Raw genomic sequence first — 130,777 nt, 5'->3', positions numbered from 1 at the left:
CCCTCTCGCAACGCCAACACGAGCTCAAGTTCCGCATCCGGCACCATGTCTCTGAATCTGGAGAAACAGCTTGTCTTTGTACGTCATTCTACAATCGACACATGTATTGATCTAACTGGACAGTAGTATGGAGCATACCACCATAACAAAGTAGGCCTCTTCCGCCCGGCCGTTTTCACATGTCAGCTAACGCGCTGCCCATCAGGTTAACGTGGGGATACATATGCTTTGCGTGCCTCCTATCCTCTTGACATCTTTTCTCCTGGTATGGCCCCTGAATTGTCACTGCCCAAGCCCCACTAACCCGAACTATAGCTCACCAACACACCGGCCGTGCCGCTGCCATCATGGCTTTCCGTTCCCAATCTCCCGCTCAACGTCGGCACTGCCGGAGCTGTACTCTACTCCACCCTATATGTCCTCATGGAACCTGTCGCAGGAGCCATGATTGCCCCGATCCTTATCGGTAGCACCGCTTATGCGAACCACCTCACGTCCACGTATGGCGCGTCAGCCAACTCTTGGGCTGGCGCAATCAACATTGCATGCTGGATTGCGCAGTTTATCGGACATGGAAAGTTTGAGGGAAGGGCGCCAGCATTGCTAGACAATCTCATTCAAGCCATCTTTTTGGCTCCGTTCTTTGTCTGGTTCGAGGTTCTCTTCATGCTCGGCTACCGTCCAGACCTCAAGCGTCGTATAGACCAGGCTGTTGAGCAGGAGATCCAGAAGTTTCAGAAGAGCAAGGAAAAGGGTCAGAATGGCTCTGCAAAATAAATCGATACTTGAAGTATGGATGTCATGGCCAGAGCACAAGTGAGACGTGGTGATGTCTCTATCAGAGATAATAGAAGGATGCGTTCAGGCGGCACTGCCCTAGGATGCGCATGTAATGTATGGATACTATAGCAGAGTGAGCATTGCATGGTGCAAGGCGTATATGGAGTTGTGTCGCCTATGGTTGTTAGTTTTGCACATTTTGTCTGTATATTTCTACTGAAGGGGTTGCAACATAGTAGGATACCAATCTATAACGTTGTTCGCTCAGACTATTGTGTTAACGTGTGCCAATTCATTGTAAGATGTCTTTTCTTTGCAAGTACGTTGTGGGCCTTCCAAGCAATATCCTCATGGCTGAGGGTTCGACCCTTGCACTATATGTCGACGTTGTGACAGCCAATCGATAAGGCAGCTTGTGGGATGTGAGCTTGTGTTCCACACAGTAGCCACTCTGGAATAGGAATTGGAGGAGGCCAGCGGCTTTCTTGTTAGCAATTGAGGCCTCTAGAGTTTGATTTTGCATCTCGTGACCTCGCCAAATCTCCTTGAATTTGAGCGTGGATGTCGTTGTAAAGTTGGAGCTCGGTTGAGAAGCGGCTTTTTTAGGATTAGTGGTCGACGCCAAGGTCCGCGCTTTCCTTCCGAACCGCAGGACTTTCTTCCTCACAGCAGAGCTCCCATCTTCAACTCCATCACCATCTCCCCTCTTTCATACCTGCATCAATCTCAATTGGTTGCAGAGCTACCGAAATAGTCTCTTGAGCAGCTGCAGCCATGTTCTCAAGGGCCATCCGCCAGTCGAGCCGCCGGGTCGCTGCAATCTCTGCCACCAGCAGGATTGCTTCGGTAAGTCCATCGCAACTGCCTGCAATTGCGCCTTCCCTCGGTCCAGCCATCGTCCGCTATTCATAGAACCGATTTCCGATGCCATTGGCTCCACAATGGCGCTTCGTTGATGGAAGTGGGCGGTCTGCGCATTACTGCGGCGGGACCAAGCTCCCCTCTTCCGAAGATGCAGCGCTGACGGCTTTTTTCTACCAACAGACTCGCGCTCCCGCATTCACCAACGCTACGCGCTTCTACGCTTCCGACGCAAAGGCGGCCCCAACGGAAGTTTCCTCCATCCTCGAGCAGAGGATCCGCGGTGTCCAGGAGGAGACCAGCCTTTCCGAGACTGGACGTGTTCTCTCCGTCGGGTAAGCCATATTGCCAATGCGAATAGAATAGGCAGGGAAGCTGACTGCAGAACAGTGACGGTATTGCTCGTGTCCATGGCATGAACAATGTCCAGGCCGAAGAGCTTGTCGAGTACGCCAAGTCCACATTTCCCCACGGGGCCTTGCTAACAATGGCTCAGGTTCGCTTCCGGTGTCAAGGGCATGTGCATGAACTTGGAAGCCGGCCAGGTCGGTGTTGTGCTTTTCGGTTCCGATCGTCTGGTCAAGGAGGGCGAGACTGTCAAGCGTACCGGACAGATTGTCGACGTTCCCGTTGGCGAGGCTCTCCTTGGACGTGTCGTTGACGCTCTCGGCAACCCCATCGATGGAAAGGGTCCCCTTAAGACCACTGAGCGCCGCCGTGCTCAGCTCAAGGCTCCCGGTATCCTGCCCCGTCGTTCCGTCAACCAGCCCGTACAGACTGGTCTCAAGTCCGTCGACGCCATGGTTCCCATTGGACGTGGTCAGCGTGAGTTGATCATTGGTGACCGTCAGACCGGAAAGACTGCCGTCGCTCTCGATGCCATGCTCAATCAGAACAGGTGGAACAAGGGTAGGGAACTCCATCAATTACACTATATTGATGACTGACAAGTGCTAGGTACCGACGAGACCAAGAAGCTTTACTGCATCTACGTCGCTGTTGGTCAGAAGCGATCCACCGTCGCTCAGCTCGTCAAGACCCTTGAGGAGAACGACGCCATGAAGTACACCATCGTTGTCGCTGCTACGGCTTCTGAAGCTGCTCCCCTTCAATACATCGCTCCTTTCACCGGTTGCTCAATGGTAAGCCTTACAAGCAAATTTTGGGGCTTGACTGATGACTGACCTTTTTCCAGGGAGAATGGTATGTATCCACTTGCTTGCTTTTCAGTTCTATGTTTTTCTACCTTTATTGTGTGGTGATCCGGAATCCTCCATGGAAATGGCTCCCCTTTTATTTTGGAAACTCGAAACTTCTCCAAAATCCAAAAATATCCTTTCGAGATAGTCACTGTGGCACTTTGGAAACCCAGGACAATTCCTCACGAAAGATTGTCACAGTGGCTATCACGTTATGTCGAAAACTGGGGCATTTTCCTTATGGAAAATGTTGCGGATGGTACCATGGTATTTCGAAAGCCCAGAGACTTTCATCACGACAAAATACCGCCGCTGTTACCAAGGCATTTCGAAAGACTAAGGACTTATCCGGCGAAAAGTCGTTATGGCTGTCACCACGGTATTTCGGAGGCCTCAAAACTTTTCCCACGACAACCTACTAAGATGGATATCGTACTATCTTGAACACTCGACAAAATTCCCTGCGAAAGTCAATCGACACAGATCTCGTCCTATTTTGGAAGCTTGGATTTCAACCTCACGACGCTATCGAGATGGCCACTATGTTGCTGGATTTTATCTTGCTTTACTGTTTACCAAATATTCACCAGCTAACGATTTTTTAGGTTCCGTGATAACGGCAAGCACGCTCTCATCATCTACGATGACTTGACCAAGCAGGCCGTCGCTTACCGTCAGATGTCTCTGCTTCTCCGTCGTCCTCCTGTAAGTTCGCGCACGGACCCAGCCACCACAACATGCACGGACCATGCCAACCATCCTTCACCAAACTCAACACCAACCCACCCCAACACATCCCCAACGCCTCCATTGACTATTACTAACTGTTCAATAGGGCCGTGAAGCTTACCCAGGTGATGTCTTTTATGCAAGTAAACCGTTTCTTCTGTGTGATGTTTGCTGACTTGACTTAGCTCCACTCTCGTCTCCTCGAGCGTGCTGCCAAGATGAACGACAAGCTCGGTGGTGGTTCGCTCACTGCCCTTCCTGTCATTGAAACACAGGGTGGCGACGTTTCTGCTGTCTCTGACCCTTTCCCTCGTGTTGTCGCCGTTTCAAAATACTGACTTTTGACATAGTACATTCCCACCAACGTCATTTCCATCACCGACGGTCAGATCTTCTTGGAGGCTGAGCTCTTCTACAAGGGTATCCGTCCTGCCATTAACGTCGGTCTCTCTGTCTCCCGTGTCGGTTCCGCTGCCCAGGTCAAGGCCATGAAGCAGGTCGCTGGTTCCCTCAAGCTCTTCTTGGCCCAGTACCGTGAAGTCGCTGCCTTTGCCCAGTTCGGTTCCGATCTCGATGCCGCTACCAAGCAGACCTTGGCCCGTGGTGAGCGTCTTACCGAGCTCCTCAAGCAGAAGCAGTACTCTCCCATGGCTGTCAACGAGATGGTTCCCCTGATCTACGCTGGTATCAACGGTCTCCTCGACAACGTACCAACCAACAAGATCCTCCAGTGGGAGGCTGACTTCCTTGCCCACCTCCGATCAAACGAGTCCGACATGCTCGCCCAGATCGACCGGGAAGGTGCTCTCAGCAAGGAGCTTGAGGCGAAGCTGAAGGAGGTTGCCCAGAGCTTCACCAAGAGCTTCGTTGCATAGATGGGTTGAAGGATGGAAGAGTGTGTACGGTCTATTCCAATGTTCTGAGGGGCCAAAAAGCGCTGATTGGTCTTTGAGAATAGATGTATAATAGAAGATGCGTCTTCACCATCAGCTGTCAATGGAAGATTTGCTTGTTCACTTCACAGATGGCTAGGTATCGCACGCCTGTCTATATCATTAACGACGACTACTCCTTGTGATTCTATATGCCCTTTTTAGCGCCCATGTGCGAGCCTATTCCTGCCTATAGAGATGGTGTTATGGAATAGGTTATATACGACAATTGAATGTTTTCTCATGTTATAATGCTTTGCTGTCTACTGTGTGACTATGTTGAGACAGTGCTGACAATGTTTCAGATAAGGTGCGGTAGCGGGACAACTATAGGGGGTTCGATATTACTACTAGCGGTCTTAGTACTCTTCTTAGACTGGCCATGTTAACTATAACTACTCGGAAAAGGGGCGGTAGCAGCAGGACAACTACAAGCAGTTCAAAATCAGCATCATCACTTGTTTCACACACTCATAATATCCTTGCTCGCTATTTATCATACTTGGGCGGCGTTGGAATGCGGATCTGATTATTCAACTTGTTCGATGCCATTGTCCAGTCTAAGCCATCTGACCGCATTATCCAAACACCATCAATCTACCCAATAGATGCCTGTCTACTTCTTTGTTCCTTGGTGTCGCTCCTCGCCTTCGCTCGCATCCCCATCTTTAAAGGGATCATCACCAATCTCCACCGCATCACCCGTCTCAGGAGGGTCATCGTGATACTCATCATCCCATGCTGTCCTCAGACTAATATCATCGTCATCTTCTCGTAACCGTTCGGCAGCTTCCAGCGCGCCCGGGTCATCGTGATATTCATTCTCCAAGTCCTCGATGCTTACACGTCGGACGCCAGCACGCTCCTCAGCTTCGAGCTGGGCAGCGCGGGCCTTTGTCTTGCGGTAGACTAGCCAGCCAGTGGTTACGCCCGCAATTAGTCCGATAATGATGGATATGTAGGACAGTGCCTTTGTGCGCGGGTCCATCTTGCCTCCGCTCTCGGCAATCTTTTCCAATTGAGCACCGATGAAGATGTGGAGCATCAACTTGGGTGACACAATGGCAGTAGCGAGAGCATAAGACGCCCAGTGCACGGTTGGAAATGTGGCGACGGCGCCGTTGGATATGGAGTATGGGAGTGGACACAGACGGTACATGACAAGGAGCTTGATGCCGTCATGCTTGAGGGTCAGGGAAAGAGCGGCGAAGCGGGTGTCGTTTGCTACGAGGCGGTGGACCATAGATTTAAGGAGCGTGCGTGAAAGGAGAAACGATGCAGTACTGCCAGCGACTGATGCTGTTGCTGCTATGAACCATCTGTGTCGAGTTAGCCTACTGTTAAAGGTCGCCTGGTCAATTGCTGGTTTGAACTCACCCATTTGGAAAGCCATAAACAAAACCGGCAATGGTAAGGAGACTGGAATATCCAATCAAGGGTGGAAAGGAGACGACGAATATCAGGGCCCAGAGTATCAGCCAGCCTGCTGTGATATCCCTCCACTTCTTCGCCATAGGCAGTAGAGCGCCGAATATCCGTTCACCGAACACCAGGAACAGTATGCCGCCTACTACTAAGAGTATATTCCCTATAATCAATAATATTTTCTTTACAGGGGAAAGCTTGTTGTACTGGTCCAAGGCTCGCCGCGAGTATTTGTCCCAGTTGCCCATTGCGCGTTGCCGCCATGTGGTTTGTTGGCTGCTATGCGAGGCGCTGCGCCGAAATGTGGATGATTGCTGTCGCCAACTCCATATTGGCGTCTCACCCGTTTCCTCATTCTCAAGCGGGAGCGCAAGGGCGCGTACATCATAGTCGGTCGCTGGCATAGCTGCCTCAGTGTTTATGTGTTGTGGTGGCCTGGAGGGAGCGACCCGGACGTACGCGGAGGTGAGGGAGATGTAATGGCAGGTGATGGGGGAAGGGATTGTCAGTTGGGACGACTGAAAGGGGACATTCCGGGGATTGGTAATCGGGTGTCAGAAACAATCGAGGGTGTTGGTGTAAGATGCTAAAGTTAGTGCTGGTGCTGGACAGCTTTTGGTTTCATCGTCATCCCGGGCGGACGAACAATGATGCACCGCCGCATCCGCTCTGCATTAGGCGCGTATATGAAATGTGCCGGGGCAGCCACGGAGCCGCAGCGTGGCTGAGTCCTTTTACCCAAGGACTCGAAGATGCCGTGATTTGAAGAGCACACGTAGTTTGTTTTGCGCAGACACGCAGGGCTTGCTGCAGGTGATGCACCGCATGCCAGTCATGGTGCGGATGCCGTATGTAGAAACTGCACGTGATTTTGCCCAGCCTCAGCCTCCAAAGTGTGGCGCCCCCCTCAATTTGGCGTATTAGCAATGGAGGGTTGAGGCATATGTAGCAGCTTCGTTTCCTTGTGTCCAGGCTCCAATTGTCCATCAACCCGTCGCCAGCCTGTTCCATCCCGCATCTGGCCAAGACTCTCCCTCTCATACCGTTCCCATCCGAATGCATCTCGAGGCTCTGAGGGCCATGTAGGGACTGCTGGGATTCCAGTGTGCAGATTGCCTGTTCCCGCTGTATGGTTGACCTGCTGCACGGTGCAGGCTTCCCCCCCACCCCTACCTACGTAGTTGAGCGACCTGAGCCTAGTCCCTTGAGCTTCATTCGCGCTCGCGCTCGCCCGCCCCCAAGGCATACATTGGCTCTGTCCTCTTCGGCGCACTCGCTGTGTGTCCTGCAGAAAAAAGGCTGTAGGACAAACTGTTTGCCCTTCCCGTTGCTGCTTCACTCTTCTGAACGCGCCGGTCGCTCTGCCAATAACCGCAGTACTTAATCAGCCCGACGACCTCCTGTCTCGACCTCGCTCTCTACCCTCGTCCATCCCACGCGCCCCCCTCACCGCCATATTTACCATTCCCTTTTTTTCTCCGTCTGCAACTAATCAACATGGTCGCAGACGATTTGTATGAAAAGGCTCTGCCTGTATTGCAGGATGATGCCTTGGACGAAGAGGACAAGACGGACAAGCTCGAGGAGCTCATGCGCAAGGAGACCAATCTCACTGGCAAGTCTCTCGAGAACATTGTCCTCGACTGTCTATGGCGTTACCGCGATGCCGGCAGCTCATCCAGCTCTCCACCCAGCCGCCATACCGTCATCCGCCGGCCATCTCCAGCCCCGTGGCAGGCCGGCCGCGCCCCGACTCCCGTCAATAACTCTCCACGCATGATACACCCCCCTCCAGGCTTTGGAATAGGACCCCCTGGCTTTGCGCGCACAAAATCTTCAACCGCCTCACCTTTTACTTCCCCACGACCCTCGCCACGGCTTGCTTTTTCGACACCCCATATTCCCCACAGCCCCAGCCTGAGCGCATACCAATTCAGCGAATGCGCAAGCCCGAACACAGAAACATATGGTGATCTTGATACACACTCGGTGGATTGGCTAGTTAACGAGGACATTGCAAGCACCGAGTCGTCGTACGTAGGCGATGGCACGCTCAATGGTGCCGCCGCCGAATGGGTTCAGCCGCAAACTATGGATATGGGTCCATATGACATGTTACGCTCAATCCTGCGTGACGATCGGCCTGACGAGGAGCTAGAAAAGGTTCTCGAGGCCAACGGCTACGACCTTAGCGCTGCTCTGCTTGCATTAATGGGTCAGCAGATGGAGGCATCACAGCTCCCCGCTACCCCTTCGGAGCACTCTGGATATCTCATCGGAAAATCCATGGCCCCAACCTTTAGACCTGCTACACCAATTGGGCAGCAGAAGAGCAATATTGTGTGCAAGTACTTTTTGTCCAATGGTCATTGCGCTAGGGCGGATTGCCGGTTTGCTCATGACACAAGCAAGACTTTGTGCAAGTAGGTATCAAGTATCCGTCTCAACTCGGCTTGAATCTAACGTATGATCAGATACTTTCTCAACGGTAATTGTTTGGCTGGAGATACCTGTCTTTTCTCACATGACCCTTCTGCTCTCATGGCTCGTATGGCGATTTCAGATGCCTCAACCTCACCACTTCCCAACTTTCAGATGTCCGACTATGAATTCCCCACCCTTCACTACAATGGCTCTCCTCTAGGCACACCGTCTATATCAACCACCGAAGCAACCGCTTTGGAGCAGCTCTATGGTTTCACGAGTGGAGGTCCTACGCGTCCTCCACCCGGTCTTAGCCCCTATGCTAACTTCACGCCGGGAGCTGGCAGTCGACCGCAGTCAAGGACAGGCAGTCGTCAAGTTTCCCGTGCAGCCACACCCTCTGTGCTCGCAGTCGACGACAAAGACGCTTTTCCTGCTTTGGGCTCTGCTGCAGCTACAAAGACTGGAAAGCGGCACCACGGAAAGCGTGGTGGTCACGGCAACAAGGATACTCCAGGACCGAACCTCGCAGATGTTGTCCGTATGTCGCCTTCGCCAGCTCCTGCAACTCCTGTACGGAAGGGTCTACGACCAGCCAAGAGTTTCAATGGGTCTCGTGAGAATAGTGCAGCTGCACAGGCAATTCCCGCTCCTCAGCACATTCCGTGGTTAGTCACGGGTGAGAAAGGTAATCAGGCATATCTTGACGCTCGCGCCGAGGCTTTCAAACATGGCAGTCTGCGAAATAAGTTTTTGCAGAGGTAGGTTATTGTTAGAGTAGACGAGTAAGAACGTACTGACACGTACTAGTGCTGCACAGGCCTGGAACCGCAGTGACTCGCGCGCGGCCAAGGCTCTTAGCCTTAGAGGACAGACCGAGAATAACCTGATGCGTGAGGCTCATCGGGAAGCCGCCCGTATTCTATACGAAGACCGCAACAAGGATAATGATAGCTCGAGAGAGCTGTATGTTGATCTTCATGGTACGTATTCATTTAGCTAGGGATAGCAATCATTGCTCATACCCCTTAGGTTTGCATCCCGATGAATCAGTATCATACCTCGAAGGTATTCTACTGAAGCATAGCTCATCTTCCCGTCCGGTTTATGCCATTACTGGAACTGGTCATCATTCAAAGAATGGCAAGGACAAAGTAGGAAAGGCGATCCGAGGTTTCTTGAATGAGTGGAGATATGCTTTCCGTGAGTTCTCTGTGCCTGGTGACCGTAACAATGTCGGCGGCATTCTTGGTATCGACCCGAGTAGCTATGACAAATCCGTTGCAGAGCGGGCAAAGGAGTCAGAATCAGATGCAGACAGTAAGAAGGACACCAAGATCCGCATCATGAAGAGAGATGATGTGGGGGATGTACCGAAAGGACCGAAGCGGACTACTTAAGTCTACTGGGTTGGATGTGGGAGGACACTTGATAGGTAGCAAGAAATAAGAAAGACTTTACTACATTTGTGGCGCTGTGGTACTCTCACAGGTGAAGGTCCTGGAGTCGGGACTAAGCCGCTTGCGATGTGTCTGGATGAAAGAGGTCGGCACGGCACGGGGCGCGCCTTCCTTGTAGCTTCAGCTCATTCTCTTACACTTCACCACACTCCTGACTTTACCCTCAGCCCAGTTTTTCCAGCAAATAGAAGACATTCAGCTCTATCCCACATTTACTGTCAGGCAACTCGCTCGGTCAAGTCTGCCTTCATTCCGCCACCTTGTCCGCAAGTCAACTGACCTTCCATTAGCTTCAAGCTTCAGTAGTCGCCTTTGCCATGACGTCTCGCCGACCCAGCACGGCCAATGATGCAGGTTCGCCACGTATGCCTTTCACATCAGCAGAGGCACTGCTCTGGGGACCTGAAATGAAAAAGCAACATGCATATCTTCTCACAGAGATGCGTGCACTTCAGAAACAGCATGAAGGCTACGATGCTCGGATACGAGCTACTGAAGCTATTGCAGCAGCCGCAGAAGCTACCGCAGTACAAATTCGTGACTTAGAACAACAACTCGCTGCCATTGAGGCAGAAAACAATGACAAGGGTTTCGAGAAGTGGGTTTCGAGCGAAATGACACGACTGAGTGTTTTCGTCGATACCAACAAGAACATCAAAGAGAAGCAAATTGAGCTTGACAACAAGGTATCGAACATGTCAGAAGCTTTGGCGAAGCTCTCACACAGGCCCATGGAATTAGACACTGTCCTCCAACGTCTTGAACTCCTTGAACATAGTCGCAAGGAGGATGCGGATCGGATCCAAAGTCTGGAAGCAGAGATCGGCCGTCTCAGGTCTGTACGGGAAAGCGAAACTACTGACAGTGTTTGTGCAATAGTGGGAACAACTTCAAAAAAATACACCGAGACAGAGTTGATAGATTCACAGCTGTTGAATTGTGAGACATGGGACAGAACAACTGGACCGAATGACGAGTCGATAATCCTTTCGCAAACAACCCCACTCGAGGAAGTACAAGTCCCTCAAAGTCCTGTGGTACAGACAGCGTGAATATTAGCCTAAGAGCCTCGTAGTCGTCAAATATATCACTAACCGCGATTTAGAAGCCATTGGACAGCCGTTACTGCATCTCCTACCAAAGACTGGCTTGTTCCATCGGCTAGACTGGGGCTATCGCAAAGGCACCCAATCCATGATTCAAAAGTATCACGACCTATAGATGAGGAGAGTCTACAGCAAGTACCTGCTGAGAACCTATGTTCCAATATGCGTCATGCCTCTCCACCACCTACACAACTTGTTTCCAGGGAGCGGCAACGCAAGAAGCCTACCCCCGCATCACAGCAGAATGCTGCAACACTTCCTACAGACACAGCTCCAGCAAGCGAACTCCCAGCCACACAGCTCATAGACAGGAGGCCACCCCGAAAGCGGAAGCAACCTCATCCTGAGCCTCAATCACAACGACTGACGCGCTCTTCGGCGAAGAAAATGGAAGCGAGAGAAAGTGGGATTCAGGCATCGCTAGGATCGAAGACTGTCCCAGTGGTCCAATCAACATCTAAAATTGAGCTAATATCCTCACCACGGAAGAAGTTGAAGGGTTCACTCAAGAAGGAGAAAACGCCCACTCCCACTCCGGTGGCCGCGTGTTCAGAAGTTCCAAAAAGACTAATAGTGAAACTACCATCTCCACAAAAAGAAAATCGCGTCGATACTGGTCTCATAAACCATTCACCAAGTGAAGCGGCGGGCATACGAAGATCACCGCGAAAAGCAGAGACTAGAACACGATCATTCTTCAAAGTACCTAAGAAACATGCGAGCTCTCGGGGTGGGCAGCCTCAAGAGGAGTCGGCAATCGTTCCGGTAAGGCACAGAGGACCATATTGCGCCGCCAGCGACAACTCGCATCTGTCATCTCAAACAGCGAGCCCCGAAAGACATAACCTTCTTGGAGAAGTGTAGCTCTGTCAGTCACTGCCATCTTGATGGCCAGCCGCAGTTGAGGAAGGGCTATATCAGAGATGCAAAGCCTTGATACTTCCAGAGGCCTCCAGGGTGCTTGTGACGTCTGGAATTTGTGCATTTGACATTACGGAGTGGGCTACGTATTACCCTACGTCTCCTTGAACTCATAAAGGCCCTCTCTATCTGCGACTGGAACTTCCATGTTGGCCTCTTCGATATCCTTTCCATCAACTTTGAGACCTGCACGCATGATATCACCAGTTTTTACGGGGCCTACACCCTTTGGCGTACCCGTAAGAACAATGTCGCCCTTTTCCAGCGTCATCACTCTACTAATGTCGCTTAGTTGTCGCGGAATTTGGAAAAGCATTAGCTCGGTGTTGTCAGACTGCTTCATCTCGTTGTTGACAGTAAGCCAAAGATGAGCATTCTGTGGATTTGGAATCCGGTTCTTGGCGATGAAGTTACTGATAGGCATGAAAGTATCAAAACCCTTTGCGATGGACCAGGGGAGACCTTTCTTCTTGGCTTCGTCTTGTACATTGCGCGCCGTCATATCAATAGCGAGGATGTAACCTGTTCGGGAGAAATATTAGTCTTATATTTTGGCTATGTACATATTTCAAATAGAGGTTAGATGTTACGTCGAACATACCTTCAATGGCATCCATAGCGCCTTTAGTGTCCTCTGGATGGAGATCTTTGATTGTCTTGCCCATGACGAGGCCCAGCTCAACCTCGTAGTGCATGATCACACCCCGAGGTCGTAGCACAGGCCCCGCACCAGGAAGCAGTATAGACGATGGGGGCTTGAGAAAGAAGAAAGGCTGCTTAGGAGTCGCACTCGAGAGCTCCTTGATGTGATCGGCATAGTTTCTGCCTATGCACATTACCTTTGAAAATGTTAGTTATGATTCTTGTCTACTTAGCTCTAACGATCAATTGTTGGCCAGTATAAGGACTCCCACAATGGTAAGAACAACAGCCACCCCCATTTCTTTCGGTGCCTTTTTATGCTCTAGTCGCGCATGTCGAAACTCTTGGATCATTGCAAATTCCTCATACACTCCCTCAACTGATCATGCGTATCAATATATTACATACCTTGCGGCAATTTGCCCGGATAGCTGATATACTGGCCATGACAGTCAATCGGTATCCAAAATGACCTTCTCCAGAACAGTGTGGTCAAAACTAGAGGGCTATTCAGAAAGCTCAAGCAAAAGATGTGACGAAGTAGCTAGGAAAGACGTTGCGCGACTTCGGCAAAGCACTCACCCGGCAATTGACGGGGGTGCTCCGCGACAAAACCACGCTACCACAAGCTGTGAACCGAACGTGGGGCAGGCGCGATTGGTAACGTCAGAGCTTCCCTAGGACATGCATTCCTTGCATGTCGCATACCACGCATTTCCACCTGTAGATCCGAACTTCGAGTACCAGGTCTTTGGTTGAACGAAAACTTTAAATTCTGCGTTGGACACCGGGAAACATTGTCCAAACCAGTTATATCAGCCTTGGAAGAAAGAAAACTGTCATTATACAGGCGGAATACATCTGGGGACACAAGACACAATGGCAGAAGACCAGGCCCCGCCCGAAGAAAACACCATGCAACTAGCAGAGATCCTCTCCGATCTCGTCTCTCTACGAGTTTGCGTATGTATCACCTCCCCCCACTTTATCATCCTGTCCTCCAGCAAACTAACCAAGCGCCCCAGGACCCCGCCGCCGCCCTTGCACTCGTCTCCGCACGCCCCAACTCCTCTCCTTCTACTACCATCCAAGACGCCACTGCTCCCGCTGAACCAAACACCGCTTCCACCCGACAGCAAGACGAATCGGATCCTGATCTGAAGCGCGCAAAGGATCTGCTCAAGTTACATTTTGAAGTCAAGGAAGCGCAGAAGAGGGGGGAGTTGAGTCGGGGGTTGGAAGAGGCGAGGGCTATGGTGGAGAGGGCTGTTGGGGGTTGATGGAGGTATGTGGAAATACAGGGGATATGTTAGGATGATGCGTGTGGGAGGAGAGAAGAAATGAGTGTGGAGAAAGCAGGCCATGCGGGTGGGGTTTCAAGAGAGACTAAACCAGTCAGATGCGCTGGCATCCATTCCACTGATACCCCACTCAGTACTTTTGTCTTGGCAAGGGATTGATGTCCTACTTCTCCCAGGCTGACACCGCCCGCAGTGCTGCCTGCCGAGGAAGAATGACTAGGCATGCATGTTGAGAAAACATTCGAGAAGTATAGAGTCCATGGCACGACTTCGGAATCGTTATCGTGACAGGGAGTGGTCAATGTACGGGGAAAGAAGGGCAGACGAGCGATAGAGCAATGGAGCAACATCAACCATGGACAGCCATAGGAATGATGATCAATTCGCCGATCTACCTAATAGTCTTGCTGTGCAACTTAGGGTACAAGGGAAAGTGAGGAGTGGACTCGAAGTTCGCCGCCCAAATCCAGATACCAATCTTCAATCTCGATTCACGGTCCCGCAGCCAATATCATAGCTTCGATAACAGGCTTGATGTCTACACCCGCTGCACTCTTCTGGGCGAGCAGCACAAGAAGAGGCATACATCCGGGTATGACTTTAAGCAACGGTCCGAGCAGCTTGATCATGTCGCGTTTGCGCATAGTTCTAGACATTGTTAATATATGTATAGCGACTAATGCATCAAGTGCACTCACTTAGTAGTCGTTGCAACCGACGGAGCCAATCCTGATGCTGCATTTGCTAGTGTCCCGGGCGCAGCGGCAGGTAATGGTGCAGTAGGAGCCGGCAGAGGTAATTCTGTCCCTGCAGTGGGAAGGGCCGTTGGTACACTTGAAAGAGGCACTGTTGGGAGAGATGCCTCAGGAAGTGATGCTACTGGAAGAGACACTACCGGTAGAGACGCCTCAGGGAGTGAAGTTATAGGAAGCGATGTTACCGGCAGAGACGCTGTAGGAATCGATGTCACAGGAAGAGGCACTGTGGGGAGCGTCTTCTCTGGAAGTGAAGCTATGGGCGGCTGGTTCTCGGGAAGAGGTACTGCTGGCACAGACGTCACGAGAAGAGACGACGTAGGAAGCGATGCTACTGGTAGAGGCGCTGTGGGGAGTGGCGCTACAGGAAGAGACACCGTAGGGAGTGGTGCCACTGGCAGAGGTACTACAGGGATCGAAGACACAGGAACAGGCGGTGTAGCGGTCGAACCCTCAGGAACAGGTGCTGTAGCAGTCGAACCTTCAGGAGTTGAAGCTGTGGGGGGTGACGCTTCAGGAAGCGATACTGTAGGAAGAGGCGCTACAGGTTCTGTCGCCACTGGTTCTATGGTAGGTACTTGTAAAGCTGGCTCAGCTACTGGCAGAGGCTCTGACTGGGTAACATTCGAGGCTGGTGCTGGAGGTACTTCCGGGACAGGTTCAAGTGCTGCCGGGGGCACAGCCGGGGGCACAGCCGGAGGCACTTCCGGAGCGAGCTGAGGTGCTAGCTGGGAGATAGTCTCAGTCGGAGCAGGAATGGATGCCCCTTGTGTTGCTGTATCGGCAGGTGGCTGAGTGGGAAGAGTGGCTGTTGCGGTTTCGAGCTGCTTGGTTGGTGCAAACATGTCTGATACCGCCGAAACGGTTGCCTTGGTAAGTGAAAACAGGGTGAAAGATGTGTGTAGGGAATAGAAAATGGCCTTTGGAAGAAGTAATCAGATGAATACCGATGGGTAATGGCAACTGGTATGAAAGAGGAGGAAGACGATGGATGAAGTAGGATTTCGGGTGGTGGGATTTTGTTTAGTTGATTGATTAGAACAGAAGTCATGGCTGAGACATGTGAGTTATAAGAAGGCAGGAAGTACTGGATGAACGTAGCAGGCACGAGAGTCGCATTGCCAGTTGACATCTACGCAACTGCTCAAATGGGCGTGGCGAGTAGGTCCTGGAAACTGTTACTGCGTGTGGTCATTGCTCAAACCACTGCATACTCAAGCTCTTCATGTGTGCTCCTTCCCGTCCCGAATTGTTATCTCATATGACAATTTATTATATCTTGCATCCTTGGACGCCAATGGAAAGGAAGAGTGAGAACTGAAGCCCTAGTTGACAAGAGCTTAGCGTGATGTGTCGTACCTGCATGAACGACTGACGTAATCCTGGAAGTGCTGCCAAGCCCGCGCGGATGGACCCGAGTGAGCTCTAGCTTTCACCGTCGCGTATCTCATCCGCCCTACACCTCACTGGCCTTGTCGCTCTTACAATTACCTACAACTCACAACTATGGCGCTCAGTATCGATCAAAAGCGCCTCAAAGCGACCAAATTCCCGCCAGAGTTTGACAAGAAGGTGGATATCGAGAAAGTCAACATCGACCTAATGAAAAGATGGATTGCCAATAAGATCACGACCATTTTGGGCGATGAAGATGACATTGTGGTCGAGACCTGTTATAACTTGGTTGAGCAAAGCCAATTTGTTCGTAGATGCTTGCCTCGCGTCTTTGCTAGCATTGTACTGACTTTTGTCCAGCCAAAGATTAAGGAAATCCAAATCCAACTTACCGGCTTTTTGGGAAAAGACACAGCTCCGTTCTGCAAAGAGCTATGGGATCTCATGCTCAGCGCCCAAGACAGTCCTGTGGGCGTACCGCGTGAGCTCTTGGAAGCAAAGAAGGCTGAATTGCAACAGGAACAGGTATGGCACATCCTAAGCTCATGTCACCAGCGTTACTGACACAGCCTATAGCTTTCCAAGGCCGCTGCCGATGCAAGGCGCGCTGAAGACCAAGCACAGAACGCCATGATCGACTCCTTCCGCCAAAGCGAACGTTCAGATCGTCCCGAACGCGGACGCGGTGGTGGTGGACGATACCGCGGCAGTGACCGTAGAGGCCGAGGCCGGGATTTTGACAGAGGGCATCCTCGACGTGACTCGAGATCACCACCGTATGTGCTATATTCCTAGATTACAAGACCAAATCACTCACACGAGACAGGAGAAGAAGGCATTCCCCACCGAATCGCGAGCGCGACTTATACATACCTGGAGGAGGCCGAGGTCGCGGTCGTGGAGGGCGTTACGATAGGTCACGCGAGCGCCGTCGTTCCCCTTCAGGCAGTCGTTCTGCATCCCCACCACCTCGTCGTGCACGTCGCTCACCATCGTCAGGACCATCGCGAAGTCCACCCAGGCGCCGAACTCGTCGCTCGCCATCGCTTGATCGCTCTAGGTCTCCGCCTCGCCGCACGCGACGGAGATCCCCTTCAAGAAGCAATTCTCCGCCCCCGAGACGACGAGGGGCACGCAAGGACAGGTCTTGGTCTCCTGGCCAAGATAAGAGAAGGCTACCTAGGCATAATTCGCGATCTAGTTCTCCTCGTGGTAAATCGAGCTCACCAGCGCCCAGGCTCCGAACGAGGTCACCATCACAAAGCCCTCCACGCCGTCGACGTCGCTCTCCTTCGAGGTCTTCTCGATCTGTAAGCCCTGTGCGTGAGCGGCGACGTAGATACTCCACTTCTTCTGCCGCTGACTCAGCTGACTCTCGCGCTGATGTCAAGAAGCGCAAACGGTCGCCTGGTTCTAGCAGGTCTCGATCACGCAGCAAAGCTGGTAAGGGCAGACGTCGTGTCACTCGCTCGCCATCTAGATCACCTGTCCGAAGGGAACGCAGCTCGAAAGAGTAGTTCGGCTTGTGTGGACTATTCGTGAATTCCACATATACACAGATCTTGATCTGAGATTAGTTTTCAAGATGGATTAGAGTAGGAGAACCCCAAGGTTCTGATTGCTGTCAACCTTGGTATCCTGAGCAGATTTCACTCTAATCCTCACCAACGCACCACCGAGGATAGTAATTTTCCTTTCGAACACGAGTAAATAGAGTAATGATTCAAATGCTCGGAGTCGGCAGTGTCCATTGTTTTGCACGGCTCGTCCTTGGGTAGCCATATAGCTCATGTCGGCATTGAAATGGGATGCCATCCAATATACTGATGATTTTGTACTGCTCACTGTGCTCGACCCATGATCCGTACGACGAGATGCCTGAACTCTTCTCCCCGTACTCTCTCCGGAACTGTGGACATATGTGGGTGCAAACTCAGGATGACAGCAAGATGGGCTTTTTACAGAGAACAGCCTGCAGACATGAGTACCATTAGAGTTCTGTCTTAGTATAAAACAATACTTGTTTTCCGTACTTCCTATGCGAGCAATTCTAACATCAATTTTTAGCTGACACTGAATCATGTCCCGAGACATCATCCGACATACCATCAAGTAGTCAAAGTCCTGATCAGTTTCAAATGCACGTCTCTGGGAAGAGTCCAGAGTATTCGCAGTTGCTGGACTGTCTTGTGGTCATCACTGGACTGGTTAGATTAAATGAGGCCACTGGGAAGTAGATAAGTAATGGACCGATGTGTAGGGGCCTAGATTGGAAAAGCTTCTTCGTGTCCTCTCCTCTCTCATTCTGGTTTACTAGAGTTTCTCGTTTGAACACTTCGGCAATGATCAAGGTCTGCCTACAGCTCTTCAGCGAGTAGTGAATGAAGTTCGGGGAAGTGATGAACTGGGGAAAGGTGTTCTATATCATGAATAGAGTTAACACCTCAGTATATGCAGCCTAGCGTACATCGCGACGGCCAATACTGTAGCTAGTTGGTGCGTGCAATAGGTCAGCTAATGTAATACTTTTTACGAGAAGAATCCAGAAAATCTCCATTTTTTTAAGCTTAAGTACTTCCTCTCTAATTTAGCCGTTTAAAAGAGTTTAAAACTATGGTACTTAAGCTTAAAAAAATGGAGATTTTCTGGATTCTTCTCGTAAAAAGTATTACATTAGCTGACCTATTGCACGCACCAACTAGCTACAGTATTGGCCTATGGAAGCGCCCTTAGATACTTTGGCCCCCAATCACCACTGTGCATCGGCTCCGGCGCCGGTTTGAGACTACCCACATATCAAGGCTTCATTAGCCTCATTCTTGGGTGGATATCGAATCATTACAGACATGAGCTCTGTTCCTGTGAGCCCATAGTCGGCGAGAGTGAACTTGACCCTATCGATCGTCTCGAACCCATAGTTTTGGACAAGTTGCTGGCCTTGCGCAGATGCCTGCAGAAACACAGGAAGCTGCAGCTCTTCCGATTTTGCAAGTCCCCATTGCACAAGAAGGCTACCGGCACCTCGTCGTCTATGTTTGCTGGAAGTAACGAGAAGTTCCAGGACTATTGCGTTCAGGATATGAGCATTCTGACGATACAAGGGTGGTAGCTCAGCTCACGTATATGAGGGTGCTTGCCCAATTCTCCGTTTCTACTGCAAAAGTATTGGTGTGCAGCTTCTCGCAGACGACCATACTGGTCCACTTGCTTTGACACTTCGTCCATTGGCTGCTTTAGACCCTCAAGGTCAGGCCGTCCATGCTCGTAGATTTCCCACTTTGCATAGGCGACGATTTCATCATCAGTTGCCTTGTCGATAACTTTCAAATGGTATACGTTTTTTTTATTGGCTAGATCGTCCCTGATGGAAGATATTTGGTCCTCTTGGTAGCCTGGGTACGGGGGAGGACGACCAATGACCAGCGATCCCAGTGTTTCGGTACGAAGAGCTACACAAGATGGGATATCGGCATATTTTACTGAATGGACTGATAGAGAAGAGATGTTGCAAACTGGGTTGTTTACAAATGGGAGTAAGACGGCGCAAGTTAAGAATCGCATTTTCGGAGGAGGACGATGAGTACATATGTGACAAAAACCGTGGACTTGAGGGGTGGGGCGGCCATCGTATTCAGCGCTAGCATTACCGTAGAGTCTTTTTTGTCCAGGACCGTTGTATTGAATTATGCATGAGAGAAAACGGTGTGCCTGGGGAATGTCATTTGCAGAGCTTACACAGTATCATCTTCGCATCTGTTCATTGTAACAGCACTCACTGAGCTCTAGAGAGACTTGAAAGGAGGACTGTTTACCAAGTGGTGCGTACATGGTCTAACTATCCACCTGTACCAATTGCTCACCCGCTTACATCCGTCCATGTTTCCACAGCCACCTCAACGACTTCAGCCGTATGAGCAAAATTGAGTTTGGAGACCCACGCACATCAGTACTTGGGCTTCCATGCGACATACTAGATTCTTCTGTCATGTGCCGCGTAAATAGCATGCTTTCTGCATTCAATTTGTGTTGATGCGTGCACATGCAGACATTCTCATGTGCGGCATATTGTTGGGGGCCAGACTGATACTCCCTGTATGATGTTTTATAGCCGTCCAATCAAAGGACTGCGGCGGATGGGACGTACGACCAATAAATTGCTATTGAATGTCCAGTAGGCAGCGACTATGCAGACTATGTTAAAGAAGTGCGATTCCATCACCGCTCTCATGGCTAAAACAATAGCGTTTCTGACGAGCAACTCCACAAGTCCACATTTTGGAGTACTATTAGCTAAATGGGACTCCCATAGCGAGTACAGCTTAGGCTACAATCCCACACGAGGCTGGCCACCAAACGCCTGAATGAGCCTAGGCATGCATACTTACCATTCCACATGTAGTAACAGCGCCATTTGCAGCCACCTCCGCTGCGCCAAGCTTCCTTCACTACGAGTGTGCCTGGACAACTGCCGTGCTTTCCATTAAGTATCGTTTATATGCGTGATTCCCAAACATTTCAACGATACTATGCGTCAGTTTCTGCTACAATGTCCAAATCAATCAGCATCCTGTCTCTCCTTCTCCTCAGTACCCCCGCTAGTTTAGCAACGTCTAAACCAAACCCGGTTCAAATAACCAAGGATGTTGTCATCATTGGAGGAGGTGCATCAGGCACTTACGCCGCAGTCCGTCTTCGCGAAGACCTTGGGAAAAGCGTCATCGTCATTGAACCCAGACCCAATCTAGGTGGCCATACAAGTACATACCTCATCCCAGAAACAAACACCACTGTCGATTACGGCGTGCAGTCGTATATCCCCTATGGCCCTGCATCTTCCTTCTTTGCCCGCTTCAATATTACAACTGAAGTCTTTTCTCCAGAGAGACTGACTCCGCTCAACGTTGATGTCGAAACAGGAAAAACGCTACTGGATTACCGCGCTCCAAGTTTGAATGCTACGAATGAAGCGCTCAGCCGCTGGCTCACCATTACCCAGAAGTACCAACAGTACTTGGAGCCAGGATATTGGAACTTCCCACTTCCAGGCGATATACCCGAAGATTTTCTGATCCCTTTTGAGGAGTTTGCAAAGAGAGAAGGAATTGAAGCGGCAGTGCCGCGGATAACTACGATTTCAGGTGTAGGATATGGTGGCGTGAGGGATCTCTTGACGTTGACTGTTTTCCAAGCATTTGGAGCATCACTTACACAAGGTAACTCTTCAACTTACTCCTCCTATCAGAAAATCCTCACTAACTCTCCATCCCCCCAGATTTCCTCCAATCCATACTCTTCCGCCCAACAAACAGCAACAATGGCCTCCTCTACACCCGCGCCCTCTCCCTCCTAAAATCCGACATCCTCCTCTCTAGCACCGTCCAATCCACCAAACGTACAAAAAACAGCATCCAACTCACCGTCACCAACTCAAAAGGGTCTTCCTACCTCATCACCACCAACAAAATTCTCTTCACCGCACCCCCAACCCTCGCCAACCTCTCCCCCTTCCAACCCGACAAGCGCCAAAAATCCCTCTTCACCCCCTGGACCCCCAGCGCAGAATTCGTAGCAATAATCCACGCACCCTGCCTCCCTGCCAAAACCTCCATTTCCTTCCTGCCCCAGGCTATAGTACCAACCGGCTACTTGGCAGTAAAAGACTACCCCTACAGTCTCCGTCTCGACGCTACCGGTCCCGCAGGCACAAATCTCTTCCGCGTCGTCTTTGGCGCGAATTACACGCTTTCCACGCCTCAGTTTCAAGAACTAGTACGGGATCGTGTGGGCCAGTTAATCCGCGCGGGCTCAGTGAACGCTACGACTGAGTGTGAGGTGACGTTCCGAGCGACCTCCGATCACTCGCGGCCGTGGTGGCCGCAGGATGCAGCCAAGATCCAAAGCGGGTTTGTGAGCGAGGTAAATAGTTTGCAAGGGTATAGGGGCATGTGGTTTGCGGGGTATGCGTGGGGAGCCCCGTATAGCTCGACGGTTTGGGCGGTGGTTGATACGGTTTTGGAGAGGATGGTGGGGAGGTAGGAGGGGGGGGGGGGGGGGAAAGGTAGGTTGGGGAAACGAATAAGGGAAGGGAAGAAGAAAGGAAAGCAAGAGTAAATTCGTGATCGAAACGTGAATGTTGATATTTGAAGATTATTTTACATGCTTTTCTGGTGCGAGTGTTCAACTATTGGAGTAATCAATGCAGCTTTAGTTGGAAGAAAGTTTGGAGCCATATCCACACCTCTCTCCACCAAATAAAGATAAAGTCTGTATCGAAACCTCATACTTATTCAGCCAAATAAAAGATTTTGCTTCCATCTTCTAATACTATAGTGGGTAGTGGGTGGGAATGTGACACTGAAGAAGATTTCTTGAAATTTTCTTCTTCCTTTTAGTACTATGTACTTCTCAGATTCCGCGTTCTATATTCACGATACCTTAGACATTTAAACTTTTAGGGGCATAATATATAAGTAAGCCTATTCGCGACTAGGCTAATTCGCAAATGCTTGTTTTAGGAGTTATCCTTAAAGAAAAGAGAGGGCCCAAACTTAACCTTAAATTCAAGAGAGAATTTAAACTTAGTTTTAATCATTACGGTTTTTATGCACTGATCAAGTATAGAAGAAAGGTCAAATTTAATAAATTCATTTCAATTTCCTTTCCTCTCTCCATGCATCTACCTCGTGAACTACATAAGAGACGTTGACCGCCAGGCATACTTTTGCAGAACATCCTTTACGATCGTTTCGTCAGGCATTGTCGTGAAAGCATAAAGAAGACTTTTTTCACGTTCCATGAATGCCGGAAACGGGAACCCATGAAAGAAGAAGGAAACAAACACACCAAGTCTATCGTTAAAAGCCGCAATAGATGAAACTCCGTTCACAGCTTGCAGTCTGGGTATCCTGCACCTGCGCCCTTACTTCCTACCCGCCAACCCATGTGGCGTTCCTCATATATGATACGCTTATCGGGTGGAGAAAGCCTTGGTGACAGTGCGCTTGAGCGCAAGCTCCTTCTTCTTAAGGTCCTCAGCGGACGCATCCTCGACTTCAAGCTGCGCCATGGCATCAGAAAGAGCAGACTCAATCTTCTCCTTCTGGCCACGCTTGAGGCGGATGGAAGTGGTGGGGTCAGAGACCATCTCCTCGACACGGGAGATGTAAGACTCGAGCTGTTGCCTGGACTCGAACTTCTTGCTGAAAGCCTCGTCGCTGGACTTGAACTTCTGGGCGTCGTTGATCATGTTCTCGATGTCAGTCGACGAGAGCTTGCCAACGGCGTTGGAGATGGTGATGTTGGCGCTGCGGCCGGAGGTCTTCTCGGTAGCAGTGACCTTCAGGATACCGTTGACATCGACCTCGAAAACAACCTCGAGGACGGCCTCACTGTACGACATGTTAGCAACCAGCTCGTAAACATCAGAAAAAGGATGAGTACCCGGCTCTCATGGGAGGAATTGGTGCAAGGGTAAACTCGCCCAACGAGGTGTTATCCTCGCAGTTGACACGCTCACCCTGGAAGACAGGGAACTGGACGGTCTGCTGGTTGTCTAGAAAAGTCAGTACATGGTCAGAAACAAGCAGCGAGTATTATCTTACCGGCAACAGTAGTGAAAGTCCTGTAGGAAGTTAGCAGTTGTTCATAAGACGCCGAAAGTGGGGGGTGATGGAAAGGGGAGCCGTGAATGTTGCGTCACGTGACGTGAACCCAACAACACCGGCAAAAACAGAAATGTCGCGCCAGAGCAACATCGGAGATCATTGAAAGAACTTGCCTCTTCTTGATAGTCTGGAAAAAAGTCAGATCATGATCTAAGCAGGAACGGATAAATACTCACAGGAACAGTCTGGCCACGGGGAACGACGGGAGCGAAGATGTTACCCTCCATGGCGACACCAAGGGAGAGGGGAACGACATCGAGAAGGAGAAGGTCGGCGGTGTCGGCGGAGGTAGCCTTTCCGGAAAGGATACCGGCCTGGACGGCGGCACCGTAGGCAACGGCCTCATCGGGGTTGATGCTCTTCTCGAGCTTCTTGCCGTTGAAGAAGTCGCTAAGGAGCTTCTGGATCTTGGGAATACGGGTAGAACCACCAACGAGGACGATCTCGTCGACCTTGTCCTTGCCGATGTTGGCGTCCTTAAGAACCTGGGCAACGGGGTCCAGAGTGCCAGCGAAGGCCTTCTGGTTCAGGTCCTCGAAACGAGCACGGGTGATGTTCGCGTTGAAGTCCTCACCATCGAAAAGAGAATCGATCTCAACGGTGGTCTGGGTAGCGTTGGAGAGAGTACGCTTGGCACGCTCGCAAGCAGTTCGGAGACGGCGAAGGGCACGAGCATCACCGCTGATGTCTACAAAATGTCAGTAGGAGTATCGAATCACAACGAGCTTAAAAACATTCGAAATGGTGTTTTTGCCATTATGGCTGCCATCATTGACTTCTGAGGGGAAAGGAAATTTTCATCACTCCACGTACCCTTCTTGGTCTTCTTAGTGAACTCCTTCTTGAAGTGATCAAGGAGGTTGGTATCGAAATCTTGGCCGCCCAAATGTGTGCTTTAGTGTTGAGTTAGCTAAAGTGTTTGTGTAGTGAAGCAAAAAGGAGAACTTACTCTCCGGCAGTAGCCTTGACAGTGAAGACACCACCCTGAATGTGCAGAAGAGACACATCGAAAGTACCACCACCGAGATCGTAGATGAGGACGTTCCTCTCCTTGTCGGATTTACCGGCACCAAGACCGTAAGCGATAGCAGCGGCGGTAGGCTCGTTGATGATACGGAGAACGTTGAGGCCAGCAATGGCACCAGCATCCTTGGTAGCCTGACGCTGGTTGTCGTTGAAGTAAGCAGGCACAGTGATGACGGCCTTCTCAACCTTCTTTCCGAGCTTGGTCTCAGCGACCTCCTTCATCTGTGGAGTGTGTTAGTTCTACCTCGCCACACACAAAGTGCGTATTTGCCCCGCTGAATAGGGTATGTGGGCGCAGATCGTACCTTGACGAGAACCATGGCAGAGATCTCCTGAGGAGAGAACTGCTTCTTCTCACCGAGGTACTCGACCTCAACCATAGGACTGCCGTTCTGGTCAACGACCTTGAATGGCCATGACTTGATGTCCTTTGTGACGGTCTCGTCCTCGAATCGGCGACCAATGAGACGCCTGGCAGAGTCAGTCTACTGATCGCATGTCCAACATGTCTGCGAAAAAGACGAAACTCACTTTACATCGAAGACGGTGTTCTCGGGGTTCATAGCAGCCTGGTTCTTGGCCGCCTCACCGATAAGACGCTCCTCTGAGGTGAAGGACACGAACGAGGGAGTGGTGAAGCTACCCTGCTCGTTGGCAACTGTGGGAAAGCATGATTAGACGATTGCTTTGATGAGAATGGATTGAGCGGGCGCATACTGATCTCGACATTGGTGCCCTCATAGTTGGCAACGCAAGAGTAGGTAGTGCCTGGGGATATCGGTTAGCACATGCCACTGTGGGGTAATATTGCGAGTGTTGCGCACCAAGATCGATGCCGATGGCACCCTCGTAGACTTCTTCGCTCATGATTGCGGTATGTGTGGAAGGAACAACCTGAAGTAAAATTGAAGAGCAGGAAGGTGTTGGAGAGAAGGTGGGAAAAAAGGGCTGGGAATCTTTTTTGCGCTTGCTTAAAGGCGAGCGAACGGAGAAAAATTGGCCTCGCAGGGATCGTTCGTAGTGTCGGCGGGCGACGCTAGGCGCACTCGGTTAACTTGTTCGCCGGCGCTTATCGATACCTTGGAAAATAAAATAATTGGAGGCAACAAAACCTAGAGGCGAACCTCGGTTGGTCTCGGAGAGAGTTATTTTCTCCTTTATATTATAAGGATTGAGCGAGACTTGTTAGAACAATCATTGGAAGGGTTCAAAAGCAGCAGTGCCCTTTGTGGGCAGAGAAATTCCATATCCCAGAGCGCGAGTACCTTTGTAGAAGGTAACAACATAGGCTGTGCAGCTGACACTCATGTTCTGCTGGTGGACCCAGGTATCGGTCCATTCTCAAAGCAAGCATATTTCTTTTGTTTTTGCGGAAAACACTAACTCCAATGCCAACTCTGCTTCAGGAGACAGTTGCACAAGGGCAACCCGGATTGCGTTTCTTTGTTCCAGACACTTGGGAAAGACACGAACCTCGACTCGGAGGCCTTCGTCCTAAGGAAAAGGGAAAATCACACCATAACTGAGCCATTGATAGTGTATAGGCAGATGTAATAGTGCGACTAGAAAGTGTGACACATCATATCTATAAAGCATGTTTTACCTCCATGGTTGCACACTGGTACAGGGTTTAGAAGACCATATCCATTTTCTCAAGCACATAGGCGGACTGAGAATCATACACATACCGCTAACAGACTTACACATGACTATAAGACTAGATTGGTTCGGATCTATTAAAAAAAGTTGACTTCATTCTAACAGCCATAATGCCAGCAGGGAATAGTGTGCAATGAATCTTTTACTGTGATAGAAAGTTTTCAGCATACCAATTTTCTATGTCTTCATCGAAGGCTTGATCAACTGACAAGCTTTCCCTGTTTCAATGCTCGGAACTGTCATCATGTAACGCCCAGTCCTTTCCCATCCTAGCCTCCATATCCCGTAAAAAAAAACGCCGTACACCAACTCTATAATACACTAATGCCCACTCGTTCTCAAAAAGCCGCCATGTAAACCAGAGTTGCCACAGTCTCAAACCTTCTCGTCATGGAACACAAAGCTGATGTCCCTTGGCCTCTGGGTATTGTACCTTACGAAATTCTCGTCTCCCTGAGGTCTTTCCTTTTTCGTGTTGCTCGTGAGCATGCTCTGCAAACTCACACATACGCTCTCCACATTGTGTACAGGGGACCAGCCAGAGCGATCTAGCAGGTCGAGGCAAATGATGCCGTTGGAGTAGATGTGCGGGTGCCAGGGTATCGGGTGAGTTTCATCGCGGACGAATACGACTTCGGGGGCCTATGAAGTGGGGAGTTTAGCAACTAGCTAGGCGAATTCGACTAGCTCGAAGCAGGAATCAAATACCTCGATAGGATACTGCGGGCTAAAACTGAATTTCAAGCGGTATGTTTCGCCTTCGTATATGGGATTCGAGTCCATGACTTTGATATCCATGAGCCAGGTTTGGAAGTCGTCAGCTTGAACAAGCGTTATGCCTGGTGGAAGCTTCTCATGCATCTATCCCTCTGATTTAGCGACCTTTCCATATACATGCATAAAACTAGTATGGTTTTGCGTATCGTGTCTTGGGCGCGTCGACTTGACCGAGGTGACGCGAGTCTGTGTAATTCGCAAGGGACGGGAGGGTTACGGTACCTTGGATAGCTCCTGCAAGGTTGATTAGCTTTGTGTCATTTGCACGTTTGTCACTGCGCGTGATTTTATGTCTACATCCTGTTGTATACACGTACCTTGCCTAGCCGTTTGGATGCGAACATGTTGGGCCGAGTTGCGCCTTGTCCTTCTTCAGATAGACTGCCACGTGCAACTCAAGCTGAGCACTTCCAGAATCGTTCGAAAGAATATGTTGCCTTTGTTGAAGCTTTGTGTATGGTGTTGTGGTGCTGTCGGTCTACGCGGGCGCAACAAACGACGCTCGGTGGGGGAGGGGCAGAGCGGTGGACCTTTGTACGTGGCAACCTAGTATCGTACAAGTCGCAGTAGAAGGAAATCTAGGATACCGTAGTTGGAGAGAGGGCGACAAAACTATCAGCGGGTAAAGGCAGCTCTACAGGAAAAGCGAAGGTCTAGAGTTTGCGCTGTTTGCTTTGAAGCTTGGAGGTTCAATGTGCGAATGACGTGAGCGTGGATCTGCCTATCCGCGCACCCATGTTAGATGCAACCTTAGATCATGGAAACAGCTGCATCTTCACGTGATAGTCATATTGTGCTATGATTAATAGAATAGTTACTGAACATTAAATTTGTCATTGATTCCGTCCGTGATATCTTGGAGCGCCATACGCCTTAGCCGCAGCTTTTCCCTAAACAAGCTTTGTACAACAGGCCCGCAGGCCATAAACTGATGATACGAAGAACGCCATATGCAATGAAACGAGCAGATTGCTCAAGAACAAGCCCTTTAAGCTTACGAGTAGAATGCACCCTTCTGGAAACTCTCAACACCCATATCTCCTGCTTTGCTGTCAATCTTTGGTCCAGCCTTATTCCCCATGCTCGACTCGATCATAGTAGCAGTTCCACTTGTAGCACTGCTGCTGGTCATTGTCTGGGTTCTGCTTCCAGCCGGGCTTCCGACCTGGCTTCCACTGGTGATCTGAGCGGGTGTCTTTCGCTGAATAGTTTCGAGGTAGATGCCGGGAAGATAACCCACGCGACCGTCTCTTGACCGGCATTTCCACCACTCTGATGCATTGCCCATGGGATCACTCTTGCTGAGGACGGCAACCATATCTCCCTTCTTCACGGAGAGATCCATACCCTGCATATTGGCATTGGGGGTGAAGTCGTACAATGCACGGCAGAACTCGAGCTTGTTGGGATCGAGCGGTTGTGCCGAGTGTGGGTTCTCGAGCATTTTTCGTTGCTCCTCGGCTTCTTGTGATCGGGCAAGGGCCTTGATGAGCTTGCCCATTAGGTATGGCAGACCAAATACGGCGAGCATGAACACGATGAAAGGCTTCTTTGATGGCTTTGCGGGTGCTGGTGAGCCATCTGGCATGCGGCCGTTAAAGGCTGCGAAGCTCGCGGGAGTCAATGCGGTCGCGTCGGCTGGTAAGGGTCGTCCGGTAAGTTTTGCGATAGCGGTTCTTATCCACCGCATGACGGTATATATGCCCAAAACCGAACCGAGTGTTTGTCGCAGATTTCCGAACTGCTCGGCAACGGATACCATGGCTGTCACACATTAGAAACTGGCAGACGGTCGTGATCAAGTTAGGGACATACCAAAGAATGACGAGTGAGTCGCCATGTATGTGCTTTGGAGCATTTGCGCGAAGCCACCGAAGGCGCCAACAATGTTTTCGATGAGCTGGAATGTCGCTGCTGTGCTCTGGCTGAAGGACTGTGTAAGGCTGCTGTTTGGGTCGCCCGGCATGCCGCCCATGCCTCCGTACATGCCGCCATACATTCCTCCCATGCCGCCGTACATGCCTCCCATACCGCCCATGCCACCGTACATGGAGCCATACGCGCCGCCCATGGTGGAATATGGTGAGTTGTAGCTGCTCATGCCTCCATAGCCTGTGCCGTAAAGTGAGGTGTATCGGTTGTTCATGCCGGAGTAGGCGGTCGCGTTGCGGTTCGCGACGGTGCTAAGCGAGTCGGGTACCGATGGCAGTGGAGGAGCGGTCGAAGAAGTTGGCGATGTGGCGGTTGTGGATGCTGTGCTGGTGTTTGATCCTGTGAGACCTGTGCGATCGTCAGTCACGGTTGTCCCTATCGCTCGGATCGACTGGCGAAGCTTACCAACCGATGCACTTGTCGCGCCGGCGCTCGTCTCCCATGGCTTTGGCGGCGATGGCGAAGACATTGTGTCGTGTGTGTCGTGTGTGCCCCGTCGTCCCCTTTTACACGCAAACAGCAATGGATTGCGGCGAGATGGCGAGGGCGTGCGGCGGTTGAGAGGCTGGTGAGTAGCGGCGATTCAACGGAACCAGGAGAGCTTTCTTGCGGGGAACCTGCCGAGGCCGGGGGCTGTAATGGCAAAACAGCGGATCCGCGTCGAGGGTCACTGCACGCGCTCGTTTGCAGTCCCGTGGATAGACGAACAAGAGCGCAAACGGGCTGGATGACGGTGATGGGATGGGGGGCGATGGGGAACGCTGACACTGAGGGCGCATTGCCGTCGGCCGGGATACGGCTGGTCTTTGAGAGCCTGAATCGTGACCGTCCGTGACAAGACCTCGGTTTCTCGTGCCCGCTTAGGCAAGCCCAACCGCCGAGCAATCACAAGCCGAAGACCGTACCCGCTTTGCCACTCCCTTCTGCAATCACCAATCCCACCCCCAGCGCACCTATGTCATCTGTCGTGCGTTTCCCTCTTTAGTAATCGCCATATGAAAATTCGTTCTGGGCCTTGCGCATTACCACACACTTAACACGTCTGCCGCGTCTGCATCCTTGCCGCGTATGCTTCCCCATGCCATATACTTGTTCTTCGCCAGTGTGTAGTATTCCCCTTGGACTGGAGCATATACCAGGAGTAGCTGCATCCAACCAATGCGGGGGTGCATCCAACAGCAAACCTTATTCTGAGAAACAACAATATCAAATTCAAAAACACCGAACCCCTTGGTCAACTGGTAAAACTGGAGATCGAGGTCAAGCGGGCAAGGCCTACTACAACAAGCCTTGTTCAGTGCGAAATATTACCCCCGCAACAAGGTCTTTTTATACATAAAATACGGACAGTAAAATGCGTAGAGTAGCAATACACCTACGTAGCTACTACGAAGGCGAGGAGCTAACTGCGACGCGTGTGATGTAGATAGCATCACGTAAGCCCTCTCAAACAATACCCAAGACCTAGCATACGTCCACATCTTGGCCATCAATGTATTGAATTTAATGGCCGTATCCTAGTACATACGGCCATGCCGGAATGTTTCGTATTTCCCCAAACGGGAACCCGCCAATCAGGTGCTAGCGTCAGCTACCTACATCATCCTTGTAGTCCTCTTACCGACCATTTCTCACGCAACTAACAACCAACCTTCCGATCCTATCTAAAGTAACCCGCCATGTTTTAGCAAGACTACCCCCTAGCCTCGTCGTTAATCAACTCTAGCGATTGGCACATGATCTAGCCGATTATGTGTATGTCACATACATACATTAGACAATCTACCTTGGACCTAGTCGGTTCCATACTACAAGTGCAGCAATATTGAAAATGACGAGCAGAAAGCTACTGACCACTGCCACCCACACCTGGTCAAACACCATAATCCTCGCACTGGTGCTTTCTGCCTGAGTGGTTGTGCGAAGTTCGACCAAAGAAGTACTGAAGAAAGACTATCGGAACCATGTGATTAGCAAAACATAGAAGAGCTTGGGGTTGCTCTAGGTCTTGGAACTCGTAGAGAGTTAAAGGATTACATACTAGGACGAGGTTTGCGGGCAGATACACCATCGCTATCACTGTTGCAATCCGCATGACTCGCGAATCTTGCCGAGTCTGATTCGTCATGTCTGTTATAGTCTTGCTTTCATTAGCACTAGTCTGTGCAAGCTGCGACAGAACGTGGCTATTTTTTACTAGAAGCTCTTGATTCCTAAGCGCTAGAATGTCGCGATTCTGATAGTAGCGTTAGTACAACCAAGTCTTTCAATAGAGTAGCCGAAGCTACTTACTAAAGCTCCGATACTTTCAACTACTTGGAGCAAGTGTCGGATTGTAGCCTTGTGACCCTCCATGTCACTGCTGATCTGGTCAAGATCATGCTTCATGTTGATTTGGCTAAGAACATTCGAAAATGTCCTTGGGTCGGACAGGTGAATCAGCAGCTTCTGAGTAATGCGAGAGATGCCGTCTACTACTTCAAGAGCCAGAAGAAGCTGTTTCTTCAATTGGTGCAAAGCTTGGCTCGTTGAAAAATCCGTGTCGAATTCAGCATACGGTTTGGAAATGCTGAGTTTAGCGTCCTACGCAGCATTTTTGGTCAGATACAGGTAAGCGATTGCGGTGCAAAACGTCTTCAAACTTACCATTAAACCTAGCTGAGACGCTTTAAAGCTGAGATACTCCTTGAAGTAATACGTCGCTGATTTGATCAGACGAACGTGGAGAGCCAAGGGATGAGCCTTATCATGGCTATCTGTTTGTTGGAGGTCTTCATTGAACAGCTGAGGAGGCTGAATGATGATCCAGGTGGAGCGACCGCCTTGAAAGTAAAATTTGTGATGGATTCCAGACTGACGGCATGAATAAGGATCCTGAAGTTGCCGCCCGTGGGGCTCAAAATACCGGATGTTGTAAGAAATGTCAAACCCTTCTTGTATATTAGCGCATCCCTTACCAGCAATGTGTTGATGGGGAAATACCATTTGCTACTACGTTTGGTTTGGAGCCTACTGGTGTCATGAAGCTTCGATAAAACGTCGTGAAGGATTCATACCCGGAGGACGACCGTTGACCAAGGCCTAGTACGATTTTCAAGAATTGTGGCGGCGTGCCAACTGATGTAATGATATAGTTGAACATTTCAGGGAGTATCTTCATTCTACTCCAAGAATTCTTCCGACGAATAACTCTTCATGATGATCAGTCTGGTCCATTATAGGGTAAGGTATCGCTGTTCTTACATCATAGTGGTCGTAGAGGAGCCATCCAAGCCCTAGCCACATTAATTTAATTTCGTTACAATTCGTGTCTACTCACTTTCCATTGGTTTTCCAAATCTTGCAGGTTACGAACGAGGGAGATGATTGGCCTCCTTGAGCCTCGGCTGTTGCCTTATCATGCGTGAGTGCCGAGTGCCCATGGTAATGCTGATTTAACGTACGCCGTGACTCCAGCGAGCTGAAACCAAGGTTCCATACCTCAGCTGTACAGTCGGCTTCTTTGTCAACAAATAAACTTGAGGAGTGCCTCTGTATATCTCGACTGCAGATCTGGTGATCAACGTCGCATCCCATAGTTAGACAGGAAGTTATGTCGCCTTGATGCCCAATAACACGGGATTTGAGGTTACGCACTGGCTAGAGAGGTACTCTGAAAGTGCGATTTTATATGTGCGAGTCCCTGTAAGAGGCTGTGTATACTGAGACCGCTCTACCTGTTCGATCTGGCACAATTTCGTTGCCTTGTCTCGGCGAACCTCAAGAGCGTGGGGCTTGTGGTAAGGCGGGTTACACAAGGCAGACTTGATTTAAAAACAATTGGTTCGCAGCCCATCACAAAAGAGGCTGTTGCGGGACACATGAGGAGGACGCCTGACCAGTTCGGCTGCCCAATGGCTGACCGACACGCAACTCGCTTGAGCAGTGTCGCATTTACATGTGCTTTCCGGTGAGAAACCCTCTTGCTCTAGTGTGACTCTTAGTCCCGCATTCATTTTCCATCTTACCTTTGGCGCTTTGGACTCGTATCGTAACCTAATGGCAGTCACAACTACACTAGAAGAGACATATGTCTTGTTGGACAAACTCGACCTTCTGCTTCAAAGACTGTTTCCAGGCCGGTATTCTGTCAAGGTAATCCTTTCTATGCCAGTATATCGATATTGAGTATCTGACTAATTAAGATTTCTGGGGGTTACGTTGAGATAACGGCCCCGCGAGCGCTGTCCAAGGTCACTAGAACCTCCTCCCTTTCACTTAGCACTCTTCTGATCTTCAAATCACTAGGACGAGACCGATTCTGTACAGGACAGAGAATAGAGCACCGAAAATTGTCTGCGAATACAATTCTAGGTCACTCATCGCAATCCTACCGCGTCTCATATGATGACGCCGTCCCCTCAATTGAGCAGCTCAGCTAGTATCCGCTTTTGAAGATAGAGTGTCACTTTTTAAGATGTATCTTGAAACATTGTATCAGGAAATTGAGAAAAACCGATCCAGATCGGTTTCTGGGACCTACTTTATCTGCGCAGAGAAGATACGAAGCATTTTTAGTCTCGATAAGGTTGAACTCGCGATCCAAGAACTTGATTGTGATCCACACGAACGAATTGGTCTTGCAAACAAAATTCACCAAGAAGGCATCGTCGTTTTTGCCATTCTTGTTTGGATGAGACGGTCGGGCAATATTGTCAAGTTTCGCGAGCACGATTGCTTAGACACACAGCTTCCTATACCCGAGACTAGAGCCCAGCAGATCGTGCCCGAATTTGGGCTTTCTTTTGCTCGCGAGATTCAATGGCAATTTCTTCCATATGTTTTCAAAAAGGATATGTGCGATTATCATCGCTACATCCATGAAGCCAATGTCATCTTTCCATTTGTTGGTGAAGCGGAGAAGATTGGACAAGGCGGGTTCGGAGAAGTTACGAGAATACAAATTCCAACAAACCTCCAAGAGCTATTCCACAGCAAAGTGAGTGTGGAGTTTTGTTGTAATGTCGCATGCACTGACAGTGGGGTACAGGAGGATACTGTATCCGTGATTAGAAAACGAATCATGCATCGAAAGAAACAAACGCAGGAAGATTATGACAAGAGTTTCCAGAAAGAAATGAAATCCCTTCGATTACTCCACCAGTTGAAACACCCCAACATCATTCCTTTGTTGGGCTCCTACACGCACAACGAAGAGCACAACTTTTTGTTTCCGCCTTTTGCAATGGACCTGGCCAAATTTCTAGATCTAGAATCCCGCTTCGAAGACTTCCAATGTGACTTCATGTTTCCGATCGCGCTTCGGGGTCTCGCCTCAGCCCTTGAACAACTTCACAATATCAGTCTAGATGCTGCTCACAACGGGGTACATTTCACCGGTCTAGGATACCACCACGACTTTCGGCCTTCGAACATCCTAATCACCCATGACTCCTTCATTCTTGCCGACTTTGGCCTTGGGGAAATCAAACCAAAACTTGATAACTCGCAGACACCCTGGAAGATGGGGACAGGAGATTACCTTGCTCCCGAGACCATGGACTCTTCAACCTTTGCCCATCAATCCGTAGGCCGCTCTATCGATGTCTGGGCATTCGGCTGTCTCATTTCAGAAGTCGTGAGCTACATGGAACGCGGTCACCAAGGAGTGCGGCATTTTCGTGCTTTGCGGGAAAGTGTGTTGCGCCCGCCATACAGAACGACGTATTTCTTTACGTCGGATGGTGGGTTGAAAGAATATGTCCAACGATGGCTCGAAGAGATGGGGACTACTTCGTCCATAATAACCAAGAAGATGTTACAAGTTGCATTCCGAGCTCTACAGCCAGTGTCGGGACCTAGATGTTCTATCAAAGACATCCGCTGCGAATTCGATATCATCAGCCTCCAAGCACTTGCGTCTGCAGTCTGTTCAGAGATGGAGACATACTTGATCGCCGCAGAGAAAGACCTGGATCAAGCTGGGCTTCATATGGCGATGCGGTTTGAAGCGGAAAGGTTACATGTGATTGCTCGCTTTTTGTCCTCCGAAACAGATGCGAACTCATCGATTTTCTCTCAAGAGGAAACCTATCGTTCCTTTCGCGATGGACTAAGAGCTCTGTTTGCGACAGTTCATGCTGAATTGGGCCATCAAAAGGACATCGGTCAGCAAGTTGATGCAAGTGAAACACGAATCGACCTGGGTGGGTCTGTGGCAGAAACAGTCCAACAAATGGTCCAGAAACTTTGGACGTTTCTTCCAAAGAGGGAAACTAAAAGGATACAAGAGCTTTGGCTCTCGTCCATGCAAGAGGATGACATTGAGAGGCTGAACGATATCGATATGCTGATGCGTGAACATCGACTAGAGGACTTTGCTGACGTCGGCCTGATGGCCGGAATTCGTGCCACCCGATTGCAATTGCTAAAAACTCCAGATTCGGTCGTCGCGAATCTCTTACTCAATCGAGAAGATCTACACCATATCGAGTTGTTAAATGGCCATACGTACGGCAGATTCCGTGGAGACCAACCAGTACTAGTTGAGTGGATGTATTACACAAATCGGTCAGATACCATACCGGAACATCAGAGGCTTCTGATTATGGAGCTGCGAGCTGAGAGCTTCAACTTGTCTAAACCAGCACAGTTGCGGGTACTCAAGTGTCTTGGTTTTGTAGAAGAAATCGGGGAGATGGGCCGGCGGCCAGGGTATGGATTTCTTTATGAACTCCCGGCAACAACCTCCGAGAACGTTTTCGAGCCTCCCGTTACTTTACAGCAACTTCTGCTATTGGGATCGGACCGCGATAGAGGAGCAGAGTGTCAGGCCCCGCTGCAAGGCAGATACCTGCTAGCCCATTCGCTTGCGGCGTTCTTCGAAGAGCTGTACACAGTTGGGTGCTTGCATGAAACATTCAACTCGAAAAATGTTGTATTCGCCTGTGAGCCGAAAAAAATGTTTCTCGACAGCCGTGTCTGGCGGCAGCCGTACATAGTCGGCTTTCAGAAGAGCCGGCCTGATGGATCGAGCTGGGCCACCGATGGGCCGGCGGATGAGTCAAGCTACCGTCAGTACGAACATCCTGATTACCGGGAAGAAGGGAGGTTTTCTCTAGAATATGACATCTATAGTCTAGGTCTAGTACTGCTAGAAGTTGGTTGCTGGATCCCACTTCAGAAACTGGCTCAACGAAGGGAGCATCGAACACTGAGCCCTGAAGGATTCCGGCAAGCCTTACTCGAGAAATATGTGCCCAGATTGACTACAACCGTTGGCGGGGTCTATCGGGATTGTGTTCGTTCTTGTCTTGATGGATCTCTGGGCTGTAAGGGGCAGGCGGGAAGCGGTAGGGAGACCGACAACGGCATCTTCGGCTTGTTTCTCGACAAGGTAGTCAAGCCGTTGGAGAAGTTGTCCGAATATGAAATTTGATTTGCTAAAGTACATCGATTTTATTCTCTCCATTAGATAGATGAAAGCATTATCTGAATTTCTCATCACTGTCCGGTCTTGCCGCAGATCATCAAGCCAATGAGTGAGTTCGTCGAATTTTAGATTGAGACTGAACAAAGGAAGAACTATATCTTCTATGAAGGATTTCCTAACTCCAACAAGCGACATGCTTCTTTCATATTCTGTGCTTCGATATGCTTGCCACGGGCGGCCATAACATGTGCTAGAAAATTCCTTGTGCGTATAGTTTCAGCATGACTATTTCCTAAAGCTTGCTGTCGGATCTCCATGACTTCGAGAGTAAGTTTTTCAGCCTTTTCGAGGTCTCCAATCCTCATGTAGAAAGTCACTGTATCTTCCATATATATCACAGTGTCTTCGTGATCCGGCCCTAGAATAGATCTGTTCTTGTCGATGACTTCGAGCTTGAGTTTTTCCGCCTTTGTCCATTGGCCATTCTCTTCGCAGATCCATGACAACAGACTCGTACTTGCTACGGTATCGGAATGATCTTCGCCTCGCAATTCGCGCAACATATGCAATTTTTGCTCTTCAATCTCTTGCGCATCTGACCAGCTCTCTTGCTGCACCAGGACCAATGAGATGGTGTCGAACACATGGATCTGGTCAAGGCTGATCTCCTTCCATGTTGCCTTCTTTGCTTCGACGACTTGTCCTTTAAGATTTTCAAAGCCTGTTATGTCTTCCAGGTTACCGTACGCAAAGAGGACATGGTCTGCTGCTCTGATCCACGCCAGATGGCCTGTTCCTAATGATGTTCTCGCCATTTCGAGGGCCTCAATTCCCAATTCCGCAGCATCGCCCCATTTTTCTGCTGCTATATACGTGGCGACGAGACAACATTTGCTGGTCAAATATACTGGATCTCGGATACCCTGTGATTCTTTTGTATTTATCACATCAGTGAAGAGGTTTGTAGCATTGCTCAACTTTCCCATCTCCATAAGGACGCTGCCTAGGTTGTTTTTACTTTCAAGGACCGACGGATGCTCGTCACCTTGGAAAGCCGCCCTGGTTTCGATGACCTCAATCCCCAGCTTTTCGGCTTCCTCAAATTTACGTTGGCATCGATAGATAGTAACAAGCTTGGCGAGTGCATCTATTCGAAGAGTTTGATCTCGGTCGTACAATTGCGCTTCTTGCAGTAGGATTTGTTCAATCAAGTCCCCAGCCTCTTCAAAACGTTCCTGGTCCATGAAAATCGCTGCGAGGTCGAGCTGGACATGTAGAGTCATGTGGTGCAGAGGGCCAAAAGCACTATCGCACCGCTGAATGGTCTTTTGCTGAATCTGCTCGGCATCTCTCAGTCTGCCTTGTTCTTTATAGGTCAAAGCCAAAGAGTTGGCTGCACTTATTGTAGAAGGATGACGTATCCCTCTTAGTGACTCGAGCTTTATCAAGGCATTGGAGTGTAGTGCCTCTGCCTCTTCATATAAGCCCAACAGGTGATACATATCTCCCAGGTATCTGCGAGCCTCAATGGTCTCCGGATGGTCATCACCAAACTCCTCTTCCGAGCCACTTAGCGTGTGATCGAACACCTCTACAGCACGCTTAAACTGACCCTGTCTTGCATACAAATTGGCGAGGGCACGTTGAGCTCTGAGTGTGATATGATTCTGTGGCCCCAGAGCGTCTGCTGCAATGCTGAGAATTTTGTCAAGCATAATTTCAGCTTCCTTCCAACGGCCCTGCGCACTGTACACGTTGGCGAGGTTATTAGTACTCGTGAGCGAAAAAGGATGGCGTTCTCCAAGGATAGAATGGCAGGTATCCTTGACCTCGATGTAAAGAGCCGCTGCTTCTGCCCATCGATATTGAGCTTCATAAATCGTCCCCAAGTTGGACACTTTCGACAGAGTACTCGGGTTTTCCGATCCCAGTAGCCTCTTAAATCCAGGTATGGCTGCAGACAGTAAGTCTTCAGCCTCCTCGAATCGGCCTTGTTGCTTGTAAGTCATCGCCAAATCAGCCATGCAGCCGTACAGGTCCAAGTTGTTTTCCTCCTCTAGCTCTAACAGTTGCGCTATGGCCTGATCTTGTAGCATTTCCGCTGCCCCATAACGGCCTAGCTCCCTATACGTTTGCGCAAGGTTTATGACAAGAGGAGCATCTACCTCATTCGTCTCATCTGTCTCATCCATCTCGATCAATTGTTCCAAGATCTGTCTCTTGCTATTCCAATGGCCTAGCTTATCGTGAAACGAAACCATCGTCTGCGCGTGGAAAACCCACAAACCATTGTTTCTCCCTAAAGTGTTTTCGATATCAGATAGTTCTTTGCTAAACTCCTCCACTGCCGTATGAATCTCATCTACTTGTGTGTATTGCTCTGCTAGATTGATTAGCTTGACATGGCGGAAGTTGCGTAATGTGTGCCAGGTTGTCAGGTTGTTAGCTGTTCGAGGACCGTCTACAAAGTTGAGTTTCTTCAGAGCTCCTTCAAGATCTTCTATCGTTTTTTGACATTGGGAAAGAAGCCGAAGTGCCTGAGCGTCGTTTTTGGGAGCTCCAAATCCAATCTTGGCGCAAATGGCAAGTTGGAAGGCGAGGTTTTGCTGCTCTGAATCTATCTTGTCACGAGCCTGATCATTGACCAGATCCTCCAGAGTACGTCGGAGGTACTTCCGCACACGATAATCAGAGGCATACAGGTCTCCTAGAAGTTGCGTTATCTATACTGTTGGTTAGTGCTGGAAGTTATGCGGTAATACTGAGGCTTACGTCAAGGCTTGCGGAAGAGATGAATGTAGGGTCGTTTATCTTCGTGGGAGAGGAAAGCGCGCTGTATCTTGCTCAGCATGATGACGCGGTTATTTTCTGAGGTGTCTTACCTAGGGACTAAATGATGGAAAGGTGTATGAAGGCTGTGGCTTCGCAACTCTGGTTCGTATATTAGACTGGCCCGGAGAAATTTGAGCATTGCTTCTTTAGGCCCGGCCTCCAGATCACCATTCGTAACCAAGAGCTGTTCAGCAAAAGGTAGGATCATTTTGAGTCGTTTCAACTCGCTTATAGACTCCTTACTGCAGTCTATACTTTTCTTTGAAGTAAGCAAATCTTCGGCCCATTTTAGGCTTGGTGGTAGTGGGGCCTCTCGAGCAAGATACTTCTCAAAAAGGATCCAGCAGCAGACCAGAGCGAGCGAAAATATATCCATCTTTCGCGCATCGGTGATGGTGAACATATTGAAGTGATGCTCAGGTGCGTTCCAGGGTCGTGATCTGGGCATTGAGCAGACCTCATCAGGTTTCAAGAACCTGGTGGAATAACCAAAATCCGAGACCTTTGCACAGTAGACATCTTTCTCACCCTGAAATATAAGAATGTTTTCAGGTTTTAAATCTCCGTGTATGATATCTGCAAAAATTTCAGTAAGTTGAGTGAAAGAATGTTGCTTTCGTTGCTTACTGTTCGCATGCATACTCATAACGGCAGAGCCTATTTCAACACAAAGATTCAGACGCTGAGTCATCGAGAGTGCTCTCCCGACTGGCATAGGAGCGAAATCATAGAGATTTCCAAAATGGGACTTTTTGAATACTATGACCGGCCAGACATCATGCACAGATTGAACATCCCAGCATATGCCTTGGAGTTCAACAACACCCTGGTGCATCCGAATGGACGGGTGAGACAGAACAATGATTTCGTTTAACATCGCTTTCAGAACTCTCGATAGGCCGCCCTGTTTCTGCTCTTCGGAGGCACGTTTGAACGCAAAGCTAGTTCGGACAGTAGCCTGAGCCTCAGTAACCTGGCTCGTTGCACCCCAACCAATCGGTTGTCGTGCAGCTTGCCACGTTATGGGTAGTACTTCGATGCTGAGTGTTTCCAAGATGGCCAGAAACCTTATCATGTCCAAGTCATCAGGCTGTGATTCGGCGGAGGTCAGGGCACTCTCTGATAAGAATCTATCGTTGAGCAAAGTCGACTGGGTTAACATCGTACTACCTGGCTTTGAAAATTCGATTGAATGGGGAGTGTGTCTTCCAATATATTAGGTGGAGAGTGTTGATGATACACGCAGAAGGCTGAAGATGCCTAATCCGCCCAGCAGTCGAAGACGCTTGGCACGGGAATACGTACTGGCATCGCTAAATATAGTTACCGCTATGACTACCTTTCATATACGTAGAAGACAATGCTAATCTCGACAGCAGCGCGAGAAAGACTTCCGAGGCGCTACTGATGTCTTTTCCTTGCATGTTCATTACTACCATGCCCTTGGTTCTTGATTCGTCTACAACGCAACATGAGTGATCCATCTTTCACACGACAACCCCCAAAGATATGGCACATCAATGCAATGCGCGAAGCCCGTTTAGCTTAATCACCCTATTGTACGAAACTCAACGTGAATTCCTTCAGGTCAATGCTGCGTGTTCTACTGCCACGCATAGTGCTCATTGTTCACCCATAACGGTTGCTCTTTGCTAATTCCGCCCTGTTGGTCATACCACAGCAAACTGGCAATATGGTCCTTCTCCCGCTCTATGACAGTGTATCCCAGTCCACTGTCCTTCAGCATACCTAATACTAGTGGCGTTGGGTCCCATAGCTGCACTGCATCGAGCTTCCATTCAGCAGCTTCAGCCTGTGCGGCTTGCAATACAGCTTTCAAAAGCTCAATCTGCTCTTCGTAGATATCTTTTTCTGGTCTTTTGAGAGCATCCCCGGGAAGTCTTGTTGCGGTTTCATCGGTCTCCACGACTAATCGAAGTATGTACAGAACGTTGTGTGACTTCTCGGTATTAGGTGGACCATAATATCGGTGCACCCATGTCGCCCACACTTGCTTGCCTGGAGATCCTGCGATGACGCCCTTCGCAGTTGGAGTTTTCCCGAAGAGAAAGTCGGTCGCAAATTGCTCCTTTCCGATGTGCCAACCCATGTAATCCACGTTCGGTATGATTGTGAAACGTGTTTTCTTGATCTCATCTGCAGGTACCGACATCCGAAAGCGTACTAGAGCTTCGTCTCTCTTGCAGATATCGTCAAGGTCGTTCTCCACGATCGCTTTGACCAGGGGTGACCATGCAATGGGCTTCGGCAGTAGTTCGACTTGTGAGTTTGTGATATTCGGAGTCCATCCCAGATTTGCATAATACTCTTTCCCAATATCGGAATAGAGTGTAGTTCCTATGCATGAAAACTTATCAGTTTGCCAGCTGTACAGTTCCTTAGCCAACTCTTGCATCATACGACCGGCGTAACCACGACGGCGGTACGGTGGTGCGCAGAAGACGCTAGCGATTCCATGTATGATGTTATCGCTGACTTCTCCCTGTGAGTTACTGGTCAAAGAGTGCTTCCGGAAAGTTTCACACGAACACAAGATATGTCGTTTGTTTGGGGCCGAATCTTTGTGGACGAGAACCCAAGTAGTCATACCCCCATCTCTAGCCAGAGGGATTGTGGTAAGGAAACGACATTCTTTCAAGTATAGGGGAGGGGTAAGGGAGTCGATCCATTCAGCGGACGTGTTGTTCCAGATTGCGATACATTCATCCTCAGTCGGATGTCGTAGGACAAGATCAGGACTCTTCGAATTGGGCAAATCGTCCTTTGGTAAGACATTCATGGCTACGAAAGTTGAGAGATTTTATCAGTTTCTGACTTAAGAGCTGATAAACCGTAGTCTTACCTCTCGTACTGGGGACCGCTGGTTGTATGTAACGTATGCTTGGGCAGCACGCTGTTGCGCTGTATATGAACCGAAGTCGGTGGACAACGCCGCGGCTGAAACTGTACACGTGGGGAATAGAGTTTTGTGTATGGATGAAACTTTATTTGCACACCAGTCTGCGGCTAATTATATACGAACCATGCATGGTTCGTCCGAGGTGTTCGGAGGTGCTCACGTGACACTATCGATATCACATGCTTCGCTGTAGGCCTCTGCCTTTCATAATAGCTATAGAAGTGTACACCCTTCTGTATAAAAAGGCTTTGATATAGTACCAAGATTTCGTGCGAAACATGGCTTACTTTTCCTGTAAGTCTCGCTGTATGCAAAAGGAACAATGAGGCCGCAGTTAGTATTGAAGAATCCATGTCAATCCAAGCACACTGCCATCACTCAATCAATGCTACCAAGAAATCTTGCGGAATGAATTGTATTGGGCATCCTAGCTACACAACCGTGTCGAACTCGAATATGAGACGTGGACAATTCCCCACCCAAAAGTGCAGATGGCAAACTCTCGTCATAGAGTAGCACATAGAGAGGCACTCTAAGCACCGTAGCATATACCAGTATAAGACTGTCTACCTGGCAAGAACTTGTTTGACCACTGATCTCAAAATCTGCTTCTAGTCAGTCCATGTTTCTTTTCGAGGTCTGATGTTGAAGAAGTAGATGGGTGTAGCACATTTCAGAATATAAGTTGAATGCACCGGCAAGACCCGAAGGCCTCGCCTAAAATAAGAGGTATCAGAAAATAATTTTGGTGGATCATCACTGTGCTGCAACAGAAAGGAGATGAAGGAATGAACATACCGTTGAGAATATGACCTGTTTCGAGCTGTGGGTTAGCAGTGCGCTTCAGCAAAACGCTTTAGCAGAGCCGAGCAGCATCAACAGCGCCATCAGCATAAAACTCCTCCGGCTGCAATAAAGCACAAAGACGGTCCTCTCTGCATGGTGGCTGTTCCAAAGTTGCGAAGTGTGAAAAGTTGAGGTCGACAGACTTTTTGTCTGGCAGCAGGAGCTTTGACGCTAAAATCGCGCACGGTCCACCACACACCTAGCCGAGCCGCGAGAAATTGGTCCTTGGATCGCGAACTTCCAACACGACTTCAAGCCTTCCACACGTCTCCGTACTAATCCACCAGCTTGCCGCCCGGTACATTCATTCAAAATGGGTCGTCTTCACAGCAACGGAAAGGGCATATCAGCCTCCGCCATCCCCTACTCCCGCAACCCCCCTGCGTGGTTGAAGACCACCCCGGAGCAGGTTGTCGACCAGATCTGCAAGCTCGCCAGGAAGGGTGCTACTCCTTCTCAGTAAGCCGAATCCAATCCGACAAGGAGATTTTGGGAGGAATTGCATATACTGACTGGAATTTTGCAGGATCGGTGAGATCCTCCGTGACTCTCACGGTGTCGCCCAGGTCAAGGTTGTTACCGGCAACAAGATCCTCCGCATCCTCAAGTCGAGCGGTACGATTGCCCTATACACATGAAAAAGCGCATGTCGACACAGCTCTGCTCCCGCGTGAGAGCATCTGCGCGCTATACAAATCTGCATTTGTTGGTCTAGGCTAACATTTTGCGCATAAAGGCCTGAGCCCAGATATCCCAGAGGACCTCTACATGCTTATCAAGAAGGCTGTCGCCGTCCGCAAGCACCTCCAGACCAACCGCAAGGACAGGGACAGCAAGTTCCGCCTCATTCTCATCGAGTCCCGTATTCACCGTGTAAGTTGAGCCGAAAATATAGTTTCTTTAACAAGAAGGACTCGAGCTAACATTTCCCAGCTCTCCCGTTACTACAAGACCGTCGGTGCCCTCCCCCCTACCTGGAGGTACGAGAGCGCCACCGCCTCTACCCTCGTCGCATAAGCAGATGTAGGATTGGTGTGGCTGGTAATCGTGATGGAAGACATTTACGTGGAGTTTATGGGCATGGATGCTTGCTTTACGGATACCTAGCAGCATCACGATACGGAATGAATCAAAAAGCATCATCATCTCAAGATGAAATTATACCCAATGGCAATCGAGGTGCCAGAATGTGTGTGTGTGTGTCGTGTGTGATGAACTTGATGCTTGTTTGACCTGGGTATCTTTTTTTGTATATGCCGCCTGCCTGCCTGCCTTGAGCACTTGAATGAACGCCAGCTATGCCTGCTTGGTATCCTCTGTACACCATGGTGTCCCTACTACTACCGTGCCTGCCCTCCCCCCATTTCCTCTACTACATTCATCTGTCATTCCCTTCCTACTTCCTCACCATGCACACACCATAAGCCTCTATTCCGTTTCCCTAACTCACACACACACACTCTCTCTCTCTCTCTTTCTTCAAGCCCCCTCAACCTCTGCACTCTTCTGCGCCAAAAACTCACTCAACCACTTCAACGGCTTCTCCGGCTCTTGCGTCGCAAGATGCTTCATCGCCTCGAGCAAGTACGGCGTCACATGCTGATTCAAATACACCCGCGTCGGGCTCCCGTGCGGAATCGGCTGCGTCGGCGCCTGCGCTGTGGGATGCGGCGAGTTGCGCGATGATGCGGGGGCTGTGGCTGGGTGTGCTGCTGGGGCGCTAGGGGCGGGCACTGAGGGAGCAGGAGTTGTTGCTTGCGAGGGCGTTGGGGGCTGCGTTTGTGTTGTTGTTGTTGGTTGTTGCGAAGGAGGTGCTTGGGATGGGGGTGAGGGTTCTGCTTGTGGCTATTGGTTTTGTAGGGTTAGCAAGTGGTTTCTTCTTTTGGGAGTTTGTGAGAAAGGATGGGGCGGGGTAACAGTACAGGCTGGTCGTTTGTAGAATCTGCCATTTCTACGTCTGCGAGTTGTTGTTGCATTTGGGCTTCGCCGTTTAGGAGCGGAGCGTCCATGTCGTGTTCTGGCGCAGGGTTTGGGGATGGTTCCGTCATTTTGGCGGGTTTCTCTGTGGTAATTTCTTCAATTAATTGACGCGTGATGGCGCGATTTTGGTAAGGTGGTCAGCGTGGTTGTTAGGGCTGTGATGTAGTGTGGATTGTTTCTGGAGGGTAGCTCTGAGCTCTGCTGTGACGTTCGGGGATTGCGGGCTGGCCTCGGCGTTTGCCTCAAGAGCTTCTTTCTTCACTCCACATTCAACGTCACGTCTCCAATTGCTCTTATCACGTGTAGAAATCCTAGAAAACCATGTCCGCAAAATAATCTTGTATGTTTGACTATTACTCAAACTGATCTAAGTTGCGGATCAAAGAACGCATGCTAGATACCCAAAACGCCGTGCTACAAATTAATGCATTTCTGTCTTCAACTCGTGTTTGCTCAACCGTTATATTCGTATTTCATGTGCATATTCATCTTTCATATATTTCATCTCCACTTACTCCTCGGCATGTGCCCAATGCAATGATCCAACAAAGCATGCAGCGTACGCAAAAAACAAACAAACGTCAAAATCAAATAACAAGCAAGGAAAAAACAACAAGGAAATGTTCTCGCGGCGTGACACCCGGAGAAAACGAAACTGCTGAAAATGAATTCATGTCCCTTGGCTAGGTGGTTCTAGCGAGATCGTCGTTCAGCTGCGTATGCGACGTTCGTTGAAACGGTCGTTTTCATGTCATTATTCGTAACCACGCTGTTGGTATCCCAAGTCCCAGCGTCAGATACGCTGGTCTTGCTTCTCAAGACCCTTGGCCTTCCTAGTCGTGCTGGCTTCGCAGGCTTATAGGGCGCATTGGTTGAGACAACTGTAGAAGGCCCGTTGTTTGCATGGGTGATCTCACTGCTCGTATCCCAAGTGCCAGAGTCGGAGCCTTCATCAGAAAAATTGTGCTGCTCTTGCTCTCTCTTCAGTCTTTCAAAGGGTCCGGGCAAGTGGACTGAAGACGCAGGTCCTCCAAATCCCCTAGGGTAAGGGACATTGGTTGACACGGTTGTAGGTGGGGCGCGGTGATGTGTCACAACACTATCGGTATCCCATGTGCCAGCGTCAGAGACACTTAACCTTCTTCGCTCATAAGGCATCCCTCCTGGGTAGGGCACATTAGTTGACACAGTTGTTGGCGCGGCGCGATGAGTTGTGATCTCCGTGTTGGTGTCCCAAGTGCCAGCATCGGAGACGCTAAGTCTTCTTGACAACTGTGGTGATGTTGGCACGGAAGAATCCTCGTCAGTGGAGAAGTTGGTCGGGTATGGAACGTTCGTCGACACAGTCGTAGGTGGGGGGCGGGAACGATGTGTTGTGATCTCAGTGTTGGTATCCCAAGTGCCAGCATCCGAAACACTGAGTCGTCTTATCTCCCGTGGTGAGGGAGGCACGTAAGAAACATCATTCATGGAGACGTTGGTCGGATACGGAATATTGGTCGAGACCGTTGTCGGCGGAGGGCGTTGCGTGAACACACTTTCAGTGTCCCACGTACCGGCATCAGAGACACTCATTCTCCTGGTCTCGCGGCCAAATTCCGTAGGATATGGAATGTTGGTCGAGACAGTAGTTTCAGGGGCCCGTTGAGTGACTTCACTGCTAGTATCCCAGGTAGCGTCATCAGGGATGCTTTTTGCCCGTCGCAGATTCCAGGACACCCCAGTTGGGTAAGGAACATTTGTGGATACGGTCGTAGGAGGCGCAAATCGAGTAACCTCGCTGGCGGTATCCCACGTTCCAGCGTCAGAGACGCTTCTTTGCCTCCTTAACTCCTTCGATTCCCTCTTCACCTCTTTCGAGTCCCGCCTTGTATCATAGGAGTGTGGGTAGGGAACATTGGTGGAAACTGTCGTAGGTGCGAAATCATTATGCGTGACGACACTGTTCGTATCCCAAGTGCCAGCATCGGAAATGCTCCTCATCTTCCTGATCTCACGAGACTCCCTCTTTGCTTCTTTCGAATCCCTAAGGGAATTCGATTCCTTGGTCGAGTCCCTACTGCCGCGTTCCTTCCTCCGCTCGCTCTTTTCACTTCGAGTAAAGTTCTTGGTGCTTCCATTTGCACTTTGCCCAGTCGGAGGACTGGGGTACAGAGCTTTGACGCCTGCACTTCGACTCTCGTACAAGTAGCGAGCCTTCTCACGCTCGGTTTTATCCGAGCGATCGCTCTTCTCTGTCCGGCTAGTGCGCTCACTCTTGTGGGTACGCTCACTCTTCTCTGTACGCTCGCTTTTATCCGTTCGCTCACTCTTGTCTGTACGCTCACTCCTGTCCGTGCGCTCTGTATCAGCAGACTTGTGTGTGCGAACACTAGAAGCGTAGGTGCTCCTTCGGCGGATAGATTCAGGTCGAGGAGTAGCAAAGTCCTCTAGCTCGTCGTCAATGGCCGATTCGCCTGATCGGCGAGTGTGTGTAGAACGACGGCGCGAGTGTGTGGTCGAGGAAGTGCGTGTTCGTTGAGGCAACAGACTCTCGATTTCGTCTATGGCATCGTAGACTGGAGATACTGTATCTACAGGTGTAGGAGGACAGGTGTCAGGCTCCACATCGTGATATGGGACAGTCTCGTCAAGTGGAGTTCGAGAGAAAATTGGGGGCAAGCCAGCACTTTCAGACAATGTGCGATGGTGCGGAGTTTCCGTAAAAGGTAACGGCACCTCTGGCTTGGATACAGGCTTGGGTGGCGGAGGTGGAGGCTTCCTCTTTGAACTTGGTGTATGTGAAGGAGCCAGACTTTCGACTGGCATGCCAATAATGTTCCTCGGGGACGTAAAAATGGACGTCGGCGGAGGTGGGGGCGGCATGTGTGAGTATGTGGAGAGAGGTGGCTTCACGCCCTTGTCGCCTAGCGAAGGGCCAGAGAAAAGACTTAGTGCCCGCTTGATGGTCGAGGACTTTTCGGGTTTCTCGGGTTTCTCATTCTTTTCGGTTGGTGAAGTTGGACGTAACCGCGGGGTAGATTTCTCAGCCGTGTTCAACTCGGTTTTGGACGGGGAACGAGGAGCGGGGGGGTTTGTTTGCTCGTCTCGGGGAGGGGGGCATGCCTGCGATAGCAAGATGTTAGCCAAGCGTTTCTATGCAATCGTCGTCTCGGGGAAAGTCTGGAATGATTCGTGGGCATTGCAATGATCAGGTGAAATTCGGAGATGCCAAGGTGAGCGTTGGGGTCAGGTAAACACATGCGGGTTGTGTTACGTACCGGCGCCGGAAACTTGCCCTCGTCAGTCGGACTCGTTAATACAGTGGTATGGGATGGCAAACCAGCAGATTTCAGCTCTTCAAGCCTGGCCACTACGGGCTCGGAATTGTCGTACAGAGCCAGTCCATGGTGGAGAACGCAGCCTTCGTCGCGCGGCTCTCCGTTGATCTGGAAGTTCTCGTGCTTCGGTTCTCGGAAGACGACAGGGAAAATTCTCAGAAGCAGTTTCGGTTGCGAATCAGTGGAGGTGTCCATCGGAGAACCTGCAGTGTCATCTGGTTTGTAAGCTGGCCAATACTGGTTACCGGTGAATTGGTGGTCTTCGTCGTGCAAAGCCGGCATGACGGCCGTGATCATTTCACGTTCAAGACGTGCAAATCTCCATGTCTCCGCAGCGAGCTTCACAATGCGTTTCACTGCAATCTTGATACCTTCTTCTTCTCTTGGGTCGGCAAAATGCTTGATGGCGTTGACGATTTCCTCTACGACTGTTCCAGCAGCAGTGTTGATGCGCTGTTTAGCGCCAGAGCTTGTAAAAGCTGCAAGAAGTGTTTGTTGACGCCAGATTGCTTCTTTGCGTGTGCTCTTTTCGCGAATATGGTGGCTCATTGAAGAAAACAATGAATCGGCTTTGTCATAACGACGACCAAGACTAAACAGGAAGGGTCCGAAGACACGGTAAGTGATGAGTTTAGCTACCGTGTGAGCTATATATGCCGCTCGAACTTGTCTGTGACGGGGCCATCTCGTTAGTAAGCAATCTTTCCTTTGCAATCTTTCTCCTTACCTAGAAGCTATCGTGTCGCCGATGAATGATGGTAGATTAGAAGGCACTTGTCCAAGATCCTCTGGTGGTGGTCGTACTGGAAGGTGGACAAAGTGAGTTTTCGCCAGATCAATGATTTGCCTTTGTAGATGGGTGAAAGATGCTAGGCTGTAGGTGATAAGTCAGCGATCAACTCCGTCCCAAGAAAGAAGTAATATATCGCGAGATCAATAAATGCACAGCCGCCATGGTGTAAGTTATGGTGACATCCAGTGAATGCATATTAGACCCTGGCGATAGAACTGGCTGAGGAGGGGCTTCGGTATGTTTCATGGAGCTGCAGGGGGGGGTGACTGCGGGGTACAATCCAGCTGGAGACCCCGTGGCCACCCCCTCCTGGCACGCGCAGCCCATAGCAACGCGACGAACATCCGTGATGGAAAAGAAAGGAAAAATGGAATGACTTACTAGTAGGTGTCGCCTTTGCTCTTGATCTCTGCAATGTCTCCGTAGCATTCCATCATCTTCTCTAGCCTGGACTTCTCGGACTCGAGGTTGCTGGCAACGCTCTTGATAATCTCCTTCTCCTGCTGGCTCTCAGCCTTGAGCTGTTCATATTGCTTCATCAGTTCATCCTTTTCTCGCGCAAGCTCATCTGCTCTGGCTGCTTCCTCGACGGCCTTTTTGAAGATATCGGTGTGGCCTTCAGTTTGCAGGTGGTGCGTTTCCAAGAGCTCGCGCTGTTCTGCGCACGTCTTCTCGAAGTAGTCACGCTCTCTGATGAGCAATTCTCGCTCAGTCGCCCAAGACTCTTGGTTGTCCCGCTCACGCTGAAGAGCTTCTTCGAGCCGTGCGCGAAGCTCAGATGCCTCGGAAGCTTCTTGTCGCCACTCGTCGGCGGCGGCCTCGGCCTTCTTCAGCTTCTTGTCGAACTGGATAGCAAGGGCAATCTTCTCGGCGTCGTGTTTGGTGTTGGTCGTAGCTTTCCATTCGTCAAAGTCCCTCCATGTTCGCTCCCTCTCCTCCGCCGTGCTCCTCTCGAGGGCGCGGTGCACATCTTCCAGCTCTCTGTATCTGTCTTCCCACGACTTCATTGCTGCATTCAAGACTAGCTTTATCTCTTCGGCCTCTTGTGTTGCCTTTTTGTTTTGGGCAATCTGTTCTCGAAGGTCCCGGACTTGCTCCTCCAGGTTACCAATTTGGAAGTGTAGTCGATTTGCCTCGGCTGAATGCCTATTCTCCAAGGTGCGAATCTTCTCTTTCAGCTCAAAAATCTCACCATCCTTTGCTCTCAGCTTCTCTTCCTTCTCGGCGCCTGCTCGGCGGAGTAGGTCTTCTCTTGCGCTCAGCTGGGTGTGAGTGTCCTTGTAGCGGGCCAGCAAGGCGGGCAAGTCAGGTATGTTCTGGGCGATGCGTGTGTAAGCGTCACCAGGCCCGTCTTCGATGGCAGGTCGGGCTTCCAAGGCATGCAAGGGGTAGTCTCTAGAACCCGAGGAGTCCTGCTGACGATGACGATGATGAAGTGGACTGCCGTAAGGAGGATACCCTGGTGGGTATTGGCTCCATGCTTCTTGGTATGGAGAGGAGGAAGAGGGTGACGAAGGACCGTAAGGATTGGGGTTAGGGGCGGGACAACCCTGCTGACTCATACCATAGCCATGATCTGGGTAGTGAGGCGGCTGGGATGGCGGGGCATGGTAGCCAGGATGGTAATTTGGTGGAGGGGCGGGATAGGCCGGCTCGATAGGCACTCGGGATGCAAAAACGCTACGTGGTTGATGCGGGCCTAAGTGGGCCCTCGACACTTCATGCGCTTCACCGCTAAATGGGCGCCCAGGCGCTACCCCGTTTGGTATTAGGCTGTATTCTGAGTCGTCGTCGCTGTCAAAAGTAGGAGCATGCCTACAGGGAAATGCGTGGTCAGCCAGCCAGCTCGTCAAGTTTTGTGAGTGATTAGGGCAGTCCGGCGTTTGGCAAGACGTCACATTACAGTGCGGACCGTGAAGTGGTGTTGGCCGGAGAAGAGCCGAACAACGTGGCTGGAGAACAAGGGAAAAAGGGACTGCACTACATACCTTGGCCGTACCCTGCTCATGGGTGGACTCGGTGCAGTTGGTATGTCATCCTCGAGAAAATGCGAGACTGAGTAGGGTTTTGGCGGATAGTTGGGACCCGCTTCCTGCGTTCGAAGCTTCCGTGCATGTGGCGCAAAAGATCGGAACGATCTAAAGGGTCGATCAGACTGGCTTGGAGACCGGTCGTGTGCACGATAACCAGCCGACGGAGGCGTCCGAGCGCGTGGTAGTTCATCACCTGGCCACCGTTCCTGAGCCGGTGAAGATGCCATGGGACGAGATCCCACGCCGTTGGGTCCTCGAGCACGTGATGCTTCTTCAATAGCCTTTCGTGCAGCTTCGACTTGGTCAGCTTCTTTCTGGGCACTGGTGGTGCCACTTGCAGCCATCCGAGCCTCCATATCTCTTCGGCGTTGCTCCATTCTCTCGCGTTGCATCTGCTTATACTCGAGCTGTTCGTTCTCCCTCTTGGCCCGCTCGGCAAGTGCAGCCTTTTCAATCTCATCTTGAGCCTCAGTGGCCCGTATTTCCTGTTCCATTAGAGCGAGAAGCCTCTTGGCCTCTGTGACTTGCTCTAGAGTCTCTCTCTCGATCCTCTCGCGGATGGCGCCTTCTTGCTGCTTTGTTTCAGACGCTTCCTGTGCTTCGGTCCTGGTGTTGGCTTCTTCATGTGATTGTTCGGCTACTCCACCGGCTTCTGCCTCGTCTCGAGCCTGTTTCATATGTATCTTTTGCTTGAGCTCCTTTAGTAGTTCTTTGGCCCTGGTTTCCTCGTTTCTTCTCATTTCTTGTTCAGAACTCTCTTGGCCTGGCTTCCCTTGATGATTTTCTTGCCGGTGAACCTCGGCGTCGTTTTCTGGAGCGTCTTGAACAGCCTCAGGAGGAAATCCATTGTCTTTGATGGTCTCGTGCCGCTCGACTTGGTCATTTTCTAATACTTCTTCCTCTAGATGATGGGATTCTTGATGTGCTGGAGGCGTCTCCGGAAATGCAAGAGGAGCTTCAGGTATTTCGTCTTGGGAAAACACTACAGGCACTGTGGCTGACTCGACAGTACGCTCTTCTGAAACTTCGTCCGCAGGCGTCTCCATTTGCACAGTATGCTCTTCTGAAGTTTCGTCTGCAAGTGACTCAGTCTGCACAGGTAGCGCCTCAGGAAGTTCTTGTGGTATTGGTTGATCCTCGGGTGCGTCAAGAGGCTCGTGAGTTGGTGGATTTTCCGGATCATTGTCGATATCAGGAAGAGATTGAGGCTCTGGCTGTTGAGCTGATGGTGTTTCTTCGACTGGTTCGCCATCAGAAGGTGGAGCAGCAATATCTGCCGGCTCAACTGGCTCAGGTGTCTGTGATTCAGGAGCGACAGGAGCCGTGGGTGGCATGGGAGCATCGAAATTCAGCGGTTGAGGATATTCTGGGCGCTCTTCCCCCATAGGCGTTAGAAATTCCTCTTCTAGAACATCTGCTACTTGGTCCTCTGCGGGGATGCTCTGTGCGAAATCATCTTGTTCCACTTCAGGCGCCATGGCAGCAATAGGTTCGTCTTGGGACGTCGTATCTAACTGCGGCTCTCGCGGTGAATCTGGGGCTTGGGCAAGGTCTGGGCTTGGAAGCACGGTTGTGGAGGTGAGGTCTTGGATTGGCTGCATGGCGTCTGGCTCTTGTTGCAGAGGCTGCTTCTGGTCTGGAATGGACCCTGCTTCTAGGTAATAATAGTCGTCTAACTCATCGTTTACAGAGTGGTCGATTTGATTGGCGGTAGAGTGGAGGTCCTCAGCGTTGTCGTCGGCTATGTCGGACAGTGTGGCTTTGGGGGGTGCAGGCTGGGGATCAAGTTGGCGTGGTGCGTCCATGAGTGGATCTTGTGGTGTGGCAGATGTGCTTTCAGCAGCTAATGGAGCTGCAGCCCTGTGGGGATTAGACTGTAAACTGTCGAAGAGAGTTGAAGATGCAATTGTGGACGTTTCCAAGTGCTTGGGCATGGTCGGCTCCAAGGGCTCCACTCTGGAAGCGGATAGCACTGACTGCTCCCCGGACACTGCATCCGTGGCTGGCGGCTCTGTTGGCATTTGGATTTCAAGCGCGTCAGCGACTGGCTCCCCCGTGTTGGTTGGCACACTGTCAGGTGGAGACGCAGACTCCACTGGTTTCTGACTCTGTTCTGCTGTTGCTGCTGTTGGTGTTGATGTCGCTGTTTCTGTGTTTTTTTGTGTCTTCTTCTTCTTCTTGTTGGTTCTGACTACCGCTGACTACGGAAGAAAATTATTTACAGCCCAGAGCCCTCGAGAAAGTCCCAATCTGATCAATGTCCCTCTCACCTCTCACCGAAGACGCGGGCACTCGCAAATATAGGGCTGTGTGCTTGTGGACATGGCATAATGGCAGAAAATTGGGCAAAAAAACGACTGCGCACGCGCATAAGAAGTATATAAAGGCGCCAATGCAAAGTCGGAACTACGATGGTACGGAGTGAAAAGGCGGTGCGAGCCAATGGGCGAGGGGCAGGGAACTGCCAGCTCATCGACAATCTGAGCGGCCCAAGGCTGCTGCGCACCGATTACCACGGCTCCCAGCCACCGCGGGCGGCTTCGAGTATCTCGGGGAGGAGTAAGTAGTGTGTCGGCCGGGTGGTGGGTGTCTATGTGGGCATGTGTGTACGGGCATCAGCACCACGACAGCCAGCAGCGGAGAGACGAACCGGCAATGGGACGAGGCGGCTACAGCCTCTCTGTACTTGCGAAGCAGAGCGGTGCAGTGAACCGATGGTGCATGCCAGTTGAGGACAAGGGGGGAGTGCATCATTGTGCGTCGTGTTGCTAGCTGCATGCCAGCCTCGACAAGAAGGGCGCTACATGGATGGTGCAGCGGTGTGGGTGAAGGTGCAGAAGCAAAGATGCGCTGGCAGCAAGAGAGCACATTGCCGCCCCACCCTGTCTGCCTGTCTGCCTGTCTGCCTGCCTGCCTGCCTGCCTGCCTCCCTTAGCGCGCCTCGGCCTCTACTCCTCCACCCTCCCACGCCGCTGCCGACGACACAGCGACCCAGACTCGCTCCCACGCCCGCTCTTAGTTGTGCGATAATGTTGCCCTGCACCGAGCACCTGTCCATATCCAGCGATTGGGCACAAACATGGCCAGGCTGCGGTCGGCGCGGAACAAGCCCGTAGTGCTCTCGTCCGACTCCGAGCAGAGCGAGTCCCTTTCACCGCCTCCCGCTGCTCGCAAGGGGCGCGCACTAACAAGCATCCCCTCTGCCTCGCATGCACACAGTCAGACCACGAGGCCGACCCGGTCACGCACACGTGCTGCCTCTCCAAATCCATCCGAGCAGTCCACTACTAATAACAAGTCGCCTGCAAAATCCCCTGCCAAGCCAAGGCCCGTCTACAAGCCTATAACGTCCTTCTTCACCACCGTCGCCCGCTCCCAGTCATCCCAGCCCACTCCTAGCCCGGAGAAGCCTGCTGCGTCAGTCGACGACTTTGACGACATCTTCGACTCCGACTATGACGAGGACCAAGCAAAGCCACTCAAAGTATCCAATGTGCTTCCCGTGCGCAAACGGCCCATTGCCGCAACAGCGCCAACTGACCATGGTCCAAATGTGATTGCACGCCAAAAGTTCCTGCGAACAGCAACCGGAGCCCGGAGCACGCCTCCTCCGTCATCATCATCGTCCTCCCAGCCAGCACGGCGGGATGCCGAAGATGGCCGGCCATGGACCGAAAAGTTTGGCCCTGTATCCCTTGATGAGCTTGCCGTGCACAAGAAAAAAGTAGCAGATGTTCGCACATGGCTGACTGATGTCCTGGGCGGCAAGTCGCGTAAGAGACTGCTCCTGCTCAAAGGCCCCGCTGGCAGCGGAAAGACCACCACCATGGCCCTACTCTCCAAAGAATTGGACATAGACATGCACGAGTGGAAGAACCCCACTGGCGCCATGTCGACCTCCGACAGCCTGGTCTCCATCACCGCTCAGTTTGAAGACTTTGTTGCGAGAACTGGCACCTTTGGAAGTCTGACCTTTGATACGCAAGTATCAGCTACCCAGACGGCTTCGCCCGCCACTCAAACTGGTAGGAAACAGCAGCTGGTCCTAGTAGAGGAGTTTCCCAATACATTCACACGTACTTCTTCGGCCGTCCAGTCTTTCCGTTCTTCTGTCCTCAAGTATCTTGCTGCAAACACGCAGTCAGTCACTGCTTTCTTCTCGAGTCAAGTCGATCCCGCACACTCAGTGACACCAATCGTTATGATCATCTCCGAGACGCTGCTATCCACCAACACGGCAGCAGCAGATAGCTTTACCGCACATCGTCTACTGGGCCCTGAGATTTTGACTCATCCTGGAGTGACCGTGGTCGACTTTAATCCAATCGCACCCACATACATGACGAAAGCGTTGGACACAATCATCCTCAAAGAGGCCAGAAGGTCAGGCCGAAAAAAGACCCTGAGTCCGCAGGCTATCCAGCGCCTTGCCGAGCTTGGTGACATCCGAAGCGCAATCTCATCGCTCGAATTCTTGTGTCTGCGTGGTGATGATGCCGAAGGCTGGGGCGCCAAGGTCAATTTCACAAAGAAGAAGACTGCCAAAGATACCCCCATGACCAAAGCTGAGCAAGAGTCACTCGAGATGGTGACACAACGGGAGAGCACTCTGGGTATTTTTCACTCGGTAGGCAAAGTTGTTTACAACAAGCGTGTCCCAGAAGATCCCAAAGCACCACTGGCACACCCACCAAACTGGTTTCCCGAACGACGACGACCAAAAGCTTCCGAAATCAACGTCGATACTCTTATCGATGAGCTAGGAACTGACACGCAGACCTTTGTTGCAGCATTACATGAGAATTATGTTCTATCTTGTGGAGGCGCAGACAGTGAAGAAACCATGGACTCCATCGAAGGGTGTATAGACGCTCTCTCAGACGCTGATCTTCTTTCTCCAGATCGCTTTGGTGCTGGGGGTGGCCGCAGAAGTTTCCAAGGGACAAGTGCGGACAACCTACGCCAAGATGAGATGTGCTTCCAAACGAGCGTACGAGGCCTGTTGTATAACCTGCCACATCCCGTAAAGCGAATGGCTCCCCCTCCAGGCGTCATGGGACTCAAACCAAAAGGACAGGGATCGAGTGGTGGCATACCCAAAGGCAATGCATTCGTCATGTATTACCCAGCATCGCTGCGGATATGGAAGCAACAGGAAGAAATTGGCGGCCTATTGGATATGTGGGTGTCGCGTGCTCAACGCGGTGAACTGTTTTCAATCACGTCAGGCGCACCAAAGGCAGTGGTCCCTAGTGGAGGCGTGCACACATGGAGAAGGAACGGTCCGTCATCCCAGCCAGCATCGACACAAGGCTCAACCCCTAGCGGAGATGACGCATCAGCCCCGCCCCTCCTTGGAAGCGGTGGTTCAGCTCGCTACGAGATGCTCCTTGAGCGCCTCCCTTATCTAGTCACCATCCTCCATAAATCCCGCATGCCATCTCCCTCGACGGCCGCCACAGTACGCGAGATTCGCAAAATCACCGCCATGACCGGGGCTGGTGCCCCATCCGGCGGTGACGACGATGACGACGAATTAGAAAACGAGCTTGACCCTGGCGAACAGGAGCAATGGACTACGGATCAACCCGCCGTCGAAACGCCCAAGAAGAAGAAAAGGGCACGGTTCGAGACTAAAGCCCAAGAACCTGATTCAGCGATACCCGGGCTTTTGGAGAAGAGTGCGGGGTTGGTGTTGAGTGATGATGATATTGAGGATTGATGGGCGGGTTGTTGTTATGAGATGAATGGCATATGTTAGTGTATAATGTAACCTCCCTTAGAAAAAAGCGCCAACATGCAGATGGGGGAAAGGGGGTACCAATTGGTGTCCAATCCCTTTCATTCAATGCGAGCGCAGACCCGAAATCATACCAATATAAAGCACCGTAATGCAAAACTTCTTCTACATCCCCTTCCAGATTTTATCTTTCTACTCAATCTCCCCAACCAATTCAATTCAAATACCATCTTCTTTCATACTTTCCATCCCCGATCATTCTCGAATTCCTCCTCCTTCTCATCACCATCACCATCATCATCATCATCACTTGAGCCGAGTAAAACCCACTCCCATTTCACCTTCTTTTTTATTATCATCTATTTTCTTTCTTACCCCTTGCTTTTCCGGACTTTTTTTTTCTTTTTTTTCCACCTTTTTCCTTCCCCGTCATACATCGACATCCTGGTTTTTTTTTTCCTCTCAAATCTCCACATGTACTTTTTTTTCTTTTCCACGGAACTTGTACTTCTATTTCGAGCCCGAGGCTGCGTTGGGGGGGGGGGAAGGAGGAGAAGAAGGTGGTTGACGGGCGCTTGGACCACGCACACACATTCCGCATATTACTACTACTACTACTACGTACTTTACTCTTTTTCCCCATGGACTCTGAGCGCGACGCCCAAGTGTGTGTGCGTGTGTGCATCAACAATAATTAAGATTGTGGTGCGAAGATTTTTGTTTTGTATGCGTGGGTGTATGTGTGTGTGTGTGTGTGTGTGTGTGTGGGAAAATCGTGATGGACGATTTTGATTTCTGGAAGGAGTATAAGGTGTGTGTATGGGTGCATGATGTATTGGGTCATCGACTAATGTTCTGCATAAAGGGAACAAAAAAAGCAGGGATTGTGTTTGGTAAACAAAGAGAAAAAAAACATCACAATGGAGGATCAAAAATAAGTAGCATGAAAGATGGGATGAATGAATTGATATTGTTTCGAGGGTGTTCAAGAAACCAAAGAGCTAGTCTAAAAAACAACATCGTGAAATGGTATCTAACAAGAAGCGAACAGGGGGGTTTTGTCGTAAAATCGTCATTTGCATGTCCTGGGAAAATTGGAAAACCACCAGCATGCGTATGCTTGTCGTCGAGCGAGAGAGAGAAAGAGAAAAGACTTTTTCTCAAGTTTAAGCAGAGGCGTAGACTTGTCCAGCGGGGGAGAGGCTGCCACCATCAGCAGTGATGAGGAACTGGTTGCCGTCGCTGGGGGCAGCCATGTGGTAAGCGTAGCGCTCGATCCAAGGCTGAGCATCGAGCCAAGGGAGAACGTCCTTGAGGAACTCGTCGGCGTTGCCCTCGGTGACACCAAACTCAGTAATCCAGAGGGGCAGGTTGAAGGCGTCGTGGAACTTGTTGAGGTAGTCCTTGAAGTCTTGGGGCTTGGCCCAGGCGTAGTAGTGGGTGACGACGAAGTCAATCTGGCAGTCCTTGCAGCCGTCCATGAAGGACTTGAGCCAGTTGATGCCCTTGCCGGGCTCGTTGCCGTTGGTCACGGCGGGGGAGCCGATACGGAGGCCCTCGGCGGCAAGGGGCTGGATGAGCTTGCGGTGGGTGTCGACGGCAGTGGCGACGTCTATGTTAGAGCCTCCTCCACCGACCTGGTCGGGCTCATTGAAGCTGAGGATGTGGGAGACCTTGTAGTTCTTGCGGGCGTTGGCAACATTGTTGGCCCAGGTTGAGGCGCACCATTCCTGGTTGGAGTGGAGCAGAGGAACGTATTCTAGGTCGGGGGCCTCGCCGTCGATAACGGCCTCCCAGTCGTACATCCAGAAGATCTTGGACGACTGTGCCATCATGCGAGCCCACTGGGAGCCGGCAACGCCATTGTGCTGCTTGGGGAAGGCAATACCACGCTTGCCTCCAGCGCGGGGCATGAGAGGGGATGCCTCAGTGAGAGCGGATAGGCCAGCAAGGGCCATGATGAAGGTCGAGGTAAGCATTTTCGAAGGAGTGTGATACCTGATGGGTCCTGGAAGGAATGTGGGGTGCTAGCAAGAGCGTGGATAGACAAAAAAAATGTCAAAAAGAGAGACTGAGTTGCTTGAGTGCTGAGCTGGGGAATATCATGAACCGGGGGCCATGTTGGTACTTATACTAAGATAGCGAAATGAGGACAAGACAAAGAAGCCTTGACAATGCCGGGAAAGGGCCCACCACGGATGCGGGCAAGCAACACATGGCACAAGCTATGTTTGCCCAGATGCAGTGTTTCATCCAAGACTTGGTGCCAGCTCGGAGCGAGAGAAAGTCCACACGTGCGATAAGATTATGGATCACCTTTCCCGCACGCCCCGTCAGCCCGGCGTCACGGCGTCGGCTGTGGGGTCTAGCCATTCGTCAATCATCGTAGGGCTACGGTAGCTAAGACTTTGTGGAAATTGCATTTTGGCACAGTCGTCGAATCACGACAGCAACGGTGCACTGTTGCCGGGCAAGTTGCTGGAGCCACGTAGAGTTCCGCGGCATATGCACGAAGAGGAAGAGAAAAAAAAGAAAAGACTTTTCACCAACCTCTGTGGGTTTGCTCGGGGAAGGACGTTGAGAGGGGCCTAACGCAGGAACCCTTGTCTAGATCAGTGTGTGCCTGCGCAGGTACGGCCGCAGCAACGATGTTTGGTAATGGATTCCGGCGTGCAAGTGGAAAAGATTCTGGATGGCCGTCTAGCCCACGGCATGTACCTTAGCGATGCGCCACCAGTCCGTTTCAGGAAGTACTTTGTCCGGCAAAACCAACGTTCCGTGGCTGATCTTACTCTCTTTTGAGTTTGCGAACCCACCCACGCCTTACCACGCACGCCCTCCTCGATGCTGTCATCCAAACCAAACCATGGCTTTAGTCCCGGCACCCGAACTACCACTACAGCTGTCAGGCCCCCATTTTTTTCCTTCTGCAACCCAACCCACTGTCGCCAGGCATCACCAACAATCCGTTTTTGCGCTGTGAAACGTACACACGCAATCTCACTTGCCATATCTGTACATGCCAAACCTACATGTACGAGATCAGTCTTACCAAGACTGCCTTGCCAGGGCCATGATCTCCCGCTAGCTCGAGTGAATTCGGGCGCTTGAGAGGGGATTCGGGCGACAGCTCAGCGGCACGCCTTCTTTCCCTTCCGGCGTTTACGTGGCGCTCTCAACATAGCTGAAGGATGTCTTTCCCTGCTCGCCCTCTCAACCTCTGAGTGCCTGAGTGATATCGCTGTGGGGGTCGAGACGGTCGAGAACTTTAGACGGTGTGCATGCGCGGTGACTTGACCATGCGTATCGTATTACTGACGGACTTACGTCCTCTCTCCTGGATTCCGCACTTGGCACACGAGTGGCGAGCGTCGGACTCCCAAGGCGCTGCTGTCAGGTACACCCTTTGCCGATCTGCACACCCACGCCCTCGGCCCGTTTCACACCAAACCTCTTTGCTTCTTTGTTCATCTCGAGGCGCTTGCGTTGTTCGTACCTCCACTATCCGGCGCCTAGAAGCGCCTGACTCGTTCTTTACCAAGTACCAATACCGTCGACTTGGAATACGGCACCAGAGACACTCGGTCCCGCCAGAATTCACGCTGGGTCTAGAAGCGCACCGGAATTTTTGGGAACGCCCAGACAGTTTTTCGCCAAAGGGGCCACTCGCGCCTCCACTACCGACGCCATTTTCTTGGTGGAAAAGCTGCGCTGCACTAATGCACCTTGGCCGGATTCCCCTGAACATGTTTTGCTGGGCATGAATAGGAAGGTCGGGGCGAGCGGATACGTATACCTAGATACACGTCTCGAAAAAAGAAGGACCGAACCAATCCCATATGGTATAGGCCAGGAACGATGTGGCGATGCACTGTAACACTGGCTTCGGGAAGCGAGGGGGGGGGGGGCAATAATTGTAAGCCATGTGCTTATCTACATAGTATGGTACGTCTTTTCTAGCGGTCTACCTGTACATACTACTATGTACTTTAGGCAGAGACTAGAGCACGTGCTCACCAGTACACCCTGGTCCCATACTTTGATATACTCCATTTACGCCTATTCTACGTTTAATGAGAGCCATGCAGCACGCATGTACGACGTTTCCTTTCATCTTTCCACGCCCGCGTTAAGAAACAAGAATATGTCCGGGCTGCCCGGGGCGGTGTCCAACATACGCGTCTTCCAAGCCGCGTCATGATAACGACCCAAGCACTATAGCACGAAACTGTTATTACGTGTCTATACGACATTTTTGGAACAACCCTAAAATCCACTGCCAATGCATACGACGCTGGGTGCGTGCTGTCTTTGTTGTGCGACGCGGTCAGTGACTCGTGTGCAGGACTTTGAGTATTTAGGCCAGTCTATATCGCGTCTGCTTTGGGAGAAAGATAACTCTGGAGCTTACAACAACAAAGTTTTGGTGATTACATGGGTTTGTGAGCATGGCGTGTTGTTTGCCAAGTCATGCTCTTGTCAGACCACAATCTTGACCGTTTTGAGGATTCGCGACCGAGACGAGGCGGCAGCGAATCATCCGAATCCTGTCCCTGTCAACTCTCACTGTTCTGTCCAAACGTGAAATACTTTATTCTAAGAGACCAAAACCCAGACTAGGGCTGCGATACGTCTGTAGTGTAGTAGTAGTAGGCGCCCGTTACTACCAAATATAAAGCGGGTAGTATTTATAGGACTTAGCCCCCGCGCACTCAGCGCTTAATATCGATGGGTTGGACTCCACCGCTTACATCGACTACCTTTCTTCTTTTAATAGTTACGAACAGGGTACCTATATACTATAAGTGCCACTCTGATACATATTCTTTCTTCACAAGGGCGCATGCTTTTACCGTCCACATCTTTCCATCCCATGGACTCAGCCATTGTAATCGTAAAGTAAAGAAGCCCACACCCGTGAGAAGTGTCAGCTTCACGATGTAGTCACCTGCCTACTAAGTTTTTCTCAACAGGCTATGCAACTAGTCCCTATATCATTTGAAAATTCAGAGTTGCGTAGGTACAAGAAGCAGGTCCGAAGGACATGCAGTAGTCAAAGAAGGAGAAAATCCCAAGGAAACTTCTCTTAACACTGAACCTCAGAAACTTCTAGCTGTAGTATCAGAAAGTGAAATTGAACATTTTCCCTATGACAGAATTTAGATGAGGGGTCTGTCTCTACTCTTTCATTTTAAACCAAAGAACTGACGCACAGTTTTTGTTCCTTTGTTTTCTCAATATCCCACATTTTTGATGAGTACATGGTAAATGCATTGTTGTACAACACGTCTCGTTGTGCGCACTGTAGCTATATTGTATGGTCACTTCAAAGGTAGTTGAACCCGTTTTAAAAAAAAAGCTTCTCAAACATCCAAGGATTTGGGATTTCCCGCTACTGCATCGGTGGATAAGAGATGAGATATAGAGAGAGATGAAAGCTGGTCTCGGGTTTAATGGTACCCTAGATCAACAAAGCTTGGGAAGCATTGTGATACAAAAGTATCATTCGTGGATGCATGTAAGCCTCGACATGGTTAAAGTAATATTTCGTATGGCTGCGCACATATTACCATATATATCATCTCTCTTGAAAAAAAAAGGTAATTCTGCGGATTTGATTGACTTTCGTAGGATGAGAATGACAGCAAGACCTGATTATAAGTAACAACGTGTGGTAAACGTTGACACAAAAGCAAGGTGTGTTTTATATAGAAGAGAAGTCAATGATAACATTATCCGGAACCAAGAAACACAGATAAATGTTCCAAATGGGACTTACGACAAGGAGAAATAAATCACAAGAGATTGCCACGCATGATACGATGACATACATACTCTATTATCCTGCTTTCCAGCACTATACACAACAAAACCAACACAAGAAAAAAAGAACACATCAAGCATGAAAATCTCATTTCAGATGTACACAGCGCACGCAATCTACTCGCCCATGATACCCGCTCAAAACGCTATACGCCCAAAACAGACACCACCCATGCAAAGGATATCGAACATATCTAGCGCTCAAACCCCCCATCCAAACCCCGTGACGCCCAGTAACAATGCACACATACACACACAACCAATCAGGCCAGGGAAACGCGCACTCACTTCCCACCTTTTGGGGCCTGGTAATGCTCGACATAGTTCCAAGGAACCGCCGACATTTGGATGTAGCGGCCTTGCTTGGGGTCGTACACGGCGCTCACGTTGAGCGTCAAGCGGGCGCGGTCACCATGGATTTCTATGAGAGCTCGTACTATGAATGCGCCACGGGGAGGTTGCAGTACAATAGGCATATAGGTTTTGGCGAAGTCGGCGCGGAATTGAGTGAGGTCTAGCGTCATACTTTTGGGGTCGGGGAGGTCGAAGCCTATGCCTGCGGGGCCGTCGACGGGGGCTGGTGAGGGCGAGGTGCCTGGTCGCTGGGTGTCGTTTGCAGAAGCCGAAAAGGGGGTTGGTGATATGCTCGTAGGTTCGCCGGTGGACTGGCGGTTTGTGGAGATGCGTTGGAAGAGTTCCTGGACGGTTTCTGATTTGGATTCTTGGTCCCAGCCCATGTAGATTTTAAACGTCTTCCATGCCTTTTCTGCTTTTCTTGCAGTGTCTTTGTACAAAGCATCCGTGGCTTCTTTAGGATATAGTACCCTCGCTAGGCGCCGGTGATGGGCGTCTTCAACTGGGCGTGTCGCCTTGCGCCATTCCAGATTCTCAGTGAGCTCGATGCCTGGGCGCTCGTACTCGATTGGTGGACCATTTGGGAACTGAATCTCCACCCATGACATGCCCTTTGAGGTATCAATCTTGCCAAGGCGAGAGGTGTACAGTGTCTTCTTCTCGGCATTGTTGCGCACTATGCTTACCAACTCCCCTATGGGTATGTCAGTGGCGAGTGATTACTTCTCTGCCAAGTCGTACTTACTACGTATCTTATTCGCTCTTTCACGGTTTGTGGCTATCTCCTTAAATGTCTTCCACTCTGCATCCGAGCCTTTATAAAACGTCCTTGGCCGTGGTCGCGAGAAGCCCGTAGGTAGGAATAGAATGGCGTCATCGTCCTCTTCTTCTTCATCGTCCTCCTCAGAGCCAGCCACTTCCCACCCGTCTTGTCTGCCTTGTTCTTGTACCTCTTCAACCTCGATTTCTAGACCCAAGTACTGGATAAGGCCGTAGGCTGCGGCAGTGACGGCGACTGTGCCAACGAGACGTCTGCAAAGTGAATCAGCATGTGGCGGGAGTGGATTTGTGAGACTGCTCACGTTTTGCTAAAGAAAGGCCGGCGTATACGCACTCGCTGGATTATGATACTCTCGTGGCCATGGCGGGCGGCCGATCGCACTATGTGAGAATGAGGGACCCTGTTCAAGAGGGAGAAGTTGCGCCGAAGCATCAGTGGCCTGGACATGGCAAGCAGAGAGTATGAGAGACGTGAGTGACAAGAAGCGACATGAAGGCGCACTGTAGACTCAAAAAATGCAGGTCAAGTTTGCTGGACAAGGAATAGATTGCATGTTGTGGACAAATGGTGCTCTGGCTATAGGCGTGGGCGATAGGCTCGGAGGCGTCCAAGGCAAGTTCCGAGATCTGGGTCTCAGCTTCCCCGGCGACTGCATCATCGCCGCCGCAGCAACGAATCTCTCCAACCCCAACCCATCACCCACGATGAAGCTATCCGGGGCCTTTTTCGCCTCATCACTGTCCTGCGCTGTGCTTGCAGCTCGGCCAACCGTCAGCCCAGAGACTGCGCGTCTTATCATCGCCCAGCGCCTGGGCCTGTCGCGATTCCACTCACTCGAGCATGCAGACGCCAACACCATTCACCACATCAACACGTACGGAGGAAAGCGGCAGTCACTGTTTGGAGCAGGCGATGCAGACGTCTCCAAGGCGCATCTGCTAGTCTGGGCAGAGGATGTCGACCAGGATGAACCAACAGGTGGGCAGAGGCAACGGCCAACACGGCCACGAAGAGCTGCCAGCTAACTCAAGCTTGCAGTCATCATCAACGATGGATCAGATCGCACACTAGACTTTTCCATATCCGGCGCGCCCTCTGCATCTGACAACGACCGCCTCATCCACGACTTTATAGCACAGGCCGAGTCGCTGCCAGAACACCCAGACCCCCAGCAGCGAACATACAAGTCCAACTTTGAGATTGAATCGGCGCTTCCCCCAAAGAGCAAGTCAAAGGCTTACAATGGCTACCTCAACATGTGGCGCATCGACGAGAGCTCCAAGATGACGGCCGAGGAGCTCGCCCAGGTGCTGAGCAACGTCAACAAAAAGGCAGAGGAGGCTGGCTTCTCTACAACCGTAGTCATGATGCCGCGCTCGTCCAAGTCCAAGTCCAAGCGTGCCGCCAACCCCTGGGGCGCCTATGACGTGCCTGCCATGGAGGCGCGTCGCCAAAACCCAGAAGCCGTTCTTTCCGCCATCCCCTCGACCTCAAAGGTTCCCAATCTCGAGGACTTCCCTTCCATCGCCCAGGCAGACAGCAGCAAGGACAAGAAGGGACCCGTGCGCGGCATCCTCCCCGTCTGCTTCAAGTCGCTGGACACTTGCCAGAGCCAGACTCACAACTGCTCCAGCCACGGCGAGTGTACGCTCCTCCACAAGGGCCGCGGATCTGGATCCAACCAGGAGACGGTCGACTGCTACGGATGTGCCTGCAAAGCTACAGTTGAGCATGTGGGCGAAGACAAGGGCATGGAATCCAAGAAGAAAGTGACTTACTGGGGAGGCCCCGCCTGCCAGAAGAAGGACATTTCTGTTCAGTTCTGGCTATTTGTCGGCAGTGGTGTTATCCTGGCCTTCCTCGTCTCGGCTGGTATTGGCATGCTGTACTCAATGGGTGCTGAAGAGCTTCCCAGCGTCATTGGTGCCGGTGTTAGCGGACCCACCGCTAGGAAGTAGAAAACTGGAGTGTAAGAGATGAAGTTAGTAAGGAATGAAGTGTAAGAGATGGAGGTGTAAGTCGATGAGGACGGATACAGAGCAAGAGGGGGCGGCAGAGCTGTACAAGTTTTGGCTTTTATACATGGTGTATCAGAACCATTGGTTAGGATGGCAGAGCGTAGTAGCATGTATTCTATGGGATCATTGGCGTTTGGTAGTAGTGCAATCAACATTTGAGCAAGTTAAAAAAAACATGGTATTCGCGCCTATGACGCCGTTGTGTGCAATCGTCTAACAATGCGCCTTCAGAATGCTGTAAAACGCCAGAAGCCTCACCCTTCTTCACCCCGGTCCCTAGAAATGTACTTGAATTGGAGCTTGAAGTAAGTATACCGTGACATGCAAGGCACTCAGTTCTTGCTCTTCTCCACCATTACACCATCCTCCTCGCTCTTTGCCTTCTCATCATCCAACTCCTTCATGAACTCTGATTGAATACCAGCCCGGCGGTTCTCCCACCACTCCTTCTCAGCGGGGGCCTTTGCCTCAATCTCGGCCAGGCGCTCACGGATATGGTTGTTCTGGGCCATTTCAGAAGCGGATTGGAAGATGGTCTGGCCCCAGTTTGGTGCGAATGCATTGGCCTGTAGATTGTCAGTTTACATGCGGCATATCGCAAAGGTGTTGCGCAAACTCACCTCGTTGACAACGTCTCTGAGCTCTTCTTCTATTTCCTTCTCAGCGCGCTGGAACCTCTGCCACAAATCATCGCCCACACTACCCCTCTGCAACAGGACCTGTAGTGCCTGCTTCGCATTCCTAATCTGGACAATTCGGTGGATATCTTCTGTTGCCCGGCGTAGTAGAGCGGCCTTTAGGATGCTGTCTGGTACCTTGGGGTCTTCCATGTGCAGAAGGGAGAGGTAGACATTGCGCTGGAGGTGGGTGGGGAACCAGGGTTCGAGAGACGCAGCGTTGGCAGCCTTGCGTTTGCGATATAGGTTTGTGAAGACACCAAAAGAGCCGGCCAGGATACCAATGTAGGCAAAAGGCACGGTGAGCATAAGCCAGTCGACGGCGTCAAAGGGCCACATTTTGGATCGTGAGCGTCAGGTGAAGGCCACGGGAATTACTATTGGTGATGTAAAGAAGTGTTTAGTTGGCGGGACACGTTGCAGGCGACGGCAAATGTTTTTGCAAAAGTGCTAAAGGAGCGGCGATGTCCTCAGAAGTGAGATCCAGTTGGGGAGGAGGGTGAAGGCCAAGTAGTCGTGGAATGCGCTCGCCGTATGGTCAGTTATCGATAGAATATCTGGCCAGTTCGCAACTCGGCAAAGGGCCGGGTGGTTTCGCGCTACAACCAGGATGTGCGCTAACGTCGCGCGCGTCATTCTGCCGCCTTCGATGCCCTCCTAGTCACTTTGTGTGTAATCACTCTACAACCACCGTTCATTTCTCCCCAACTCTGTCTCTATCGGCACCTCTCTTACCTCCTGCAACCTCTTCCGCTTCTATTCCTTCAACTGTTTCACTCCCCAACGCTTTGTACCGCCCGCCAACACTGATAGTGTCCCGCCATGATACTCAGGTTCGTTAGCAAAGAGGGTCAGTTCAGATTGACAGTACAGCCCGAAGACACTTTTCCAGACATTCTTCCCCAAATCGCCGAGAAGCTCCCCAAGAACATCGATCTCCAGAGCCTCAGTGTCAGTAACCGTCCGCAAGGTGGCGATGAGAGGAAATTCGTAGATCTCAAAGGTGTGAGCTTTAAGCAAGTGAACCTGTCGTAAGTAGCTTGGCCAAGCTTGATATCGCCGCTCACGCCTCCTTAGGAACGGCGCACAACTCTTCCTCTCCTTTGAAGAGCAATCTACGCCATCGAATGGCCATGCTGCAATTGCCTCTGGCGGCGCGCGACTGAATGGCAAACCCGTCCAGCCCTCCGAAACCGCCTCTGTGCCCCTCGATGCCCCCACCCAAATTATAAAGAACCCATGGGAAGTGGTCAGACAATCTCCGCTTGACGATCGGCTCGACAGGCAAGATGGCAAGATTCCCCGCAAACGCGACGCCCGCATGTGCACCCACGGACATAAGGGCATGTGCGACTACTGTATGCCGCTGGAGCCCTACTCACCCGAGTACCTTGCCGAAAAGAAGATCAAGCATCTTTCTTTCCACTCGTACCTGCGCAAGGTCAACTCGGCAAAGAACAGACCAGAGCTCGGAAGTTCTTACATCCCACCTCTGACCGAACCCTACTACCGCGTAAAACCCGACTGTCCATCGGGGCACAAGCCGTTCCCAGAGGGTATCTGCACAAAGTGCATGCCCAGCGCCATCTCACTTAAACCGCAAGAATATCGCATGGTGGACCACGTCGAATTTGCATCTATACAGGTTGTCGACGATTTGATCAACTTCTGGAGGCAAACTGGTTGTCAGCGACTGGGTTTCTTATACGGCAGATATGAGGAGTACACTGAGGTGCCACTAGGAACAAAGGCTGTGGTTGAGACCATCTACGAGCCACCACAAATCAATGAAGTAGACGGCATATCGTTGGGTGACTGGGATAACGAGCAGGTCATTGACGACATCGCCGCGCAGTGCGGGCTGCAACGAGTCGGTGTCATCTTTACTGATCTTCTCGACGCCGACAAGGGTGATGGCTCCGTCATCTGCAAGCGACACATAGATTCCTATTATCTGTCTTCACTTGAGGTTTGCTTTGCGGCACGGTATCAGGCAAAGTATCCTCGGCCATCAAAATGGAGCGATACCGGCCGGCACGGATCTAACTTTGTAACATGTGTTATTAGCGGTGATGACCAAGGTCAGATTGGCATCTCATCTTATCAGGTATCAAACGACGCTGTCGAGATGGTACGCGCCGACATCATCGAGCCTTCAGCGGAACCCAAGGTCATGCTTGTCCAGTCAGAAGAAGACAACGAGGCGCTCAACCGCACGCGATATATCCCCGAAGTTTTCTACCGAAAGATCAACGAACACGGCGCAAACGTACAAGAAATTGCTAAACCTGACTTTCCAGTTGAGTATCTGCTTCTTACACTTACTCATGGTTTCCCTACTCAGCCAAACCCTCTCTTTACTGGCGGCAAGTTTCCAATTGAAAACCGCGAAGCCATGGGCGAAATGCCCGAGATTACGCATCTTAGCAAGGCTCTCAATGCCAAGGCAAATGGCCTCGCTCTCAATACTGCCAGTGGCCTGAAGGCGATTTCGAACTTTCACATGCTCTGCTTCATCCACAACCTGGGAATCTTATCAAAGGTATATTGTCTCCTGAATTCAGCCATCGTTTACTAATTTGGTGAAAAGGACGAAGAATCGCTTCTGTTCAAGGTTGCGTCAACGCACGATACCTCAGAAGGCTCAGCACTCCAGCACACGCCAGGCTGGGCAACTCTTCTAACCATTCTCAAAGAAAGTGGTGAGCGCCCCCCGAAACGTTCCTATCAGTCTCCGTCTCCCTCTCAATCAGCCAGGAGGGGGGCTGCAGCACCTCTTCCCCTGGAGCACCAGCGTACAATGCGACAGTCCTCCTATGGCTCAGATTCCGATTCAGTACAATTGGCTAAGCGGGTCAAGGGGGTTAGGCTGAATGGGAAGTAGATTAGATATTTCTAGTCTGGCTCCTGAGGCGTGACCCTTAACACCATAGGTACGAATTTCGACCGATGATGGGCAGCGCAGCAGAGCGCCAGTTTTGATGGCATATGGACTTGATGAACGAATGGATGGCGCCAAGATGAGCAAGGCATGCATGAGATAAGCAGTGAGCTGTAATGTTCAGCTTTAAATCCAATAATTCAAGAAATGTTCTGATCTTCCAAACGACATGATACTCTATGTGATGGTGACGTGATTGGTGAGCCGCCGCACGGTTGGCAATAACGTGCTTTCGCGAGTTCGCGTCGACGCGTCGCACTTTAGCTTTCCAACTTCGCCCGACTTCAACGCAGCCACCACAAGTCACAATGGCCGATTTCTTCAACATCAAGGCCCGGCAACAGGCCGCTGCGCAGGCGAGTTCGTCAAAAGCCCCTACAACAAAGCAAGAGCCAAATCGCTTGCAACCATGGGTAGAGAAATAGTACACACCCCCGCGTATCAACCAACTGAGACTCCAGGCTAACAACCATTGCAGCCGACCCAAGACGCTGTCCGAAGTCACAGCCCAGGACAATACTATCCAAGTCCTCTCCCGCACAATGCAGTCCTCCAACTTACCCCACATGCTCTTCTACGGCCCCCCAGGAACAGGAAAAACCTCGACTATCCTCGCCCTTGCCAAAGAACTCTACGGACCTGAACTCATGAAGTCGCGTGTACTGGAACTGAACGCATCCGACGAGCGCGGTATCAGTATCGTACGGCAAAAAGTCAAAGACTTTGCCCGCCAACAACTTAGCGTAGCACCAACATACAACGTCATGGTAGAAGACAAGAGCGGGACAGGAGAAGAGGGTATGGTACGATACCGAGACAAGTACCCGTGCCCACCCTTCAAAATCATCGTTCTCGACGAGGCAGACAGCATGACGCAAGACGCACAATCCGCGCTCCGCCGCACAATGGAGACATACAGCCGCATGACGCGCTTCTGCCTCGTCTGCAACTACGTCACCCGCATTATCGACCCTCTCGCCTCCCGCTGCTCCAAATTCCGCTTCAAAAGCCTCGACCAGGGCAACGCCGTCAAGCGCGTTAGCGACATCGCAGCGCTCGAGAATGTGAAGTTGGACGACGGTGTAGCAGAGGAATTGGTGCGTGTAGCAGACGGCGATTTACGAAAGGCAATTACGTTCTTACAGTCTGCTGCGCGGCTTGTCGGCGCTATACAATCTCAAGGCGGCGGCAGCAAAAAAGGAAAGAAACGTACTGCGGTCCCAGAGGATGACGAGATGGATATTGATTCCGGTAACACAGCGACACCGTCTGTATCCCTCCCCACCATCGCCGAAATCGCAGGCGTCTTACCACCTGAAACTCTCTCTACTTTCACATCTGCACTCTTCCCCAAGTCCTCGGCACAAAAGTCGATACGGTATAATGAAATTGCCAAGGTAGTCGAGAATATGGTGGCGGAGGGGTGGAGCGCAGCGCAGACGGTGGGGCAGCTGTACGAGCAGATTATGTTTGATGAGCGGGTGGAGGATGTGAAGAAGGTGCGGCTTGCGGCAGTGTTTAGTGAGACGGACAAGAGGCTAGTGGATGGTAGTGATGAGCACCTTGCTGTGCTTGATCTGGGGGTTAGGGTTGCAGGAGTGTTATGTTTGTGAGAGCCGATATGATGACTACATGGAAAGCATAAAGTGTGGAAATGAAGAAAAACTCGATTCATGGTAATCATGATGCAGATGGGATATCTCCGCTGGGGGTATTTTAAATATGCACACGCTTTGCAAAAACAAAAACAAAAACATGATCTTTCTCTCCCTCGCTCCGCTCCTTGAAAATGCACAACCACCAGGGCTTCTTCGTCTGCTACTCTTTTCCCCGTACAAATACAGCAGTTTACTAACAAAAGGAAACAAGAAGAAAGAAAAAAAGACATTACAACTATATTACTCGCCCACCACTCGCGCCATAAACACGCAAATAACGACGTCTGTCGCTCACTTTCACTCTCTAAGCAAACAAACAGAATCCTAGCGCAACACTGACATACGCCACAACCGCTAGCAGACCCGTATGCACGGTATTCCTGAGGCCAGCAGAGAAGAGCGCAGACGGGGTTGGCGAGGCAGATGTCGTACTGACTGTAGTGCTGCTATTGGAAGAGGTAGAAGGGAAAGCCGAGACAGTGGAGGAGAAAAGGGGTGTTGTTGCTGTGGGAGAAGACTATGTCTCGTTAGTTGGATGTCAAAAAACCCCTCAGAACAGATGGGTTTGGGGGTGGGGAATAATATAGTCGCGGGTGGGCCGTAGGCTAGAAAGATATACACTTTGTACTTACCGATGAAATCTGCACGGAAGCAGATGTAACCGCAGCCACAGATACGAACGCAGACGATGCCTTCTCGCTCACCAGACTACTCGTCAGGACTGCACTTGAAGTTGGCGTTGAAGATGCTTTGCTAGTAACCTCGCTGCTAGTACTGCTACTACCAGTACTCGTAATCTCTACAGACGAAGTAGTGGTAGCAGGGTAAAACTGCGGCAATAGGCTCTTGACGTCATCAGGCAGGTTCTTGTACCAATCTGGTTCAGAAGTACCCGTCGGCATGGGAATGCTGGTGCCGGATGGCATGGCGGTCTTGAGCACTGACAGTATGGAGAGCTGTGTGGGGTTCATGTCCGCAGGGTCTATGGCACGGTCCAGAAGCATATTGGCAGAGTCGTTGTTGTCCTCGAGTAAGTGGATTCGGAATGCCATGGCTGTAGTGGCGACGAAGAAGAGTGTTGTGAGTCTCATTTTGCCCAGTGTTTGTTGGGAGTTGTTTATTTGATGTATGGAGGTGTTGGGTATCGTCGGAAACAGTGAGATGGGCTGAGCTGCCTGCAGAGTTACGTGGATAATTGAGAAATGAACCTAATGAGCGGCTTGGTACAAAAGACCAGATATTATAGAACGGTTACTGAAGTGTCGTCGTGGGTGGGATGTTGTGGGTGAGCCAAGGGGGTTTTAATAAGCAAGCAAACGGCCAGCGCGACCAAAAGGATGAAGTGAACGAGAGGCTGGCCGACTTGACAGGTCTGTGCAGAAGCCTTTTGATCGCCCTAGGATCTCTGCTCGAACCAAAATTTGTCTGGGTCGTGGATACTATTGTGAGATGAGTGCTGCGGATGGACCGAGAGAATATCCGCGCCAATTATTGTGTGTTCCTGCACACCGTCCCTCAGATCCAATTTCCAGTCGCGCAGAACAGGAGTCGTGAATTGTGAACCTGCTTTGAGGAGGTACAAATTCGAGGGTTTGTGAAGTGATGATTGGAATATGCACAAGTACACGTTCCTAGTATGTGTAACGCTGTGAGATGATCGTACGCGGTAATAGTGTGGTATAAGTTTGTGCGCGCCGCCAATGAGTAAAGAGTGACGAGACTTTGCGTGACAAATTCTCCAATCTGGATGCCTGAGTGTGCAACAAAAGACACTGGGTGTTTAAAAAATCAGTTGGCGCTTATTTTGACAGGTGTTTGCGCATGAATGTAAAAGCGAAGGATTGCAGGGAGTCAAGGGTAAAGTAAAGCGAAAACCACAACCAAAACACTCCCATGTGCGGATGCTACAAATATTATGTATCTCTTTCGGCCGTAGAACCATGGCACGATCTAAAGATATCATAAACATTCCGCGTCGCAGCCTTAGCGTAGAACGAGGGAAACGTGCCGCGTTCATACTCTTCTCCCCGCGTTCACGACGCGGCAAGTCATTGTTGGCGCAACGGGTTTGCGCTACGGCACACCCAACCTGCGGCCGTTGAAACAGGACGGAGGTTTCGGGATATCCTGGCCAATCCAAGCACTTTGTGCCTGAGAAGATATGCGCCTTTTGAGGGAAATTACATAGGCCCTGAAAGTAGTAGCGCCATCGTGAGGAGGGGAAAGGTTTTTAAGTCTTCTGTTTGAGATTCGATGGTCCTGGTGATGGAAGAACAGGCACCAACAGTGAAAATTTTTGAAACCGGTCGCAACACTACCGTATGTCTTTCCTATAATTAGATCATCGTGGGATAGTTTTTAGTTTATCGTCTGCGTCCTTGTGAAGGCGCTCGTTTGTCCGAATGTGTGTACGACCAGAGCCAGACCGTGGTATTCCGCTTCGTCGCAGACGAGAGTGCGACAACAAAGTTTTTGAAGGCCCGGAAAGACTTCAGTTTCGGAATGGCGGAGCAGGCCTCTGTGAAATGGGGCTGGGTTCTCGGATTCATCGCATTCTGCTTTGGGCCTCTATGCCTCGCTTCACCGCTCTCCGACGCACTCATTCCCAAGCCATCGTCGGTTTGTTTTTCCGCCCATCTTTTATCGCCCGTTGAGCTATCGGGATGCTTTGACAATGTCTTTGCTCGTGTACCTTACTTACATATTTCCGGTGTGGTTGGTGTGAGACTGGCGATTTTAGTGTTTCCCGAGGGGTACTATCCTGAAGGGGATCATCCCAAAGGGGATAACGCCAAAGGGGGTAAGCCTCGGTAGGCAGTACGACAAGGCTTACACATGCTTTTGGAATGAATGTGATAGCGTACTTTTGCGGAGTAAGGGAGATGTACGCCTAAATGGCTGTCCTCGGGAATCATGGTGTTTAAGCGGGGTTGTGGCGGTATAAGGATACCGACGACTGCTACCCCTCAAATGACATGCAGCTTCCTGCGTCGATAACTCAACAGAATTAAACATAAAACATCGGCCATTCGCACTTTTGCAGAATCGGTAAAGTCAGTAAAACACTATACCAGCAAATATGGCGTCTCCTGCGAACATTGATATGAAGAACCTCGTTGGACAATGGACTATGGTAAGACTCAAGCGAAGTCCTTGAATATCAAACAAGCAATTCTTCAACAGATCCTCTAACGTTGCCCTGCAGAACAAGTCCGAGTCTGATGCCTTCGATCCAGTTCTCACCCTCCAGGGCATCAGCTGGTTCATACGGAAGGCCGTCGAGACAGCAACCCTGACTCAATACTTGCGCCAAAGCACCGTCGATGGCTCAGACGGTGCGCCTACCACACTCATTGAGATCGACCAGGTCCTCACCGGTGGCCTCAAGGGTTCGCCCGAAAACCGAACCCTGGACTGGACCTACCGCGAGCACACCGACTTTATCTTCGGCGTCATCAGAGGCCGTTCCCGCTACTCCACTCTTCAGAAATTCCAGCAAGAGTCCAAGGAAACAGGTGCGACGGATGAAGACATCAAGTACATGACTGAGGGGTGGTTGGAGGAAACCCAACAAGGGGATATCTTAGAAAGTTTCATGTCCAGTGCGGCCGGCAAGTGGATTTCATGGAACGTTTGGGGCTTCGCTGAATCTGGCGGAGAAAGGAAGTTAATAAAGAAGTTTACTGTTAGGAAGATTGACACAGGTGCGGTTGTGAGGGTGAAAATGGTTTACGATTACCTTGGTCCATTGCAGAAGTAATCTGCATAGAGTAAAGTCTATGAATCATCTCGTCTTCATTGAGCGTATCTGCTGAATATTAAAGTTGTATTTTTCTTCGCCCTGTCTATGTTTGCATCTCCGATCTGGCAGTCATATCCCTCGAGTCCACAACTGTCGCACAGTATGTATTGCCCATGGTTGTGCGACTCTGCACAACGTTAAGATACAATTCAACGATTTGATCAGATCCTCGTACAGTCAGGCTTATGTATGGACTCGCACATGTTTTCTTGTGCTCTGCGCCTGATTGAGATGGAGTGACGTGGTGCACGTCACTCATGTCAGGCTTAAATACGCAGCAGACTTGCTACTACAGGGACCACAAAACCAACAACACCTCTGGACTCGTCCTTTTGCATATTCAGACGGCAACTGACAGCGTCAAGTTGCGACATGATTGTCTCAAGCATCACTGCCAATCTCTTCCTTGGCCTGGTTGTCTTAGTGTCAGCGGTATTGATCGTGATCATGATTTACCTGCTCGTTCGATTCGTCAATCGGCACAAGAGAAAAGTTAATACCCGACAAGACTTCGAGCCGAGGCTTCTCGACCCCGAAAGCGGTCGCGAGTCTCGTCTATCGCATCGACTTTCCCGGCAGCAAGAGCAGCGAGAAGATCTATTGCAACACTACTCATCAGTATCACGGCCACCATCTATCGAACTTCTTCCCGAGATCAAGACTAGTTCCAGTGATGACAGAGCAAGTGAGTGGCTGGAACAGGGTGTCGCTGATAAGGGGTTCGATGTGGTTGACGGGGACCTTGGAGAAAAGAAGCCCGAGATGCGACAAGTTGCAGTCATGAAACCGAAGAAACACCTGAGGTGGGAATGTACAGACGAAAACATGGATGGTCGTGACAGAACGCCCAGCGTAGCCGAAAATACAAAATATGACGGAACAGTATGTACGAAATACCAGTCGGAGAAGGCACTCGATGTTGCTGTTTGATCTGGACATACGGACGGCATTCGCATCGCTGGTTCATCGGCTGGTTTTGAGCTCCCATTGTTTTTGCCGAGTATGCGAATGCTTTCAGTGTCGCTAGTCCTCGGAGGGTTCTGTGTCAGTATTCTATTAGCACACTGTCATATATCGGTTGCTCAGCGAGCGTCCTTGCAACAATTGATATTGTGCCATCGAGGACGGTCAAATTCTATGTAGCGGAATGATTTACGTAGCGTATCGTTGAGTAGAGAAATTTAGTATATTTGTCAAACATGATCAATGTGTGGATGAACGGCGAAGCTCACGTGGTCATTGTTCTTGTGCCTGTTCCGCCGGCTAAGGCGTAAGCCTTGCAGACATGAGCAACAAACGCTGATCAGCAGAGATGCAGATACAGGGGTGAAAGACGTTGCGGTAGGAACATGGAGGAGCGGATACTCTTGGCCGTTTTCGGGCTAGCGGTGAAGCTCGGGCCGACGCAGCGACTAAATTTCATGACTCTCGTAAACAACGACTGTTTGGGCTTGATGCCTTGAGCTATTTCTCCTCTGGTTCACTGATACGGTGACTCTCTCTCTACATCCAAGGGCCAGAACTCTCTATCAACGCGCGCATTTCCGCATACGTAATCGCAGCTGCGTACCAAAACTGCGCCGCCGTCTGCCCCACTCGCTTCCATCAGCCGCGAACACCCCACCGCACGAGCACACGAGCGCTTCCATTCGCGTCACCCAGCTGCAAACATGTCGGGCGATTTGGATATCGACTTCACGCGCCGCAACAAGAAACCGCGCCCGCTCTCTGAGCACGAGAAGGAGAAGCTGGATGAGTTCGTCGACGCGATCCACTATTCGGCAAGGTCGGTTGTTTGTTCAAGGAGCGGTCAGCGCGGATTGTACTGACGCTGGCGATAGGTACTCGGATGACGTTTACGAATATCGACATGTACAGCTGCCCAAGCAGATGCTGAAGGCGATTCCCAAGGACTACTTTGATGGCGCACGAGGCACACTGAAGCTGCTATGGGAAGAGGAGTGGAGGGCACTGGGAATCACTCAGGTACGGGCACCGACTGGGTATGCACACTGCTTGCTGACACGGAAACAGAGTCTGGGATGGGAACACTACGAGGTACATGAGCCAGAGCCACATATTTTGCTCTTCAAGTACGTTTTTTTGTTCTCTGCGTGCATACAGCAAAGCTCGGACTGACTGGATACAGGCGACCTATCAACTACCAGCCGCCTATGCACTGAAGAAGAGGATACCTTCGCGCGGCTTCCGGCCTTCTTCACGTCAAACGCGACACGCGCAACATTTGCGCAGACTATGACGGCACTCGACATGGCCTATCTTTTCCTTGGGATACCTTCCTGCTTGTTTGTCGATTTAGAGCGAGAGACGCTAGATATAACGACGATATGATCATGGCGAAACACATGATGCGCTACATGGCCCCCATACGAGGCGTGTATTTTGGGATTACATTATGCGAGGGGGGGTTGACGAGTGCCCAGACTTTGTACATACGATTATCACAGGAGCTTTGCCGAGGGCATGAGCAATCAGCAGATTCCGTGAGATTAGTACACGGGTATTGACTGTTGTGTTCAGAAAAATCAACAACTGATCCCATTTCAAGCTGAATTTCCTTTTGTCCGTTGGTGATGCCAAGAAAGTTGGCTTTTGGGACTGTTGCTTCTGTGAGTGAGAGAGAAGATGGCCCAAAACACTTGCCATGAGGATCAAAGCCGTAAGGATGATAAAATGTTTACACGTTGTGTAAAGAATGTGCAGCCAACGGTTGTCCATGGAATGTACAACATTCATGCGTGGCGCAATGGACTTGATTCACAACACAAAGGAAAATTTAGTTACTAACACCAACATTGCGTATCAAAAAGAAGCTTGATTAGTGTCAAACGCGGATAAAACCAACTCTCAAGGCCTAGCACAATGTCTATTTATCGGTATCATGGGCAGAGGGGTTTTTTTCTAAAACAAAACAAAACAAAATAGCAGTACCTCAAGCGGGACCCATGAAGACCCACGGGCTCCTAGACTATTAGCATGTTTGTTCATGGTAGTCACCGAGAGAGCTCTGAGCTTGTTACTAAGTGGCCTGGTAGTGGCGGCATGCTCACGTGTACTTGCCCCCAAGGTTTAATGTTATTTTTGGCATAAACCCTCAGATTCTTGGTAAGTATAGCGGATTTAGAAAAGAAGTAAGCTTTGGGATGGGAGAACAACTTTTGCTTATTACAATAGCAAGGCCAAACCTACCAACACTTACGAACATAGGATTTTTTTTTCCCACAAACTCATATAGTATGTATAAATAAGCATTTGAAGATCCAATTTGCGTACTTGCTTACGCCAAGTCAACTTGCGCGTTTACATTGTAGTGCAGAAAAGCAAAAAGATTCGAGAAGAGAAGAAAAAAAGGATACGAAATGCGCTTGGAAAAGCCAAGGTACTATAACTCTGGTGCGATGTATGATGCCAATACTAACAGGCGTTGTAAGGAAGATTGATTGATTTTCATCGATATTGGCAAGTAGTATATTGTCATGTCAGCGTTGGCGTGGGGGTCCCAAAATGCCGCGGCAAAGTCTTGTAAACCTTAAAAGCTTACACGGGGAGGACGAATTAACACCCCAAAACCCCGGACCCCAGACCCCAGCTCTGAAAATCAATGTGACTACACCTAGAAGGGGGATGAGACGCAAAGGATATCCCGGATTTGTAAGGATTGGCGATTCGCCTTGTCGCTACAACCCTATAGCCACGTCTCAATGCATGGCAGTGCGCGCGCTACAGTTTCCGTGTTCCAAAATGTGTTGTCAGCGAGACAAATGATAAATGTGAAGTGGCTATGCAGTAGCTGTATTCCTATGATAAGTGTATAATCTCACACCGCTGGATGGTACAACATGACGTGAAGAAGCGGCCTGTCGGTGTACTTGGGTTGCTGATGTAAGTAAGTGAGTAAACATGGCTCGGTGATCCTGGACAGACGGCAAATGCGACGACTGCGGAGCAGGCAGATAATGATGGAGGATTGGATCCGGAGAATAGCGGCCCGACTTGCCAAACGATGCCATTGGGCTAGACATGGTTCGCTCGCGTATGCTGTCACATGCAGATCTGCGATCAAAGATCTCGTAATCGTAACCATGGAACCCTGAGGTGTCGGAAAATTGACGCGGTTGGGCGGAAGTAGGCAGCCTCGGAGTTGACCAGTGAGGGAGCGCGGAGTCTGAGCGCGCGGAGCAGAGGTCAAGGGTGGTTACGGGCCTTTGGAGAGTGATAACGACTAAGGGTAAGGTTCCGTTGTTGAGAAATTGGAACACGACCTTTAGCGAGGCCAGATAGGGCAACGCAGAGAGTGCAGCTGGGGGGGAGGGGAGGGGGCCCACCTGTCGGTTTGCACGAACATGACCCAAGTCTGAGGTCGCTGGCAGTGCAAGGCTAAAAGGCTTGGAGCTTTTACGTACACAAGCGTAGATCTCGACCGTCTCAACCCAGCAGGCGAGGGCAATTGACCGCGGCTCGGGAGCGACATGGGCAAAGAATGGGGCTCCAAAGGAACAGACGAGGCGGCTATGACATCACCGGGAAAAGAGAGTGAACGGTAGATGGGATTGGCGGAGCATTCCGGATGCTGCGCATTGCCGGTGGTCGGAGGGCAAGACGTTTTGCCTGAAGGGCGAGCGGTGAGGGTATCGTGGGCAGGGTTGGGAGCGGAGCAGACATGGCAATCAAGGGCCCCACTAGCATGTACTTACTTGCTTATTTCTAGTGCTAGGGACACTGTGGAGAAGACGGCCGGGCGACACGTGCGGAGGGGCGCCTACTATGGCACCACCATGCAGAAGGGTGATTTGCAAGTCGAATAGGATTCCTGATGTGGTGAGCGAGCGGGAGAGTGACATGGAATTGCCACTACTGCAACTGCTGCAATGGTGTGTCGTATACGTAAGCAGATGCTTGGAAACTAAGTAGTGGTAGTAGTTACGTACACAGATTGCAGCGTTTGAGATTTGCGGGTGGCGAGGGAGGGCTGAGTGTGGCAGGCACATGCACAGGCGCACGTCGGCGGCATCGGGACAAAACGGTCGGTTGCAAAGTGACAGGCAGAGCAAAGGGCAATGATGTCGCGGGCAGGCGAGGTGATGGGCAGTTGTGTGCATGTGCATCGAGTCGTGGGTGACGTGCATATGCCAATGGCCCCAAGCATGGAGTCTGGTAACGAGTACATAAGAGTAACTGGCCCAGACAGGCAAGCTGGGGCGTGAGTAGTGCAGCGCAGTAGATAAGCTCCTGGGCTGGAGTAATGGAAAGATCAAACGACGCAGGTGGGGGAGTGGACGTGCGCCGGCCATTGGCCCGTCGTGCTTTCCTTATCTCTCGGCTGTACGTAAGATAGCACAAAGCAGGGACGGCGCTAGTCCCCTTGCGGCCTACTGCCCTGCCCATCCGTGCGCGGTCCATGTCCAAACCCATCCCGAGCACATGTCTGGCACAAAAGACAGTGCCGGCGCTCTCTTCAAGGCAAAAACATATACATACATACTACACACACACAAACACACATATACACATACACACTCACCCATTCACCCATCCATCCCCCCGCACCATGCACCAGCCCTCTCCCCGCACCAGGTCCTAGCCCTCCGCCCCCCAGGACCAGCCCAGGCTTCCCACGCCGCTCCCGCCCCGCCGACGTCGCTCCATCTTCTACACTGTAGTAGTTGGGCACACGTTCAATGACGGCGCGAACCATCAGCCACCTCATTCTCCTCACAGCCGTTACCGGCAATCTGGGCCCTTGAGCACCCGCTGTCTTGTCCCTCTCCCTCCCTCGCTCCCTCCGCTGCATTATCCAAATATATTTGCTGTTCTTGGCATAGCCCAATATCCAAAGTGACCTCGCCTTCTCCCACGCGATAAGACCTGCCACATACCCTGCTCCGATAGCAAGATACTTGCATCCTGATCCGCAGTCTGGCCAACGGCCCGTAGTCTCTCATAGCCTTATCGCCCCCTTCCACGCCAGCTGCCCAGCCATGACGGCCGTAGCAATGCAGCAGCCGGCCATGGGCCCACGCCCAGTCGTCTCCATAGCACCAGCTCGCCCTCGCACAGTACACAAGTCACCCTCGACCAAGGAGAACCTGACCAAGCCAACCTCCACCAACGGTCCCGTCTCCAACATCCGCTCGCGGAGAGAACGCCCGTGTGACGCCTGCAGACGGAGGAAGAGTCGCTGTGTGATACACGAGGGCGCCGCCCTGTGTGTCTTGTGCGACTTCCACAAGCAGGACTGTACCTTTGTGCAAAGTCCCCTTCCCCGCAAGAGGAAAGTCGTCGACGGCGAGAAAAAAGATTCGCCCAGCAACACAAAGAAGAGGTATGTCTAGGCTCCTCCACTGCCCCGCGTTCGAGAAAAATGTCCCATGGCTCGCTTGGGCAAAGGAGCAACTACGTACATATACCACGCCAAACTGTCACGTGCTCACGTGCCATGCACTCTACCTACCTTCCCTCCCCACTCTTGATGTGGTTTGTATCCATTGCCCTGTAACACTTCGTCTTTTTTTTGGAGTTGTACTTTATGCGGCTAGATGGCATGACTGATACCGTCTGCTAGATCCGTCGACTCGGAACCTCCTCCATTGGCATTGTCGACCCCCACCATCACAGCAACGGCGCCAAGCCCACCATCACAATCACAACCATCACAACCACCACCACCACCACCACAAACACAGCTGTCCCACGTGCAAAGTTTGCACCCACCTCAGCTTGGAGAGACGCTGGGCCTGCAACGGCGCCAGCACAGCAGATACATTGGTCTGAGCTCCCCTTTCGACTCTCTACTCATTGGCCTCTCCCAATTCGATACCCGTAACGAATCTACTTTTGATCTCGGCACCCTTCGACGAGTAAACGATCATGAATGCTTCATCATGCTGCCTGACGAGAACACGCAAGATTTTGCCGGCGAGTCCGAGGCACTGACTCAGGTCGAGCAGCTTGTGCACCCACATGGCCCTGCCCTGCTAGACCTGTACTTTCAAGTAGTACATCCAAACTACCCCATTATCCAAAAGCACCTTTTCGTCGAGCGCTATCGCAGCGGCGATCGGGGCTTCTCACCAGCCCTTCTAGCTGGAATGTACATTCTGGCCCTAAATTGGTGGTCCTTCAACCCCAAGCTCGCAAGCTATTCCAAACCCGATGCAGCCCGATTGGAAGCGGTCGCAATGAAGGCATTGACATTGTCAATGGAGCGACCTAAACTGTCAACTGTGCAGGCAGGTTTGTTGCTGCTTCAGCGTCCAGAAGCAGATTCGTGGAGTCTGACTACGCAACTGGTCGCCGTTGGCCAAGAACTGGGCCTCCATCTTGACTGCTCCTCATGGTCGGTTCCTCTTTGGGAGCGTGGGCTGAGGAAGCGCATCGCATGTGCGTTGTACATGCAGGACAAATGGAGCTCGTTGATCCACGGCCGCCCCTCACACATCTTCAATGCTAACTGGGCAGTCAAGCCCATTACTGAAGAAGACTTTATTGAAGAAGGAGACGGATATGAAACACGGCAAGAAGAGACCGAAGACGAGAAAACGGACAGCCAGCGAGGACGGATACTGTTTGCCCAGATGATCGGACTTACCCAAATCATGGCCGAAGTCATGGACACATTTTACACCCAGACTGCCATCCAAGATTTCGCAAACGCAGGGAAGAAGTCCACTGAACTCATTCTGGCCCGCGCCAAACCTGTGCAGATCAAGCTCCGCCAGTGGCACGAGAAGTTGCCTGCTGAAGTTAAGATGAACACGCCGGAGAAGGGCAAGCTCACGTCGTCTGGCTATCTGCACCTTGCATACTTTGCGACAGAAATCACCCTGCATCGACGCATTGTACAGTCTCTTGACTCGACCAACCCAGACTCTTACGGTCTTTTCATGTGTCGTAGTGCTGCAAAGACGCGATTGATTTCTGCCATGGACTTTGTCAACCGCCTCAAGCCAGAACATCTGCAGGCCTTCTGGTACTTTGCTTCCAAGGTCAACTTTACGCTCATCGGAACGTTTGGATCGCTGCTGTGGGCTACAGCGCCCGCCAAAGAAGAGGCCGAGTTCTACAAGCTGAGGTTGTGCGAATACCGCTGGACTCTGTCCGTCTCTTCCAAGCGCGCCGACTTTCTCGAGTACGCAGTCTCCATGCTGGACGCTAGCCGTGTCATGCTCAGCAACCTAGCGGAAAAACCAAGTCTGGCTGAGCAGATTAGCAATGCTGGAGTGCCCCCTGCAGCACCTCCGCGACAATACTCATCCTTTTCAAACATGGGGCTGCCACAGGGTTCCAATGGGTCGGGAAGGTATGAGCAGGAAGACATTGATATGGCCGACGGTGATGACCTTCGAAGAATGTCATCTGGTGAAAGCTTCGACGGATTCCACGATGGCTCGCAGTATGGTAGTCGTCCGCATACGGCTGGCAACTCGCCTCACTCTCAATGAGAAAGCACTTTGTAGGATTGTTGGTTACGATATTGGAATGGTTTTGGTTATTGGATATGGTATGCACTAGATTTGGTGGTTATGATTTTCAGCGATTCAGCGACATCTTTACTGTTGGATTACAGGCGTTTTGTACGGGTGGTGAGCGCAGATATACCACAAGGGCTTTCGCGTATTGCGCGAAAATGGCGCCATATCGCGACACACAATGTCCGACACATGTGTGGTCGGCTCCATCTGCTTGCTTTTTTGCAGAAATAGTTATGATCTCATGTTTCATGTTAGCGCAGGTCGCGCCTTTGGTATATCCATTGGCCTTAGAGAATGAAGCATCGGTGTTCTGTCTCTTTTGAGAGCAGCACAGGCAGTTTCAGCCCGATAGTGAGTTGCAGTGTCACTCTACCAAAAAAAATAAATGAACAAAAATAAAGCACAAACAATTTGGAGAAGGTCATTGAGTATCGTGACACTGACATGGTGTGGTGATATTATAGTCAACTGAGCAGAGCAGTGGCTGTGCGCATAACATTGAAGCTATTCAGAGGGACAGGGCCAGCTGCGCCATGCCCATGGTCCGTCGTTGACGCGGGCTGCGGGAGCCGGGTGGGCCCGCGTGCCGCCTCCTCTTGCTCTAAATGCTCTGAACAAAAGCACTGCCCACGCCACGTCGGGAACAAGCACACCCATCCTCCCTCGCCCATTTACCGTTCATGGAAAGGACCAGATGACCTGTTCGTGCACATAGGCATATTTCATCTGAGAAGCAAGTGTCATGTTGTAACCAATAAACAACAGCCGCTATTGGCACAGTTGCCATTGGCACGCCCTCAACCCCTCACAACTCGTCACAACTCGTCATGTCAAAAGCCAGAAAAAGAAATACCCCGCTTCCACCTCTCGCTAAGAGCCAGAGAGATCTAAGCAGCCTTTTTATCCAACTTCTCAGTTGAAGAGAGTGAGAAACACAGAAATGCAAGCAGCGGCATCGCCTAATGCAGCTGGTGGAAACATGTTGCTTGGCAGCCCGCCGTAGCTCTCAGCCGTCACATAAAGGATGGGGCGTTGTATTGGGCAATTTGGGGGCTAACCCTCAGCTTCCTGTCGATCCTTCGCGGTGTGAGCTTTCTAGCGGATAGACAGCTGACAGGAAGGATTACGCAGTCTGGTTGCCTTATTGCCTTTCTCTCTTTTTTCCACTGTCTGGGGTTGCCCCTGAATGTTACAGTTGAAACCTTCTTTTGCTACGCCTGCATCCACAACAGCCTTGGTACGATTTTGGCATTGCCATACAAATACAGCGATAAACTTTGCTGTCCCTAGACATAGCACCCCCACCTAAGCATCATTACGTCTTATTCCCTCCCTTTGACCCACTCTACCATGACCGACGACGACAGCAAGGCCTGGGGACGACGTCTAGTCATATGCTGCGACGGGACTTGGCAGTCGAGCGTCACTATCGAAACAAACGTCCCATCCAATGTCACTAAACTATGCCGCCTGATTGCCCGTGTTGGCACAGATCGGAACAACCCCTCGAAAAAATTTCACCAGATTGTCTACTACGATTCTGGAGTGGGAACAGGAAATCTCAGCTCTTCTGAAAGGAACCGACAAGGTGGTACAGGAGCTGGATTGGCAGAGAACGTCATTGAAGCATACAACTTCATCGTGCAAAACTATGAGCCGGGTGATGAGATCTTCTGCTTTGGCTTCTCAAGAGGTGCCTACACTGCGCGTGCAGTTGCAGGACTCGTTTCCGACATTGGAGTCATAGCACCCATTAGTATGCAGTTCTTCGCGACACTATACAGCCTGTATCAGACAAATGATGAAGGAGTTGACTTTCGCCAAACACAAGCGTGGAGGTGGTTCACTGAAGGCAAGCTGAGCAAGAAGGGAGAAGAGATGAAGAAACAGGGTGTGGATGTCAAAGCAATTGGCCTGGACGATCTCAAACTACTTGCAGAGGTGTGGGAAATTCGACCGCATGGAGAACTCGCCGTTAGTGAAGACAGCAGAAAGGTGAAAGTCGTAGGTGTTTGGGACACTGTTGGATCTTTGGGCATACCAGACATGATGGGCTTGAATTTGGCCTCTCAGAGAACGCAATACGGTTTCCATAATGTCAAGCTGACAGAGAGTAAGTCGCACGGCTAAAAAAAATTGAGATTGCTGCTAAGCGCCCACTAGATATTGAGCATGCATTTCAAGCCCTTGCGCTAGATGAACGACGCAAAGCTTTCCGTCCGACTCTTTGGTATATTCCAAAGGACCTCGTCGACGATCCAAACCGACGTACACCTGAACTCAAGCAGGTCTGGGTGTGTAGTGCAGCATAACGTATTTGAGGTAACGAACAAACTAACAGTGCTCCATTTAGTTCCCTGGTGTACACATCAATTGTGGTGGCGGCTCACAGGACGCCCTTGGGGAGATGAAGGGAGACTCAGAAAGTCGGGTCCCAATTTGAAACCCAGCCAGTGAAAATGCTAACTAGGCTTAGATATATCAACAGCGACTCTGTGCTGGATGCTTCAAGTCATTTCTCCGCACTTGGCTATAGATCGACACGCCTTCTCAATGCATATCAACCAATACAAGCGTTGGCTATTCCGTATTCGCTACGCCTGCACTTACTACCACCCAAATACGCTACAGAAGATGTGGAATAGCGTCCCGAAGCTGCCTTCTATCCCATTCCTGAGCTCTGGTGGCAAGGAGCTAAAACTTCCGCGTGCTGCCTCACCACACGCGCATGAGAAGTTTGACTTCAGCTGGGGCACTGGCCCGCTTGTTGACTCGTACACCACAATGTATTACCTGAATGGTATGCATGTACGCATGCCCGGTCATGAAAGCGGCGAAGAATACGACGAAAAGTCAAAAGTGCACTCATGGACCAAATTGAGAGACTTGGGTGTTACGAACGAGTACATTCACCCCATCACCTACTTTCGTAGTCTGATAAAGGGCTGGGAGTCGCACTCGCCATTGGCAAAGTCATGGAACAGGGAGGCTTGGAAAGAGCAGGGCAAGGCAAGGTTCTGGTGGTACATGGATGGCGAGAAGGAAACGTGCGCGCTGCCTGAGTGGGTAATTCTCCCAGATGAATTGAATGGCGATTTCAATTTTGAAAGGAGATGGTACAATGAGTGCGAAAGTTCGGAGAAGACACTCGAGAAGCTTGCTAGTATTGGAGAGTTTGGCAGGGAAAGGGACTTTTTGGAGGTGATGGATGAGAGGCTGGGATTGGCTGATGGTCGGCCCTCGAATGTGGCACCATGAGTGGTGTTTCTGCTTCGCTGACTTTCGGTAAACAGACTGAGAAAAGCACATGTTCTATTTGTGGAAATTACTGTAGTAAATCTGGCGATGGAGAGCAGGTTAAGGCCTAAATTGACACTTTCGGTCTACACTACACTTCGGTTTTTCTAACCCCTATTTCTTGCACAATGCACTCCCCTGTGCTTGCCTCATCTGCATACAATTCTGCAGCGTCGAGAAACGTTCTTTGCGCTGTTTCCTTGGAGTGGTATGCTGTCACATCAATGCTGCATCAAAGGCAAGTACAGTTGCCTAGGTCGTCCAATGCCGCTGTTTGGCACCTGCACTTTCCTTCACCTGCCGTCCAAGAACGTCATCGGCTCCAAACATAAACCTCAAGACATCTCACTGCACACCAGAACACCACTTCTCTTCTCAACTCTTCCAGTCACCTTGCATCCCCCACTCCAAGCATCACCTTCAACTTCCTCGAATCTCCATTGCTCACTATGAGTGAACTTCACAGTGAGAAGATGTCTTCCGATGTGAGCAGCCTTGCTACCAGCCAGTCGAGCCAATTCCTCGACCAACTGGAGGTCATCTTGGACAAGCTGAAGACCGATCCGCTCAGTATCACGGCTGATGATGCTCGTCTTCTGTCTGGGAACTTTGCTCCACCTGATGAGAAAGCGGTCCGCATTATCTCTGCCGTTGAATATCTAGCTATTGCTAACAAGGTTTGCACCACCAGAAATCAAGCCACGCTCAGGCTCATCACCGCTTGCTACTGACGGCTGTCAAGGAACTGCATGCCTCCGTAGATGGCAGCCCTGAGGAGGTCACTACAGAGGTCCTTCGCATCACACAGAGCATCGTTAGCAGTAAGTGCAGACACCTGTCAAATCCCCAACATATTTTGTCTATGAAAAAGACCTCATTAGGGATCAGAAGTCTAGACCACACGCTGACACTGCCACAGAAATGCAGAAGGCTCTCGGTCACACCAACATTCCCCACCCAGAAGTGGAAGGCGAGCTCCAGGAGGAAATTGCCAAGATCGAGCCCAAGATTGTCCAAGGCACAGTGACAAAGGCTGAGGCTGATCGACTCCATTCGCTTGAGTCTCGTGCACATGGACACACTGAGAAGGGCGGTATCACTGCTGCTGCTCAGTCTGTTGTTGCGAAACGTGAGCGTCAGCTATCATCAAGTGGCGGCCCTAAGACCTTGCAGCCCTCGGACAGTGAACAGTCTCAATCAGACAAAGGAAGCTTCACATCATCTGAACTCCAATCCCAGCATGACAAGGAGGGAAACCTTCTACAGGCAGCAGACGCCGTCAAGGACAAGATAGAGGAGGGTACCTTGACCAAGGAAGAGGCTGGCCGTCTCCAATCCCTTGAATCTCGCGCTCACGGTGATACCGTCAAGGGATGTGTTGCTGCTACTGCTCAGTCAACTGCTGCAGGACGCGAGTCGAATGCTGCCGATGAGTGCCCTTGCTACGAGTGTCCTTGCGCTGACAGTAAGAATACCCTATCACCCCAAGAACAACTTTGCCACGACAAAGGAAAGAACCTTCACCAAGCAGAGCTCCCAATCCGACCGAAGCTCCAGAAAAGTACCGTCACGGAAGCCGAAGCTAACCTTCACCAAGCAGAGCTTCCAATCCGACCAAAGAGCCGGGATGATAGTAAGAACACCCTCTCCCTCCAAGAGCAACCCCGCCACGACAAGGAAGAGAACCTTCGACAAGCAGAGCTTGCAATCCGACCGAAGATTCAAGACGGTACCGTCACGGCAGCCGAAGCCAACAAGCTTCACTCGTGCGAGATGCGTGCTCATGGACATACTGAGAAAGGTAGACTGGCCGCTACAGCACAGTCTGTTGCTGCCCATCGCCAGAGAACCTTTAGTGACATTTCCAACTCGCCTCATCCCTCGGAAACGGATGCTGTAGCAGACAAAGAAGACACTGATGTTGACAAGGAACCCAAGAAGGTCGAGGGAGACTTGGGTGGGATGTCAAAGACAGAGAACAAAGCTCAGTGAGATCGTTTCGAACAACACAGCTTTGTTTGCTGCTGTGATTTTTAGAGGAGTGGCATGGGAATGGTTCCGGACATTTATTTGAGAAGGAAGGTTAATTCATGAGGCGTTCAGAGAACCTTGAAGCTAAAGATGATTAATAGCAAGTACGATACGAGTATGTATGTTTAGATGAACGGGCCTAGTAGCTTCCTAATGAAACTCACTTTCTTGAATTCAAATCCTCTCTTTCTTTCTTTTTCTTGAACTGCTATCTTTGGTCACATTGCCCAACTCAATTCACTGCCTGTAGCGATCAAGCTAGTAGGTAGATGACAGACAGAGTCAAGATAACAAAAGGCATCATACAAGCGATGATGCTGGAGCATTGTCTATGGTATCGAAATGCTACACACCCAGTGAGATACTCAGTGGGAAAAAAAAAGAGGAAGAGAAGAATTAAAGACCAAAAAGTCCCAAGAACCGCTGAATGCAAAACGGTCTCCCACCCCCCACCACGACCACCACTACCAGTGACCAACCAAGGAAAACACAAAGGCCAAGGAGCAAAAAAAAACTACTTGATCTCCGTCTTGCTCATCAAGTCAGCCAGGTCATCGACCTTTGCATCCTTGTCCTGTGCCACATTACTCTCCTCGTCCTTCTTATCATCCGCCACCAGTTTCGCCGCCTCTCCCCTCTTCTCCTCCTCATCGCTCTCTTCCTCGTCCTCTTCATCATCGCTCTCGAGTTCATCCAACTCATCCAAACCCCAGTACTCTTCATCATCAGCCTTCTCACCCGACTCGTCCTTGCGCGCACCCAGGACCTCACGCAGCTTATCGAGACTAGGATCTTCCTCGTCGAACTTATTGCCGTTGATTTCGATGCGGCGGAGTAAAGGGAGCGCGGTGTGAGAAGCAGATGCGAGGCCCGCGAGGCCCTTGGCGTTTATTTCGTTGAACTGGAGGCGCAGGACTTCGACCTTTTTGTTCTGCCCCTTTTCTAGGGCGGCGGCGAGGGCGATGCCGCCGCGGCTGCTGAGGAGGCAGTCGCCGACACCGAGTTCGCGGAGGTGGGTCCAGTTTACTACGGCTTGGCTGAGGGCTTTTGCGCCCATGGCAGTGAAGGTGTTGTCTTGGAGGTCGAGGGTGTCGAGCTTGGTCAAGTGTGCGAGGCCGTTTGTGATGAGGTGTGAGATGCCTTCCTGTCGGATACCGTTTTGCGTCATCTTGATCGTCTTGACGCCGCTGTTTGCTGCGTATGCCTTTGCCCATGCGGCCATACTGCCGTTCTCCAGACGGTTGCGACCGCAGATGACGAGCTCGAGGTCTGGTACGTCTTTGCCTTCCTTGCGCGCGGCTTCCTTCTTTGCGGCAAGTGCAGTCAGCGCATCGGCGACGAGCACACCGGCAGCTGGGCCGAGACCGTTGTTGTTCAGATAGAGGTAGCGAAGTGGGGTATGTTGCGACAGAAAGTCGACGAGCGGGGCAACAGTGTTGAGGCCGAAGGCATTGTCGGAGAGATCGACGGTGTGGAGCTTTGGTAGCGTAAGGAGGGAAGTAAGGAGGTGCGATAGCGCAGGCGGGATCTCAGAGAGAAGACGGGAGGTGAAGATGTCGGCGAGGTTTGCGACCTGTTGTTCATGTCAGTCAGTGTGCCCCTCAGTTGGCGACAACAAAGGGATGTTTTCCATACCTGCAGATTCTTCTTGGTCTCCAGAACCTTGGCCAGCGCCTCGCTGGCTTCGATACCTAGGGTGTTTCCTAGGAACTTGACCTCTTCCACATCGTTGTTGGTCTTCAACTCCTGAATGTGCGGCTCAATGTCCGCCGCTGTGGTGAGTTTCAGGCCCTTGCCCTCGATAGAAAAGACCTTTGCGCCAGCCATATTTGTGTTTGAATGTCCCTTGCAGTCGTGGTAAAATACAGTCTAGCAGAGGGCGAGTGAATGATATTCAACGGGCGACAAGGTCGTGTGAGTCGTGGGGCGCAATGTTTTGGCGGGCGTAGTGGGGGTTGATTTGCCTAGACCCGTTGAAATCTTGCAGGGGGTTTGCCCTCGTGCAGTGGCCGCCGCGGGAATGCGCGCCAAGACCAAGTCGATTGATGACACCATGCCCGGCGGGAACTTTTGGTGCGCAATTCCGATTGCTAAGCATCTTTCCATTCACCACCACCACACATACACGTACACAGCATGTCGTCAGGTATGTTTCCAAGAGAATGCAATCATGGCAGCGACGCCAATTAGCTGACACAAGGAATTACAGCACCACCCACTGCCGCCAATATGGGCTCAGACCTCAAGACATCCGAAAAACCGAAGGTGAAGCCCTGTTGCGTCTGTACCGACCAGAAAGCGAAGCGCGACGAATGCATGCTGTTCTCCACCTCAAACGATGCGCAAAAGGAATGCGCCAACCTCGTCGACGACTACAGGCGATGCATGGCCGGTTATGGCTTCAAGATATAATGCCAATGGACTCTGATGGCGACTGAGTTAATGGGTGGGAAAACATGGACAAGACGAGCATATGGGTGGCGTTGAATATTAGACGGCATCATTTCTTTGCTGTACAACATGTATCAACAGAATTGGAATCTTCGCTCCAAACATCTAGCCGGGGTATCGCAAAGAAATACTGAAATCCTCCTACAATCATTCCCTTTGCTCCTAGTTTGTTTTGCTTTTGGCCTTTCCGATCAATTCACTTTTAACCACAAGCCGCCACAAGCACCATAGGTAGCAAAGGCCAAACCCGCCCGTTCCGACAATCGCGTTTGCGACAACCCAGAGATCCGGTTTGTCTGCTGGCGGAGCGAAGAATGCCTCTACGATATGCCACCCGACCATGGCAATGTAAATGTTGATGTGCAACACTTTGCTAAAAATATCAAGTCCACTTCGGCTGCCTTCATGATAGGCCGAGAATGAAACGGGGGGAAGGCCTAGAAGATATGCCCAAAGAAGCGAAACGACAAAGTACGGGACCCGTAATTCGTCTCTCTTCAATAGCGGAAACATGGTCCACACGCCGAGCATGTTTGCAAGTCCTACCCATGCGCGGGTACTTGGTAGTAGACCTTCATGTCCGCCAAGAAGTAGAGTCATGGGCAACAATGGCAACAGAACATTCTTCTCATGCACCTGGTATGAGCAGAGGAAGAAGCCCCATGAAACCGCTGCGAAGGCAAGCGGAAGAATTTGCTTCTTCGGCTTGAGGAAGATGATCAAACACGGTGGCAGAATGGCAACCGACGTCGCGAGGAGTGCCAGCCGTTGGAGTGACTGGATCGGATAGCGATGCAGCTTGTGAAAGGTGTGGATGGTACACCAGATGTTGGCGACTTTGTCCTCGAATAGCCCTCGGGAAAAGGGAAAGATGCGATGGATGGACTGCCCCACCTCGAGAACATAAGGATAGTACCAAGCCTCTCTGTTCCATGGTGTCATGAACCACTCCACGTTTAGTAGTGGGGGCACCGTTTGAAGGCCATGGTAGAAGCCAATGTAAACATCGTATGCCACACCTGTAAGGAATGGCAAATACAAGATAGCAAAGGCAGCGACAGTAGTCAGCGCAATGGCGAAGAATCGTACAATGTTGATTCGCGGGAAAACGCAAATGCCCAAGAGATAGGCAAAGATGGCAGGCGCATAGAACAGCGCCATCTGCTTGAATCCAAGAGCACCGACAAAGAAGACACAACCCCAGAGCGGCCTTCCAGCGACCACGCTTGACAGTGTGGCGATAGCGAAGCCGAGCATAACGGTGTTGTATTGGAAGTGTCCATGGTCAATCAATATGGCTCCTGGCTGCATCAATATGGCCACCAATGCAATTGACGATTCCCAGATGTTGACACCTTCGAGGCGTGAGAATCGGCGGAGGAAGATGACAAGGGCGGGGACGTATATGAGGTATTCGGATACAAGGACGGTAGCTCGCATGTATATTTTGAGGGACGGATCATCGAGACCGCGCGACTCGTGGAATTCGAACCACTTAGGGTTGATGGCAGAGCCGCTGTGACAATCGTCAGTATGGGCGTTGCATGTCTAAGGAACCGAACATACATGGCCCCCAGAAGCCAACTGTGGTATGCAGTCAGAGGCGGATAGTCTAGTCCCCACCACTGCAAGTCATAAAAGTACCACAGGGAGACTGGGATATGCTGTGTGATTTCCATCCAGTGGCGCTGGGCTTCAAAGTCTCCATGCATTGGCGGCGATTGATAGCCCGAATATCCCCAGAGACCGACGGCCCAGCGGAACAAGCCGACGGCCATGAGTATGAGGGGTATGGTGATCCATTGCGACACGGTGCCTTTTGCAGGCCACAGAAACGCGACGAGGGGAAAGGCTGGTTTCGTTGAGTTTGTGGATTCATCGTGGTCGAGGGTACCATGTGCGACTTGGGCAAGAGAGCCTTCTTCGATCTTTCTCCGCCGCCGCGGTTTATGGACTGCTGGTGAGGCCATGATGACACTGCTTGAACAGGAGTTGCACGGCTTCATGGTTCGGACTCGTGGAAGAATGACTACGCCTTACCATAGTGGTACTAGCGTAAACCTGCGCGAGCTCTGGCAAACTGTGCAGTTCGTAGTTTCCAATGTCGAGGTAGGCATGGGAGAGCACGACTGGGACTGTTTGGTCCATTGAATGCATGTACATCTGAATTGACAATTGGATTACAGTCTGTTAAGTTTCTGTAGGCACCGTCTGTATAAGCAAAAGTGCCCTGCGCATAGCCAAAACTGGCCTTTTTACTTTTAGACCATGCTCATACTCATCTAAGTACAGGTTAAAGAGTCGTGCTCGCAAGATACAGCTCCACTCTCCAATCTCTCCGTCCACGTATCCACGGCAAAAACAGCGTCCCTTGCTGGACCCTGAGCCGCTGCTTTGCTGCAAAATACTGCCTTGACCGTGGCCAGCCAAGTTCGCAGTGGGGCGGTTCCGTCCAGTGTAGCCACACAACGCGTCGCGGCGCAGAGCACGGGCCACCGTCTCCGCTGAAAAGTTCGGCGCTGATCTTTTCTGCGCCTCCAGGTATTAAATGCCAGCCTCTCCCACTCGCTCACTCACCGTCTATCACCAATCTTTCACCTTACTTTTTAACCTCGAACATCACCAGTTCGAGCATCATTTGAGGGCTTTTGCGAACTTCAAGTGGGCTACTGAGGGCAACATCCAGTACCAGATCATATCACAAGTCAGTGGGCAACGTTTGGCATTTCCTTGACACACATTCTAGAGGGCACGTCTGTAGCTCGTCAGAGCACGGCAAGATCAACCAGAGGGCTTTGCGCTACTATGAGGGTTAATCTTCCGGCTTCTCGGCTATTGTGGGAACACGCTGCCTTGAGGCTCGGTTTTCTGTGGGCTCTTGTGGGCTTTCCGTGGGCTTGAGGGATATCCGCTTCGTGCGGTCTCGAGAGATACCAGTGGGCTTTTCGCAATTTGAGACAACCAGATCACGCATGCTAGCGCATACGATGACCTTTTGGCATCAGCGCCTGAGCGACAGCATTATTGCAGTCGGCTCCTCTATATTCTTATTTTCACCGCAATACCATTGATTTTTACGTCGCACACGTCACAATACTGATACATTGTAGATCTAGTACATTACCATCAAAATGGGCAAGACCAAGGTCGCGGACAAGTCGTCCAAGAAGGACAAGAAGGCTGAGCTTTCGAGCATCAAGGCCGGTCGCGTTACCAAGCCTGCTGCGACTCCCAAGTCGAAGAGCAAGGACATTGCCAAGTCAGTTGCTTCCAACGTGAAGGACAAGAAGTCGAAGAAGGCTCTTACCCCAGAGCCCGAGTCTGATTCTTCGTCTGAGAGCGAAAGCGAGAGCGAGGAATCCGAGGAGAGCAGCAGCGAGGAGGAGGAGGTCACCAAGAAGACCGCCGCCAAAGCCAAAGCTGCTCCCAAGGCCGCTGCTAAGGCCGACTCCGATTCTGACTCTTCCGACAGCAGCGAGGAGGATAGCGACAGCGAGAGCGAGAGCAGTGAGGAGGAGAAGCCTGCCCCCAAGGCCAAGGCCAATGGTGTCAAGACCAACGGTGCTGCTAAGGCCAAGGCCGAGTCCAGCGACTCTGAGAGCGACTCTGAGTCTGAGTCGGACTCAGACAGCAGCGAGTCCAAGGACGAGAAGCCTGCTGCCAAGGCTGAGGTTAGTTTTTACCTTTTTCTCTCCATGGTTTGATCATCCTTTACTAACTAATACAGGCTGCCTCTACCTCCGACTCTGACGACTCCTCTGACTCCGACGCCGACTCTGATTCTTCCGAATCTGAAAGCGATGAGGCCGAGGCTCCCTCCAAGAAGCGCAAGGCTGAGGAGGTTGCCGAGCCTGTCATCAAGAAGACAAAGACCGATGAGCCCGTTGCTGAGGACGGTGTCAAGAACCTGTTTGTTGGCAACCTGAGCTGGAACATCGACGAGGACTGGCTCCGCCGCGAGTTCGAGAGCTTCGGTGAGATTGTTGGCTGCCGTGTCATCACTGACCGCGAGACTGGCCGTGCCAAGGGGTATGTTCTGCAACAACTACATGTCTTTCTGTCCGACCAAATACTGACCTACTTAGATTCGGCTATGTTGAGTTCGCCAAGGCTGCTGATGCCGCCAAGGCACAGAAGGACATGCACGAGTACGAGCTCGACGGTCGCCCATTGAACGTCGACTTCAGCACTCCCCGCCAAAAGCCTGACACCAATGCCCGTGCCAACAAGTTTGGCGACAAGCGCAGCGCTCCCAGCAACACTCTCTTCATTGGCAACCTTTCATTCGACTGCACCAACGAGACCATCCAGGAGGTCTTCGCCGAGTATGGCAACGTCACTCGTGTCTCTCTGCCTACCGACCGCGACAGTGGCGCGCTCAAGGGCTTCGGATACGTTGACTTTGGCAGCCAGGAGGAGGCTACCGCTGCTCTCGAGGCTCTCCAGGGCCAGGACGTTGCCGGCCGCCCTCTCCGCGTTGACTTTGCCGCTCCCCGTGATGACAACGGTGGCGGTGGTGGCCGCGGTGGCTTCGGAGGAGGTCGCGGCGGCGGTCGTGGCGGCCGCGGCGGCTTCGGCGACCGTGGAGGTCGTGGAGGTGGCCGTGGTGGCGGCGGCTTTGGCGGTCGTGGAGGCCGTGGCGGCGGTCGTGGAGGCGGCCGTGGTGGTTCATTCAACCGCGGTGGCTTTGGCGACTTCCAGGGCCAGAAGAAGTCTTTCGACTAAGCGTCTTGTAGGCTTCTACGTCGCTCGTATGCATTCTGTGTATTTGCTTTGATCATCTCGAGGAGAGAGAGAGAGTAAGTAATGTGTGGAGGTTTTTGCCCGTACGATAACGATGTGTGACATGATTATCGCATGAGAGGTTCTATTTTTCACTCATGGGATATATGGCGTTTACTGGGGGGGGGGAATAAAAAGTTGCTTGGTTAGATGACTTGACCATTTGCCATATAGGCTAGGGTCGTGATTAGCTTTAGTTATCTTTAGAGTATGAAACTCTTTGTTGAAACATGATTCATGCCTTTGTGTTCTATGCCATGATATAATGTAGTTGAGACCGTGTAGTTTATGCGTTTATGGGGGGGTGAAGGTAACACAAACTGTCACTTGTGTCAAATCTTGTTCTGATAGTATGTCATACGTAACGCTGGTACCGAGTTTGTTCTAGGTTTGGAATCGTGCACATGCACATACCAACTTTTTGCCGCTTAGATAATCAAGAACTTAGACACATTTGACAGATGATTGGCACGGAAATAATGACGGGAAATTTAGAATGGATTGTTGTTGTACACACACACATCTCCTTCAAGTCAGACTATCTAGCGAGAGATAACGACGAGTGATGCCTTTGGAGGAAAGAAAAAGAAAGAAAGAAACTGACGCAAAGAAACAAAGGTAGACTAGCAAAACAAGCATGGAAAGAAGGGGAAAGAAAAAGGGAGGGGGTAACTACGCGAAGAAGCAAAAAAAGACACAGTAGATCAGCCACAAAAAAACCAAAAACCAAAGAGGCCACGCCATGAACAAAACTTCCATAGATGAAAAATTGAATGAAAGTGAGTGAGCGAACACCAAAAAAAAGAGTGTATGTGAATGAGTTTTGGGTAAAGCTTAGAAAAGCCCTATACACTCTCTCCGTCCGACTCGACATCTGTATTCTCAAGCTCAAATTGCTTCTCAGCATCAGCATCGAAGCACGTCTCCCAGCAGAGGACTTCGCTAGGGAAGTCCTTCTCTACGCTTGGGCGCTCACGCACGAACCACGCGAGTCCTGCGCCGGCGATACCAAAGAGGGCGAGGCAGGTCCAGAGAGCAAGGTTGGTAGTATCTACGCTGACGTCGTCGCTAAAGTAATACGTGGTGCCGCTGACGGCGACGGCGAAGGCTTTGAAGAGACTTGCGATTTGCATCATGCCGACGACGGTGCCCGCGGAGAAGGCATCTGGGGTGGTGTTGAGGACGAGGAGGGATACGACGACTACGGCGGCGTCGGTGAGGAGGTGTTTGGCGAAGATGGAGAAGGTGGAGATGATGGGGCCGAAGCCTGAGCATGTGACGATGGCGGCGAGGAAAGGGGTGAGGATGTATGTTGCTGGGAGGAGGGCGGAGAGGGAGCGGTAGAGCTTGACGAGGCCGTGCTTGGAGGTTGCGCAGGGGACGGCGTAGAAGACGACGGCGGCTGCGAGGCCGCGGACGCCGAGCACGATGATGTTGAGCCATTCGCAGGGGAGGCCCATGCCGCCGGATGCGGTGCTGCTGTGGCCGAGGTGCGGGAGGACCACGTCGAAGGTTGAGGCGTGCAGGGAGAGGAGGCAGAAGGAGGAGAGGAGGACCATGAGGGAGGGGGCCTGGAGGAACTGGCTGATGGTGATGGGTTCTGGGCGGGCAAAGTCCACGAGCGTTACATTTGTGTCGTGCGAGTCGCGGCGGAGGAAAGCTGCCCTCTCACAGTCGATGTCTGCAGCGTCTGCTGTACGCTCGTTGTAGTTGGGTAGTGTCTCCTTGAGGAAAATGCTTGCCACGAGTGCGATGATGAACACAACGATTCCGCAAGCTAGCTCCGAGCCCAGGGTGGGGTAGTTTTGCCATACCATGTTGTATGCTTGCAGACTTTCAGAGACCATGAGTTGCATAATTGGACCCATGGAGCCGCCGAGGGAAATAACGGGTAGGCGAGCAACGTTCTTTGCGCGTTCCTCTGCCGTTAGGCTCAAATCTCCGAGCATCGTCAGGGTTGTGGATACAATAGCCGAGCTGACCATGCCTGCAATAAATCGGAAAATGGTACAGCTAACAAGTGTGGTCGCAAATCCCATGCATAGGCAGCAGACAAACATGCTCCAGAGTCCGATGAGCGTTACACGCCGTCTGCCCATGCGATCCGCGAGGTAGCCCCAGAAGAGGCCTGTGGTTCCGCCGAATGCGTATGCGCAGTCGAGTATGCTTCGGAGATAGGATGAAGATAGGGTGCCACAAAAGTCTGAGGACGAGAGAAGCATTTGGAGTTGTGGCTGTAGGCTCGAGGCCATAATGCTGCAGGCAAAGGTTAGTATTAGTCCAGGGAGGTTTGGCAGCCCATTGCGATTGAGCGCCAGTCGGAGAACACATACGCTTCGGCGAAGAAGACGAGGTAAACCAGCACCAGTTGCCCTCTTTGCGACTTATCCGCACTATCCGGTACATCTTGACTCTCCATCTCTTCCTCGACTTCTTGTTCCTCCTCTTCTACGATAGACACCTTATCATATTTGCCCAGATCCTTGACTGGGATCAGTGACCGCGTCCTCCTGTGGAAACCCAACATTTTTGCAAAAGAAACCCAAACAGCCTATCCTGGAAGATTCGAATGTGCGGTAGAACAGTGTACCGCGGGGGAGAGAGCGTAGGCAGGCACGTCCAGCGTGAACCTGTGCGTATAGCGACTGCGACGGGTACAAAGGGACCCAAAGGAAATGGAGATAGAGATGGCGAGAGAGCGACGAGAATGGACTGTCAAGGGAGTGACAGGCTCACTGTGGAAGAGATAATAGAGACTGGACGCTCACGACGGCGGCGGCGGCGACACCAACATGGCGCGAGGGGTTTGAGCTTGATGGAGCGTTTGAAACAGAAGGAGTGGTGCGTCGCGCGCCCATTGGATCTCAGCCTCCCGCCCTAGGGCGCTAGCCACCACCTGGCGCCAAGCCGCTTAACGCGGTCCCATGTGATGTCAGATTGAGATGGTTCTCGCTCGTGAGCCACCCCTTTGGGACGTGCTCGGCCAGGTTGGGGTTCAAATAAAGGTCATGGTTTCGCTAATGGGCGCAGCATTCCATGCGCCCATCCGGGCTGTTAAATGCTTGCTTTGGCCAAGGCTTCCAAGGGACCGTGAGAGAGGATGGGCTGGCCCAAGAAAGAACAAGACTTGCAGAAACAATGGGCGTTAGACGGTCCGATGCGGAGAGACTGAAGTCGAAGTCATCTTACCACCGAGATGCGTGTAACAGGTTTACGGCGATGTGGAGTGCGGGAAGTGTGCTGGGTAGAACCAGAGGGGCGCACCTCAGAGTTTTTGTACCTTATCCGGTGACAGTCTTCTAGCATGTTTCGCGTGAACTATATTAATGGGAGAGCCCAGTGAAAGACATCACAGAGCGGCTCGATGATTATACCACGGGCACGCGCTGTTGAATCACGACATTTCGGGGCGGATATTATAATGCATGTTCCGTGGTTGGTCAATCATTTAATGATCCCTTGGTGGTATTCTGATTATTCAAACATCTTGACGCTCAAATTAGTTCTACATGCTTCTTGTCTACGTATGGCGGGGAAAAAAAAGGAAGACTTCACCCTAGGGAAATGTGCTCTAGTCCGGGCCTTGAATGGTACATTACCTTTGATCGGGTTCGGTATGGGGTATTTAACCTGGATTACTTATTGGGAACCACAGTCCCACATTTCCAAGTATACTTCGAAGATCATGTGGAGATACATAGAAGAAAAGTTTCTAGCGGGCATGTGGTCAAGTGTGCGGCACACCACAAGATAACAACATTGGCCGGAGGATTCGAATACAATTGAATAGCTAGGATGGTCGAATTATGTACAACAATGAAATGGCGCAGGAGGGTGGTGCGTTTGGGGGGTAGCTATGGATGCTGGTCTGGAATGAAAGAGAAAGTTGGAAACATATTACAACCGTCAGTAGATTGTGCTGAAATTATGGCGATACTAGAGCCGTGTTGGCATATTTTCAACTTTGTCCTAGAGCACGAACTACGACCGAAGATCCAGGCCCTGATTCCGTGGAGAACACCGAGATCTTCACCTCCTGTACTTGTCCATATCCTCGAGGGACCCGTCGAAGCATCCGGAGCCGCTGCCTATCCATGTTGGGTCTCACACCAACTCCGAAGAAGTAGTCACAAGTACAACCACTGCGACTATAGCATCCGGCTGTTTCTTGGCCATTTCTTGCGCTGTCTCGGAGAGGTGAATGCAAAGATTGAGTGGTTTGCGGTGGACGCGAAGCCGCTCCTACTCTTCCACTGGTACAGCAATCCACTTCAGCTAAAGGTACGGCATAGTGTCTTTAGCATCACGACCAGGTCGGGTGAAGAGTACATTGCAGACTTCACAATCGAACAATTTGGCTACCCCAGCACGATGTGGTTCATGGAGAAGAAGGAGTATGTTGAGAATTGTACGACAGGGCAAAAGATGAGGCAGCCATGCGAGGACGAGGTTGCCAGTGCGATGAAAGGGGAGATTGAGATGACACGCAAAGTGGAGGTTGTCAGGGAACTGTGCCGAGAGTTAGATTTCAGAAGGTGGAGGCGATGGGATGAGAACGCCCGGGTAACGTGGTTGGAAGAGCGGGTGCAAGAAGCGTTGAAGAGGAGACGAGAAGGGGGGGGGGCAAGCTGTATTGATAGTGAGTGTGATGGATAGGGTGTAAGTATGTACGTGGTGGGAGTGGCCTGTGTGGCTCCGCGGAAGCCGGCGTTGCGCGTCTTCGTCCGTCCAAAGGCGTGCCAGCCTCGAAATCGATAATGGTCGTCTGCCCTGCATGCGCAGCCCTAAACATGACCTGCAGGTTGACGAATGTTTCGGCCCCCACACGATACCGGTGAATAGCTTGAGGCAGAGACGGGCCAATCAGGTCGTGTTGCATACGTATCTGTGTCTGCGTGGAGCCAGAACATGACGGCCCTGCGGGCGACGAGAAGCGCGACGACACGGGTGCTGTACGAGCATGCGACTAGGGGAATTGCGGATCGGGTGGAGCTGCGCATTTGTGCAAGTTGCAGGTCGCGGGGCGGCGGGTTTTATCACCAGCAGTCGGCGGACCAGAAATGGTGACGAGGGCGAGCTGCGAGGATGGCGAGATGACTTTATCCATGCACAGCCTGGACGCCTTGCAGCGTGAGCGTGTGAAGGGCTCGCACTAACACCCGTTCCTGCGCTGCTTGGGGCTGACCGGTAGCCTTGGCGTGGCCTCTGTGTCCGTGGATGCTCTGGCTTGACAGCTCGTAGTGCTCGACAATTGCACACTTGGTGACGCTACTGCACATGCCCGGCGCTGCAGGTGAAAGAAAGGACTGAGAGGTTGCGAATGACGGCCGTCGTGGGCGAGTAGCGGGCAGTCTTCTGGGTTGAACTCGTATTGATCCGGGACTAGAGGCCATTGTGGCGCATCGGCTGTGGGGACGTGCAAGCCTTGGCGTAGGCAACAGCGACACCAAAGCTCATAGTCGACGCTTCTCTTTTACTACCACCTATACCCCCCTCCCCCCAATGCCTTGATTCTTCCTCCACTTTCAACCTCGACACCTCAGGCCTCCCTCCTCCGCCCCAGTGCTCCTTGTCCCTTTTGCACCATCGCCGCCCTTTTTGCATCTTTGCCGCCCGCCGCCCACCGCTCGTGCTAGTCTGGCTGCTGCGCCTTCCTATATACTGCACTACCACTGCTCCTCCAACTCTCCGGCGCCCTTCCCTCTCTCACCACTACCTCATTGCCTTCTTCCCTCGGGCCTATCATCTGCTTCCCTTCCACTCGAGGTCCCACCGTCACTAGTTCATGACAACGTGATTTCGGCTTTGTCATTCACTTTCACTTGGACTGTTGGATCCCTGGCCTCTGGGGAACCGTGCCAGTCCGTGACAGTCCGTGACTCATAAGCCTGAGGCCGCCTCTTCCCCTCCCACCGGTCCTTCAACCAGTCATACCCGACATGTCTGCACCCCACGACCAGAACCGCCATCCCCGGCGGCGTCCACTTAAGGGCGGGGCCTCCCCTCTTAGCACCCATGCCATGCAGCTTCGCAAAAGCGGTACATTCTCGTCGCCAACCCACATATCATCCGACATCTGTGATCTGGACCGACACTTTGTGCCCCGGCGCTCGCCCACTAACACTGAGCGACTCGAACAGCTTGTCCAAGAGTCCATCCAGGATCCCAGTGTCCGCCGTGTTACCAACCTGCTCAACGACATCGAGGCCAAGATTGCCGGTCAAAAAGGCTCCTCCACCTCCTCCAACATCCTCAGCGACCCTGAGGTGTTCCCTGTCCCGAGCTTGTTCCTAGACAACACCGTATTGGACCACACACCCATGGACATTGACTCCAAGCCGTCTGCACAAGACCACAGCCCCCACGACCACGCTTCTGACAGCGGTCTTGGTTCCAGCGTTAGCGGATCGAGATACGGTAAGAAGTCACTGCAGCCACCCATGCTAGACCAGGACGCCCCATTTTCTAACATACATAAAGACGACATCCGCTCCCGACGCTCCAGCACCCGTGAATCCATCAGCACCTCAATCAGCTCAACCCACTCTGCTGTCACGCGCTCATTCTCCGCCCTGGGTGCGTCTGACGAAGGCCACGTCCTCGGCGAGTACGCGTGCAAGCAGATCCACGACAGCATTGTCAAGCCCATTCTTGCCGAGGAGTCCTTGAAGGACTTCCACGAACTTATTAAAGACGTCCCCCGACGCATAGGTGAGAAGAACATCCGCAACCTTCGCGATCTCGAGAAGACTCTCATCTTCTTGGCACCGGTAAGTGATATTCGATGTCTTTCTGGGAGTGCAAAAGCTTATTGCATTCTTCGCGGTTTAAAGGAGCTCTCGGCAACACCGGACAAATACTCCCGATTCTGTGAACGATCAATCCAGCTCTTGGCCACGACTGTCCAGTACCTTTCCGAGCAAGACCAGCGACTACCAACCGACCGCCCTTATACTGACGGCTACTTCCTCGACTTGATGGAACAGATTAGACGATACGCTTCAATCATGGCCGCCACCCGCGAAAAGGAATCCAAAGGCGAAGACCTCGACGACATGGACTACTCACGGTATGACCGCGCAGCCGCCTTTCTGTTTTCCCGCACTGACAAAGCCTTCCACAGCGATGAGAAGATCACGCTCCGTGGTGGCCTTAGCCACAACGGTCGTCCTGTTGAACTCGTCCGGGAGAAGAACGGAAAGGTCATCTCCATTGACGAGGATGCCGCAAAGACTTTCAGGATCAAGCGTCGTCTGTCGGATGCCGACGTTGATGACGACATGGACGGCGACGAGGTTACCCGCTCCATGGCCCGACGACGCAAGTCTGAGAAACCAGGTGATGTCATTCATGCTTGCCGTGACTGCAACAAGGAGTTCAAACGCCCATGCGACCTGACCAAACACGAGAAGACCCATTCTCGTCCGTGGAAGTGCTCTGAGAGGAACTGCAAATACTTTGATCTTGGCTGGCCAACGGAGAAGGAACGCGACCGACACATGAACGACAAGCACTCTGCTGCCCCCGCACAATACAAGTGTCTTTACCCTCCATGCACATACGCCTCAAAGCGTGAATCCAACTGCAAGCAACACATGGAGAAGGCACACGGCTGGGAATACGTTCGCTCCAAGAGCAACGGTCGCAAGAAGGCTCCTTCAAGCAACAACCGCAGCCCCGCAACCCCTCTCACGCCCTTCATTGGCACACCCATGTCTGCAACCATGGCTACACCAGTGACGCCATTTATTCCCTCGCCTCAAGTGCCTATGATGGACTTTGGCTTTGGAACACCGGCAATGAGCGCAAACGGTTACCAGGGTGACTTCCGTCGTGACTCTATTGCTACCAACGGTTCTCACTTTACTTACTCGTCTGGACACTCACCCATTGAGCCCACATCTTTCAACGACGCAGTCGTGACTCCCGAGGATGTTGGTGTAAACCACAACGATGTGTACAACATGTGCAACCTCGACACAAACGTTAACACTGGCTTCCAACAGCCAACGCCTATGAGCACTACGTTTGATTTTGAGCCACTCCAGTTCACAACGAATAACCAAATGAACAACGGCTATCCTCAGCTTTCTCCACTGGCTCAGCCCGATGTGACACTCTTCTCACCACACATGGACGAAGGTTTTGGCGACATGGATATGAACCAATGTTTCAACCTTCCGGGCGAGGACTTTACTTTGTTCGACGCCTCCCCACCTAGCACAATGGCATTCAACAACACAACAAACTTCTTCCCAGAGTTTAACCAGGTTGGAGGACAATTTGATGATTTTTGTCCAGAGCCCACCACTACGTTGGATGATCTCAACTACATGAATTTCATGAGCACGCAGTAAATCCTGTGGTACTTTGTATACGCCTATCACGCATTTGTGTAGCCATTTTCTCTGCAAGTTTTTTGCCTTTGTACGTTGGAGCAGATTCATTCCCCCGAGCTGGCGTTTCTCATCGTTTTAGCAACTAGCGCTCATGATTGTTTACGACAAAAGAGGTGGATCAGGGTGGGAAGTCCCATCGGAACCTGGAATTTAGGATTGTGTTCATCCCTCTCACTCCTGTTTATTTATCAACGCGTATTATCTTATCTTCCTCTTTTTTTTTATCCCACTCCATCCATGGGACAAAAAAATACCAAAGAGAAAAAAATCCTCACAAAAAAACAAATGATCTTTGTTTAAATGGCGAGCGGGCTTTGTTTCACCTTCTTTGCGACTGATTTGGATCTCCCCCCTTATTTGATTGTCCACCCCTTCATACGGAGTTTTCAAGGCTGTGGTAGAGATCATCAGATAGTGTAGGATATAGAAATACGAAATAATCAAACAAAACCAAACAAACAAACAATATTCTCACTTGCCCTCTCTCTCTCTCTCTTTTTCTTCCTCCCCTACCTCTCTCATTCTTTCGTCATCCGGTCCGCGCTACCCACCGTGCCTCTTTGGGGCTGAGTAAGGGTAGTACAAAAAATGCCATGGTTGCAACTTTACATGGTTATTGCATGGTGTGAGTCAGCGCTAACACGCTAGATCGGTGTGATTGTGGTGGCGATGCATATGCAGCTATGTACATAACCATGGAGAATGCCGATAGCCCCACCCCACTTATTGCATGTCTGCGTGAGTTAGGTGCAGACAGGGTGGTGGTAGTGGTGGTTGTGAGAAAGCATGTGAAATTGTGCGTCACTGGTTGTTTGGGAAATGGGAGAGAGTCTGGAACACTCGGGCATGCACATGGGGGGAGGGAGGTGATAAGAGGAAATGTGGGGTAGTTGGTAAGTAATATGAGGTGGTACGTCACTGGTACTACTGGGTTGCTGCGAGTGGGCTGGCTGTGCTGCGCTGCGCTGCGCTACGTTCTGCATGGGGAAGGGGGGGGGTGGCCAACGCGATATGTAACCAAGTGTACCAAAATACGGGTGTGAAACTAGACTTTTCGTGAAAAAGAAGAGAGAGACATGTCAAATGTAGCATGTGATCATTTAATCATCTATTCATCTATTCAATCAACAGGCTCAGAAGGAATCCCCCACTCATTCTCCTCGTCCTTCTCTTCCTCTCCAACCCACCCCATGCCCCCCTCCACAACCTCAAACCGCTCCAAAAGCCCAACATCCCACCCCTGAAATTTCTTCGCCGTCGGTGGCAACAACCGCCGACCCTGTTGCAACGCTCGATCCAACTCGTCGTATAAGTCTTTGGAAAACTCTACGTCTTCTATACTCGCGCTCTCGGCGTCGCCGGGTTGAAAGGGTTGCCAGGTTTGACGCTTGTAGAAGATTTTCATGCAGCGCGTGGGGTCGAAGCGGTTTGGGGAGGGGATGGAAGAGGAGAAGAGGAGGTCGGGGGTGAAGACCCATATGAGGATGGAGGGTGTGGGTTTTACTTTTGTGTTGTTTGATGGGGAAGGGATAGGGGTATGGATGTGGAATTTGCGGACCGCGTTGTTTTCGATTAGGTAGAGGAGACGGGCTGAGATCCATTTTTGGGGAGAGCTGAAGAAAGGTGGGACGTTGGAGAGCTTGGAAGTTAGGGTCAAGCGCCATTTGTGAATGCGCCAGCCGTTTGTGAGGGGGTCTTGGATGCCGAGGGGTTGGGTGCAGTGTTTGCAGAGGATTGAGTGCGGTTTTTCTTCTTCTTTGTTCTCTTCTGTAGATAGCTATGAAGTGTTAGTACCACACAAAGAAGAAAAGGGATATCAATGTGTATGAAGAAAGGTCATGTAGCCTTGGCTAAACCTGTCAATCCCAATGGCCAAAGGGTATAGAGACAGTGAAACGCCAGGCCGCTGTCTCCACGGAACCAGCAACCCATCAACCTTGAAAGGAGAGGGTATATCCGGAACCAAGAGACTGTGTATGAGCCTATTGCTCTGGGGCGCTTGTATCAACGATAGTGCCACGGGAAAAGGCGATATCGCCTTCTTTGCGCCCCGACGTGCGTACAGTGAAATAAGAACATACGAGCGCACGAATCAAGAAAAGCAGGGGAAAGCTATGGGCTTACCTGCACGCCCACACAATCAGATTCCGCAAGGAGGAAACTTGCAAGATCCACAAAGCCTACCCCTTCCTTGGCCTGCAGACGGTTGGCAGCCGCGTAGCCCTTTTGTCCAATCGCATGTTCATGCGTGTGATTGTGTAAATGATGCTCATCTGGTTTGTGGCAGTGCCAGAAATCCATCATCTCAGCCCAATTCTCATTAGGCAAATCTTTCCACTGCTGAATTTTCCCCTTTGGCACAACAACGCCTTCACAGTTTTTGCACAGTATCTCTACATCCTCCGCGCGGTTCAGCGAGGCACCGTCCCAAGGCACAATGTTAGCCTGTCGGTCTTGGCGTTGCAGAGCACCCAAAAGATCACTTCCTTCCTTCTCTTCCAGTTGCAGGCGTAGCGTCAGCTCCTTGCTTGGAGGACGCGACGGTAATTCGAGTGCGGCATCGCCAGCACCCTTGACATTGATCGGCAGACGTATCGTCGCTGACTCTCCCTCATGAGACACGGTGATGTAGGAGCCATCGGCAGACAGCTTCGCGTCTGTCTGCCGCGAGTGATTTGTGCGCAGCGATGCAAAGAGCGTTACCGTACGGATATGCAACAAGAGTTCGGCGTACAGCGTTATCGACGTTTCGTTGGGCAACATGGGGCGCGTATTATCCTCGTCGCTCTGTAGCAGATTTGGGGCGTGAACCTTGGTGGGCTCCGGCGCAGGCTTGGGATTCATCAGGTCTTTGAGCGCTTCAGGAGACAGACCGAGCGCTTCGTATGCTGACTCGGGAAGTAGCGGGCGCGACATACTTCGTGCTTACACTCCATGGTGGCGGGGATGGACGTGGGGTTGCTAGTAAGTCAATGAGCTTGCGCGCGACAAAGTTGACTTAACCAAGACAAGAGTGGGTCCGCCTGGGAGATTCTAACTACATCCAGTCTTCCTGATGCATCTCGCTCGGAGCCATACGGCGCAATTATATGTATTATGTACTACTTCGGCTGCATGCAATAATGCCATCAACTGTGACATGAAATCAAATTTACTCAGAAACGTTGTTCGTGACCTCCTTCAGCGTATTCAAATCGCATCTACTGCCCCTTCTTCTCTTCTGCTTTCCTTTCCTGCTCCAAAATGTATTGCACACCTCTCTTGATACCCTCGTCAAGATCAACAAGCGGCTCATAGCCCAGTCGCTGCTTTGCCTTGTTAATGCTGTGATATTTGGACATGCTGCTGTACTTTACTTGAGCCCGGGTCAGGTTTGGTTTCTTGCCCATGAGCCAGAACACATTCTCCAAGACCGCACCAATGGCCCATGCAAAGTCAGCGCTAAGATGCCAGACGCTGCTCAAGGGCACGCGGTCACCTGCCTCATGCCAGACTTTGCGCGCAAAGTCCCAAAAGTAAACAGGCTGGCCATTGGTGATGAAGAAGGCCTCACCATCCACACGCTCTGTGTCCAGAGGGATAGTGGGTAGAACTTTGTGGGTATGAAGGAGAGCTAAAACAGCGAGGATATGACCATGGGCGACATTCTCGACATATGTAAAGTCGAACAAGTTTGTGTTGTCGCCGACCTGGAACTTGGTTTGTCCTTTGCGGCACGCGGCGACCATCTTGGGAAGCAATTGAACATCGCCCTCGCCGAAGATGCCCGCAGGACGGATAGCGCAGGTCAGGAAGTTTTCGGGGTTGCGGTTCGCTTGGAGCACGGCGGTCTCTGCATAGGCCTACATGTACGGGTTAGCGATGACAAGTAAATAAAGAATGTCCGCTTACTTTAGTAGTGGTGTAGTATTCGGGCTGGTCAGCACCAGTGACAAGAGGCCACCTTTCGTCCGCATTGATGAGCTCTGTCGTAGGGTCGAGAATCACACTTGCTGAACTTGTGTAGACAAAGGCCTTGACTCCAGCTTCTTGCGCCGCTTGCAGCAAGACCTTAGTTCCTCCAACATTGACCTTGTCGTGGATCTCAGGCTTCAGGTCGAAGTGTGGAGAGGCTGTGTGAATGACCGCGTGGGGCTTGACCTGGGAAAACAGAGTCTTCATTGCAGCAGCATCGGTGATGTCGCCATCGTGGTAGGAGACGGTCGGACTGGCATGGCGATTTGAGGTGGTCCGCAAATCAAGGACTGCAATCTGTGTTTGTGGGTGACGCTTCACAATGAAGCTGACAATATGACTGCCTAGGAAGCCGCACCCGCCAACAACGAGGACCTTTCCGAGAGATTGTATTTCTTCCGCACGCGACATTGTGGACGATGTGTGGTAATGGCGAAAGAGACGGTACGGGGATTAAGGTTTGTTTGCGGAGAGGTCGGGGATCTATTTCCGCCCAGGGGTATTATTGCATGGATTGGCAGTCCCTGCATGCTGCTCAGGGTCCGGACGGTCTTAGTCCGGCCGTGCTCTACACCTGGACGAGTCTTTACGATCTTCAGCATTTACATCATTCTTTGAATCATGCTCTCGCGAACGCACTTCGAGAAGATAAATGTACCATATTTAAAAGTATGAGGTGGATTTTGCACGTACAGAATTGGTTCGCATCATCTGGCTTTTGTTCAATGCCTGTAACCCATATAGATGCATATACGCGCACATGTGCGCCCATGCAAGAACTCGATGTATTCATGATAAATTGTACCACCATTGGTTAACTAACGCCATATTTCGAGGTGGTCATCCTTCATACTACGATGCCTAGTAGAGCCCACAAACGCCGTATAATGCAAGCCTGGATCAGACTTGGGGTATCATGTAAGATCATAACTAATGCGGTCGGCCGTTAAATCGTCATCCGCATAACCCTCTTTTTGAACTTAGAAGAAATTTCTATGTCTTGATCAGCACATGGCTAGAAAAGGATAATTGGGGGACCTACTCAGCGCTATCTTGCGCGGACCGCCTCAAGCGACGGTTGTAAAGCTTCTTATCTTCTGGACTTCCCCAGAAGAGCTTTGCAGCCTCGGGATTTACCAACGTGCGTGGGTCGTACGCGGGGGATTCCTCCTCGATAGCTGCAATGATAGCCTCAATGTGGGATCGCATATCGTCTTTGCGAGCAGCGTCGTAACAGAGAATGCCGTCAGGGGACACGCGATGGTGGTATAAGATTGGTGTCTCGAACCGGACTCGAGGTAGGACATCTGGGAACTTGGGGCTGATGTATAGCCTGATCCTGAACATGCCACCGTCGAGGTTTGTCATTGGCCGACCAAAGAGCACCAGCTGCCATACGAATGGGTTCTTGTCAACCAAGTCGAGGTCCAATGCGATTGCATCTTGCTTCTTGTATTTCTCGACAATCTGTTCATATTGCCGCTGAAGGTTGTTGGCAATGCTCATCTCTTTCTTAACAGCCGACATGCCTTCCAAAGCCCAAGATTCCATTTCCTTGTTGAGCGTCTCGAAAATCTTGACGAGACGCTCCCGCAGAGACGTGTATTGGAAGATACCCTCCATGGTATTTCCTGGACCTTCGAATGGCATCTTCTCAAAGCGATCTCCGTCTTTGTTCTGCTTGACCGCTTCGTCTACCCGAGTGAGATAGGACTGGTAGTACCACAGAAAACGTCGCTTGCAGAGATCTTTGAAAGGCTCGAACGGCGCATCGTCTCTGTTGGATTGGTAGTCTTCTTCAGCGTTGTAGATTGTCACGCCAGGCCTCTGTCGGTTGATGCCTAGGTATTCCTCAAGCCGTTCAATAACAGATATGCGTAAAGACTCGTGTCGAATCTTGTCTACGTATGCTTCTTGGTTCTTCTTGTCGTAGTCGGAGTTTGCGTCTTCAAATCCGGGCTCGTTCTCGTACGGGTTTCCAGACATGAGGCTCTGGATGGAGATCAGGATTGACTCGAGGCCTTGTGCAGATGACCACTCCTCGCCTCGCTCGCCTCGCCATGTGCTGAATCATGTAAGTTTTGGAATAGGTAGAGAACGTGGTTTTGCTGACCCAAGAATTGACAGGCACACCTTTCCGCCTGCGTAGATGTTGGGATTGAAGCGCGTGCGCCCGCCATTTGTAGTTATAGCTGTTACACTTGGTGCTTTGGTTGGATAGTCTCGAGTGAACTTGACGGCAAATTCGAAGAAACCAAACTCGTATGGGGTATCAGGCGGGCCTATGATCAGTGCCCGCACATGGCGCACATCGATGTCGCGGCAGGCGACGGCTATTGAGAGGTCGGATCCGCGCTGGATCTCGCCCAATTCGCGGGTGATTCTGAGAATACACTGATTCGACATGGTCCCGTGGCAACGTCTCTACTAGGGTCTCGTACGTGAATAGGTTGTGCGGGCTGGAGGCGCGGGGTCGGCGGGCTTAGTGACGGCCTAGAGGAGACAGCTGATCAAACGGTCTGAAAGTCGTTATTGGGCAAAGTGACTGACAGCCGACAAGCAGTCGCTCAGGTACCTCTAGGCTACCGTATCGGCAGTCAAATGCGCAAATCCCGCAAGATTCAACAGCCTTGTGGGTTCGTTTGCTTGGTTTCGCGACGTCGTTGGAGGTGTGGTTCAGAAGAACGTGAGGAGAAAACAAAGTACTATGTGGGCGACCTTGTACTCCCAGCCGACAGCAGTAAAAGAACTTGCAGGAAGGCCGTAGATCGTTACGGTGTCAAGGTAGGCATGGGTAACGAAGCCCTAGTAGCTCGGGTTGCAGGGAGATGCATGCGGAGGGGCAGAATCCGTCACCGCTCACGGAACCCAAGCCGCAACACCACGCTCCAGTTGTCGCGATAGCCAGCAAATAAGGCTGCGTCTGCAACATGTATGCCTCAGGCCTTGTATCATATCGTTTTAGCTAACGGTCACAGGGTTGTCTTTGCGCTCTTCATTGTGAGCAAGTCGGGTGGCCTCATCTACAACCGCGAGTTTCATACGGGCATGAACAAGCTCACCAGCAATGACTACCTAATGCTTGCTGGGTCCTTCCATGGGTTAGCCCTATTACAAGCGCAATCACGACTCTGCTGACCCCGCTCCAGTATGCACGCCATAACTGCCCAACTCTCTCCTGTGCCACCCGCTCGCGCACCCCCTCCCTCAACCACCACCCCAAATCTGCAAACCTTCCCTGTCCGCGCTACCGGTATCGAAGTGCTCGAGAGCTCCCACTTCCGCATCCAATGTTTCCAAACACAAACCGGAGTAAAGTTTCTACTCTTCACCGAGCCGCAACAACCAAACGTGGATACAATGATAAAGAAGATATATGAGTTGTATGCCGACTACGTAATGAAGAACCCATTCTACACCGTGGAAATGCCTATCCGATGCGACAAGTTCGATCGAGGGTTGGATGGATTTGTGAAGGTGAGAGGGTGAGGGCAGCACAGTCTACAAGAGGGACATGACGATCGCGGAATGAGGGGCTGGTCATGGCATATAGCCGCAATTGATATACATGGCTATGTGGGAAACGCCCAGCTCGCACGCCCGTGTTGCATGCATAGCGTGCATCAAGGAGCGCGGCGATTGTGGAAAGACTGTTGAGCTTGAGAACAGCACCTTCAAAGACAGACGATTCTCAATGGCTCCTCCTGCAGTTGTAACGGACGTCGACGTCATTGAAGCGTCGTTTGGATAGGGATAGCCGGGCTCAAGGGACACGAATGATCAATAGACAAGACACACGATCATGTCAGGTTAAGCAGACTGGCAAGGTCATTATTTCTTTCATTCATCCATCTGTGTCAGATGTGGTAGACACTAGCTCTAGTCATACAGTAGACGCCGTAGATGCTCTGCCCGGTATAAAGGCTCCATACGGAAGCTATGCCAAACGCACCTTGACGCCGTGCCACGCTTACTCTGGCTCATGCTGTGTCCATCTTGTCTGCGTCATCGTCCTTTTTGTTCTTGCTTCCACTTCCACTAGGCTGGCCCTGATCATCTAGCAATGGTTGCTTCTCATCACCCTCAGCAACCGGCTCTAGCTCCGATTTGCCCTCCGCAGCCTCCTTTGCCTTCTTGTCCTTCTCTTGTCGTGCCTTCTCTTCTTCGAAAGACATCCTGAGCGCAAGTGCAAGTTCCGGGTCGACCGAAGGATCTACACCGAACTCGAAGTCGTTGCCGCCTGATGCACCACCGCCACCACCTCCAGAACCGCCCTCGCCCCCAGCATTGGACGCGCCCTCTCCACCGACAATAGGTGTGGTAATCAAAGAATCGCTGAGGAGGTTTGCGCTGGGTGGGATGATGGCTAGGTAGGAGCCTTCGGCGCTCTGTACGTTGTCGCTGAAGGCCTGGAGTTTCCGCGTGGTGTCGTCACTGAGTTCGCCGAACGCGATGATATCAATGCTGATACCGCTCTTCTTCATCTTCTTCGCCAACTTCACCAGGTTCTTCTCTTCTTCCTCGATGGGACTGCAGTTGAATATGACTATTCTCTGCTTCTGTGACTTGTTCTGCCTATGCTTGAGAGCCAGCTGCGCGCCCTAGTCAGAAGTGATATCTTCCAATGTTGCAGAGAAACGTACCGCCGCCACGTTGATGCCAGTGACGAAATGTGAGCTACCCTTTATCTTTGTCCTGTGCAGTCCATCAAGCACCTTGCCAATGTCCGTTGTTAGAGTCGTGAGGATCTCAGGAGTGTTGCCTCCCATGCTCATCAATCCCACAGAAGACTCTGGGTTTGCTCCAGTCTTCGCGGAGAAGATCATGTTGACAGCATCCTGTTGCGCTTCCCATCGCGAGGGTACATAATCACCGTTTCGACTAGCTTCGCTGTTGTCAACACTGCGAATGTTAGTAAGGAAAGGCACGTGTGGAGTCTGGAAGCAAACATACACTATCATGGAGGCTTCTAACACCATCTTGAATGTGATTTGTCCTAGGTGTCGAAGTGATAGTTTGGGGTAGTTGATTAGATCGACGGTTACGGTATGCTGCTGAGCTTAGGTCGCCGCAGCGGAGACCGGAGGCTGGCGAGTAAACCCCCGACGTCACGTGTGGACGAGAGACAGCGGGAGATCGTGCGCGACTATACCATGAGAAATGACTCATATCTCGATGCAGGTGATTGAAACCTGACTCGTGTATTTTGAGATATCGTGAATTGCGCGCTGCTATGCAGCGCTGTGTTGCGGTTATTTTGTTGTTGAAAGTGACTCACTTGGTGTTCGCTAAAGCACCAATGTCGTAATTATTATTATTTCATGATATGTGAAGCCTGGAGGTAACTCGCAACCTTGGCGTAAGTATAAGTACAAAACCCCCCAACTGTCCATCCTTCCTTCCTCCACCATCCCACACCAGACAGAAGCCGCAACCCACACCACCCACAGCCACACCAGAAGAGCCCGAAAACTCTCTCAGCTGCTGTAAAAGGTACCAGATAGCCTCGCGACGTTTTTTCTCAGCTTCTATCTGCTCTTCCATTGTCAGCGTCGCGGCCTAGTACGCGTTGTTTACTCTCTGGACCCAGCACCTGAAGTACACAGCTTCAATCGCAACGACGACACCAAGGCTTCTTAGGACTACCAAAAGGTCTCTCCGAGACTCTAAGGAATTTTCTGAAGACTTCTCTTCATACCCTTTACCGCCATTAACCTGGTGGCTGTTCACGCGTCACCTCCAACATCATCATGAACAACATTGCCAGCGGACTTACAGCTGAGGCCAAGGCCAATATGCTTGCAAACCTCCAAATCGAACTCAACTCGCGCATTGAGAAGCTACGAGCCCAATGCGAGGCTCAGTGCGCCAGTATGCAGTCGCGCCTCGAGCGACGCGTCAACCGCATCCCGGTCGTGACGCGCCAAACCACACTCGCCAACCTCCTCAAGGCATCAGCACCAATACAACTCATCACCGCGCCTGCCACAACAACCAAGGTCACAACTACAACCGCCATCGCAACAACAGCGACTACCGCTACTGCCGCCACCAAGAAAACAGCCGGTACTGGCACTGCTGGCCGCAAACCTCGCAATGCTGTACCCAGCGCGCCTTCCTCACGACCCGCATCCTCGCCAGAAGTGCGCATCAAGTCCACTTCCAACACCAAGACTACCAATACCAAGACTGTCCCTACATATGCCAAAGCAACAAAGACGGCCCGAGCCAAGAAGCGCAGCAGCGACGAAATGTCTGGCGAGGACAAGGAAAACTCTGAATTGCCTGTGCCCAAGAAGCGCACTAGAAATGTTGCTCCCAAGGCCGCAGCCGAGAAACCTGAAAAGGCCGACAAGACGACGACAAGCACTGGCACCACACGTTCGACTCGGGCTGGATCTCGCACCAAGCCTGCTGCGGGCGGCCATGTACTCTCTCCCAAGAACAATGCAGCCAACGCGCGCAAGCCCGCTCCTGCTGCGCGTAGCGTCCGCCCCCGGTAGCGCCCTTAGACGGATATGGTTACGCAGCATATGTTAATTTTGGCGTTTGGAATGATGTGATACCCCCTCTCGTTTTTTTCCGGCATCTGGGCGGCGCTTTTTTTATAAAGTTTTTTTTTCGATTGTTATTGTTTTTCCAGGATTCCTGGGCTTTTGAATATCTGGATTTCTGAATATCCGGTTTTTTTTCACTTCGACTTTCACATCATCACGACCCACTCCAGTAGTTTATTTCACCTCGCCATTTGGCTTGAATGAAGGAATCGATCCCCCGTTCGAGTTCCAGCCGCCTGCAAGGGAAGGCTCTCACGGGGTGGAGTTTCCGGAACACAGCCGGGCTTGAGGAGATATATATCTTGCTGGGATTGGGGGGTAATGTGAGGTTCGCTTCGCACCGTGTATAAGTTTTGTTTTTCTTGTTTGTTTGTTTTTTTGGATTTTGTCCGGCCGTTCAATTTTGCATAGCGATGGAGGCTTTGCTCATTTTGATGGACACTGTTGTTTTGCATAGCGATGAAGGCTCTGCTCACGTAGCATAAGAGAGAGAGACATGAATCATGATATCAAGTTCTCATTTTTCGTCATAGCAATAATCGTGGTATTTGATAAGCCTAATCCAGAGGCCTCCAAAGACAATACACATAGGTATACAGCGATGATGATGACAACAGGGTAACTTTGCAAGTCCTCCATCTCCCAGACGCGTTTTCCTTTCTTTCAGTCCCATTCCATGATAGCTTCCTCGACAAGCGGCTTAATGACCTTCCTACCCGCATCCGATCTATGCTGCCAAACCATCTGTCTCGGCGCCAACTCATCCGCCCTGTGCCACGGCTGGAAATCAACTCCCTCATTGTTATTTTCAATGGCGTCCTTGACAAGCTCGAAGAGCGAATTTGCTTGGTCCTGATCAATCCGGACATCGTCGCGGACAACAAGTACGATTTCCCTGATTTTCTCCTTGGAGCCGTCTTTGTAGTGCTTCTTGTACTTGTTGATTGAGACGGAGACATCGACGTTGGCTTGGGCGGTCCAGGCAGCGTGGATGGCGAACCAGTCTATTGCAAAAAATTGTTAGTTCTGAGACTTTTTGGGGGTGGTAAAAAAAGGGGGGAGGGGTAATTGAAAACGTACCGAATAGCTCTTGGAACTCCGTCTTGAGGATTTGCTCGTCCATGGAGTAAGGGATGGATGCGAAGCCGACGCTTATGGCGGGAGTGCGTGGAGAAGGCGTGTCGATCGCGTCGGACTTCCAGTCGCGGCGGAGGAGGTCGTAGAGGCCGAGGTTGTCAATGTCCTTTTGGGCTTTGGTGAGCTCGTCGTCGAGGTCCTCCATGACGTCTTTGAGGTCGTCGTCCCTCCAGTTGCTGCGTGCGAGGATGCGCTTGGAAATCTCAATGTCGGCTTTGGTGGTCTTGTCGCCTGTGAGGCCGCCAGAGTCAATGGCAATGGCGCTGAGAATGAGTTCGAGGAGCTCGTGTGGCATGTGGTATTCTTCGTCCAGCTTCTCCAACTCGTCGAGCATTTGACGGGCGACGAGGGTTGTGCAACTCGCCGCCGTCTCAAAGACACGGGGATCAGCGTCTGGCGCGGTACCACGGTCTTTGTGGTGGTCAAAAATACTCAGAATCTTGGCGGCTGACCATTTCTTGAGGGGTTCCGAGTGGTCGACGAGGACAATGCCCTTGAGCTTGGTGCTCAATGTCTCTGGATCTTCGGGCAGTTCGTCCAGTGTCAGTAGGTCCTCGTGGCCAGGCGTCATTTGCGAATTGTCCAGGGCCAGCTTGTTCTCGGGCCTCAGATCAAGGGCATGGGACGGGGTCTGCAGCAGGGCAATGGCCTTGAGAGGGTTGGAGGTGTTCATGGTGGCATGTTCGAGGTGGTATGCCCAGGTCAGAGCTGCAGTCATCGAGTCCATGTCACCGCCCTCATTGCCCTGGACCAAAATCCATTCCGACTCTTTTCCAGCTTGCCAATCGATCAAAAACTCCTTCTTGGTCTGGCGGCTCCATTCGCTGAAGTGGCCGACTCCTACAGGCTTGGTGGATGGTTTGGACAACGCGTCAAGGACAGCCTGCTGGGGTGCCGCAGCAACATGGCTGACAGCCATAAGGCCCGGCAAGAGGGCGTGAATGGGCTTCATAGTGGAGAGAGGTGGGATGTAATGGCGATAGGTGGGAAGAGAGGGCCTGAGTACTATAAATGTTGAGGCGCAAAGGCGGGCCTGTTTCAGGCACAGATGGGGACAGCAGGCGTGGGACTGTTGCGTCACAGCATTGGCCAAAGCGTGACGGGCCAAGGCAGAGACGCGTCTCAGCCCTATCGCAAGCTTGCCGCATTTGGTAAACACTCGCCTCGCCTGTGGATTTCTGGCGAGATGGTGGGCTTTGAGAGAAAGCATGGAGCGGCGGCATAAGCACAGAGGTGCCGTGGATTACATGTACACATTAGGGGGTTCGTAGTAATACACCATCCTAGCACATGACTGCGGAGAAAATGGCCATGCCTCTCGGTCTCGGTCGATCGGTGGAACTGGAAAACCCAGGCCAAGCGGGCTAGCCCACCAAAACGAGCATCCGTTCCTACGAGATATCAGCACCAGCGTAATACGATTTTTCATAGAATCTCGACTAGATGGATACGCTGACTTGGTGTTGACGATGCCCAAGTGGATGACAAGCATAGTCATACTGGGAGTGTTGGGCAATCTTGTCTCCGACTGGACCAGCCAACCGAGAGCATATGTCGCGTCTTCGGCTGCCGTAGCTTGCTGCTTGTATGCATATGTACAGTACGAGTATGCTGTCAAGGCTAGACTAGAGCCCATGGAGGATGCGGGACGCTGGCACGCTAGCACATGACCAGGGTGACGGCTCGTTTATCTTCTGGCGGCACATCACGTTACAGCGCGTGTTTATATATACATGGGATGCGTCGTAGATGTAATCAAGCAGTAATATGAGTACATGTGCTTATGGATCTACACTACCCCCAGTAGCTGGCGGCACTGTGACTGTGCAAAAACAATATTTGCACACCCCGCACGGCCAGCGTGTTTATGACGCAAAGTTTCCGGCTGCTCTTTGGTCCGGGCGCCGGCCGTCGCGGAGTGGCTGTGGCGAGCCCTACCCGTATACGCTGCCGCCCATCCTCCAGCCACACCACTACAAAGACCACATACATGCCGACTCCCTTAAATCCTTTGTCTACACCCTTTTCAGGACGCCTTGCATCCGCATATGTGCACACGCTGCTCTCCCCCTTCCTAGCGTCGCCCTAGCCTGCTCGCTGCCACAGGGTTCACGCGCCGCCTGCTTACTGAACCATCAACTAAGCTCTCACTCTTGCCGGTTGCGACCGGACAGACGCACGCTTAGAAAGCGCTGCACTCAACCATCTGCCCTTCTACTTCCCTAGCCCGGCTCCTCTGTTTCCCACGCTTTTTTTGATCTGGGGAAACACCCGTCGTGACTACTGCAACCATGGAACCCAGGCAAGACGACCAAGGCCCCCCACAGGCATCGCCCACCACTTCGACTACTACCACCACTACCACCTCTGGCCCCCATACTACTACTGTCTCAACTACTCACACTACCCCGGGACAGGGGACCACGCTGCACCACTCTCCAGAAGGTTCAACTACCATCACTCACCCTACCGTTACCACCACCACCCACATTCCTACGCCTCAACCTTCGGCTGCACCACAGCGCGTGCACCAAGCGCCGTCGTATCCCCTGAGATTACGCAGTTCCTCAGTCCGCACCCAGAGATCCTCACACCCACCTGCAAACACTTCACAGACTATCCCAGAGGCCGATGTAGCGCCCGCTCCTTCTTCACATCAAGCTCTAGCTGTCGACGATGCATGGCAAGGTGGCCGTAGGCGAAGCAGTTCCGAGCCGCGCCCGCCTCCACAAGCCATGTTCAATGACAATGCTCTGCGGCCTCAACTGACAGGAACGTCACATTTACAGCCATTGCGCGAATATGATTCACAAGCTACGGCCCCCTTTTCTGGCAACGCTCCTGCGCCGGCTGAAGGTACTAGTAACCCACGAAGAGGCCTTACTCGGACATCTTCAGCCTTCCTTATGCGCCGCAGCGAGAAGACCCCCCGTCAAAGCATGATGGGCGATAATGTCGTTGACGTACTCGATGTCATCGGTTAGTGGCCTCTCAACGATTCACTATCGTAGGCTAATGCAATTCCCAGACCCTGAAATATCCACCCTGACAACACTAAACAATGTTCAAAACTCGCTGTTTATACCCAATCTGCCCTGGCTCTACAACCGCCAGCCTACATACGATCTGGTACAGACTGACTCAGACTCATCAGACGAAGAAATGGGTACGACTAGGAGGGCAAAAAATGCAGAAACGACACGAACGGGCGAAGCAGGACGACCAACTAGCGATGCACGCGGCGATGATGGTGAGTTGCTTCGCCGAAACTCAATCGACTCGGTTCTGTCCACTATGGAGGAAGGCCCCGGTCACCACTATGCCGTACTCCCTCACGGGGCCTCCTTGACAGGATGGACAGACGAGGAGAAGGCAGCCCTCGATGACCATGTGCGCCACCTCCTCCACTCGCGACGCGCAAAGTTTAAGCGGACCATGAAGGGTTTCGGGCGCTACGTCCGCAACCCGCTTGGCTTTATTGTCACGTTGTACTTCTTCCTCATTACCTTTTGGGGAGCAGCATGGGTTCTGTTTCTTATCGGTTGGATCTATGTCGGCCACCGACAAGATTATTTTGTCGAAATCGCCGACCAGATTCTTACTGCTCTGTTTTGTGTGGTTGGAATCACCATGTTTCCCTTCCGTCTTGTCGACACTTACCACATGGCTTTTGTCGCCTACTACGCGCACAAAACCTGGAGGATCCGCAAAGAGAGGGGCCTAAAGGATCTGAAGGATCACAACGAACTGCCATCTATGCCACCATCTTCTGCCTGGGAAACTGGAGAAGCGACAGAAGAAGATATAGAAACACCTGTGTTGACTGCGGAGGAACAAAAGAAACTGGAACATCACCAGGGCAAGTTGGCCAAATCGCATACGTTCTATCGGCCTCACGAAACATATACGCACCATGCCTTTTCCATTCGCCTGCTCATCACCATTATCGTCCTTCTCGACTTCCACTCCATGTTCCAATGTGCCCTTGGTGGCACTACGTGGGGAATCTACTACAAGAATCGGCCCAAAGAAGTCACTGCCATCATCCTCAGCTTCAGTCTGACATGCAACATTACTGCCGGCATTCTCATTGGTCGAGGTGACCGACGCAGCCGCAAGACACTAGTCGTCGAGCAGATGCTCCGCCAAGAAATGACAGAAGAAGCACTCCAGAAGCTGAGGAAGGAACGTGGTATCAAGGCAAAGGGACTTATGAACAAGACGGAGAAGAAGCAGATGAACAAGAAGTTGGGCTTTAGGGTCAAGAATCCTCTGGACACTATTTTGCACCGTGGTTAGACTGCTATCGTTTTTCTCTTCTTTAAATAGTATAGAAAAGTTTCCGAGAAGCTATCCATCTTCTCGTTCTTATTGGATTTAATGACATACCCTTTTTTGGCGGTCTTGATAGCCAAATTGTCTTTTGCATTACAATACTATATTTTGTTCATTCAGCATTACTCAATCTGACTTTGCATCGAGCTATCTATATACCTTGTTTCTTCCATTTCCAGATCTGGCTTATTCCTCTTTTTTTCCCCTCCCTTGCCAAACCTCCCTGCTCTAATTCGCTTTTCTTTCTCTTAGGAAAAACTGCCCCTCCCCCTTCTCCCCTAAGCAGGGCAAAGAGCGATTTATTTATTTTTTTCCTTTAATCCTCCTACTGCTTATCATTTAGTCTGTTTTTTTTTCCTCTTTGAAACTGGCCCACCTTCCCTTTTCAGCCACAAACTGGGGGTTGGGAGGGGGTGAAAAAAAAACGGATACCCGAGTAATGGCAATGTCCCCCATGCCAATCAATGCCTGACTCGCCTGGACGCCTTGACCTAGGCTCACACACTCATACATACCCACTCACTAAACCCCAACCCCTGGTCTTGCGCTCTGCTCCGAAACCTAAAGTGAGAGAGATTATGGGAGGGCAAGGGAAAAGAGAGTTTGAGACACGTGGTGGTGGTGATGGTGATGATGATGGTGGGGGGGAAAAGGGCTGGACGCCTTGAACTTTATAAAAGAAGTTTAGGTTTTTTTTGGGGAGGGGGGGCCCAAAAAAAGGGACTAAGGGGTGGTATGTATTATAGTAGTAATAGTAGTAGTAGTAGTAGTGTGGCAAAGGACACACACACACACACAAAAGGGGACTAAGAATGTATACTTGGTTGATCGGAATCTGCGGGAATTTTTTTTTCTTTTTTAAAAAAATAGAACTAAAATTTAACTTTGTCTGTGTCTGTGTATCTGTGTGTCTGTGTGTCTGTGGTTGTTACACAATATGCGTGGCAAGTGTGTGTGTGTGTGTTGTTGTTTTTTCCCAAAATATGGATTTCCTCTCTTGGGGGGGTTTTCATCTAACTCGTTGAGTAGCAATGCTGCGATGATTTTTTACTAATAATTAATAATGGGGATTTACTGATTAAACTTTTTTCAGCGGTATGAGCAATTGGTGTGCTATCGCTGCCGCCGCCGCCGCCGCCGATGACGACGATAACGTCCTCTGCACTACCGGAGAAAAGAAAAAGGTGGTACGGGTTACCTGTGATGTCTGAAACTTCTCGATTGCAACAATGTATATTGCACGTGTGAAATATATATATATATATCTTATCGTATATACGAGGGCAAAAAAGCTTTAGTATAGATGTCTTTATACAACATTCATTTCAATGTTTTCATCACACACGAATGCTACTACTATCGAATTATTAACTTACGAATGAGTACCATGTGTTTTTGCCTAAGAAGGGAGAGAAATATCAGCGCGAGACCTGGGGGGGTTTTTTGGTGCATTTAATTGCAAGTCTATTCCAACAATATTACTCTCTTAATTTTTTTCTAGGCTAGGAGGCATACAAAACGGATATATATATATAGCGGATATGCTCCAGTATAGGATACAGACTCATCCTACTGGAGGCACGGTGTGTGTGGAGACTCTCAGGCTGGTGGATTGGGGTAGCACGGTTCAAGCTGGTAAACCAGATTAGAACGAAAAGAAGGGTAGGGGATGATGAAGAGGTTGTCCAAAGTGAAGTAGGGGGAGAGAGAGAGAGAGATTGTGTGTGTGTGTGTGTGTGTGTGTGTGTGTGTGTGGATCGGGATACATCCTTGGGTTGTCGAGTGAGTTAAGATATGGCAAAACAGGAGGTATAAGAGAGAGAGAGAGTTGTGGATGCGTATAATACGATTTTTTTCCAAACACAGACTTAAATGGTGTGAAAAGAAAAAGTAATGGTATTTGAAAGAAGAAAAAAATTTCATCTATTAACGTTAGATGGGGGTCATTAAAGAGATACAGTACAAGACCGCCGCCTCCAGTAGAGGACTGCGTGAAACTTTTTAGGGAATCCCACCATCCCAGTAACACCAATCCGAGCGCTACTAATTCCAGCATAGTTGCTATCCTTAACCTCGTTAGGTCCTAAAAACCATGGTAGAAGGACAATAACGCATACGTAACAACCAATCACCATAAAACCGTGGCACAAACAATATTGACCTTAGTTGTTTTCAAGGCTATGGTAAATACAGAGCATCCGCCCATTTTCAGTGATATACTAGAAGTACAAGCCAACATATGCCTTTTTGAAAAGTTTTTCTCATCTTTTGAATCCACCCTTGGAAATATATGGCGTATAAATTTTTGTCCAGCTTGCCGGGTAATTACTGCCCCTCCTGCAGATAGATGATGCCCCTATGCTCATATAGTAGAAATAAAAAATGCCCTCCCCCTTCACCCTGGGAGAACGAAAAAGAAACGGCCGCAAAGGGCCATGCTACGAGAAGTTTTTCCATGCTGAAAAAGGTCGTAAAGCACATTTGAAAGTAATTAACGCCACGCTCAGGGGGATTCAGTTGGCCTAGCGCCAACCAAGGCATGTACGCATGTTGGAATAACACTGGAAAGTACACCCGCCTCGAACCCCCCGATAAGAAAGAGCAAAAAAAAGGTTAAGGCCAACATCCCATAAATGTGGCGTGACTGGATCCGGCGCTATATCGACAACGATTGCGCAAGTGTTTGTCCGTCCGCAAACTGTGTGGGATAGAGCCCAAGACAAGCTGTTGAGCAGAAGCACTCAGCCTGACAGAGGTGGAAGAAAGATAGGGTTTTAGCGATGTGAATGTTCATATGGGCGCATCCCACCAAACTCTACGCCCTGCATGGCATTCGCATGCGGCGGCACCCACGAAGCTGGCGGCGGTTGTTGTTGTTGCTGCTGTTGCTGTTGCTGTTGCTGTTGCTGAAGTGGTGGGAGCACGGTGGTGGCAGAACCAGGCGTTGTAGGATGCCCCTGGGCGAGATGACCAGTCATACTTCCATAGACGTGTGCATTGTTGGGGTCAACACGACGAAGAGCGTTCCATACGGCTGTCAATTCGGAGCGAAGTAACTCGTTCTCTTCTTGGGCCCGTCGACAATATTCAGCGTCAGGTCGCAAGCGACTAATCTCTTCGCGAGCAGTCTGATGTGCTCTGGTGAGATTTCGTATGTACTCGATGGCTGGTAATTTGTTAGGAAGATACATGGGAGAGGCCGTGACAAAGCTTACCTTTGGTAAGTATCTCCCACTTGCTTGATTTGCTGCCTGGCGAGTTGGGCAAGATGTTGTTTAGGTCATCAAACAAAGTCTTCATCTCGCTTCTGCGCTTCCTCTCAGCCATTTTGTGGCTCACGCGAAGCTCGGGTGTCCGGCTATAGCTTCCGCCACCAGGAGTCAAAGGATTGCTGGGATCTATGCTCTGAAGATTCGTAACGCTACGATGTTGCATAGAATGATGATGGGTACTTGGAATGTCTACACATCAGTCAGTAATGTCACATGAAACAGACTGAGATACATGCCGTCATCTAGCCGCTGTTGGCCTTGGGGTAATCTTGAGTCAGTGGTGTATATACTACTATTGATTGAAGTTGCAATACTGTTCTGACGCGAAGGCACATTTGAGCGATCAATGCTAGACTCACCACTACTCGATGCTCTTTTGTCCTCATGCTCAAAATCGTCTGCTGGAAAGGCCCAAGCATATCCCTTGGTCGGTGCCGAGGCGGTAGGATTAGGGGCTCCAGATACACTCTTGGGGTTTGGGGTAATGACGGGGGCGCGCCGTGGAGGGTGGTTGGCACGTGGACCATTGCGATTCGGCGACAGAGGAGAAGTGCCATTGGGGCGCGACTCGGGGTTTGCAATGCCTCGTTGCTGCTGCAAATTCGAGACAAGGGAAACCCGGGATGCATTCTGGCTCTCGTACGGCGATTGTGGATGGATGCTGAGATGGCCCATACCAACATTCATGCGGCTGTCTACACTGCTGCGACGAGATTCTAGATGTGAGCTAGCATCAACACTTAGCCTGTTGTCAAACCCTTGGTTGAGAGATGGCAAAGCACTTGGCTGTGAAGACTGAGAGAAGCCAGAAGGATACCTTGCCGACGATGGTGTCTCTGGTATCGATGCACGCGAGGGTGAATCATCGGAAGGGTTCAGAAGAGTTTGCACCTGCAGCCCCATGTGCTGAGAGACAGTAGATGAGTCTGGCGTGCACGTTAGGACAACGTGTAGGTGACAGGCAGGTGGTGTTGGATACTCACGTTTGCTTGGAGCAATGGACCAATTTCCCGAGTCGCGGATGTCCCGGCTGTCCATTTGTTGCTTTGGTTGTGCCGGGCTGTGTTCGGCCGTAGGCAAGCCGTTTGTGAGGGTTGATAATGGTGGCAGTGATTGCTGTCCTTGAGGCAGTTTACCATGCACACCATTGCCATGCTGCACTCGCGGTTGGGCTGATGAATCCATGGCTGTGGGCTTTGCTCACGAGCGAGCTGTTTAATAGTAACGGACAGTGTGGCCTCTGCGTTAGCGAAAAACGTCTCTTGGTAGAGCAATGTGCCACAGGGTTGAATGGTGATGCGAGACAGGACCAATAGGGAGGCTGACAGGGTGGCGTGCAAGTGGTAACGGGTCAGGGCAGGACCCAGGGTCTGGAAGAGGGTCCAAAAGTAATGATTGAGAAATAAAGGGGACCTGTTCCCAAAGATCGACGGATAGTAGAAGCGTGGAACGGAGAAGTCAGAGCGAGGCGGGGTGGGAAGGATAGTCGAGCTGAGCAGGGGATACTGCTTTGCACCTGCTCCAACGAGAGAATGGCAGGCGATGAAGTGGGGCAGGACAGGATAAAGCTACGCCAAGCCAGACTGGCACCGACTCAGAGGGCAAGCGCGATGCGACGAGACACGCGGGAGGGCGCGCGCACGCCACACGTTGAATTGCGTCGACAGCGACAGCAACAGCAGCACCAGCGATGGCGACAGCAGCACCAACGGCTATGACGCCAGAGGCAGCACGAGGGCAGGACAGAAAAAAAAAGGAGGGTGCGGCGGGTGCAATGCTGCCACGAGAGCGTGTGGGAGTGGTTGCTGGCAGGCGCAATTGGTCCAAGGCGTCCAGATGGTGGGATTTGCGATCGGCACGACGGAGAGAGGGACTGCGGCACTCAGGCGTCAAGCGAGGCGTCGTGGCGGGCGCTCGAGCAAGAGGTGGACCGGCTGGGCCGACTCGCTGGACGAAGAGGAGGGTGGCGTGGAGCTGCCGTGGTACACACGACGAGTTGACGTCTTGCTAGGCTCAGGTGCGATGAGATGAGGCGAGGCGAGGCGTGAAAAGAAAGTCGAATGCGGGTGGCAGATTTCTGTAAGGGCCAGGGCGCGTGAGACCGAAGAATGCACCCGGGGGGCGTTAAGCACACTCGGCAGACAAGCAGGTCGGGTGCATGTCGCGAAGAAGGTGGGGAAAAAAGAACGAAGGGGCCGAATAATAAGAAGTAGCAGCAGCAGCGGCGGCAGCGGCAGAAGAACAAGAACAAGAACAAGGATAGGGAGCCGGGCAGGGAGGAGAGGGGGAGAGAGGGAGAGAGAAGGACGGGACAGCAACAGCAGCAGCAGCAGTGGTGCCTTGCATAGACGGCCCCAGGCAGTTCCAAGGACGCTGGGGTGGGAACACAAGCGGGCAGCGGGCAGCACAACAACAAAGCAGCGAGCAGCCGGCGGTTGGCGGTCAGGGAGCAAGTGTACGACCGTCGGACGAGGCCTTGTAGAGAACGGAGAGAGTCGAGTATGGGTGAGGGTCCTTGGGCCAGGGCACAGCCAATTAATGGATATGCTGGCGCCGAGCACACGAGCGAGCCACACGTGGGAAATCGTTCAATCGAGGCCTCGTGTATCTCAGCAGCCCGTCTAGCGGCGGCTAGCTGCACTTTAATATGGGCACCCTGTCTCGACGCGTGAACTGGTGCCCGCGCTACCGACTCTGCTCCAGACGGGGGATGCGGATTGACTCGGGGCGGCCAAGGGGTGGAGGGGGTGGTGCGGCGCAGAGTGCCTACTATGTAATAGTATATGCTATATGTACAGTGTATACGGTACATGTATACGACAGACAGCATGGCAGCACAGCGACAGGCGAGCAGACGGCACCACGACCATTCTCAATACCATCATGCCTCCTACTTACTTCCCACTTGCGACGGCGGGCGGGCGCAACGCGGGATGCGAACATGGCAGAGCCTGGTCCTTTTGTCGTCACCGTCGCCCAAGCCGTGTGCGTGGTGCTAGCCCGCTGCCCGCTGTACCGCCACGAGGTCCCACATGTCCCTCTGCACATGCTACCCAACCGGCGAGTGCGCCGAGCCCAAGCAAATTCTGCGACAGAACAGGACAGGACAGGATAGGACAGGACAGCATCCACGCCTACGCTACGCTACCCTACGCTACACTACCCTACGCCCTCCCTCGCTCTGCTGCATCCGCCGCGAAACAAAATCGACGTGGCCACTCCTCGCCGCCCAAGCTGCAGCCATGCCGCGCTATCAGGACCCTCTTCCTCCACGTTCCCCTTCCCCTTCCCCCTCCCCCCCCCATAACCCCGATCCACGCGCCCTTCCTTCACCACGCGCGCCTCGCCTCTGCATCCGTCCGTGGCAGCACATGCACCCCTGTCGGCAAGATCCCGTCGCCTTCGCCTTCACCATTGCCATACTCTGCTAGCCCCGTGCCTGTCGTGCCGGGGGCCCTCCTCGCAGATCGCCAGTGACCGTTGCGCCCAGGCAGACTATTCGGCCATGGCCCTTCAGACCTGCTGTTTCCATCCTTGGGCCCTCGAAGAAGCCGTCCGACAAAGCCAGGATTGCATGCGTCAGCCACCAGACATCATGCCACTCTACCCGGAGCCCGTAGTCCTATTCGCTGCCAGTCCCGTGTTTCTGCCACTCTTGGCATCCTCCATCCACTCCATCCCATCCACAAACATTCACTCGTCCCTGCTTTCTTGATCGACATCCCAGTGCCCACTACTACGCTCATCCGGCGCGGACGAGATCCAGTATCCGTGCCATCCTGAGGTGACACGACGGAAGGCTAAACCCGCTTCTATTAATCTAGCATTAGTCTCGCGGCCAACACCTAACATGGGCCCACGGCCTGGCCTCGCTGCTGACTGCATTCTCGGTGACAGTTGTTCTTGCACCGCGTGTCGCTCTTTCGGCTCATGCCGACTTCGGCCCTCTATTGCACCATGCATATTTGTATATGTTGTCCTCTCCTCACTATGTGCGTACTTTACTCGACTTGACAGTGCCACCTCACGCAGACCCAACCACCGGGTCCATACATTCAACCGCACATACAACGGCCTTGTGCCAGGTGCCACCTGATGTCTTGTACCTCAGCACACTGCTCCATCTGCTCTGTCTAACTAGCGTGCTCTGCAATTCCACATCAGTACCGTGGGTCGCTTGATCACGATACCACCTCCACCGTCATCATCATAACCAACATCATTATTATCATACCAATAGTATTACATTGTCCACATGGCCCTAGCACCCTGGAGCTAACATTTCTACGCAACAAATCATCATCAGTCTTTACCGTTCCGTCCCGCTTTGTACATGGATGTCAACACTTGGGGCTACAAACACAGCATCACTAGCATGTAAGAGATGTGCGCCTCACCAGACACAGACGCCGTTGCACATGCAGGACTACATCCCACAAGAGAGGAATGGCTCAGGGTCCTTTTGTTGATAGAGTTTCAAACACGGCATACCCAGTACTGCCACTCATGACGCTGCAGCATTTCAACAGCCTCTTTCTGCTGCATCATCATCATCATCACATGGCCCGGCACGTTATCCAGATGCGCCAGATTCGCACAGCAGACGGGCGTCAAAAGACGGATGTTGTGCACTCACCACACAGTGCGTCAACCTGCCAGCGGCTGGTATCCGCTCGTAGGTGGAACTGTTGGGGGCGCTGGGGGTAGTACACATGCAAGACAAGCCTAAGCCCGTCATTACACGCTGAATGTCGGTTGGCAACAAAAAAAAACCTATTCGGCCCACGACCCGTATGTATACAGCTTCCGCAATGCATTGATTCAAGGGCATTCGGTTGTCAAAGGGCTCAACCAGTTTGGGGTGCTGGCTAATTTGGTTTGGTGCTGTCCAATCCAGTCAGCTCGGCGCTAATAGGGCCATGACAGACGAAATGAGACGACTGCCGACCCGTCCTTGATACATGTGTATTTCTGCACCTTGTCTCTGCATGCTTGCTGGTGACAAACTCGGTGTGCCATGGGCCGATGAGGGTGGCGACAGTACCTGAACAGGCAATGTACCGTTACGTATCTGCAATCAAAGGAGCCGAATGGCCCTGCAGCGCCGGCCACAGACTGGAGTGGTACATGCATATGCAGATAGATACGACATATGTACATGGACCAAGTCCTACCTAGATGCCGTGCGACCATGAGTAGAGGAGGTTCCGCTTGGCGTCGACTGACTAAGACCTTCAGAGAAGGTTGGTTGTTAGCTCCGGGCGTCGAGAAACCTTCTCGGGGGAGGGGGCTATTGCCTCACGAATCTAGTAGCACAACGAGACTCGGCCTCGACGGCTCTTGTCGCTTCAGGGCTCCCTACTGACGCGACTACTAGCGACCCGAAAAGACGGCACGCTACGCGCATGAAGGTCATTACAGGCACAAGTCGGCCCGTTCTTCCAAGCTCTGTGTCAGACGCTTGCACCGCCATGCTGCCGCACGACAGGGGTGGCGTCGGCACTGAAAATCGGCCCTCACGTGAGGATCGGCGTGGCGGGGAACCTGGAACACTTCCCTAGCTGCTGCCTTGCGGGGCAGGGCTTGGTCTGCAGACAGGAACACGACACGACGCGTGAAGCGGAGAATTAAATTACGAAAAAAAAAGAACGCGACGCACCATGGCCGCCGTTGATACGCACCATGTCGATGCAGTAAAACACCAAGGTGAGGATGCACTGCCGCAACAAGCCATCTTCCCTTTTCTTAAACTTCCTCGGGAGCTCAGAGATCATGTACGCACTTCACCTCTATCATCCATGCACACACCCATATTCTGCCGTACAACTAACAAGGTAATAGATATATGACTATGCCTTTGCCACGCAAAACCACCGTTGCCAGCGCCCTATTGAACGGCGCAACCTAAAGTACTTTCAGCCCAGCGCCGCTGCCATTCTTCTCATAACTCGCCATGACTATTTCCTCCTCAACCGCCAGGTCGCCCGTGAAGCGCTCGAGGTACTCTTCAAGCACCATACCGTCTACCTCAGCTGCGGGCCCTTCGTACTCAAGACTCTGTTCGAAAAGATTGAAGAACCAAATGGCCCTGGCAGACAATGGCTCAAGTGGTTGAAAAAGATACAGCTGAACTGGGAGACACTCCCCAACCTACGCAACTATCCTCCCGAACGAGATGAGGCCCGAGTCGATGACTACTGGGAGCACGACCAAGTCGAAGTTGACGTCGATTACATCCGAGGCGCATACTACAACGCCCACTACGACGAATACGACCACGAAGGTCAGCACTACGACGACAATCTGTACGACCCCCCAAATATGCCTCTATACCCTTCCTTCCGCCACCGCACCCCCTCTCAGCCTCCCAACGCAAACGACCCCTTCGGTCTCTCAACCCACTACCCATTCATCGACCCCAACCACGATCCCGCCCAAGAAGCCTCTGCTGCCGATATATCCAGCAAACTCGACCTCCTCATCTCCCTCGAAGTAACACCCTTATTTACCTACCTCTCCTCCCCTTCCTTCACCCTAACCAGCATAACCCTCCCCTTGGCTTTCATCTCGCGCGAGTCGTACCACCACCGCCACCTCTCCCGCCCAGGCTACGCGCTTCCCGTGAAAATCCGCTACTGGATCCAAGTCTGTGTGCACGCACTACTTATGCTGGTTGCTCCGCATGCACTTGGCGCTGCGAACTCGACGACAAGTCTCCAGGAAGTGCGGGTCCGCTACGCCCCCACGGATATCTGGGCGTCGATGGAACCGACGGATGACCTAGTGCGCATGGTAGATGAAGGCGTGTGGTTCGATGCTCCCGACGAGGGTCAGGAAGACGAGCGCCAGGGCCAGGGTGAAGCGTTTCGTGCAGTGTGGGAGGGCATGAAAGCGCGGGTTCCGCTCGAGCAGCGCAAGGAGCTGGGTAAGCGCTGGGGTCTGCGTGCCTCGGTTGCGTTTGTGCCTTGGGATGGCGAGATTGATAATGGCAGGGTTGGTGACGAGCTCGAGGTCGTGTTTACGAGGGAGGAGAAGGATTCTGCCCGATAATTATGCCGAGGGGAGGGGAAGGGGGGGGGGAAATGAGGTTGATTGAGTGATTTAACAACCTTCGCGAGCGAGGGTTGATGTATGGATGTGGGGGGGGGGGGGG

The 130,777-nt window shown here is 51.4% G+C and overlaps 54 protein-coding genes across 54 annotated transcripts; 28 read left to right on the top strand and 26 right to left on the bottom strand.

Annotated features, from left to right (window-relative positions):
• Positions 1-45: 45 nt before the first annotated feature.
• COCMIDRAFT_34870 (uncharacterized protein) lies at positions 46-777 on the top strand (the record flags this gene model as incomplete). Its single annotated transcript, XM_007687657.1, has 4 exons — positions 46-78; positions 127-150; positions 206-265; positions 316-777. 4 exons carry the CDS (start codon positions 46-48, stop codon positions 775-777), a joined length of 579 nt encoding a protein of 192 aa, XP_007685847.1.
• Positions 778-1,554: 777 nt separating this feature from the next.
• Positions 1,555-4,444, top strand: COCMIDRAFT_89489 (uncharacterized protein; the record flags this gene model as incomplete). The annotated part of the gene is given in 10 exon segments (XM_007687685.1): positions 1,555-1,626; positions 1,825-1,976; positions 2,032-2,088; positions 2,138-2,550; positions 2,599-2,783; positions 3,032-3,051; positions 3,446-3,545; positions 3,676-3,735; positions 3,755-3,883; positions 3,920-4,444. The coding sequence occupies 10 exon segments, from the start codon at positions 1,555-1,557 to the stop codon at positions 4,442-4,444; spliced, it is 1,713 nt and encodes a 570-aa protein (XP_007685875.1).
• A 673-nt stretch (positions 4,445-5,117) lies between these two features.
• COCMIDRAFT_89710 (uncharacterized protein) lies at positions 5,118-6,330 on the bottom strand (the record flags this gene model as incomplete). The annotated part of the gene is made up of 2 exons (XM_007687684.1): positions 5,118-5,820; positions 5,879-6,330. 2 exons carry the CDS (start codon positions 6,328-6,330, stop codon positions 5,118-5,120), a joined length of 1,155 nt encoding a protein of 384 aa, XP_007685874.1.
• Positions 6,331-7,423: 1,093 nt separating this feature from the next.
• On the top strand, positions 7,424-9,750 carry COCMIDRAFT_34867 (uncharacterized protein; the record flags this gene model as incomplete). The annotated part of the gene is made up of 4 exons (XM_007687656.1): positions 7,424-8,349; positions 8,401-9,111; positions 9,161-9,333; positions 9,383-9,750. The coding sequence occupies 4 exons, from the start codon at positions 7,424-7,426 to the stop codon at positions 9,748-9,750; spliced, it is 2,178 nt and encodes a 725-aa protein (XP_007685846.1).
• Positions 9,751-10,127: 377 nt separating this feature from the next.
• On the top strand, positions 10,128-11,685 carry COCMIDRAFT_89514 (uncharacterized protein; the record flags this gene model as incomplete). Its single annotated transcript, XM_007687683.1, has 3 exons — positions 10,128-10,858; positions 10,916-11,553; positions 11,576-11,685. 3 exons carry the CDS (start codon positions 10,128-10,130, stop codon positions 11,683-11,685), a joined length of 1,479 nt encoding a protein of 492 aa, XP_007685873.1.
• A 246-nt stretch (positions 11,686-11,931) lies between these two features.
• COCMIDRAFT_34865 (uncharacterized protein) lies at positions 11,932-12,926 on the bottom strand (the record flags this gene model as incomplete). Its single annotated transcript, XM_007687655.1, has 3 exons — positions 11,932-12,359; positions 12,439-12,676; positions 12,888-12,926. The coding sequence occupies 3 exons, from the start codon at positions 12,924-12,926 to the stop codon at positions 11,932-11,934; spliced, it is 705 nt and encodes a 234-aa protein (XP_007685845.1).
• Positions 12,927-13,394: 468 nt separating this feature from the next.
• Positions 13,395-13,759, top strand: COCMIDRAFT_89646 (uncharacterized protein; the record flags this gene model as incomplete). The annotated part of the gene is made up of 2 exons (XM_007687682.1): positions 13,395-13,442; positions 13,505-13,759. 2 exons carry the CDS (start codon positions 13,395-13,397, stop codon positions 13,757-13,759), a joined length of 303 nt encoding a protein of 100 aa, XP_007685872.1.
• Positions 13,760-14,474: 715 nt separating this feature from the next.
• On the bottom strand, positions 14,475-15,380 carry COCMIDRAFT_89607 (uncharacterized protein; the record flags this gene model as incomplete). The annotated part of the gene is made up of 2 exons (XM_007687681.1): positions 14,475-14,896; positions 14,987-15,380. 2 exons carry the CDS (start codon positions 15,378-15,380, stop codon positions 14,475-14,477), a joined length of 816 nt encoding a protein of 271 aa, XP_007685871.1.
• A 661-nt stretch (positions 15,381-16,041) lies between these two features.
• COCMIDRAFT_89556 (uncharacterized protein) lies at positions 16,042-17,244 on the top strand (the record flags this gene model as incomplete). Its single annotated transcript, XM_007687680.1, has 4 exons — positions 16,042-16,236; positions 16,291-16,455; positions 16,507-16,645; positions 16,757-17,244. The coding sequence occupies 4 exons, from the start codon at positions 16,042-16,044 to the stop codon at positions 17,242-17,244; spliced, it is 987 nt and encodes a 328-aa protein (XP_007685870.1).
• Positions 17,245-18,715: 1,471 nt separating this feature from the next.
• Positions 18,716-19,491, bottom strand: COCMIDRAFT_3424 (uncharacterized protein; the record flags this gene model as incomplete). Its single annotated transcript, XM_007687626.1, has 2 exons — positions 18,716-18,993; positions 19,050-19,491. The coding sequence occupies 2 exons, from the start codon at positions 19,489-19,491 to the stop codon at positions 18,716-18,718; spliced, it is 720 nt and encodes a 239-aa protein (XP_007685816.1).
• A 985-nt stretch (positions 19,492-20,476) lies between these two features.
• COCMIDRAFT_34861 (uncharacterized protein) lies at positions 20,477-21,966 on the top strand (the record flags this gene model as incomplete). The annotated part of the gene is made up of 2 exons (XM_007687654.1): positions 20,477-21,143; positions 21,203-21,966. 2 exons carry the CDS (start codon positions 20,477-20,479, stop codon positions 21,964-21,966), a joined length of 1,431 nt encoding a protein of 476 aa, XP_007685844.1.
• A 931-nt stretch (positions 21,967-22,897) lies between these two features.
• On the bottom strand, positions 22,898-25,487 carry COCMIDRAFT_34860 (uncharacterized protein; the record flags this gene model as incomplete). Its single annotated transcript, XM_007687653.1, has 10 exons — positions 22,898-23,318; positions 23,371-23,482; positions 23,532-23,551; positions 23,751-24,282; positions 24,408-24,487; positions 24,544-24,842; positions 24,926-25,091; positions 25,152-25,278; positions 25,338-25,388; positions 25,445-25,487. 10 exons carry the CDS (start codon positions 25,485-25,487, stop codon positions 22,898-22,900), a joined length of 1,851 nt encoding a protein of 616 aa, XP_007685843.1.
• A 1,167-nt stretch (positions 25,488-26,654) lies between these two features.
• On the bottom strand, positions 26,655-27,400 carry COCMIDRAFT_24496 (uncharacterized protein; the record flags this gene model as incomplete). The annotated part of the gene is made up of 3 exons (XM_007687644.1): positions 26,655-26,921; positions 26,988-27,140; positions 27,374-27,400. 3 exons carry the CDS (start codon positions 27,398-27,400, stop codon positions 26,655-26,657), a joined length of 447 nt encoding a protein of 148 aa, XP_007685834.1.
• A 650-nt stretch (positions 27,401-28,050) lies between these two features.
• COCMIDRAFT_34858 (uncharacterized protein) lies at positions 28,051-29,457 on the bottom strand (the record flags this gene model as incomplete). The annotated part of the gene is made up of 3 exons (XM_007687652.1): positions 28,051-28,820; positions 28,872-29,336; positions 29,394-29,457. The coding sequence occupies 3 exons, from the start codon at positions 29,455-29,457 to the stop codon at positions 28,051-28,053; spliced, it is 1,299 nt and encodes a 432-aa protein (XP_007685842.1).
• A 1,313-nt stretch (positions 29,458-30,770) lies between these two features.
• COCMIDRAFT_89726 (uncharacterized protein) lies at positions 30,771-32,564 on the bottom strand (the record flags this gene model as incomplete). The annotated part of the gene is made up of 8 exons (XM_007687679.1): positions 30,771-30,941; positions 31,030-31,224; positions 31,281-31,571; positions 31,635-31,921; positions 31,971-32,179; positions 32,232-32,263; positions 32,308-32,381; positions 32,432-32,564. The coding sequence occupies 8 exons, from the start codon at positions 32,562-32,564 to the stop codon at positions 30,771-30,773; spliced, it is 1,392 nt and encodes a 463-aa protein (XP_007685869.1).
• An 880-nt stretch (positions 32,565-33,444) lies between these two features.
• COCMIDRAFT_3418 (uncharacterized protein) lies at positions 33,445-36,405 on the top strand (the record flags this gene model as incomplete). Its single annotated transcript, XM_007687625.1, has 2 exons — positions 33,445-33,966; positions 34,018-36,405. The coding sequence occupies 2 exons, from the start codon at positions 33,445-33,447 to the stop codon at positions 36,403-36,405; spliced, it is 2,910 nt and encodes a 969-aa protein (XP_007685815.1).
• Positions 36,406-36,560: 155 nt separating this feature from the next.
• On the bottom strand, positions 36,561-38,423 carry COCMIDRAFT_89700 (uncharacterized protein; the record flags this gene model as incomplete). Its single annotated transcript, XM_007687678.1, has 2 exons — positions 36,561-36,886; positions 37,142-38,423. 2 exons carry the CDS (start codon positions 38,421-38,423, stop codon positions 36,561-36,563), a joined length of 1,608 nt encoding a protein of 535 aa, XP_007685868.1.
• A 2,411-nt stretch (positions 38,424-40,834) lies between these two features.
• On the bottom strand, positions 40,835-42,031 carry COCMIDRAFT_34854 (uncharacterized protein; the record flags this gene model as incomplete). Its single annotated transcript, XM_007687651.1, has 1 exon — positions 40,835-42,031. One exon carries the CDS (start codon positions 42,029-42,031, stop codon positions 40,835-40,837), a length of 1,197 nt encoding a protein of 398 aa, XP_007685841.1.
• Positions 42,032-43,310: 1,279 nt separating this feature from the next.
• COCMIDRAFT_24490 (uncharacterized protein) lies at positions 43,311-44,014 on the top strand (the record flags this gene model as incomplete). The annotated part of the gene is made up of 4 exons (XM_007687643.1): positions 43,311-43,456; positions 43,524-43,612; positions 43,734-43,870; positions 43,931-44,014. The coding sequence occupies 4 exons, from the start codon at positions 43,311-43,313 to the stop codon at positions 44,012-44,014; spliced, it is 456 nt and encodes a 151-aa protein (XP_007685833.1).
• A 462-nt stretch (positions 44,015-44,476) lies between these two features.
• On the bottom strand, positions 44,477-45,045 carry COCMIDRAFT_89501 (uncharacterized protein; the record flags this gene model as incomplete). The annotated part of the gene is made up of 2 exons (XM_007687677.1): positions 44,477-44,717; positions 44,915-45,045. 2 exons carry the CDS (start codon positions 45,043-45,045, stop codon positions 44,477-44,479), a joined length of 372 nt encoding a protein of 123 aa, XP_007685867.1.
• A 625-nt stretch (positions 45,046-45,670) lies between these two features.
• On the bottom strand, positions 45,671-52,169 carry COCMIDRAFT_89538 (uncharacterized protein; the record flags this gene model as incomplete). The annotated part of the gene is made up of 7 exons (XM_007687676.1): positions 45,671-46,249; positions 46,439-47,256; positions 47,305-48,082; positions 48,238-48,967; positions 49,025-49,171; positions 49,472-50,905; positions 51,079-52,169. The coding sequence occupies 7 exons, from the start codon at positions 52,167-52,169 to the stop codon at positions 45,671-45,673; spliced, it is 5,577 nt and encodes a 1,858-aa protein (XP_007685866.1).
• Positions 52,170-54,202: 2,033 nt separating this feature from the next.
• Positions 54,203-56,845, top strand: COCMIDRAFT_24487 (uncharacterized protein; the record flags this gene model as incomplete). Its single annotated transcript, XM_007687642.1, has 1 exon — positions 54,203-56,845. The coding sequence occupies one exon, from the start codon at positions 54,203-54,205 to the stop codon at positions 56,843-56,845; it is 2,643 nt and encodes an 880-aa protein (XP_007685832.1).
• A 1,184-nt stretch (positions 56,846-58,029) lies between these two features.
• Positions 58,030-58,821, bottom strand: COCMIDRAFT_89568 (glycoside hydrolase family 128 protein; the record flags this gene model as incomplete). Its single annotated transcript, XM_007687675.1, has 1 exon — positions 58,030-58,821. One exon carries the CDS (start codon positions 58,819-58,821, stop codon positions 58,030-58,032), a length of 792 nt encoding a protein of 263 aa, XP_007685865.1.
• A 4,149-nt stretch (positions 58,822-62,970) lies between these two features.
• COCMIDRAFT_3410 (uncharacterized protein) lies at positions 62,971-64,268 on the bottom strand (the record flags this gene model as incomplete). Its single annotated transcript, XM_007687624.1, has 3 exons — positions 62,971-63,734; positions 63,786-64,072; positions 64,123-64,268. 3 exons carry the CDS (start codon positions 64,266-64,268, stop codon positions 62,971-62,973), a joined length of 1,197 nt encoding a protein of 398 aa, XP_007685814.1.
• Positions 64,269-64,525: 257 nt separating this feature from the next.
• On the top strand, positions 64,526-65,779 carry COCMIDRAFT_89731 (uncharacterized protein; the record flags this gene model as incomplete). Its single annotated transcript, XM_007687674.1, has 2 exons — positions 64,526-64,799; positions 64,860-65,779. 2 exons carry the CDS (start codon positions 64,526-64,528, stop codon positions 65,777-65,779), a joined length of 1,194 nt encoding a protein of 397 aa, XP_007685864.1.
• Positions 65,780-66,171: 392 nt separating this feature from the next.
• COCMIDRAFT_89713 (uncharacterized protein) lies at positions 66,172-66,855 on the bottom strand (the record flags this gene model as incomplete). The annotated part of the gene is made up of 2 exons (XM_007687673.1): positions 66,172-66,405; positions 66,460-66,855. 2 exons carry the CDS (start codon positions 66,853-66,855, stop codon positions 66,172-66,174), a joined length of 630 nt encoding a protein of 209 aa, XP_007685863.1.
• A 483-nt stretch (positions 66,856-67,338) lies between these two features.
• COCMIDRAFT_34845 (uncharacterized protein) lies at positions 67,339-71,070 on the top strand (the record flags this gene model as incomplete). The annotated part of the gene is made up of 5 exons (XM_007687650.1): positions 67,339-67,547; positions 67,594-69,058; positions 69,107-69,379; positions 69,751-69,881; positions 69,936-71,070. 5 exons carry the CDS (start codon positions 67,339-67,341, stop codon positions 71,068-71,070), a joined length of 3,213 nt encoding a protein of 1,070 aa, XP_007685840.1.
• Positions 71,071-71,918: 848 nt separating this feature from the next.
• On the bottom strand, positions 71,919-72,122 carry COCMIDRAFT_67527 (uncharacterized protein; the record flags this gene model as incomplete). The annotated part of the gene is made up of 1 exon (XM_007687672.1): positions 71,919-72,122. A coding segment is annotated over one exon (204 nt), but the record flags the coding sequence as incomplete, so codon positions are not given.
• Positions 72,123-74,194: 2,072 nt separating this feature from the next.
• On the top strand, positions 74,195-74,875 carry COCMIDRAFT_3404 (uncharacterized protein; the record flags this gene model as incomplete). Its single annotated transcript, XM_007687623.1, has 2 exons — positions 74,195-74,248; positions 74,321-74,875. The coding sequence occupies 2 exons, from the start codon at positions 74,195-74,197 to the stop codon at positions 74,873-74,875; spliced, it is 609 nt and encodes a 202-aa protein (XP_007685813.1).
• Positions 74,876-75,364: 489 nt separating this feature from the next.
• Positions 75,365-75,847, top strand: COCMIDRAFT_3403 (uncharacterized protein; the record flags this gene model as incomplete). Its single annotated transcript, XM_007687622.1, has 1 exon — positions 75,365-75,847. The coding sequence occupies one exon, from the start codon at positions 75,365-75,367 to the stop codon at positions 75,845-75,847; it is 483 nt and encodes a 160-aa protein (XP_007685812.1).
• A 740-nt stretch (positions 75,848-76,587) lies between these two features.
• Positions 76,588-77,100, top strand: COCMIDRAFT_34841 (uncharacterized protein; the record flags this gene model as incomplete). The annotated part of the gene is made up of 4 exons (XM_007687649.1): positions 76,588-76,703; positions 76,759-76,903; positions 76,952-77,010; positions 77,067-77,100. 4 exons carry the CDS (start codon positions 76,588-76,590, stop codon positions 77,098-77,100), a joined length of 354 nt encoding a protein of 117 aa, XP_007685839.1.
• Positions 77,101-78,755: 1,655 nt separating this feature from the next.
• On the bottom strand, positions 78,756-80,229 carry COCMIDRAFT_34840 (uncharacterized protein; the record flags this gene model as incomplete). Its single annotated transcript, XM_007687648.1, has 4 exons — positions 78,756-79,103; positions 79,342-79,424; positions 79,460-79,617; positions 79,931-80,229. 4 exons carry the CDS (start codon positions 80,227-80,229, stop codon positions 78,756-78,758), a joined length of 888 nt encoding a protein of 295 aa, XP_007685838.1.
• A 687-nt stretch (positions 80,230-80,916) lies between these two features.
• Positions 80,917-83,379, top strand: COCMIDRAFT_89586 (uncharacterized protein; the record flags this gene model as incomplete). Its single annotated transcript, XM_007687671.1, has 2 exons — positions 80,917-81,260; positions 81,567-83,379. The coding sequence occupies 2 exons, from the start codon at positions 80,917-80,919 to the stop codon at positions 83,377-83,379; spliced, it is 2,157 nt and encodes a 718-aa protein (XP_007685861.1).
• Positions 83,380-84,759: 1,380 nt separating this feature from the next.
• Positions 84,760-86,667, top strand: COCMIDRAFT_89663 (uncharacterized protein; the record flags this gene model as incomplete). Its single annotated transcript, XM_007687670.1, has 4 exons — positions 84,760-85,522; positions 85,573-85,703; positions 85,763-85,835; positions 85,886-86,667. The coding sequence occupies 4 exons, from the start codon at positions 84,760-84,762 to the stop codon at positions 86,665-86,667; spliced, it is 1,749 nt and encodes a 582-aa protein (XP_007685860.1).
• A 512-nt stretch (positions 86,668-87,179) lies between these two features.
• On the top strand, positions 87,180-88,698 carry COCMIDRAFT_89572 (uncharacterized protein; the record flags this gene model as incomplete). The annotated part of the gene is made up of 4 exons (XM_007687669.1): positions 87,180-87,383; positions 87,449-87,527; positions 87,626-88,154; positions 88,329-88,698. 4 exons carry the CDS (start codon positions 87,180-87,182, stop codon positions 88,696-88,698), a joined length of 1,182 nt encoding a protein of 393 aa, XP_007685859.1.
• A 553-nt stretch (positions 88,699-89,251) lies between these two features.
• COCMIDRAFT_89536 (uncharacterized protein) lies at positions 89,252-90,564 on the bottom strand (the record flags this gene model as incomplete). The annotated part of the gene is made up of 2 exons (XM_007687668.1): positions 89,252-90,310; positions 90,373-90,564. 2 exons carry the CDS (start codon positions 90,562-90,564, stop codon positions 89,252-89,254), a joined length of 1,251 nt encoding a protein of 416 aa, XP_007685858.1.
• A 309-nt stretch (positions 90,565-90,873) lies between these two features.
• On the top strand, positions 90,874-91,149 carry COCMIDRAFT_3397 (uncharacterized protein; the record flags this gene model as incomplete). Its single annotated transcript, XM_007687621.1, has 2 exons — positions 90,874-90,883; positions 90,947-91,149. The coding sequence occupies 2 exons, from the start codon at positions 90,874-90,876 to the stop codon at positions 91,147-91,149; spliced, it is 213 nt and encodes a 70-aa protein (XP_007685811.1).
• A 201-nt stretch (positions 91,150-91,350) lies between these two features.
• COCMIDRAFT_24473 (glycosyltransferase family 57 protein) lies at positions 91,351-93,158 on the bottom strand (the record flags this gene model as incomplete). Its single annotated transcript, XM_007687641.1, has 2 exons — positions 91,351-92,704; positions 92,755-93,158. The coding sequence occupies 2 exons, from the start codon at positions 93,156-93,158 to the stop codon at positions 91,351-91,353; spliced, it is 1,758 nt and encodes a 585-aa protein (XP_007685831.1).
• Positions 93,159-94,319: 1,161 nt separating this feature from the next.
• Positions 94,320-95,913, top strand: COCMIDRAFT_24472 (uncharacterized protein; the record flags this gene model as incomplete). The annotated part of the gene is made up of 3 exons (XM_007687640.1): positions 94,320-94,859; positions 94,916-95,217; positions 95,274-95,913. 3 exons carry the CDS (start codon positions 94,320-94,322, stop codon positions 95,911-95,913), a joined length of 1,482 nt encoding a protein of 493 aa, XP_007685830.1.
• A 902-nt stretch (positions 95,914-96,815) lies between these two features.
• COCMIDRAFT_3394 (uncharacterized protein) lies at positions 96,816-98,497 on the bottom strand (the record flags this gene model as incomplete). Its single annotated transcript, XM_007687620.1, has 2 exons — positions 96,816-98,226; positions 98,304-98,497. The coding sequence occupies 2 exons, from the start codon at positions 98,495-98,497 to the stop codon at positions 96,816-96,818; spliced, it is 1,605 nt and encodes a 534-aa protein (XP_007685810.1).
• A 1,346-nt stretch (positions 98,498-99,843) lies between these two features.
• COCMIDRAFT_89564 (uncharacterized protein) lies at positions 99,844-100,626 on the top strand (the record flags this gene model as incomplete). The annotated part of the gene is made up of 1 exon (XM_007687667.1): positions 99,844-100,626. The coding sequence occupies one exon, from the start codon at positions 99,844-99,846 to the stop codon at positions 100,624-100,626; it is 783 nt and encodes a 260-aa protein (XP_007685857.1).
• A 1,283-nt stretch (positions 100,627-101,909) lies between these two features.
• COCMIDRAFT_89546 (uncharacterized protein) lies at positions 101,910-104,327 on the top strand (the record flags this gene model as incomplete). The annotated part of the gene is made up of 3 exons (XM_007687666.1): positions 101,910-102,387; positions 102,451-102,740; positions 102,804-104,327. 3 exons carry the CDS (start codon positions 101,910-101,912, stop codon positions 104,325-104,327), a joined length of 2,292 nt encoding a protein of 763 aa, XP_007685856.1.
• Positions 104,328-105,489: 1,162 nt separating this feature from the next.
• Positions 105,490-107,285, bottom strand: COCMIDRAFT_3391 (uncharacterized protein; the record flags this gene model as incomplete). The annotated part of the gene is made up of 2 exons (XM_007687619.1): positions 105,490-106,146; positions 106,494-107,285. 2 exons carry the CDS (start codon positions 107,283-107,285, stop codon positions 105,490-105,492), a joined length of 1,449 nt encoding a protein of 482 aa, XP_007685809.1.
• A 284-nt stretch (positions 107,286-107,569) lies between these two features.
• COCMIDRAFT_3390 (uncharacterized protein) lies at positions 107,570-108,734 on the bottom strand (the record flags this gene model as incomplete). Its single annotated transcript, XM_007687618.1, has 2 exons — positions 107,570-108,211; positions 108,261-108,734. The coding sequence occupies 2 exons, from the start codon at positions 108,732-108,734 to the stop codon at positions 107,570-107,572; spliced, it is 1,116 nt and encodes a 371-aa protein (XP_007685808.1).
• A 627-nt stretch (positions 108,735-109,361) lies between these two features.
• On the bottom strand, positions 109,362-110,729 carry COCMIDRAFT_89662 (uncharacterized protein; the record flags this gene model as incomplete). Its single annotated transcript, XM_007687665.1, has 2 exons — positions 109,362-110,388; positions 110,437-110,729. 2 exons carry the CDS (start codon positions 110,727-110,729, stop codon positions 109,362-109,364), a joined length of 1,320 nt encoding a protein of 439 aa, XP_007685855.1.
• A 642-nt stretch (positions 110,730-111,371) lies between these two features.
• COCMIDRAFT_34828 (uncharacterized protein) lies at positions 111,372-111,812 on the top strand (the record flags this gene model as incomplete). The annotated part of the gene is made up of 2 exons (XM_007687647.1): positions 111,372-111,424; positions 111,473-111,812. 2 exons carry the CDS (start codon positions 111,372-111,374, stop codon positions 111,810-111,812), a joined length of 393 nt encoding a protein of 130 aa, XP_007685837.1.
• Positions 111,813-112,303: 491 nt separating this feature from the next.
• COCMIDRAFT_89732 (uncharacterized protein) lies at positions 112,304-113,302 on the bottom strand (the record flags this gene model as incomplete). The annotated part of the gene is made up of 3 exons (XM_007687664.1): positions 112,304-112,915; positions 112,967-113,225; positions 113,277-113,302. The coding sequence occupies 3 exons, from the start codon at positions 113,300-113,302 to the stop codon at positions 112,304-112,306; spliced, it is 897 nt and encodes a 298-aa protein (XP_007685854.1).
• Positions 113,303-114,073: 771 nt separating this feature from the next.
• COCMIDRAFT_77761 (uncharacterized protein) lies at positions 114,074-114,610 on the top strand (the record flags this gene model as incomplete). Its single annotated transcript, XM_007687663.1, has 1 exon — positions 114,074-114,610. A coding segment is annotated over one exon (537 nt), but the record flags the coding sequence as incomplete, so codon positions are not given.
• A 933-nt stretch (positions 114,611-115,543) lies between these two features.
• On the bottom strand, positions 115,544-116,969 carry COCMIDRAFT_3385 (uncharacterized protein; the record flags this gene model as incomplete). Its single annotated transcript, XM_007687617.1, has 2 exons — positions 115,544-115,884; positions 115,961-116,969. The coding sequence occupies 2 exons, from the start codon at positions 116,967-116,969 to the stop codon at positions 115,544-115,546; spliced, it is 1,350 nt and encodes a 449-aa protein (XP_007685807.1).
• A 1,339-nt stretch (positions 116,970-118,308) lies between these two features.
• On the top strand, positions 118,309-120,316 carry COCMIDRAFT_3384 (uncharacterized protein; the record flags this gene model as incomplete). Its single annotated transcript, XM_007687616.1, has 2 exons — positions 118,309-118,996; positions 119,046-120,316. The coding sequence occupies 2 exons, from the start codon at positions 118,309-118,311 to the stop codon at positions 120,314-120,316; spliced, it is 1,959 nt and encodes a 652-aa protein (XP_007685806.1).
• Positions 120,317-123,126: 2,810 nt separating this feature from the next.
• Positions 123,127-124,809, bottom strand: COCMIDRAFT_89521 (uncharacterized protein; the record flags this gene model as incomplete). The annotated part of the gene is made up of 4 exons (XM_007687662.1): positions 123,127-123,518; positions 123,568-123,813; positions 123,849-124,550; positions 124,608-124,809. 4 exons carry the CDS (start codon positions 124,807-124,809, stop codon positions 123,127-123,129), a joined length of 1,542 nt encoding a protein of 513 aa, XP_007685852.1.
• Positions 124,810-125,314: 505 nt separating this feature from the next.
• On the top strand, positions 125,315-125,635 carry COCMIDRAFT_24460 (uncharacterized protein; the record flags this gene model as incomplete). The annotated part of the gene is made up of 1 exon (XM_007687639.1): positions 125,315-125,635. The coding sequence occupies one exon, from the start codon at positions 125,315-125,317 to the stop codon at positions 125,633-125,635; it is 321 nt and encodes a 106-aa protein (XP_007685829.1).
• Positions 125,636-126,507: 872 nt separating this feature from the next.
• Positions 126,508-127,101, top strand: COCMIDRAFT_24459 (uncharacterized protein; the record flags this gene model as incomplete). Its single annotated transcript, XM_007687638.1, has 1 exon — positions 126,508-127,101. The coding sequence occupies one exon, from the start codon at positions 126,508-126,510 to the stop codon at positions 127,099-127,101; it is 594 nt and encodes a 197-aa protein (XP_007685828.1).
• A 2,183-nt stretch (positions 127,102-129,284) lies between these two features.
• On the top strand, positions 129,285-130,674 carry COCMIDRAFT_3382 (uncharacterized protein; the record flags this gene model as incomplete). Its single annotated transcript, XM_007687615.1, has 2 exons — positions 129,285-129,398; positions 129,466-130,674. 2 exons carry the CDS (start codon positions 129,285-129,287, stop codon positions 130,672-130,674), a joined length of 1,323 nt encoding a protein of 440 aa, XP_007685805.1.
• Between the last annotated feature and the right edge of the window lie 103 nt (positions 130,675-130,777).

This window comes from Bipolaris oryzae (genome assembly GCF_000523455.1).
Source record: "Bipolaris oryzae ATCC 44560 unplaced genomic scaffold scaffold_32, whole genome shotgun sequence".
Classification (NCBI taxonomy): domain Eukaryota; kingdom Fungi; phylum Ascomycota; class Dothideomycetes; order Pleosporales; family Pleosporaceae; genus Bipolaris; species Bipolaris oryzae.
The sequence above is the reverse complement of the archived record's forward strand: the minus strand, read 5'-3'. Positions and strand labels throughout refer to the sequence as shown.